We start from the raw sequence: 143,562 nt of genomic DNA on the forward strand, positions 1-143,562 counted from the left end.
GCCTTGCCAAAGCCTCACAGGAGGCCTTAGAATGCTCCAGTGGTTCCGGAGCCACAGGACCGACCAGGCTCCGGACCACTTGGAACAGCCTCCTGGGGCAGCACTCTGCAGACGCGATGGAGGCAGCATAATATTCCTTTTTTGCTGCCTTCACCGCCACGTGATAGGCTGAAGATATAGCTCTAGCCCGTGTCTGATCGTCTTTGGAGCGAGACTTCTGCCACCGGCGCTCTAGCCGTCTCACCTCCTGTTTCAGAGCTCGTAACCGCGGATTGAACCATGGTGCAGTCCGAGCCCTGTTCAGGGGGAGAGGGCGTTTCGGAGCCACCTGATCTAATGCCCCAGTGATTGCGGCATTCCAGCCACCCACCAGGGTCTCGACCGAGTGGCCGTTGGCATGCCCCAGAGAATCCCCAAGCGCATTCAGGAATCCATTTGGATCCATAAGACGCCTGGGGCGGACCATTTTAATGGGTCCTCCACCCCTGCGGAGGGGTTGTGGAACCAAGAAGTCCAACATCACCAGATAGTGATCTGACCATGACAATGGGGTGGTGGATATACCCCCGACTTCCAGATCACTCCCCGCTTCTCCAGAAACAAACACAAGGTCTAGTGCATGACCGGCTACATGGGTGGGCCCAGTTAGAATATGGTGCAGCTCCCAGGAGGCCATGGTCTCCATGAAGTCCCGAGGTGCTCCTTTCTTCTCGGCTTCATTCTGCCAGAGGAGAGTGGGAAGGATTAATCTGGTTTTCGCTCTCCTTCGGCAGGATGGCGGCTCCTGCAGTGCCGGGGCCGAGCAAGCTACTGTGCCTTCCACCATGCCTGGCACAGACTGGCGCAGTTGCTCTTGGTGGCTGTGGCAGAGGCAGGATAGGACTGGGACTGAGAGAGAAATGCCATAGAGCTTCCCTCTTGCTTCCCACCCCATCCTGCTGCCTCCGCCACTGCCATCATTCCTCCCTTGAATGATATATGGCAGGGAATCCTTCGAGCTCCAAATATTCACTGGCTGAATACTCACACTGCAGAAGATCAGAAATTGCTTCTTCAAGCTATATTTGATTACAAAGTGCAGCATCAGTGAAATACAGGGGAGCCTCTTTATACTCAGGAAGTTATTTCCTGTACAAAATCAAGGTCTGCTTCTCTTGGTCTGGTAGAAAATATGGATGTGGTCACCCCTATCTTTAAGTTACATAAAAACATAAGGCTGGTAATACTTCTGTTTCTGTTTTCAAGAGAAGATGTAAGTTGGGCAAAACGGGCCTGGAGATTCCTCTGCACCTATTTAAACGGTTTTAAAACCAGCTTCCAGTGTATCATGAGGGACCTTCCTGTCTTGAAAAGAACAAATCCCCACTAGACATATAAACAAGCCCATGTGCATTGCAAGGGGCTTGCAGAGACAAAGCTATTGTCTCAAAAGGAGGGAGGGAGGGGAAATTCTGGAGGACGAGGAGGAGTTGTACTGAAGGGGCCAGGACACGGGCATTATTCATTGTGCCTGAACACATTGCAAGGGTCATCTAGGCCAGCATCCTGTTTCCAATAGTGGTTGGCCACACCCAGAACCCTATAAATAGGGTACAAAAGCAAATAAGCCTTCCCTGTTGTTTGCTCCTCTGCTACTGGCATTCAAGGACATAGTGCTTCTGAATCTGGAGCTTTTCTTTACATTTCAACCAATCTGTCCTCCATAAATGTGTCTAATCCTCTTTTAAAGCCAGCCAGCCAGTAGGCTTAGGACTGCCAATGAATTTCATTAGGTGACAATCGGTCTAGTATTATGAGAGGCGGGGAGAAATGCTCTCGATCCATTTCCTCCACACCACTCATTTTATAAGCCTCTATTATATCCTTATCCCTAAGCTCACTGATAACCAAACTAAACTGTGCAGGAGAGGCAGCGCTGCAGGAGAGAACAACACAGGAAATATCAACTCTGTATATCTCTCAGCACTTCTGTCACTTTCTTGACCACTGAAGATTGCCCATGTTTTTTGTTTCCAGCAATGGTTTCCTTTTGTTTTGGGGATATCTTGTTTCATAATGTGATCTCTTGTCTTTGTCTTTGTTCTGAAAGGTTCATCTTCACAGACATTTTCTAAACAGTGGGTTGGATCAGATTTAGGTGCATTTAACTGGGCTGGCTGAGACAGATTTCCTTCCCCCTTCTCCCTGCTGCAGCTCACCTCAAGATGCTACCCAGAGAGAGTTGGGCTGAATCTACACGTAGCAGTTACACCGTTATCATAACTATTGGTGCCCACTGGTGCTTCATCACATGGAGCTTTTATCCCACGATGGAGATTGCTTCTTCATGGAAGTCTGCAGGCTCTTTACATGATGCCGTGACCCTGTTGTGACCCTCCTGCACTAAATGCCCTTTGTTCCATTTTTAAATGGAACGCAAATAATGAGCTATCAAATTATCTCATTGTGTCCCGCTTCAGTTTCCTCCGTGAAAAGACTTAAAGTGGCAAGAAGAGGAGCAAGATCAATGAAAGAGAATGGAAGACTCAGGGGGGAAAGGAAGCATGTGTAAAGGGAGTCCGTTGTGATCCTGCATTTAAAACAGAAGCAGAAAGCCCCGTTTTAAATCCAGGATTTTAGGCTGGTGTAGCAATGCCCTTGGTGTCATGTGTACCAATAGTTATGATAACGGTATAACTGCTATGTGTAGATTCAGCCTAGAGGAACCCCGCTGAATGGGCTAGGCTATGGTATAAGGGTGAGGGGGATCCCCCCAAATCAGGCAGAGGCACCTTCTGTGTAGTATTTGGGCTGTGTGGAGCAGCAACCATGAGAACAAGGGGGCAGGGAAGTCTGCTTCAGCCAGCCCAGTTGCATGTGCCTAAATATGGATCAAAGCCAATGTTCTTAGCAGTTGAATTTGTCCAAGAGCTAAGCTTGTTAGATTAGTGTAAAGCATCTTGAAACAATGCTCACTGACTTTAAAAATGGATTAACTCTTTCTGATCAGCTTGCAAAGGTCAAAGCTGAAAGACATAGCCATTCAAACATGACTATACTATGCATGTGTTCATGTGTGCTGAAGAGATTATTATTCAGTATAGTATTGATGTGTTTTCATTCATTAATTTATTTTTGAGTCAATTCGTATCTTATATTAAAGGCTGGCACCAACTTTTTAAAGGAAGAAAGAGGAACGATCTGATCCTTGCTATCCTTTTCATCTTTCTGCAACAGAAAACTCTCCTTCAGGTTTTAGAAGGCTGGTGAACTTATACTCACTTGAGTTCAGCTCTGTTACGATAGCACTTCCTGAATATGAATTGCATGGGTTGGTCAGCTTGATTTATATATGCTATGCTCTCTAGAGACAGCCCTTTGTCCCACACACAATCTCTTGGTCTTATTTGCTGTTCACAGCATGGCAAATGAAGTTGTCTACGCTGACCTCAGCCTTCCTTCCAAACCCAACTCTGCAAGGGTACTTCATCCATCTCCAGGTTTCAGTAAGTGTTATTTGTTGTCCCAAAATTTGACTGAGGTTTCCACTGTATTATTTGAAAAAACAGAGAGGGGCAAGAGTCTGTGGGTGAAATTGTTTTGAAACTAATAAAGTCATGTTGGTAGGCCGTCCAGCCATTTTCTCTGGCTTTGGACAAGGGCATGCTGGCATCTAAGCCTTGAGCCTCCCCCTCCTATTTGTACCGGGGTCCAGAGAACTGAATTTTCTCCCTTCTTCATTAAATGCTGTCATGGCTAAAATGTCTAGAAGGATAGCTCCAACGGCTAGAAGAACTACGTGTGGCAAGTGGCAAGCACATGGTAGGGAGGGGAGTGATTAAAGAATGATATTTTGACAGACACATTTTGACAAATATCTAATAGCTATTTCAGAGAATGTCCGAAAGAGCAGGGAGAGCAATTGTTGCCATATAAACTGAGGCTAGGACAAGAAGCAGCAGCAGCCAGGACAGAAAGAGCTCCTTTAGGTATGAACTGTGGGTGCTTCCAGACACAGGGCTCTTAACACTAGCAATGAGAAGGCATTTTGCAGCTATTCTGTCTTTTTCTTCATAATGGATTTTCTGTGGTAAGAAAAAAAGACAGAAGAATTGATGGGAAAATATGGAAGAGATATAGGTGGATGATGACATCATCTCCACCCCCCATCCCCCCACCCCCCCTGTAAAATTCCATGAATGAGGCAGAGTGGGGGCATGGTAAAAGCCTTGTCGGGAAGTACCCAGTGTCTTGGGCATGCCTAGTATGGCATTTGACTTTTTCTCTTTGGACAACAGAGCTCTTCATGGCATATTACAAACTGCTTTCGAAAGCTGCCCGACTTTCAAAACTAGTTTGCCATGTAGCATGTGGGACAACTGCTCAGACAAACACAAGCTCAAATCCACGTGAGAAACAAAACTAGGTTGCTCCCAGCTGAGACTTTATCTTGCCATCACCCTGCCTCATTCATGGAATTATACAGGAGATCCAGATGACATAAGCTTCTGCTCATAACCTTCCCATGTTTTCCCACTGCTTCTTCCATCCTTTATCTTACCATGGGAAATCTGTTACGGAAGAAAAGACAGAATAGTTGCACAACGCCTTTGGATTGTTGCCACTATGGCTCCTCCATTTGGAAGCACCCCTAGTTGTTGTGCAATACTTTGGAACCCCATCAGTGGATTTAAATTACAGGAAAAGAGAGGAATGGGGGAAAAACACCTCCCTAACACAAAAGTGATTCACTATTGATAGAAACTCTGAAATGTCTCTTCCATTGTATCTTGCTTCAGTCTACAATTATATGAATAAATATATGTAGGTCTTCCAGTAAGAATGTATTTACTAATTTCCATTTGTTATGTGAATGTGGCACATGGATGGTAGTATAAACTTAGTTGATCGCAGAGGTTCCAGTGAGATATGATTTGATCCAGGAGCCTTGAAAACCTGATCACCCCAGCTGATTCATAACACACTGTCAATGTACAAGCCTCAGTGACGCGAACAGTATTTTCTGTATTGTTTTTAGACAGTAATTGTTTTAGATACATGTTGTCGCTGTGTGTGCTATCTATTTTTATGGGTTTTTTTGTGTAAATGCTTTTTTGTTTTTCGTATAATGCATTTTAATGGTTTTTAATTTTTATGAACCGCCCAGAGAGCTTCGGCTATGGGGTGGTATAGAAATATAATAAATAAATGAAATGGATACTTAGGTTGGATGAAGTGCTTTGTAGGTCATACATTCTATTGTTCTGAAAATAAAATAAATAAAAACATAGCTCAAGATGTTCATAGGAAAGTTTATTCGTGATGGTAACATCAAATATTGTATAGTGAAAACAAATATTTGTCCCTTTAGATTTTTTTCATTAAGGAATAGAGATTGGGGACACATAAATTCTTTCAAAATCCTTACCCATAAAACAACAAAAGAAAATGAACCCATACAATATTATTTCTGGAGTAAAAGCTATGCATTAAAAGTGTTCGCAATGTGGACAGAAGCATTGCCGATTAGCTACTGAGCAGACCGAAGGGGGGTGTCCCCCCTCTGCGGTGCCTGAACAAAAAAGCACTGCAAGTTGGATAATTGTGAAGATGTCTAATGGAAGTCTAACATGTTTTGGCTTTTAAAACCCCTTTTCCGAAGACAGTCTAAAACAAAAACAAAAAAGATACGCAAATTGTGCTATTTATCCAACTTGCAGTGCTCTTTTGTTCCCTCCTTCAGTTTCCCCGGCGTTCTGGTGCCTTCCTTCTTCATTTGTTCAATTAGCTACTGAGCCATGTTCAAGGTATTATATGATGGCTTATAAGGCACTAAACGACTCAGGACCAGGTTGAGAGGTGGCCTTCTCCCATCTGTGCCGCCCCAGTCTCCACATGGGGGGGGGGCATGCTGACCATTGTTGTTGTTCAGTCGTTCAGTCGTGTCCGACTCTTCGTGACCCCATGGACCATAGCACGCCAGGCCTTCCTGTCCTGCGCTCTTTCCCGGAGCGTGCTCAAGTTCATATTCATTGCATCCGTGATGCTATCTAGCCATCTCATCCTCTGCCGTCCCCTTCTCCTTTTGCCTTCAGTCTTTCCCAGCATCAGGGTCTTTTCCAGGGAGTTTTCTCTTCGCATTAGGTGGCCAAAATATTGGAGCTTCAGCTTCATTATCTGTCCTTCCAATGAGCACTCAGGGTTGATTTCCTTTAGGATGGACTGATTTGACCTCCTTGCAGTCCAGGGGACTCGTAAGAGTCTTCTCCAGCACCACAGTTCGAAAGCATCAATTCTTCGGCGCTCAGCCTTCCTTATAGTCCAGCTCTCACAGCCATACATTACTACTGGGAAAACCATAGCTTTGATTAGGCGGACCTTTGTCGGCAAGGTGATGTCTCTGCTTCTTACTATGCTGTCTAGGTTTGCCATAGCTTTCCTCCCAAGGAGCAAGTGTCTTTTAATTTCATGGCTACAGTCACCATCTGCGGTGATCTTGGAGCCCAAGAAAGTAAAATCTGTCACTGCTTCCATTTCTTCCCCTTCTATATGCCAGGAAGTGATAGGGCCAGATGCCATGATCTTAGTTTTTTTAATGTTGAGTTTCAAACCAGCTTTTGCACTCTCCTCTTTCACCCTCAACCAGAGGCTCTTGAGATCCTCTTCGCTTTCTGCCATTAGGGTGGTATCGTCTGCATATCGGAGGTTGTTGATAATTCTCCCGGCAATCTTAATTCCGACCTCTGATTCATCCAACCCGGCATTTCTCATGATGTACTCTGCATATAAGTTAAATAAGCAGGGCAACAATATACAGCCTTGTCGTACTCCTTTCCCAATTTTGAACCAATCGGTTGTTCCATCTCTGGTTCTTACTGTTGCTTCTTGACCCTCGTACAGGTTTCTCAGGAGACAGGTAAGGTGGTCTGGTACTCCCATCACTTTCAGAATTTGCCACAGTTTGTTGTGATCCACACAATCAAAGGCTTTAGCGTAGTCAATGAAGCAGAAATAGACGTTTTTCTGGAATTCTCTTGCTTTCTCCATGATGCAGCGAATGTTGGCGATTTGATCTCTAGTTCCTCTGCCTCTTCGAAACCCAGCTTGTACTTCCGGTAGTTCTCGGTTCGCATACTGCTGAAGCCTAGCTTGTAGGATTTTGAGCATCACCTTGCTGGCATGTGAAATGAGTGCAATTGTGCAGTAGTTTGAACACTCTTTGGCGTTGCCCTTCTTTGGAATTGGAATGTAAACTGACCTTTTCCAGTCTTGTGGCCACTGTTGAGTGTTCCAGATTTGTTGGCATATTGAATGCAGCACTTTAACAGCATCATCTTTTAGGATTTTAAATAGCTCGGCTGGAATACTGTCATCTCCGCTAGCTTTGTTGTTACTAATGCTTCCTAAGGCCCACTTGACTTCACTCTCTAGGATGTCCGGCTCAAGTTCAGTGACCGCACTATCATGGCTATCAGGGACATTCAGATCTTTCCTGTATAGTTCTTCTGTGTATTCTTGCCACCTCTTCTTAATCTCATCTGCTTCTGTCAGGTCCCTGCCTTACTGCAGCCTAATAAGGTTCATTTGGCCATTGTGCGGAGGACAGCATTCCCAACTGTGCTGCTACCATGTGGAATGATCTCCCCATTGAGACCAGGTGGGCTTGAGCTTCTAGCATGGAGTACTTCCACTGACAACTAAAGACACTCTTGCCTGCTCAGGCGTTTCCCTGAATGCCAGCATTGTCAGCTACCCCCCTGGTTATTTTAATGAGATTTTTTTAAAAAACAAACATTGTTGTATTATTTTAATGATTGGTTTTATTGTATTTTATCATGATTTCATCTTGTAACTGCTTTGGGATTTATTTATTCATTTTAATAATAAAACAATATAGACATTCTTGGAAATAAGTAAAATATTCCCCTGGCTGGGAGCACCCTTAATTTTTATAAATCGAATAAAGTTGGCAGTGTTGAGGAAAACACATTGTGGGGGTGGTCTCCAAGGATGGAATCTGAAAATATGAAATCCCATCATAGGCTTCTCTGCATATTCAAAACAGGGCTTATTTTTTTGTAGGCAAAAATACTGGGTTTATAGGATACAAAACATATAATCAGGAACAAAAGAAATACACTTGCTACAGTCTCTAGGTCCATTAACTCTAAGCCTGCTGGGGTCATTAGAGGATAGTAAAATTATATTCAGTACGTGTGGGACAAGGACAGGCTTAGATTGTACCAATGCCTCCCTCACAGGTTAACTGCCTACTCCCACCTGAGAAGTCCCAAAAGTCAGAGAGGCCGGGCTTTCTCTTCCAGCTGTCAAACCTGCCATATCACTATGTTACAGGCCCCAGTCCCTGTGAGTAGGTAGAATCAGATCTGTTATCATGCCTCCTGATGCCAGATCAATTGGCTTTTAATCTCCGCAGATGCCTCCCAGAGTTCCCACTGCCTCCGTGTTGCACTGTGGATTGGATGGGCTGGGAACATCATCCTGGTGGTCACTGTGATAGTCCAGGGTGAGTATAAAGTAGTACAGATTTATGAGTAAACATGTTTCAGTGTGTAATGTGGCCTTGCAGAGCCATGGGTAGAATGACTACTAATTGGATGGATTGATATCCATAGGAACCCTGGTACTGCTCGTCTGGAAAGCTGACTATTTTGGGAGGGGGAATATTACAGTGGTCTTAGGACTTAGGTCATAATTATGAGTTCTCCTGGCCCGTAATAAAAAAAGAAGGCAAAAGAAAACAATAAATGCATTATTTTTAATTCTTGAGGTATGAAAGCAATTTGTGTTTTCAACTCCCATGTTTTTATGAATCCAGGAGCTATCAGGTTCTCTGGTTAATTCTTGGGGAAGTGCTGTAATGGGTCTCTTATAAGGCAAGAATGGCTGAATGAGAAGACTGACCAATAAATGGGCCAACCCCCCCCCACCTGTGTGTGTATGTGTATGTGTGTGTGTGTGTGTGTGTGTGTGTGTGAATGGGCAGTATCCAATCCTTCCCATCCACTAGTGGGATCCACCATTAGTGCAACAGGAAGCTAGTGGTTCTAGGAACAGCTGGAAACAAGCAGAATGCTCATTTCTGAAACAAGGCAGGTCAGCAGTTCTTTCAGAAGGAAGCTCCAGGGACCTGTCCCAATCAGGAAACAACCGTTTCCACTTGTTTCCAGTATTGCTTTATGAACAACTACTTTCTGTTGCTCATTGGGATACTGCCCAATGTTTGCAATGTTTATTTTATTTATTACATTTCTAGTCCACCCGATAGCTGAAGCTGTCTGGGTGGTTCACAACACAAGACCTACAACCATAACATACAATAGCATAATAAAACAGTATAAAATGATTAAAAAGTTTAAAACAGAATAAAGCTAGAATAAAAGCCAAGGTAAAGCTATCAACAGTGTAAAAATCTTAAAAGACACAAACACTTTTTTTTTTAACTGAAGGACTAAAAAGCCTGAGTGAATAAAAAGGCACGAAAAAGAGGCACCTGGCAAGCTTCCCTGGGGAGGGCATTCCCCAATGGGGTGCCACCACTGAAAAGCCCCTCTCCTTAATAGCCACTCACCTCACCTCATTTGGTGGGGGGCATCCAGAGAAGGGCCTGTGAAGATGACCTTAAGGTCCAGGCAGGTATATATGGGAGGAGACAATCCTTCAGGTAACCTGGCCTCAAGCCATTTAGGACTTTAAAAGTTAATACCAGCACTTTGAATTGGGTCTGTTGACCTTGTCTGGTGTTTATATATCTCACATTCTCCTCTGACCCTTTTGTTATCACATTTTCAGGGTCCTTTCCTATTCACATTTCTTTTAAAGCAAGTAGGAAACAGTAGCATTGAAAATAGCCCCAGGGCTTTGGCTCAATTTTTTAGTATGTCCCTACTGCAGCTTAAAGCTTCTCTACACCAGCAATTGATCGAACACTCGTGATTGGCCACTCATGGAAGTTTGCGTGCCTATTACACGATGTCGTTGACATCCAGGGACCCTCCAGTGCTCTTTCAGGTTTATGCCACTGTAAAAAACATCTGACTAAATCGGGTATTTTTAAAAAATGTGCAGAATCAGTAGCATGTAATGCCGCCTTAGCAGTATATTTCAGCCACTAGATGGCACTGTCTAAAGGAAAACATAGGAAAAGTGCAGAAGAGGAAGGTTTCCGTTCAGACCACATGGTTGGCCGTGCCCTCCCATGTAATGGAGGTGATCGTAACCTCGCAAAGAATCTGGGAGCAGAAAGCTCCAGTAAAGCAGTTGGAGCCCCAGTGCTGTTCAACATTTTTATTAGTGACTTGGAGGAGGAGGTGCAGGGAATGCTGATCAAATTTGCAGATGACACAAAATTGGGCGGGATAGCTAATACTTTGGAAGACAGAAACAAAATTCAAAGTGATCTGGGTAGACTGGAGCGCTGGGCAGAAAACAACAGAATGACATTTAATAGGGATAAATGCCAAGTTCTGCACCTAGGAAAAAGAAACCAAATGCACAGTTACAAGATGGGGGATACGTGGCTCAACCACACTACAAGAGAGAAGGATCTTGGAATTGTTGTCGATCACAAGCTGAATATGAGCCAACAATGTGATGTGGCTGCAAAAAAAGGCAAATGCTCTTTTGGGCTGCATTAATAGAAGCATAGTTTCCAAATCCCGGGAAGTACTAGTTCCCCTCTACTCAGCACTGGTTAGGCCTCATCTGGAGTACTGTGTCCAGTTCTGGGCACCACACTTTAGGAAGGATGCAGACAAAGGGTTCAGAGGAGGGCAACAAAGATGATCAGGGGACTGGAAACAAAGCCCTATGAAGAGAGACTGAAAGAACTGGGCATGTTTAGCCTTGAGAAGAGAAGACTGAGGGGAGATATGATAGCACTCTTCAAGTACTTGAAAGGTTGTCACAGAGAAGAAGGCCAGGATCTCTTCTTGATCATCCCAGAGTGCAGGACACGGAATAATGGGCTCAAGTTATAGGAAGCCAGATCCCGGCTGAACATCAGGAAAAACTTCCTGACTGTAAGAGCAATATGACAGTGGAACCAATTACCTGGGGAGGTGGTGGGCTCTCCCACACTGGAGGCGTTCAAGACGAGGCTGGACAGCCATCTGTCCGGGATGCTCTGACTTGGATTCCTGCATTGAGCAGGGGGTTGGATGCGATGGCCTTGTAGGCCCCTTCCAACCCTACTATTCTATGATTCTATGATTTTCCATTAATGTGGAGAAGCCGTTAGATTACAAAACCACCAAGCAATTTGCATTTGGCTTTAGAAAAAGGTATAACCTTGTGTCTTCCATAAGGATTTTCATGTCTACTTTGAAGTTGGTGGAGCCACCATGACTTGACGTTTCCCTGAAGTTCCAGCATAGTGACATACTCATGAGAATCCTCTCCAACCCTATCAAGAGTGGATCAGCTTCCATCTGTGCTTCACCCAGCTTCCAAAGAAAATCTTACATGTGTTCTTTATAATTCTTGAGATTGAAGGCAATCATGAGTTTTCAGTTCTCAGGTTTTTATGAATTCAGGAGGCTAGCAGATTGTCAGGCTAGTTATGTAGTAAAGCTATGACTATGATGTGGTTGAACTCATTACAAGGCTGCTTCACTATGCTAAAGCCTTGAAGAGAAATTATCTTGAGTTGAACTGAGACCATACCCTTTGCTCAATTTCCTGTGGATATATTGCTGTGAGAACACATGAAGGTGTTACAGTGTGGTGAGCTGATGGGAAATGACATGTGGACAGTTGTTGCTGAGCTGCCCAGTACCTGGCCATTTAAGTACTTGGTGTCTGCAGGAATTGTTCCAGTTGGGGTCAAAGCTGCACATTAATGTGTGATTGTAATTTGCAGACAAGCATATGCTGCTACAAGAAACCTGTGTCTGTGCATACGTTGTTGCTTAGAATCATATTTCATGACATTTAGAAGCCTACACGAGTAGCAGAAAATCCTGGGAGTTTTTTGAGGCAGCAATCACTTCCCACCAGGACGGTGAAAAAGCCAGAATGGAATGGGCTGGAACAGCCCCTTTATTTTTATTTTTAATAATACCAAAAACTATGGCATATGTAACAGACACTTGAGAACAAGATTTTAGGCCTGAAACCCTTTCAACAGTATATTATTATTAACCCCATAATACCCAGAACCCATCCAGAACAGTACAGAACGGCCCAGAACTTCCAAGGGAATCGAGCCAACCAAATTCACCAGCCACACATGACTGTAAGGGAGGGATGCAATGAGCCACAGAACTTCCACTAATACCACGTTCTGATACCCATTCTGGGCAAAAGTCCATATTCTGGAAAATGGCCTAGAACGCCAACTTCCAAGTGAGCCAAATCAACTAAACTAAATTCACCTGGCTGTCACACACCTGTCCCTTTTCCTCAAACCTCCATCTTCTCTCTCTCTCATTCAGGTTCTGCTTCCATCTCCATAGCCTACTTTGCTCTCCTCCTTCAGTACCCTGCACTGCTTTCCTAATTCCTTGTCTGTTTGCTCTCTTGCTTCCTGAGATCACTTCCCACTTAACTTTCTAATCCTCAGCCTCCTTACCTGTCTACATAACTACCCCCTATGGCACATATAGGAAGATTTTCCCAGCCAAAGCAACCTCTTGCAGCAGCCAGATGACTTGTCAACAATCTACCTAAAGTTAGAAAGTCTGTGAACATTCCATGATGACACAGTACCTCAGTCACTAGGTGCGGTAGAGTTCACCACCACAAGATTCCTTAGAACACTACTACATGTATTAAGGGTCTTTGGACACATACTGTCATATCCTCATTTTCTTGTTTTGCTAATCACCTATAATAACATTCTTATTGAAAGTTTTTCAGATGAGGCAACCTACGGAAGCTCAGGAAAGAAACTGTGTTTCTCAGGGACCCACCAATGGAACTGAAAATAATCCATGCCTGAAGAATTTAACTAATTTGCGACAATTTTTGTGTAAGCCACTTGACAACAGCTCAGCAGGTATACATTAGTATCATCTCAAGTCACACATTATAAAAATTCATCTAAAGTTTCTCTTCTATCAATGTATTTCTGCTATTATTGCAATCTATAGCCTGCTTTCACCTGAACACATTGTTAAAAAGAAAAATCAAAATATTACTAAGTGCTCTCCACTTTTCCATGCAGAGAGACGTTCCGGGAACAATGCTATCAGGTTTAGTTTCCTTTGGATGAGAGAGTACTGGAAATGTAGGGTGTTCTTACAAAAATACAAAAAGAGCAAAAGTGGAGGCAAGCAACATGCACTTCTACAAGGCAGCAGACCCCCCACCTCGCATGAGATCCCCAGAGAGGGACCCTGCATCCCGAAACGTGCTTTCAGCCAACTCAGAGCTCTCTCTTTCTGCCTCTTCCAAACTGTCAATTCCTGCTTTTCACACACAATTAATATAAGAACATAAAAAGAACCATGCTGGATCAGACCAAGGGTCCAACTAGTCCAGCATTCTCTTCACACAGTGGCCAAACGGCTGCCCACAGGAAACCTACAAGCAGGACATGAGTGCAACAGCACTCTCCTACCCATGTTCCCCAGCAACTGATGTACATAGGCATACATCCTCTGATACTTGAAGTAGCATACAGCCATCAGGACTAGTAGCCATTGATAGCTTTCTCCTCCATGAATTTGTCCAAACCCCTTTTAAGTCCATTCCAATTGGTGGCCATCACTACATCTTGTGCTCATGAATTCCATAGTTTAACTATGCACTGTGTGGAGAAGTCCTTCCTTTTATCTGTCCTGAATCTCCCACCAGTCAGCTTCATGGGATGATCCTGGATTCTAGTATTATGAGAGGGGCAGAGAAATGTCTCCCTCTCCACTTTCTCTACACCATGCATAATTTTGTACACCTCTATCATGTCTCCCTTCACTCACCCTTTTTCTAAGCTAAAAAATCCCAGATGTTGTAACCTTTTCTCATAGGGGAGTTGCTCCAGCACATGCTCCCTCACAGTAGTTATGTGTCACTTCCTTCAAGCTCCAATGTGTATCTTATTGAAAAATACAGTGTCATTCACAACTATCTCCTAATCATTAGTTTCCACTGAGGAAACATCAAGCAACCAGCCTGAACCATTCACCAGCAACCTGCCTGGCAAAAGGTTATGGGCTGATGTCTGACCATTCAATGTATAATAACATTTGTCTCATAAACCTGCATGCCCTTCAACATTTTCACAGGTAAAAATAGGGGCACTCTTCTATACTTGTAACATCCCTATTCATACACATTAGCGCCCCCCCCCCCATTAGAAACTGCTGAAGGCTCCTTTTCACCAGCTGTACTTTGCATTAATTTATTTTGCAATGACCTCTCCTTCCCTAGTTTCTGAAGCAGATGTGTTGGTAAACTGATTATAACTGTTTTTAAACATAAGAATCGAAATAGACTGTTGGATTTTACAGTGCATATGGTTGTTCTTTCTATGACATTACTGAACGTGCAACACAAACACATTCAGCAACGTTTAGTATATTGATTTGTGGTTATGAAAAGCAGATAAAAGGAAAGCAATGCACGGTCGTATTTGGCTTCACTTCTGCTCTAGCCTTTCCTTGTGATTAAAACAACAACAATGTATTCTACCAAAAAAAAAAAAAGATTAGCCTCTAATATGTTGCCATATTGAACACTTCAGAATGAGCCTCACTAACTGCAGCATGTGAAATGGAAGCTTGTACACAAGACGGTCCTAGCGCTCCTGCAGTTCCATTTACATGCATGTGCACTAAAATCCAGATTCATTTGTCTTTTCACTCAGATGTTTATCTAAGCATGATCAAAGCTGGACTTATTAAACATATAGAACAGGGGTAGGCAGTCAGGTACCCCCCATATGTTTTATATTGCAACTTCCATAATCCCTTACTATTGGCCGCTGACTCTGGTTGATGGGAACTGTAATCCAAAACTTCTGGAGTGCACCAGTCTGCCTACCCCTAATATGGAAGAATACACCCTGCCAAGGAAGAATCAGCATGACTTCTGTAAAAATTGCCTTTAGAATTATTTGAGAATGGCAGTAAACATGAAGATAGGGGTGAGAAGCCATTATGTAGCTGGGCTTCTAAAAAGCTTTAGATACAAGTCTCCTTCCCGCATGCATCACATGAAGGGGAATTCTGCATAAAAAGGGGCTATACTACCATACCTCTGGCCTTGCCCTTGAGGTTATGCAACACTGCTGACCCCATCCCTGATTTCCACGCACGATGCATGGACATCTGCAAGGGAAAGCCTGCACATAGCTTTCTACATGCCATCCCTGCCCCCAATGTCCCCATGCATGCCAGCCTCATAGGAAGGTGTGAAAGCTGTTTCTATGCATGTTCAGTTGCATACACTTAGATGCCTCCCTATGATTGGGAACCATGAGTTATCACTTAAACACCCGTAGAAGCCCCCTTCTACCTTCCCAGTCAATGTGGTAAGGTCAGGGCTGGGCTCTGCTTCAAACAGCACAATGTCTTGGGCTGGCAGTTGGCATCCCTACTTGCAACAAATGAATCCAAATGCTCTCTTATGAGACAGAGTTGCACTGATGCAAATTCAACAGTTGGATAGGAGTGACTATAATGTGGCTTTTTTTTTTCTTTTAAGTAACCTTATTTTCATGGTTAGAGCTTAGTGTCCCAAACCATTCCTTGGCTTTTACTTGGAGATCTCTTATTAGAGTAATGCGCAAGCCAAGTCCAATGAGTGGTCTGGGTGCACTTGGATGGGAGACCACAGGAAACCCCAGAAACTCCATGAAAGAACAGAATATGATAAATGATTTTTTAAAGAAAGTAATGAACAAGCCATTCTAGTCCTAATTTCTAGTAAACACACACTACCACACACACACCTAGAAAGTTCAAAACCAAGTCAGTAAAACAGCAGCCATGTTTAATTAACATTTGGTCCCACAAAGTGGCATATTGATCGTGGCAGAACCATCAATCAATATTCAACTACTGCTGCAGAAAAATATATATCAATATTTAAAATTGATTCAGGCAACCAAGTGCCTTTATTTCTGGTTTGTTGTTTTTCTTCCTTCTAGAGAGCTCCAGCTGCAGACTCTGCCGTCAGAACTGGTTCCTTCACAAAGAAAAGTGCTACTGGATCTCGAAAGAAAAACAAGCCTGGAACAAGAGTAAGCAAGACTGTGAAGCAAAGCTCTCTCAACTGCTGGTGATACAGAGTCAGGAAGAAGTGGTAAGTTGATCAGGTTGGAGCTTGAGCAAGCCTATGTACAATGGCATCTTGTGCCAGGCAAATGGTGGTAAAGGTATTTAACTATGTTGCTTTCCCATTTGCAATCCCATTATAATCACTTACGACAATATAATAGATCAACATACCTGACTCCAGGTGGCTGAAAGATCTTTAGGATGGTACATATATCTTCTCTAGTCCTGCTTATGTTCCAGCTTTCGCCATGCCTCCCTCTCTGTCTTTACCCACATCTGTGCTGAGTAATAGCGTTGCACTAAAGAAGTCCTGGAGCAGGGAGAAATTTAGGACTGGAGAGAAAGCACTCCTCTAAGGACTCTAAGCTGTGAATAGGGCAGAGCTATGAGCACCCCATTGATGCTGAGAGCCGGGTACTGAAGTTGGTGCAATGCTGGCATGTTGCATCCCGTATCTTTTACAGCCCCTGCTCAGATGTGGAGGGAGGAAAATAGCACTATGAATAGCAGAAAGTGGAGCTACATTTGGGAAACTAGCTCAGCAAACCTTGTTGTCCATCTCCCCCACACACACACACTAACCCACTGACTGCTCCATACACCGTGGCAGCAGCACCTCTTTTGCAGCCTGAAGCGCTGGCCCCTTCACAGTCCATGAAGCTTGATGGAGCAGAGAGTGGAGGGGCACCAGCCCTGAGCCCTGGTAGCATCAAGGTCCCTGCCCCACTCCCCACCCTTGTTAGGGATTCATCCTGAGCCCAGATAAAGCCAAACTGAATGAGAGTGTGGAAAGGGCATCCCTGTGTGTCACGCCCTAGCAAGCAAACGATACCCATGGCAAAACCTTTATTGAGCATCGTCAGGGATGGTGCGACTTCTGAAAGTAGAAATAAACATGTATGAGATTGCCAGCCAGTCACCCCAACAGGGCTCCTGTGCCTTCAACAGTTGCTTGAGAGACAGTTGGTGGCAAGTGTAGTGTCTCTCATGGCTCCATCTTGATGCCAGAGATGCCATCACCTGCTGCATAACTATTATGCACCCTGTCAGGAGTGTGTTATGCAGCTTACTTGCCTGCCTGGACCAAGTAAGCTGGCAACCCTGCAAGCGAACAGCTGGTCACTGCTCCTAGCTGTGGGGTGGTCTGCCCCTGTAGCGTGTGCATAAAGCTGGGCGGGGGTAGGTCATGTCTGCTTCAGTGTTGGAGAACTGCCTGTGGAGAGCAAAATGAGAACAACAAGCAGTGGTCAGCAGCTGGAGCACATTGTCCAGATGCACAGGAGGTGTTTATGAGAGAATGATAGAGAAAAGTGGTTGCTATGTGAGTATATAATACGACTCCAGGCACTCTTGGATGAGACTGAGTTTCTAGATCCATTTCAAGAAAGGTTCAGGCCTGTTTTTGGCACTGAGACTGCCTGGGTCTCCCTGATGGATGATGGCAGGAGGAAGACAGGGCAAGTGTGACTGTGTTAATTCTCCTAGGCCAGGGGTGCAGAACCACCTGGTGTCCCAGTCCAGCACTCCAGTGTTCCCAGAGGGACACCCCCCCTTCCCTTGACCCCCCCAATCATTTGATGGTTTCCCAGCTATTGTAAAGCCCCCCCCCCCCCCGCAATCATTGAAATACCTTTCCTAAGCCTACGCTCCTGGCAGTAAGAGCTTTAAGCTAAAATTTGGCGGTACTTTTGCTCCCAATCTTTTGTCTTTGGCCCCACCCACTACTGGGATGCAGCCCCTGAGAACAATACACTAATGCATATAGCAAGAACATGGCCAGGGCCAGTCCAAGCCATTTTGCTGCCTCAGGTAAGAACATAAGGAGAGCCCTGCTGGATCAGACCAAGGGTCCATCTAGTCCAGCATTCTGTTCACACCAACCAGCTGTCAAACAGGAACAGGACACGAGCAGGACACGAGCGCAACAGCACCCTCCCACCCATGTTTCCCAGCAACTGCTGTATATATGGGCAATCTACATTACAACTTTAAACTGGTTTCAAACCTGTTTTAGTGATTACGGCTACCAAATACAGGAATTCTGGGAATTGTAGCTCTAGGAAGAAGGACTACTTGGGCAGGGGACAGGGGTCTCTAGCAAAGAATTCTCAGTACCCTCATGAAACTGCAGGATCCCTTTAGATAAACCAGTTTGAAACCAGTTTCAAGTTGTAATGTAGATTGGATAGGCTCACTGCCTCTGGTACTGGAGCACCTAGCCATGAGGACTAGTAGCCATTGATAGGTAGAGACAGAGCATGCCACTGCCACCCCTGTGCTGCTTGAAGCCGCTACTTACCATAAGAAACCACCCCATGTCTCACGTATCTTGTTGTTGTTGTTGTTGTTTATTTGGTCAGTTGCTTCTGACTCTTCGTGACTTCATGGACCAGCCCACGCCAGAGCTTCCTGTTGGCCATTGCCACCCCCAGCTCCCCCAAGGTTGAGTCCGTCACCTCCAGAATATCATCCATCCATCTTGCCCTTGGTCAGCCCCTCTTCCTTTTGCCTTCCACTCAGGGATGGCAGAGAATTTCTCCACGAATCTTCGGGAGGCCAAGTGCCGACGCATTCGGCCCCCTGAAATTGGTGGGAAATTCTCCACCGGCCCCCCGCCCCCCCTGGGATGGGACTTACCTTTGGCGAATGTCCCTCTCGGCGGCGGGTCCTGGCGGCGTTTCGGCGGCGTTTCAGCGGGGCCGGTGGCCGGTCTCCTGACCGGCTGCTGCCGCCGCCATTACAAAATAAAAAAGTAAAGTTAAAAAAAAAAAAAACACCCGTGATAGGCTATGTGACGATTTACGTAGCCTATCACGGCTAGATTTCCAAAGTCAGCCATGATAGGCTACGTAAATCGTCACGTAGCCTATCACGGGTGACTTTGGGGGGAAAAAAAAAAAGCGCGTACGCAAATGGCAGCCCCCATGGGCCCATGGCTATTTGCATTGCCCTTATTTTCGCTGTAGTCTACGTAAATCTTTACGTAGACTACCCGTGCCCTAATAAGGAACGCAAATGGTGGTGCCCATGGGCCCATGGGGGCCGCCATTTGCATACGCGCTTTTTTTTTTTCCAAAGTCACCCGTGATAGGCTACGTGACGATTTACATAGCCTATCACGTCTGACTTTGGAAATCTAGCCATGATAGGCTACGTAAATCGTCACGTAGCCTATCACAGGTGTGTGTGTTTTTACTTTACTTTTTTTTTCGCGGCCGGGGAGACGGGGCGCTCCTCCCCAGCCTGAATTTCGCCGGCGAGGGATGGGGCGCCTCCCCCCCTGGCCTGAATTTCGGCCAGGCGAGGCGGGGCACCTCCCCCCCTCGCCTGAACTTCGGGGGGAGAAGCGAAGCGCCTCCCTCCCACCGCGAAGCAAGCTGCGGGACGAGGTAAGTCCCTTTCGTCTATCCCTACTTCCACTTCCCCTAGCATCAGCATCTTCTCCAGGGTATCCTGTCTTCTCATGATGTGGCCAAAGTACTTCAGTTTTGCCTTTAATATCATCCCTTCAAGTGAGCAGTCTGGCTTTATTTCCTGGAGGATGGACTGGTTTGATCTTCTTGAAGTCCAAGGCACTCTCAGAATTTTCCTCCAGCACCACAGTTCAAAAGCATCTGTCTTCCTTCGCTCAGCCTTCCTTATGGTCCAGCTCTCACAGCCATAGGTTACTACGGGGAATACCATTGCTTTAACTATGCGGACCTTTATTGTCAGTGTGATGTCTCTGCTCTTCACTATTTTATCCAGATTTGTCATTGGTGTCCTCCCAAGAAGTAAACGTCTTCTGATTTCCTGGCTGTGGTCAGCGTCTGCAGTAATCTTTGTGCCTAGAAAGACAAAGTCTGTCACTGCCTCCACATTTTCTCCCTCTATTTGCCAGTTCTCAATCAAGCTGGTTGCCATAATCTTGGTTTTTTTGAGGTTTAACTGCAACCCAGCTTTTGCACTTTCTTCTTTCACCTTCGTCATGAGGTTCCTCAGCTTCTCCTCACTTTCAGCCATCAAAGTGGTATCATCTGCATATGTGAGATTGTTAATGTTTCTTCCAGCGATTTTAACTCCAGCCTTAGCTTCATCAAGCCCAGCACGTCGCATGATGTGATCTGCGTACAGGTTGAATAGGTAGGGTGAGAGTATACAACCCTGCCGTACTCCTTACCCAATCTTAAACCAGTCCGTTGTTCCGTGGTCTGTTCTTACCGTTGCTACTTGGTCGTTATACAGATTCCTCAAGAGGCAGACAAGATGACTTGGTATCCCCGTACCACCAAGAACTTGCCACAATTTGTTATGATCCACACAGTCAAAGGCTTTAGAATAGTCAATAAAATAGAAATAGATGTTTTTCCGAAACTCCCTGGCTTTCTCCATTACCCAGCGGATATTGGCAATTTGGTCTCTAGTTCCTCTGCCTTTTCTAAACCCAGCTTGTACATCTGGCAATTCTCGTTCCATGAATTGCTGGAGTCTACCTTGCAAGATCTTGAGCATTACCTTACTGGCATGTGAAATAAGTGCCACTGTTCGATAGTTTGAACTATCGAACGTATCTTGCAGGAGGCCTATATAAGGCCTCTTCCCATGTGGTCTAGCTTCAGTCAGTGTGCAACCATTTCCCAGTCTGGTGCTCCCAGCCGCCAACCAGCCATGGAGTGCCTGCCCAGACGGCTGCTGCTGTTCACTTTCCTCTTTTGTTTAAAGTGAAGTGGCTGCTGCAGTTCAAGAAAAAGAGAAAGTGACCACCAGTGGTGCACCATAGCCCGGCTGGGTGCTGGCCTGGCTGTGGAGCACTTGGCCAGACAGCTGGGGTATGTGTGTGTGTGTGTGTGTGTGTGTGTGTGTGAAGTGGCATGGGGAGAGCATGTGTTCCAGTGGTGTGAGGGGGCTTGGGTGGCATGAGGAGAGGGTTGCATTCATTCCACCTCCCCTCCCAATCTCCTGCCAGAGACTAGAGGCTCACTGTACCTTATGGTAGGGCCAGGCCTAAATACGGCACATCAAATGCCCTGCATCACAGCGCTTGGTGTCTTTCATACTGTACTCATTACTTCTCAAGTGAGAGCCCAGGAAAAGTGGACCAGCAGAGCATGTGTGGCATGGTAGCAGCAATACAGAAGAGACACGTGCTTCCAATTGCACAGGATTAGATCTACTGTCAAATATATTACAGTCTTATATGACTTAATTAGTAGACTGACTATTCTAGCATCTGCAGACTTACCATATAATTGACAGGACTTCATACAGACAGTTTTCAAAGAGACAAAACTTCTGTGGATCGGATTGAAAACCAGACTCCATAGATATGAATGGTCCTGGCTAGATGGTTCCACATTAGATGATACAGTGTGAGTATTATTTTTTTCTGGCAATTTATGAAAAAAAATGTCTAGACATGTTTTGTATTTAGCATTTCCCATAATACTTACTCTCAAGTACCTACCCTACAAATTCACTATCCATTTGATGACACATCACTGTACTGAGTTGTAACTTTTTAACTGCGTGTTACGGCAACAGACCTGTGTTGTTAAATGTGGTTCTTCCCCTAACAGATGAAAAGCAGGGATGAGGTGTGATTTAAAGGGCCATGCAAGTGGGGCGCTGAACCCTTTCCCTGCTTGACACCCCTCCACACTGACTGTCAGTCTCATTTCCCCCAGCCAAGTTCAAATTCCAAAAGTGAGCCCTGGCTGGGAGGGAAAGAGCTAACTTTGTGTCAGGGCTGGGCCATGGCTAGCAGTCTGAGGTGAGACAGGAGCCGGGAACTAGGAGCCATAAGGCCAGCCAGTAGTCAGGACTGAAACGTAAGTCAGAACTGGAAGGCAACCCAGCAGTAGTGTGGTGGCAAATTCAGCAGTGCAGGGCCCCTTCGTGACAGTCACAGCCACGCCCCTGCTTAGTTTGTACAACCTTGTAAGATACACAGCCTTCAACTGGGATCCAAAAACAGTGCAGCTGAGAGTAAGGCAGTGGCATTTCAATTGGACGTCTGAGAAAAAATGCAGGGGAGTTAATTTTTTCACCCACCCACCCACTCGCTCACTCAAACACAAACATTTTAGCTTTTAAAAATATGTTACTCAATGGAAGCTTCACCCTCTCAACTCAGCCCTCATGGACAAATCCCTTCTAATTTAAACAGCCCCCTTGCACACTCCCGTAGCGCCCCAACATTACCCATTAGCCTTCCCTAAGCTCCTTCATTATCTCTCTCCCATCCCACAACAGAAACATCCACACACTCAGCTGGATTGAAACACACACACACACACACCCCTACCTTCTTTCTCCTCTCCCCCCAACTGATTTTCTTCTGTTTCCCTTCCCTCCACCGGGGTTTGTTTGCCCAGATACATGCCAACCTTGTGCCAAAAAGTGTAGCTGACAGAGCAGGTTGCATTTTGGCAATTCTGCTGACTGTAGAAATTAGTGTTCAAGAATTAACAGTGCAATTTATTTTGAATTCAATTTACAGAGATCTTGGGAAGGCAGCTAAGGCTGCAGTCCTACCTGGGAGAAAGCCCAATTGGCAGTAGGGATGTCGGAGAATTTCTCCACGAATCTCCGGGAGGCCGAATGCCAACGCATTCAGCCCCCCGAAATTGGTGGAGAAACGGTCTGCCCCACCAGGGGCAGGAGAAGAGTGTGGGGTGTGACCTGAGGGATGCGACTCCGGCGTAGAGTGAAGCTGGAAAAGATAGAAGCAGAGCTCAGACGTTCCACCTGCTTGGCTATGCATGATAGCCTACGCAGGAGGGCACAACTGTAAGCCCCCCCCCCCAAGTTATTCTTGTTGGCAAGTTCTTGTTTCAAACTGCTGGCAAAGTCTTGAATTCCCACTTGGCTCCTCTACTGATATTCGTAATTGTGTGGAGTAGCTGTTTTCCTTTGTAGCCTGAGAGTCTCCGAGGATTTGCATTTGTAAAGAGCCTGGTCCTTAACTAATAAAGTAGTGACACTGAAGCCTGGTATTCTGAAGCCTGTGACTGTGAAGGGAGAGGACCAAGGGACTTGACAGCTCCCCTCCCCTAATGTGGTCCCAATACACACTATATGCTTAAAACTGTTCATGTTTTTTGCAAATTGCATAGAATCATAGTGTTGAAAGGAACCCTGGAGATCATCTAGGCCCACCCCTTGCTCAATGCAGGCTCTGCAATGCAGGATGCAAGTACAGCATCTCTGACAACTGGCCGTCCCACCTCTGCTTAAATACCTCGAGTGAAGGAGAACTCATCACCTCCCAAGACCGTTTATTCCATTGCTAGACAGCCCTCGCCATGAGGCAGTTTCTCCTGAAGTTTCGCTGCAATTTGCTTCCCTGCAGTTTCCACTCGTTGGTTCTGGTCCTCCCACCAGAGAACAATTGTGCTCCATTTTCTGCATGACAGACTTTCAGATACTGCTATCATGTCTCCCCTTAATTTTATCTTCTCCAGGGTAAAAATACCCATCTCTTTCAACTGTTCCTCATAGGACTTTGTTTCCAAACCCCTCACTATCCTGGTTGCTCTTCTCTGGATACACTCCAGTTTGTTCATGTCCTTCTTAAAATCTGGCGGCCAGAAATGGACACATTGCTCCGAACGTGGCTTAAAGCAAAACAGATTAGAAGTATTACTTCCTGGAACACTATGCTTCTGCTAATGCATTAGCTTTGGGGGCAGCCACATCACACTTACTACTCATATCCAGCTTGCGATCCACTGAAGACACCTAGGGTCTTCTCACGTGTACTGCTGGGAAGCCAAATTTCTACTGTCCTATATTTATGCCTTTTTTTGTATCTAAATGCAAGACTTTACATTTTTATCTGTTGAAATTCATAGTGTTAGGGTGTCTCTACATGAGTGATTTATTGCACACTCGTGATTGGCCACTCACCAAAGTCTGCTAGGTCTTTATATGATGTTGTCAACCTCCAGGCTGTCTCTTGTGCCTTTTCCCATTTATCCCACTTTCAAAAAGATCGGAGATAAGCTGCAGTATTAAAAAAAATGTGGGATATTGGCAATGTGAAATGCCGGCATAACACTATGAACTTGCTGAAGAAGGATTTTCCTCGATTCAAACCACGTGTCTGCCATGTAAATGCTTGAGCGCATTTCTTGATCGGAGGGAGAAGAGAGTAAAATGCCTCCCTGCAACAAAGGGAGACAGATCTGATCTTCCACCCCACCAAGCTCAGAATCAACATCCTCTGTTGATTCAGAGTACCCCACTGAGTTCAATAGGGCTTACTCCCAAGTAAGTGTGGCTAGGGTTGCAGACTTACAGCACAATCTTATGTCTACTGAGAAGTAAGTCACAGCTTTCCTGGAGGCTGCAAGGTAACAGTACAGCACAAGTGACAAAAACAAGACTCTCCCCCCCCCCTGCTCCTTTGCACACATGCCAGGGAGGAAGGGAGGCTCTCCCTCATTTCAAACCATGTGTTTGCCATGTAAAGGAGCCCTTCCTAATCCTGCCAAGAAACCAAAAACAGAAAATCTTGGAAAGGATGCAGGTTTTTTGCGGGGTGAGGGGTGGGGTTGGCTAATGTAGAGACACCCTTAGTTTCAGCCCAGTATTCCAGCCTGCAAAGGTTCTTTTCAATCTTGATTCTGTCCTCTATGGTGTTGGCTATCCCTCCTAGTTTTCTGTCATATGCAGATTAGATAAGCAACCCATCTACACCCTCATCCATCCAGGTCATTGATAAAAATGTGGAACTGCACAGGGCCTAGGACAGAGCTGTGCACACTCCACTAGAGACTTCCATCCAGGAGGACGTAGAGTCGTTAGTGAGCATTAGTTGAATACGGTTGCCCCAAGTCCAGTTGAGTATGGATCCACCTAACAGTATCAGTGTTCAACTCACATTTGATTTTACCATATTGTCATCATGGATATAATGGAAAACCTTGAAAATGTTTTGCTGAAATCAAGATATGCTATGTCCACAGCGTTCTCACGATCCACTGCATGACTGACTGTATAAAATAGATACAGTTGGCTTGGCATGACTTATTCCTGACAAACCCATGTTGACTCCTAATAATCAATGCATTATTTTCTAGATACTCGCACACCTCTTAATAATATGTTCTAGAATGTTGCCCAATATTGACGTCAGGTTGACTGGCCTATAGTTTCCTGGTTCCGCTTTCTTCCCCTTTTTGAAGATGGGAGACAACATTTGCCTGCCTCCATTCTTCTGGCACCTCCTCTGTTCTCCAGAAATTCTCAAAGATTCTCAAAGATTACAGACAACAGCTCTGAAACAATGTCAATGAAATCCTTCAGCACCCAGGGATGTAAATCATCTGGTCCTGGAGACTTGAACTCCTTTAAAATAGTGACGTGTTCTCTAACCATCCCCTTACCTACTCTGGGCTGCAAGTCCCTCCTTATATCATTTGATTTACCTATCTCAGGTTGAACTCAACTCCTCATGTGAGAGAAAGCTGAGGCAAAATAGTTGAGCAGTTCCATCTTCTTTCTGTCATCTGTTAACAATTCCTCATCTTCCTGAAGCACCAGACCTACCTTGATGTTTTTCTTGCTGCTAATGTAGCCAAAGATACCCTTTTGGGGGTTGATTTTAGCATCCCTCACAAACCTCAGCTCATTCTGAGCCTTCCTAATACCACCCTCAGGCTAATCTACTGTATTCTTCCTTCATTATATCAATAAACAAGCACACACACACACTTGTTCTTTTTTTTAAAGTAAGGTTATACAGTTTTCGTTCAACCAAGCACCAAAAAGCAGGGAAGCTGTGAGCCAACAAGTCTCACAAGGGAGGCAGAAAGTGCAAGCAAAATTCTCATTCTCCCAGAGCAGATAAATCATGTGGACAGGATGCTGAATACAATATGCAGAGGTGACTGTGGGGTTGTAGAAAACTGATAACAAACAACTTAAGGCCTTCCTTCTGGTTTTTTTAGAGCAGCCTTCCCCAGCCTGGCGCCCTTCAGATGTGTTGGACTGCAACTCCCATCATTGCCAGCCAGCAACGAGAGTGATGGGAGTTGCAGTCCAATATATCTGGAGGGTGCCAGGCTGGGGAAGGCTGCTCTAGAACATCCTCTCATCCAACATTAGGATAGAACATATGCAATCCACCAAGGAACTCAAGAACAGGTGCAGAACTTTAAACAGACTACCTTAAACCAAATGAGGAGGCACTGGGTTTAAGGAATGTCTTCAGCCAAAGACATTTGGTTTACTGAATCTTGAATACCTAATCCTGAATGAATCTTGAATACTTAATCAAGACAGTTCTGCAGAGTACAAAATTAGTTCCCAATTCAATAGGATAGGATTTCTGTTTACTGACCTTCATATATATGCGGGGCCAGCGGGAAGGGTCAGCAAGGTTGGGCACCTCCCATGGGCCCACACCTCAGCACGGGCCCACTGACAAGCACCCCCTGGAATTGTGCCTCTGCTTCCCCACTGCAACCTGCTTGTTCACCTGCCTCTCACTGTGGCCCAGACAATGATGGTGGCGGGGAGGGGGAGGAGGGGCAGCAGCAGGAGATGCCACTGCCTGATTGCTCACTGGCTCTCTGCCTGCCAAGGAGGCAAATAGTAGCAATGATGAAAAGGAGGAGGAGCGATAGCAGCTGGTGACAATGGCAGTGAGAAGGTAGATTCACTGAGCAAGGAGGGGACCCCTTGAGGGTCTCTTGCTGAAGGGAAATAAAACCCCCAGAGCTGGCACTGGATATATAGTGTTGTGGGACTAACATGGAGGATTCTTCCCTGTGTGGTCAGCACTGTGTGATCAAAGGCAGAGCCAGCACCTGATGCTCTCAGGTGTAAAGATTATTTAAAAATTAATGATGGAAATGGTTGTTCTTTTTCCCATAACATGCTCCAATAGCATTGATTTTGGGGGAGTAATGCATTTCCTCTTTTTGGTGGGGTGTAAGTGGTCACCCTGTTCAACAAGGAAGGGAGCCATGATATCATTCTATCTTCAGCATGGTACATTTCTAAAAAATAAACTAACATTTGTTTATTTATTTCATTTCTGTACAGCCCAATAGCCGAAGCTCTCCGGGCGGTTCACAAAAATTAGTGAAACACTTTGGTAGGTGCATTTTGTATTTAGAATGCAAGTTGTAATTTTATAAAATCCTACTCAAAAGTAAAAATTTATTCAGACAGCCCATATGCCTCAATCCACCCCTTGAATAAGAGCAGCTCACACACAATAATGTATTATATGGATATTCATTTTCCTAGTCCAATGCGGAAATTTATTAGCAGTAGAATTCTATACACATATGCTCACAAGCAAGGCCCATTGAGGTCAATGGGGCCTGCTCCCAGCCAGGTGTATTAGGAATGCAGCTTAAGTGTACAAATGCAGAACAGATCACTTAAGAACAAGGAGAGGAAAACACAGTTCCTGAACACAGTCTCTGTCACCTGCAGGTATTACAACAGTTGTAGCCTTCCCCAGCCTGGTGCTCTCCAGATGTGTTGGACTGCAACTCCCATCAACCCCACCCAGCATGACTACTCGCAGCCTGCACCTTACACTATCTCAACACCTAATATAAAATCAAAGCCAGGGTTATGAGTTCAGGCCCATTTTCAAATTAATAAATGGCCCCCAGAAGCTATGTACTCTCTGGTAAAAATATATCAAGGCTGAAATCCCATGCCCACTTACTTGGGAGCATGCCCCACTGTACTCAGTCAGACTTACTTCTGAGTAGACACACATGTTTGCATTGTAAATGACAGGAAAGTCCATTATAATCAATGACATTTTAAAAATACATCTAGTACAAGGATGTACAGCAATAAAATAAAACATGAATTATTAATTAATAAAATAATTAAACTGTTTCCTTTATGATTTATCATTCCGTTTGGCTGCCAAGCGAGGATGGTCTGCACCTGTGCTCCAGGTGACACTGCTTTCCAAAATTGCTAGCTTTCTTGAACCTCTATTTAATTTAGGCTGCAATCCTGTATCTACTTACATGGGAGTGAGCCCTGTTAAACTCTATGTAACTTATTTCTGAGTAGACAAATATAGGATTGCATGGTTAAACTCTCAGTTCACAATTGTCCCCCTACCCACCAGCCTATCAAACAACTGTTTGGCCTGAATCTGCTGGGAAACTGGCATGCAACTGAAGTGCCCTCTTTTTATCGCTATGCAGGACTCAAGATTCACCTTGAGCTGCTCTAACCACTCTACCTTACTCCCTTCAGTAGAACTCAAGGAGTCCTCCCAGCTCCTATCAGGGCATGGAGATGTTCACGTAGCTCATCCCAAAATCTCATACGGAGAACATTAGTTATTGGGCAGATTAGAAATGTACTAAAAAAAAAAAAAAAATACAGAGATGGGACTACCATCTTTCCCAGTTGAATTTCTGTCAGTCTTTCCTGGAGGCAACTGAAGTGGTCCCCTTCCCCCTTTGTCACTCCCCAAGACTCAAGGCTCACACAGCATTATTGCTCTAACCACTGTGCATGACTCCCTCCAGTAGAACTCAAGGAGTCCTCCCAGCTCCTATTAAGTTCTGTTTGATGAGGTGGTGGGTGGGTGTGAATCTGCTGGAAAACAGGCATATGAAGTCCGTCCTCCTCACATGCCAATTTCCCACCAGAATTGGGGGCCTTCCCACCAGTCTGCCTTTCCCAGGAGATTCGGCCCCCTCCAGCCTGCCAAACAGCATCTCTTTTTCTTCGTGGTCTCTGTGCATCACACATATGGCCTCTGTGTCTCTGCGGAGGTTGTAACGGGAAACTTCTGAAACTGAGCAGTTTTAGGCGGGAAGCCTTCCCCCACCATCTAGTGCGCATATCCCTAGCGGGTTCCCGCCTCTTCCCTCAGTTCTTTTTCGACCACCATTGCGTGTGCCTCATGGGGAACTTCTCTCTGTTCGTTTGTTTACTAATTGTAGTTTTCTGATGAAAAAGCTGAGGTTTTGTTCAGTTTTTCCCTCTTACTAATGTTTTTCTCTCTTGTTTCGTTTTGTTCATTTTTCGCATCTTTTGCGATTACCCTCTGGGCATATGGGTGCCTTTCCAAAAGTGCAGCTGTTGTGGGGCAAAGTTACCCCACAAGCATGGACATAATCTGTGCCTGTTCTGCCTCGGAGAAGGGCATGTTGTGGGAACTTGTCAACATTGCAGCACCTTCTTAAAGCAGGCAAGGAAAAATCACTCTGATCAGCTAAGAGCTGCACTGTGGAAGAGAGCACTGGAGTCCGCCAAGGGCCCCAAGAAAATGGCGGAGGCTGTTGTGGCAACAGCTGGAGGTTTAGAGTCTGTAGCGTTGGGATCCAAATCCTCCCAATGTCATGCTTTGCCAGACACCCAAGACCTCCCAACACTGGGTCGGTCTTTGGCACTGACTCTCATAAAAAGGCTTTCAAAGAAAGCCAAAGGTTCTAAAAAATCTACCCTTTCATCTTCTGAACGCACCAAGTGAAAGAAGACCACCAGAAAGGCTCATAACACCACTTGGGATTGAGCCATTGGGGTTCAGCCACTGCCTGATCCACCACCAGGCATGCTGATTTGAGACAAGCCTCTTGCCTCTGTCCTGACAACACCTCGGGATCAATAACCAGTGATACAATGCCGTCAGAACCAGTGCTTGTGCCCACGCTGCTGCTCCAGTTGTCACCAATACCAATGGTGCCCGTCCCACCAAGGCAACCTCTCCTTTTAACATTGACCTCAGAGGGTGAGATCAGGGAGCCATCACCTCCGGGGGTTCCACCTCATCCAGCGTGGCCCAGCGATTAGTATTTTGATCCTAGATGGGATCAGCATCAACGATTGCCAGAATCTGTGTACTCCATAGCGTCGTCTCATAGAACGTATACGTCTGTTTGAGGAGACTGGTGTTGGTACCGGGAGCATTCCAGGTCCCCACACTCAGATTGGGGAAGGCATCCTTCTCACTGTAGGCATGTTAGGCCAACTGACTGACTGACTGACTGACTGATTGATTGATTGATTGCATTTATACCCCGCCTTTTTTCCTCTTGCAAGGAACCCAAGGCGGCTTACATTATCCTCCATCCTCTCCATTTTATCCTCACAACAGCAACCCTGTGAGGTGGGTTGGGCTGAGAGTCTGTGACAGGCCCAAAGTCACCCAGTGAACTTCTGTGGCCAAGTGCGGACTAGAACCCGGATCTCCCAGCTCCCAGTCCAACACTCTCACCACTACACCACACTGGCTTTCACACTGGTCTTGACTTATGCAGCGCAATGGTCTGATTACAGTGATGGTTCTGTAGGGTGCTATCGCCATTTGCTTGAGCAGCACCCAGTCTAGGAGGAAAGTCGATCCCAAACCCAGCCATCATTTACCATTTCAAAGCCACCAGAACAACCACTGCTGTCTGTGCCAGCGCCTTTGCAGCCCCTTCCACAAGTTGTCCTGCCTCCTCCTGTGTATAGGCCTCCTCTGACTCTGCCTTCAGCACCACCACAGCAAACTTTCTTTCAAACTCAGCCATCTATCCTGGCTGTGGCACCAGGACCTCAGCCTGCTACACAACCAACAGTGCAGCCACACATGTCTGAAACAGAGGGAGTACGAATCCAACTCTACTTCCGAGTCTTCATGTCCACTCTCGCTCTCCTTGCCAGATACGATGGTCGGTACCAACGAGGCCCTCTTTCCTTCTGAGGATTTGAGTCCATTCACTGACCAAATGCGCAGAATGACACAGGCTCTGGGACTTGAAACGCAACAAGCTGCACTGTCCATCCAGGACTCGGTCTTTGACACTGTAAATGCAGAATCTTATAAGCCAGTGGCTATTCCTTTGCTGCCTACTCTCAACGAGACCATCAGATGATCATGGAGCACCCCCTCCACAGTGCCAGCAATATCAAAGCACCTGGAGGGTAGGTACCACCTGCAGGACACCAACACAGAGTACTTGTTCAAGCGTCCGGTACCCAACTCTATGGTGGTTGAGGCAGCACAAGGCAAGTGAAAAAAAAGGCACATTCCTCTCCCACAGACCAAGAAGGGAGAAGGCTAAATCTGCTCAGCAGGAGACTTTACTCCTCCACTTCCTATCAAGCAGCGGTGTCAGATTACCAATTACTGTTGTGGGACAAAGTGGGCAAGCTTCTCAATCATTTGCCTGATGAAAAAAAGGCGACTGGTTGCCTTTTTAGGGCTGAAGCATTGAAGTTGTTGAGGCAACAGATAAACACATCTCTCCATCAGACAGATTGTAACTCTAAAGTTCTGGTGAGTTCAATAGCCCTTCAATGCCATGCTTGATTTTGGTCTTCTACAAGAGACAAGAACAAGAAAAGAAGACCTACCATTCAATGGGCAAGGCTTGTTCAAAACCGAGACAGATGAGGCACTGGACACCATACAGAAAACTCATACCACGGCCCGTTTGAGAAAGGACTCAAACTCTCCTCCCTCAGAATTTACCTATTGGCTGTTTCAGCATTTCACCCTCCAGCTGAGGGATTTTCCGTCTTCTCACATCTGACAGTGAAAACGTTTCTAAAAGGGATCAGGAATTTGTCACCTCTGTTCCCCTCTACGGTACTGAGCTGGAGCCTTTCTGTTGTGCTAAAAGCACTTTCATGTAAGCCCTTTGAGCTGCTCGCTACTGTGGACCTACGCCTCCTTTCCTGGATGGTAGCATTTCTAGCGACCATAACATCTGCACGTTGTGCCAGTGAGCTCTGTGTGTTCAGAGCAGACCAGCCATATCTCAATGTTCATTGAGATAAAGTGGTGCTTTTACCTGATCCTGCTTTCCTACCCAAAGTTGTTTCAGAGTTTCATTTAAATCGGGACGTTGTTTTGCCTCCTTTGCCTCACCGTCTACACCTTTGGAGTCGACCCTGTACATGCTCAGCATGTGCCATGCCCTAGCCTTTTACAAGGCAAGGACTGAACAATTTCGTTTGTCACCTCGCCTCTTTGTCTGCTATGGAAGCAAGCAGAAGGGCCAGCCTCTGTACACTCAGTGCCTTGCTTCATGGATTGTTAAGACTGTCAAGCTGTTGCATGAGCTGGCTGGGCTCAAACTGTTGTCTGCCCCAGTTAGAGCTCACTCTACTTGTGTAGTAGAGCCTCATGTGGCGCAGAGGGGTAGACGGCAGTATGGAACCGAAACTCTCCCCACAACCTGAGTTTGATCCCAGCGGAAGCCGGGTCTCGGGTAGCCGGCTCAGATCGACTCGGCCCTCCATCCTTCCGAGGTTGGTAAAACGAGTACCCAGCTTGCTGGGGGAAAGGTAGTCATGACTGGGGAAGGCAATGGCAAACCACCCCGCTATAGTCTGCCATGAAAACGCCGGCGCAAGCGGCGTCCCTCTAGTAATGACCTGGTGCTTGCACAGAGGAACCTTTCCTTTCCTACTCGTGTAGCAGTGACATCTGTCGTATGTGACAAAGGGGTCTCCATCCCTGAACTGTGCTGCACAGCTACTTGGACGACACCGTCCACCTTTGTGAAGCACTATAAAGTGGACACTCGGGCAAGAGCTGACTGTGCCTTTGGTTGTGCCATCGTGTCCTCTGTTTTATAGTAGGGCACTGACCCACCTCCGTTGTAAGGTAGCTTACTAATTGCCCATATGTGTGATGCACAGAGACCATGAAGAAGAAAGACAGGTTGCTACCTGTAACTGTAGTTCTTCGAATAGTCATCTGTGCATTCACACAACCCACCCACCGTCCCCGCTGTGGTGTCATACTTGAGTTCGATGTTGGGTACCGAAGGTGTTTACTTCTCTCAGTTATGAGACTGCAATGTCGGTCTCAAGGAACTGAGGGAAGAGGCAGAAACCTGCTAGGGATAGGCGCAGTGGACAGTGGGGGAAGGGTTCCTGCCTAAAAACCCTCAGCTTTAGAAGTTTCCTGATATGAGCACCATGTAGGCACAGAGCTAGGGATAGATGGATTATTTACTGTCCGTTCTGTTGTCTTTTCCGCCTGGGGGGAGGCGATCCATTCCTCCTCCCCAGAATCCTGCTGGACTGGAGGTAAGTGATCCCTTCCACTGCAGATTCCGGAGGTCGGATTCCAAAGATTCCAGCCTCGTTTGAGTCCGCGGCGGAATTCTCCAACATCCCTACACAGCCCTATGTGTGATGCACAGATGACCACTCCAAAAACTACAGTTACAGGTAGCAACCTGTCTTTTCTCCTTCTCAGCCACTGATATATGGTAAACAGTAGTCCCCCCACATCCTAAATTAGCTATGATGGGGGAGAGATTTTGGGAGACCTTCTGAGAATGCCTTTATCTATCTAAAATTATTTCTAGGGTAGAACTCAAGGCAGCGTACTAGATAAAAACCACACCACATACAGTTTTTAAAAATCCATAAAAATCAATTGCCACTTAAAATCAATAAAAGAAAACTTACTAGTAAAAATCAGTGGCTGAGACTTAAGGGAAGGCCAGTGAAAACAGGTGGGTCTTCAGAGTTTTCTTTCCTGAAGACCTGCAAGGGAGGGGTCTGATGAACCCCTGATGGAAGTTTATTTCAGAGGTGTGGGTCCACCACTGAGAAGGCCCTCTACCTTGTGCTCACCAGCCTAGCCACCCCTGTTGGCTAGCAGGTGAGAAGGACCTCTGTTGATGACATCAGAACGTGGGCAGGATGGTATAGGAGAATGCGGTCCTTCAAGTAGCTTGGACCCAAACCATTTAAGGCTTTAAAGGATAAAACTAGCACTTTAATTTGGGCTCAGAAACACATTGGCAGCCAGTGCAGCAGTCACAGTACTGGTGTCACATGAGCCAACCATCTGGCCCCCACCAATATTTGGGCAGCTATATTCTGCATCAGCTGAACCTTCTGAACCATCTTCAAAGGCAGCTCCTCATACAGCGCATTACAGTAGTACAGCCTGGATGTCACCACAGCATGAATAACTGAGCCAAGATCCTCCCACCCCAGATAGGGTTGCAACTGGCATACCAGTCTAAGCTGGTAAAAAGTAGTGCTGTGCACCACTTTGGATCCGAATTCCGAGCTGAAGAAGGCCGATTCGAACCAAATTGGTCCAGATCCGAAGAAGGTCCAGGTTGATCCAAAGCGGTCTGAAGTGGGGTGGATAGATGCGAACTGCTTCAGATCACTTCGGACCGATCCGGACACTCTGAATTCCTGCTTGCACCCACCAAGCTGCATGAGCCCCCCACTCCTTACCTGGACCCATCACAAGTGCCTGAAGAAGTCACCCTCTTCACCCTCTTTTCTTTTAAAATGGTGGCTCGTCTTTTCCGGAAATCAAATCTTATGCAAATGGCGTCGGTAAGGCTGTCATGTATGCAACATCAGAGGGATACATGGCAGATCTCATGGTGGAACGATGTTTGCTGATCAGCCAGATGGTTCAATCTATTTATAAATGGCTAGATAATATTCTGGAGAAACTGGATTGCCTAATCAACAGGCAGCCCTGCGCTCCTGTATTTTCTTTCATCTTCAGGAAAGGCAGGGAGAGACCAAGCAAGCACTTTACAGTAAGGCACTGAAGGGTGAAGAAACAAGAACTTCTGCCCACCCAAACAGCTTGATATTGAAATTGTTGTTTACCTCTTGCCATACAAGGGTCCACACCCTACTTGGGGCTCTGTGTCCACCAATCTAGGTGTTTGTGATGATCTGATTTGGTGGGATGAACCGATCACAGTGCCTACTGGAGACATAATAGTATTGGAGGAAAATCTTAAGGACCCTATTCAAGCGATATCAGATCGAAGTAAACCAGCCCCCGAGAGTACAGCTGGATTGGACCAAGCCAGCAGAGGAAGATCTGATAACCAGCTTCCACAAACCTCCTGATAAGGAACAATGTAAAATCATAAACAACTTAGAAAAGTCACAGACCAAGCTAAGTCAAATGCAGATGTTTAATCAACAAAATACAAGGGGATCAGTGGTAAGTCAACCTTCTCATTCGAAAGAGATTTCACCTAAATTTAGAGTTAAAAGAGAAGGTAGAATTGGAAAAGCTAAATCCATGGATGCAGAGCTGCCCAAAGAAGGTGCCTCCTTGCAAACAACAGAAAGGAAGGGTGCATTCAAGACAATCAGTGCGACAGAGATTATAGACTCCTCTGAGAGAAACAGAATTTATCTCAGGTCAATGACCTACTAGCAAGGGGTAGACTTCTTATAGATATCTAGAACCACATGAACTGGGTAGCACAACTTTAAACTTGCAACAAGCATCTGGTGTGAATGGTTATAGGCATATGGGACCAGCCCAGGTGCCTATTGGCGGTGCTTTTTTTTAGATACTTCAGGTCTCCTAAACAAGATAGACTAATAGCAAAACAGCCTGAATCTTTATTGCACATTCTATCTTGGAATATGGCAGGCTGGACAAATAAGTTTACTGACCCTGAATTCACCCCCTATATGCAATCATTTGACCTGCTATGTTTACAAGAAACTTCGCTCACAGTTGTTAATGATATTCACTTGCGAGCCTTTAAAATAGCGGCTCTACCAGCTCTCAGAACATGTAAACACGGGCATGGAATTGGAGGCCTGGCTGTTCTCCTTTCTATAGGTACTCAGTTGGAAATAAGGCAAATTCTGGGGAATCGGATTATGATGATGAAGCTGAAAGTAATCTATATGCCCTTGCCCTATAGATCCTAGCCTGACTGTTTAGTTGAAGGCCCAGGGTGCTGATGGCAGAGAAGATAAGTTGCCAAAGGCTGGCCACTGGAGGTCAGGGTTCAAGACCACCACCATCCCCTTGATTCTTTGTACTCTTTCAACCTGCCTTGGTTCTATGGTATCATGATATGGCTGAAACTGGGGCATACTGAGAGATGAATTTATGATACATGTGACTGTTTCACTGGCCTTGTTTGGACACAACACTAAACTATGGTTTAGCAGTATGAAAACAAGCCTCAGACTCATTCATTCATTCATGCATTCATTCATTCCATTGCATTCCATTTCATTTCTATACTGCCCAATAGCTGAAGCTCTCTAGGCAGTTCACAAAAATTAAATGCAATCTTTCTCCTTGCCTCTCCTCCTCTGGCATGGCCACAAGGAAGCAATCAGCAGCTTTTACTTCCATTTTCCATTACCTGCTGTTAACTGTTAGGTCTGAACCCTATATCAAGGTTAATCAATGGGTTAGGGCAGAGGTGGGGAACATGCAGCCCACAGGTTGCATGCAGAGCTCCCCACCATTTTTGCAGGCCCTGCCACCTTTGGCACCGCCGCTGCTGCCGAATTTGGTGCTGCACTATGGAAATTTAGCTACACGGAGGCAAAATCTGGTGCTGGGGGGTTGCTGCTGAATTTCTGCAGCTTGGCAGTGGGGGTGTGATCCCCCAGTAGATTCCCGGGAAGCAATGTGCCCCCTGTGGTAAGAGGGCAGAATAGCCCCCGTAGGTTGTGTCTAATGTGGGTCCAATAAAGCCACAGACACTGGGTAAGGATCCAACGCTGTTTTATTGCTGCATCAAGGCTGAGTTCAAGAAAATATACTCCAGCCCTGAGAAAACCTCAGGCTGGTCTTTTTATAACAAACTGAAGTTACATAGGCAAAAACATGCATGCGTCAGTAATTTTCCACACTGCTGCATAGACTATAGTTGATGTACTGTGCAGTAAATGAAACTGTTACTTTAGCACTTAGCAGGTTTTACAAACTGTTAGGTGGACTTTTCTCAACTTGGCCATAAACTCAAGACATTGGGTTATCTGATGCACACTCGGGGGGGGGGGGCAGTTGTGGTTACATGTTCTCGCTCAAGCAGTTCATTTCTTGGAACATTTCTTGTTACTGTGACAGCTAAAAGTGCATAAACAGCATAGCAATCCCATCAGCCTTAGCTAAAGTTATATAATGAACAAAGATGGAGTCACTCTGGTCAAGCTAATAACAACAGTCCTAACCATATATGGTCAAACCTCTGAACCCTAACTGTTGAGATTATACAAGGAAATGGGGAAGGAGCTTCTTTGCGCTTCTCACCCCCAACCCACAGAAGTTGCCCACACCTGGGTTAGGAAAACAAGCCAGGATAATAAACTGGTTGTTTCTTGGCTTGTTTCCTTAAACCATAGTTAAGGCTAACCACAGTTGTCTGGGTTCCTATATAATGATAAACCACAATTAGTTAAAAATAGAAGTGAAGGCTTCTGATCTCATGGTCGCACAAGAAAAGAGGAGATGGGGGGTGCATAAACCTGAGGCTCATTCAGATGTCTTATTTACTGATAGATCGTAAACCGCTTCAGGAGCCTTTTTTGACTGAGGAGTGGGATAAAAATACTTCAAATAAATAAAACAATGTTAAACCACAGTTTAGCATTGTGTCCAAACCAGACCACTGTGCATACACACAGTAGGGAGCCAAGATCAATCACAGCATCTACATGCAGTGAAATGGAAATGCTCTCTCTGTTACAGAGCATAACTATAGATGCCTCCAGTGTGTGTATAGATATACATTTGAAGTGTAATATGTAAGACCTCTCTAATTGTGGACACTCTGTTCATATAACATTAAAATGAAAACTCTGCTGTGAGAAGATTAAACAGGCAACACCCTATTGAGATGGGAGAATGGTTTTGTTCACATTTTTGCAAATGTTGGCTTTCTCTTTTATTCTGCAGATTACAAGTAGCAGTCACTGCTCAAGAAAACAGCTGTGGGATGTTGAAGAATGGCCAAGTTACATCGCAGGCCTGTAGTGCTGCACAGAACTGGATCTGTGAAACAAAAGCTCACCAGGTGTAAATAACGTGAAATAAGCTGTGGAGCCAAAACACAGCCTAGTCTCAGCTGGGGGTGCGCAACTGCTTTGGGCAAAGCCCAAATACCTAACTGAAGTGCCCCAGTTTAGAGGTATTTGGACTACCTCCAAAGTAAAGAGGTCTGAAGTAGTTGGAGGGGGGGGGCGTAGTCTTAAAGCTTTGGGCTCACTTCAGAGCTTCAGATGGTACAAATTTGAAAGCACCCAATTGGATATATTTTTGAACACAGGAAAGCTTTCCCATAAAAGAAAGCACCGATGAGAGAAGAGGGAGGGGGTTCCTTTTGTGACTGACAGCTGCAGCTTGCAACCAGGGAATGACTTTACCAGGGCTCTCCTTCCTACGTAGATAGGAATTTATCAAAAGCTGGTCCCGTTTCTGCTTTTAATCTAGCTGTTGCTTTTTGTGATTGTGTGTCTGGAAGCACAGGCAGCAGCGACAGCTCCCTGGGCTTCCAAGAATGGCTTGGAGGAAATCACAACTAACTAGGAAATGCGCGGTACCCAGGTTCTTCTTCACGTTCTCTGTGCATCACACATAGGAGTTCTATACCTGCATGGAGCCTTGATTGGGAACCTTCTATAGCTGAAGAATTGTTAGTGGGAACCATCCCAGCACGCATGTTGCTATTGGGTCCCCACCTATTCCCTTAGTTCTCTTTCAACCACTGTTGTGGCAGCCTCATAGGTCATCTTCTCTGTTTGCTTGCTTCTTCCTGAGCAAAATTAAAACACACTGAGGTCTATTTTTTCTTTTCTTTCCCTCCCTCCTATTGACAGGAATACACTTTGTCTCCTTTGTGTGGGAGAGGAACATAAATTGGACACTTGTTCCTTTTGTGCTATGCTCCAGGGCCAGGACTTGAAGGCAGTGAAGACTGTGCAGGGGCAGGACATCTACAAAAATGTCCAAGGTGTCAAAGGACCCCCCTCCTTATTGGGCCATTAAAGACCCTACCTGTCTTACCTGGGGATTCTTCGGTGGCTCCGGGATCAAAGTCCCCATCACCTCTGGCTACTTCTAAGGCTGTACATACTGACCCACCAAAACCAGGTCGGTCGTTGAATATTACCAAGAAGTTGTTGAAAAATGCAAGAGCGCATAAGCCACAGTCGGAACCAAAGAAGAAGAAGAAATCATCTTTGGCCAAAACCTCCTGTGACCACTCACCATGCTACCTACGGGGCTATGCCCTATGCCTGCTCATACCACCTCATCACATCCAGCTGATCTGAATTCAGTACTTCCTTCTGGACTTGGTGATTCACGTCCCTCCCAACTGCAAGAGAGTGTATCCCTGCAGTCAGTAACAGATTACCAGGCAGATTCAATGTCCTACTCCTCAGTGGCTCCATCCATATCGTTACCTGATACCACGGTGAGGAATCTGGATGCCCCATCCCCATCTGAAGATACAGGGCCCTTTTTGAAGCAAATATTGTGCAGTCTCTTGGTCTAGAAACTCAGCAACCGGTGATTAAGATCAAGGATCTGGTTTTTCATGTGGTGCTGTCAGAAGCCTCTATGCTGGTAGCAATTCTGATGCTTCCTGCATTTCCGCAAACCATCCATCAGTCATAGAAGACTCCATTTTCTGTCAAAACCATGTTGAAATACCTTGAGCAAATATGCAAGATTCTGGAAATGGATATGGGAGTTTTATTTCAACATCCCACACCAAATGCCATCGTTGTGGAAGCATGTCATGGGAAGCTGCAAAATGTTCATTCCTCACCTGTAAATAAAGGAAGCAGAGGGTTGGACCTGATAGGATGTCACAGTTATTCCTCTGCTGCGCTGGGGTTGAGAATGGCAAATTATCATGCCACACAAATAGGGTGGAGAATTTTGAGAGGCCACTTTTGCACAGCTCTAGTCCTCTCTATTACAAAGAAGGGTTAGAAAATTAAGTTCAATGACCCTCCCTCCAAACAGTGCCATCAGGACCAATGCTCCTTCAGAGGTGTTTCGAATGGAAGTGGAGACTCTTCTGGTGAAGGGAGTGATAGAACATGTCTTGAAGCACCGACTTCATGACAGGTTCTATTCCCGCTATTTCACCATTCTGAAATGGGATGGAGGCAATTGACTGATTCTGGATCTCGGAGAGGTAAACTTGTACATCACTCTCAAGTGCTTCCAAATGGTCACACTTGCCTCTATTCTTTCCCCACTCTGGGAAGGGGATTGGTTCATGTCAATAGATATGAAAGACACATATTTCCACATCTCTATCAATGACAGTCACCGATGTGTCTTTCAGTTCACAATTGGACCTGGTGTGTACCAGTTCCAAGTGTTGCCCTTCACTCTTACCATGGCACTGAAGGTTTTCAAAAAATGTATGGTTGTGGCCTATCTTCATGTCCAGGGGTGTTGGTGTACCCTTACATAGACAAGAGGCTACTGGTGGTGGCCATGAGAGTGGGGATCCTCAGGGCTTTGTCCCTTACTTGCTGCCTGCCACAACTTTTTGACCATTCACAGGTTCGATACAGTTTAGTGCCCATTACTTACATTCTACCATTTGTTTTTTCCCCCTTCTTGAGAAGGATTTAGCATTATCTTAAGAGTTTACTTGGTGGCAATTGATGCTTTTAAAGATCCAGTGGATGTTGTCTCGGTCTTTTCACACCCTCTGATCAAGCATTTTCTCTGGGGAGTCCCACAATCATTCTGCAGGCTTTGATGGCCAAGCCATTGAAACCACTAACTGCAGTGGGCTTTCCTTGTGGCAATTACACTGGTGCACAGGTCCAATGAACATTGCACTCTGAACATTGATTCACCTTATCTGATGTTTCACCATGACAAGGTGGTGCTCTGGCCTGATCTGACTTTTCTGCCTAAAGGTGTCTATGACTTTCATTTAAATCGGGACATTGTTTTGCCAGCATTTTTTTCCTTCACCCTCAACTTCTGTAAAAATTACTCATCACACCTTGGATGTCTGACATGAATGGCTTTCTACAAATCCTGGACTGAGAGTTTTCACAAGTTGCTTTGTCTGTTCCTCTGCTATGAGACCAAGTGACAGGGATTGCCAGTGTCTTCTGAGAGGTTATTCTCCTGGGTGTACCATCAAACTGGCCTATGAATTGTCAGGACTCTCATGCTCAGACCCTGTTTGGGCTCATTCCACCTGAGTGAGGGCTATGCTGGTGGCATTTAACAAAGGGGTTCCTCTTCTAGAACTGTGCCAGGCAGCTACATGGTCAAGGCCATCAACTGTTATCAGCCACTACAGGCTGGATATCCTGACTAGAGCTGATTGCTCTTTTGGATGTGCTGTTTTCTTGGCCATTCTACAATATGTCAGCTTGCCACTTACCCATATGTGTGATGCACAGAGACCACAAAGATGAAATACAGGTTGCTTACCTGTAACTGTAGTTTTTCAGGTGATCATCTGTGCATTCACACAACCCACTCACCATCCCCACTTTGGTAACGATGTTGATACCGAGAGTTCTCTCAATTCCAAGGCTGCTTTTAGTGGTCTCAGGGAACTGAGGGAACAGGCAGGAACCCACTAGGGACATGTGCACTGGGATGGCAGGGGAGGGTTCCTGCCAAAAATTCCTCACCTATAGAAGGTTCCCAATTGAGGCTCCATGCAGCTGCAGAGCACATATGTGTGAACACACAGATGGCCCTTGAAGACCAACCTGTCTTTCTGCCTGTTCAGTGGGTGGCTAACACGAACTCTCCAGTCAGTTCTGTGGTGTTCCACTGAGCCCCCACAACCTAATTCAAGTTTCCCCAGCACTTTCTCCTTGGCTGCCATTATAGGGAGGGCAGAGCATCACTTTACTGCTAACCGCTTACATGTTATGACGCAAATAAGTGAACATAAAATTGTAAGAAGTAAACAAAACTAAGTAACACTGCAAATTTAAAATAGCAACACAATACACTTGCAAAAGAGAAGACAAGTGGTATCATGTTTGAGGAATTTAAGGGAAGTTTATTACTCCCAAAATCATAGCTAGGAACTTTTGAAAAAATAATAACTGATCGTTAGAGAAATTCCGCTTATTGGAAACATGCCTAAGCAAGTTCATAAGAAATCATTTTAATATGAGAGGCAAAATATGGGAACTTCAGAATCCAACATCGGTTCTCAACAAGATGCAACATCTGTCCTCACAAAACATATCACCTCACCTGTTCTGTCATTGACTTCTGTATGCTCCCTTTTACTCCCAGCTCAGAAATGTCATTGGGTAAGAAACTTTACTCTTTAAAATGAAAGGCAATGCTCCTAGAAATAAAATTAGAAAGCTTTTGAAATATGTTTATTTCTAACAGCAAATTTGTATTTTTTGTGTGTTCTATGCTCTTATATCAAATGTGAATAATACAGAAATTGCTTAAGATTTTGAAGTAAAAGATGAAAAGGCACACCTGATCTCAGAGTCCTCGATTTAGAAAGTCTGTGTTAATACCAGGAATTTTGTAAACTTACCATTTTCATGGTGATACTTTGTTCAGGAATATAGCATGGAATACATTACCCACTGATTCATGATCAAGCTAAATAGAGAAATCCCATATCATACATCCTTAAGACAAGGACAAATCTGTCATATTATGGTCTAAGCATATGGGTTGGATCCAGGATCTGCCTTATATTGAGGGAATGGTTTCACTCACAGGAGGTGACTCTGCTCAATTTTCAGGGATTCCCGTTCCCCACATACCCACAGCTTACCCCATTCAGCAAGGTCCTCTGTGTAGCATTTTCAGGGGGCTGGGTGGGAGGAGGGGACCTTAATCTAGATACAAACTTAATTATTTTTTCTCATAGGGTATGTGTATAAGCTGTGCTTCTTCCTATCTTCACAGTGTAAGTGGCTAATGTACGTACATTCCAAAAAACTGACTGCCGGTCCAGTCATTATTTTTATCCCCCTCCTCATGCTTTGGCTGTTCACTTAAACTCAACATGTACATTTATTTTTTTAAATCTTCATTATCACTCTTTTTTAAAAAGCACAATTTGAAAGACTTGTATAGCTGATAGTGGGATGGGTGCATGATGACACAGGTGCCAGCCAGTCAGTGCTCTGCACAGCCAAACTCTGCTGCAAACTTCCAGAATTGCTTTGCCCTTAGAAGCTGCCTGTCAAGCCCGCCGTGTGTGTCCTGGCCCCCACAATTGCTGTGCTGCTGCTGCAGCCACCAGCCAATGCTGCTGTGAAGCTGCGCTTCGCTGTCCTCGTGCACCCCGTTTCCCAGCAGAAGCGTTCTCCTGCCAGCCTGCCAAACAGCCATTTGCAGGTGCCACGCCAGCCAAAGACATACTGCCGCCTGAGGCAGACCAGAAAATTGCCCCCGCCCCGTGTCCTTTCCCTGAAATGTAACTGCATGCTAGAAATCCAAACACGCACACAGGTCGGTCTTGAGCCAAGGAGGGGGGAGTAAAGGCAAGACGGCGGGCCGGAGGGAACTTCGCAGAGGGGAACGAAACAAATGCGGCAGCTCTAAGGGGCTCCACTTGCCCATCTCCAGCACAACACAGATGCCATTGAAATTGTTCAGTCTAGGCTTTATGTCTTTCATGAAGAGGCACGTTTCGTTGGCCGTGCTCATGCTGTTTGCTCAGGAGCCAGGAGGAAGACCCGGGCGGCGGCGGGAGATTGAGTTCCACCACCTCTTCTGTAAAGCAATAATACTTTATTCTAGGAAGACGGGGGTGGGCTTGTCAGCAGCACTTTTAACCGACAAGGAGGCACACACATGGCGATCCCCTTCCCCTGTAACTCAGGCTTGCTTTCTCCCCAGTTCTCCGCCCCAGTGGAGAAGGAAAGCTGATCGCAGATCTCTCTAAGGAGGGATGGGGAGGAGAGGAAGCCTGGGCGTGGTGATTAAAATAGGCCGAGACTTCGACTGCTACACCTTCCCGCTCCCTTCTCCTCCCTGCACTGGGCTCCTAAAAAAACCCGGAGCGGCCGCTTGCTTTCTTATTATTTTAAAATGCGTAATGCCTGCTTTCATTCTCCTCCTCCCTCACTAAAGCAGCCCTCCCCCCAAATCCTACGTGCGCTGCTTTCACACAAGCCCATGCACGCGCTCCCCTCTGTCTCCAGCAAGCATGTGCTGTGTTACCCCTTTGGTCAACTAGACTAGCCCACTTGCTCTGCACACGGGGGGTGCGGGGAGCGATGGGGGGGCAGCACTAAGCGGGCCGGCAGGAAGAAGGAGAGGGGGGACCTGCTGATGAGGGCTGGCAGGGGCGGGGTGGCGCGGAGCAGGAGCTGTTAGCAGGGCAGCCCCAAGCGCTGTTCCACACTGAAAGGCCGCATTCGGCACAGGAGCGCGGCTGTGGGCCCTGTCTACCGCTCCTTGTAGCACACCGCCAGATGTGGGTGCCTGGCTTCTCAAAATGAACAGGCCAGCCTTGTGCAGGCTGATGGGAACCTGTTTCTGCTGGAAAACATGCCACACATGCATTGCTTTCCTCACGCACCCCATCCCTGCAGTTATTCTGACGAAGATGATCGCTCTCTGTGCGTGGAGAGGCTTTAATCTTCCCCCTCAGCACTCCTGACCCAGATCACTGTATTCTTGCTGCTAACAGTGTGCGAGTGTGTGTGAAAGAGAGGGAGTGAATGTGTGACGGAACGTGCGTCTGCATGTGCGGTGTACATCTATGAGAGAGAGTACGAAATGTGTACGTCTATGAGAGAGAGTATGAGGTCCGTGTCATTGCCCCATTGACTTGTGCGGCCCCCGAAGGATTCAGCAGGGGCCAGCACGCCTCCCAGACCTTGAGCAGCTCTACACCAGCCTAAAATCCCGCATTTAAAATGGGGCTTTCTGCTTCCGTTTTAAATGCAGGATCACAGCGGACTCCCTTGGCGCACGCTCCTCTTATTGCAGCTTTCCCTTTTTCACCAACGGAACTCAAGCAGAACACAAGCAGGGTAGTTTAATAGCTCATTAGCTCTGATCTATTTAAAAATGGAATAAAGGTAATTTAGTGCGGGAGACACCCTGGAGGTTGCATCTAAAGGGCCCGCAAACCTCTGTGAGTGAGCAATCTTAACAGCAGGTGAAAGCTCTGTGTGAAGAAGCCCCTTAAAAGGTTGCCCATCCCTGTTGGAGGGAGTTACCGGGGAAGATGACACCCCCCTCTTCCCCCTGCCCCCAGCTGTGAGAAGCAGTGCCTAAAATATCACAAAGGAGGGGTCTTTTGTCCAATGGGGTTGTTGCCCTTAAGGGCACTGGTGGCTGGGTCACTGGCTGAGCTAAGCCAGCCAAAAATTAAGCCAAAAAAGAGGCAGAAAATGGGATGGTGTAAAAGCCAAAACAGTCCCTTTATATTAAAAAGGATGCCAAAAATAGTGGCATGTGTTAGAAACACTTGAGGACAATATTTTAGGACTAAAACCCTTGCAATATTATATTATTATCCCCATAATGCCCAGAACACATCCGGAACGGAATGGAATGGCCTGGAACGGCCACTTCCGAATGAGCAAAATCAACCAAATGCAGCAGTCACACATAACTCCAGGACAGGGATGCAATAAGCCATAAAATGTCCACAGAAGCCACGTTGCAATACCTGTTTCGGGCCATAGCCCATACTGAAGAAAAATGGCTCAGAACGGCACCTTCTGGGTGAGCCAAATCAATCACACTCACCAGTCGCGCTGGACTAGATGGGACACATGTAATAAGCTCCAAAACCTCCACGGAAACCATGTGTCAGTAGCCATTCCGGGCTATATTCCATATTACGCCAAACACTTCGGAACAGCAACTTCCAAGTGAGACCTCACAGGGTTGTTGCAAGAACAAAATTAGGGGAGACCATTATATTTCACCATGAGCTTCTTGAAGGTAGGTGGGATATAAATGTAGCAATTAAATAAATGTTATGTTGCCAGAGGCATGAGGTAAAGACTGGGTTCAGACATCACATGGGTTATTGTGTCATCTGTTGGGACTTTTTTTTAACTCACAATGGCTTATTTGGCCGAAATAACTTACTCTGCTAACCCACAGTCTACATTAGGGGTTATTTAACTCATTGTGCCCCTTCATGGATCACTGCCTTGTTGTGGCGAAGGAGCTTGCGTAACTCAGTGAAGCCATAAGCTATGCCGTGCAGGGCCACCCAAGACGGACAGGTCATGGTGGAGAGTTCTGACAAAATGTGGTCCACTGGAGAAGGAAATGGCAACCCACTCCAGTATTCTTGCCAAGAAAACCCCATGGAACATATCACAAGGCTAAAAGATATGATGCTGGAAGATGAGCCCCTCAGGTCGGAAGGTGTCCAATATACTACTGGGGAAGAGCAGAGGGTATTTCCAAGTAGTGCCAGAAAGAGTGAAGCGGCTGGGCCAAAGCCGAAAGGACACTCAGCTGTGGATGTGTCTGGTGGTGAAAAGAAAATCCGATGCTGTAAAGAACAATATTGTTTAGGAACCTGGAATGTAAGATCAGTGAATCAAGGTAAGCTGGAGGTGGTCAAACATGAGATGGCAAGACTGAACATGAACATCAACATCTTGGGAATCAGCGAACTAAAATGGACAAGCATGGGCAAATTTAATTCAGGTGACCATCATATCTACTCCTGTGGGCAAGAATCCCTTAGAAGAAATGGAGTAGCACTCATAGTCAACAAAAGGGTGGGAAAAGCAGTACTGGGGTACAATCTCAAAAACGATAGAATGATCTCAGTACGAATCCAAGGCAAACCATTCAACATCACAGTAATTCAAGTCTATGCCCCAACCACTGATGCCGAAGAAGCTGAGGTTGATCGGTTCTATGAAGATCTACAACACCTTCTAGAACTAACACCAAAAAAATATGTCCTCCTCATCATAGGGGATTGGAATGCTAAAGTAGGAAGTCAAGAAATCATCGGGTTAACAGGCAAGCATGGCCTTGGTGTACAAAATAAAGAAGGACAAAGGCTAATAGAGTTTTGCCAAGAGGACACGCTGATCATAGCAAACACTCTTTTCCAACAGTACAAGAGGCAACTCTACACATGGACATCACCAGATGGTCAATATCGAAATCAGATTGATTATGTCCTTTGCAGCCAAAGATGGAGAAGCTCTATACAGTCAGTCAAAACAAGACCTGGAGCTGACTGTAGCTCAGATCATGAGCTTCTTGTTGCAAAATTTCGGCTGAAATTGAAGAACGTAGGGAAAACCACTAAACCATTCAGGTATGACCTAAATCATATTCCTTATGAATATACAGTGGAGGTGAGGAATAGATTTAAGGGATTAGACCTGATAAGAGTGCCTGAGGAACTATGGACGGAGGTCCGTAACATTGTTCAGGAGGCAGCAACTCAGTCCATCCCAAAGAAAAAGAAATGCAAGAAAGCAAAGTGGCTGTCTGATGAGGCTTTACAAGTAGTTGAAGAAAGAAGGGAAGCGAAAAGCAAGGGAGAAAGGGGAAGATATATCCAACTGAATGCAGAGTTCCAGAGAATAGCAAGGAGAGACAAGAAGGCCTTCTTAAATGAACAATGCAAAGAAATTGAGGAAAACAACAGAATGGGAAAGACTAGAGATTTCTTCAAGAAAATCGGAGATCTCAAGGGAACGTTTTGTGCAAAGACTGGCATGATAAAGGACAAAGAAGGCAGGGACCTAACAGAAGCAGATGAGATTAAGAAGAGGTGGAAAGAATACACAGAAGAACTATACAGGAAAGATCTGAATGTCCCTGATAGCCATGATAGTGCGGTCACTGAACCTGAGCCGGACATCCTCGAGAGTGAAGTCAAGTGGGCCTTAGGAAGCATTACTAACAACAAAGCTAGCGGAGATGACAGTATTCCAGCTGAGCTATTTAAAATCTTAAAAGATGATGCTGTTAAAGTGCTGCATTCAATATGCCAACAAATTTGGAACACTCAACAGTGGCCGCAAGACTGGAAAAGGTCACTTTACATTCCAATTCCAAAGAAGGGCAATGCCAAAGAGTGTTCAAACTACTGTACAATTGTGCTCATTTCACATGCTAGCAAGGTGATGCTCAAAATCCTACAAGCTAGGCTTCCAGCAGTATGCGAACCGAGAACTACTGGAAGTACAAGCTGGGTTTCAAAGAGGCAGAGGAACTAGAGGTCAAATCGCCAACTTTCGCTGGATCATGGAGAAAGCAAGAGAATTCCAGAAAAACGTCTATTTCTGCTTCATTGACTACACTAAAGCCTTTGATTGTGTGGATCACAACAAACTCTGGCAAATTCTTAAAGAGATGGAGGTACCAGACCACCTTACCTGTCTCCTGAGAAACCTGTACGAGGCTCAAGAAGCAACACTAAGAACAACACTAAGAACATGGAACAACCGCTCAAGTTCATATTCATTGCATCGGTGATGCTATCTAGCCATCTCATCCTCTGCCGTCCCCTTCTCCTTTTGCCTTCAATCTTTCCCAGCATCAGGGTCTTTTCCAGTGAGTTTTCTCTTCGCAAATATTTGGCCAAAATATTTGAGCTTCAGCTTCAGTATCTGTCCTTCCAATGAGCACTCAGGGTTGATTTCCTTTAGGATGGACTGATTTGACCTCCTTGCAGTCCAGGGGACTTGTAAGAGTCTTCTCCAGCACCACAGTTCGAAAGCATCAATTCTTCGGCGCTCAGCCTTCCTTACAGTCCAGCTCTCACAGCCATACGTTACTACTGGGAAAACCATAGCTTTGATTAGACGGACCTTTGTCGGCAAGGTGATGTCTCTGCTTCTTATTATGCTGTCTAAGTTTGCCAAAGCTTTCCTCCCAAGGAGCAAGCGTCTTTTAAAAATTTCATGGCTACCGTCACCGTCTGCGGTGATCTTGGAGCCCAAGAAAATAAAATTTGTCACTGCTTCCATTTCTTCCCCTTCTATATGCCAGGAAGTGATGGGAACAGATGCCATGGTCTTAGTGTTTTTAATGCTGAGTTTCAAACCAGCTTTTGCACTCTCCACTTTCACCCTCAACAAGAGGCTCTTTAGATCCTCTTTGCTTTCTGCCATTAGGGTGGTATTGTCTGCGTATCTGAGTGTCAGGGTGGACACTGAGTCCATAGAATCCCAGAGTAGTTCTGATTCAGAGGAAGAGCAGTCGCTCCTGGGAGAGGAGCGCGCCCCTTCTTCCCTGGGCCTGCAGCTGACAGAGATTCCTCCCACCCACATTCCTAGATTAGAAAGCAGTCCAGGGAGTGACCCAGCACAGATAGCAGACTGGGTGGATGTGCGGCGCAGACGCAGAGAGCGGCGCCAAAGGGAGGGCGCGGAAAGGAGGCGTAGTGCCCGGTTCGCGCTCAAAGAACGGTTGCGCCCAGAGGATCCAAGGGAAAAGGGGAGGGATTCTCCCTAGTCCTTATATTCAGGGGTCTGCCAGTAATTGCCTTTCAAACAGGGACCAACTGTTCCAACGTAGGGCATAGGGATGCTGCTGCTCAGATCTAGTTGCTACCTGTAGAGTTGTTAAGTTATAAAAGAAGAATAAAGCTTTGAAAAGAATCCCTTTGTCTGTGTCTGGACTTGGCTACTGGATTAGACTGAGAGAGCCCTCCAAGGAGCCCTTGACACATCCCGCCCATTACTGAATCTAGGTACTGATTCAGGACTTGCACAGCTTCTCCTGATTCAGATGTCACAAGGAGACAGAGCTGCAAGTCATCAGCATACTGATGGCACTTGGCTCCAAATCCCCTAATGACCGCTCCCAGTGGCTTCATATAGATGTTAAATAACACTGGGGACAAGATGGTACCCTGTGGCACCCCATAGCTCAATTGCCAAGGAATAGTCGCTCAATGTTATGCTCTGAAATGGGCCGCGTAGGTAGGACCGGAACCACTGTAGCACAGTGCCTCCAATACCCATCCCAGGGGTCAATTCAGGAGGATCCCATGGTCAATGGTATCAAACGCCAACGAGAGATCGAGCAGAATTAACAGGGTTGCACTCCCCCTGTCCCTCAATAAAAGTCATCCATTAGGGCGACCAAGGCTGATTCAATCCCGTAACCAGGACAAAACCTAGACTGAAATGGGTCTAGATAATCAGTATCCTCCAAGAGTGCCACATGTCACAAGGACACATGGTAAGAATAGGGACTGGGCCCTGTTTCTGCTTTGTGGCAGGTAAACGTACAAGTTACAACATGGAAGGGATGAGCAATATGAAGGAAGCAATCTTAGAAGATATTTTGTTAACAAGATTGAATAGAAATTACAGCAAGCTGTTTATTTACTTGTCACATTTCTATACCACCCAATTGTCAGTTCTTGCCAGCTGACCACAGCTGGCAGCGATAACTCACTGGCTGATCATAAACCTGTCCAATGCTGAGAGAGGAGAAAGGAGGCTGAAGCGGGAAACTTTACCAGTTCTGTCAAATCCAAGGCAATGTGGCAAAGAGAGGTCCATTTTCCAGTCCAAAGTCCAAAACACAAGGGAACATGAGCAGGTTCAGGTTCGGGGTCAAGGCGAGGCTGACAAGATCCAGCGTGTGAAAACAACATTGTTCTCCAGCAGCTTTGTCCCTGCCTGCTTCCTGCTTTTAGCTACAGTGTCCTGAAGCGGCTGCATGCAGTCAGTCCTCTTGCTTCTGAGAGTGTCTCTGTCTACATTGTTCTCTTACATGCAGCCACCTTCACTCTGCTGGGGTTGGTGGAACTTCAACCTCTGAATCCTCTGGGGAGGCTGCAGCTAGGCACAGAACATCCACAGGATGTGAGGGGGCTTGGGCTCCTTCTGTGCTGGTCCATTCCTCTGAGTCTAGAGCCTGCCATTCTTCTTGGAGGAGTCCGAGAGACGCATGACACCAATAGCCAAAGCTCTCTGGGTGGTTCACAACAATTAAAACCATAAAAGACACCATAAAATAGAATATAAAATATAAATGTTTTAAATTTCAGTATAAAAGTACAAACCAAAATAAAATCAATGCAGAAATTTAAAATACAACAACAGATTTAAAACAACAAAACTAAAAGACTAAGAGAGAAATCCTATGTCCCCTTGTATTACCCCTGCAGTAGGCCTCTTAATTTAGAGGTGCCAAGATAGTGATAAGTGAGATCCAGGTTTGCTTACAGGAGACGTTATTGAGTACTTACAGCACACAGGCGTACCCAATGGTTGGACCAGACAGCTTCTCTGAACCCAGCTGAGAATGAGCTGAGATTAGCGAGGGATGCTAAAAGCAACAAAAAGGCTTTCTTCAGATACATGCATAGTAAAAGACGGAGGAACGAAATGGTGGTTCAACTATTAAATAAGGATGACAAAATGCTAACAGATGACAAAGAAAAGGCAGCAGTACTCAATTCCTACTTTGGCTCAGTCTTCTCCCAAAAGAGGGTCCATGACCCCCCTGGCAAAGGTGAAGTACAGGCTGAAGGGGCAGGATTGCAGCTTGAGATAGATAGGCGTATGGTTAAGGAACACCTAATTACTTTGAATGAGTTCAAATCTCCAGGGCCAGATGAACTGCATCCTAGAGTCATAAAGGAACTGGCAGAAGAACTATCAGAACCATTGTCTATTATCTTTGAGAAATCATGGAGGACGGGGGAAGTGCCAGGTGACTGGAGGAGGGCTAATATTGTCCCTATCTTCAAAAAGGGTAAAAAGGAGGAACCTGGGAACTACAGACCAGTCAGTCTGAAATCAGTCCTGGGAAAATTCTGGAGCAGATGATAGAGCAATCCATCTGTAAGCACCTTGAAAACAATGCAGTGATTACTCCAAGCCAACATGGATTTGTCAAGAACAAATCCTGCCAGACAAATCTGATCTCATTTTTTGATCAGGTAACCTCCCTTGTGGTCTGTGGGAATGCTGTGGACATAGTATACCTGGACTTCAGCAAAGCTTTCGACAAAGTGCCCCATGATATCCTGATGAGCAAACTAGCTCAAAGTGGGCTAGATGAAACAATGACCAGGTGGATCCACAGTTGGCTACAGAATCAGACTTAAAGAATGCTTATCAATGGGATCGTCTCAAACTGGGGAGAGGTAACGAGCTGGGTACCGCAGAGCTCAGTCCTGGGCCCAGTGCTCTTCAATGTTTTTATGAAAGACTTGGATGAGGAGGTGCAGGAAATGCTGATCAAATCTGCAGATGACACAAAATTGGGCAGGATAGCTAATACTTTGGAAGACAGAAACAAAATTCAAAGTAATCTTGATAGACTGGAGTGCTGGGCAGAAAGCAACAGAATGAAATTTAATAGGGATAAATGCCACATTCTGCACCTAGGAAAAAGAAACCAAATGCACACTTACAAGATGGGCAATACTTGGCTCAACAACACTGCAAGCGAGAAGGATCTTGGAATTGTTGTCAATCACAAGCTGAATATGAGCCAACAACATGATGTGGCTGCAAAAAAGGCAAATGCTATTTTGGGCTGCATTAATAGAAGCATAGCTTCCCAATCCCGGGAAGTACTAGTTCCCCTCTACTCAGCACTGGTTAGGCCTCATCTGGAGTACTTTGTCCAGTTCTGGGCACCACACTTGAAGAAGGATGCAGACCAGCTGGAGAGGGTTGAGAGGAGGGTAACAAAGATGATCAGGGGACTGGAAACAAAGCCCTATGAAGAGAGACTGTAAGAACTGGGCATGTTTAGCCTTGAGAAGAGAAGACTGAGGGGAGATATGATAGCACTCTTCAAGTACTTGGAAGGTTGTCCCAGAGAGGAAGGGCAGGATCTCTTCTCGATCATCCCAGAATGCAGGATGAGGAATAATGGGCTCAAGTGACAGGAAGCCAGATTCCAGCTGAACATCAGGAAAAAACCTCCTGACTGTTGGAGCAATACGACAATGGAACCAATTCCCTAGGGAGGTGGTGGGCTCTCCCACACCAGAAGAATTCAAGACGAGGCTAGACAGCCATCTGTCAGGGATGCTCTGACTTGGATTCCTGCACTGAGCAGGGGGTTGGAGTCGATGGCCTTGTAGGCCCCTTCCAACCCCACTATTCCAAGATTCTATGATCACATTGGCCAGTCCCCATTAAAAGTCTTGCTGCCCTATTTACAGAGTACAAAACAACAGTACAAGTCAAGCATGATCAGAATACAATAGGCCTAATAATCAACTTAAGATCCATCTGTTTAAGGCTGATAATTCTGTCTCCCTAGTTTTACTAAATCAGTTGAAAAATATATACTCTTGATGTTAACTAATTATAGTGACAATTCTGAGATTATTCGCAAAATCCTTTCCTTCTTCTTTAAAAGTGATTTGGTTGCTTCTTCACCTTTAGACATCTGATTAATTTTAAATATACAAACTACAAATAAAATGCATGTGAATTTGTTAAGTGCTTAGACTTTATTTTATGGTTTCATGAATGCTTCATAGTGCTTTTTGCTCACTTGCTCCACCATGTTGAAAATAATGTGCTTTATATTTAAATAAAAATAATGTGCCTTATATTTAAATTTTCTCATGTGAACTGGAACTGAAGTGGATTGAACTTCAGTTTTCAATTCTGCTGCAGATCCAATGGAGTTTTATGCTGCACCTCGAGGAGCTGGCTTTGGCTTCATCATTTAAATATGCACAGTTTCCTCCATCTCCAAGGACCTCCAACCTGGGACACAAACAGGAGTTAAGCAAGAGTCAAATGTTTCTCAAGAGCAACAAACGAACGCCCTGACATCCTGGGAGAATGAAGCTCAGATTTGCAAGGTGGAAAACACATACAAAAAGAAAAGCATAATTTACAATTGGTTAACCATGCATAATTTGGGGAGGGTGCACAGATCATAATCTGCTTGCTGATGTTTCCTAAAAGGTCACACAGATACCCAGTTCCAACTTTCCCCCATGATTATATCAGAAAGCCATTGCACTAGCAGAAAATGTTATGCTGGGACAGTCTTGACCAGCCCTCCTGAGCGGCTTTCAAATTGCCACGATGATTAACTGCCATTGGAAAACGCCTATCATTCAAGAGACCATTACATAAAAGTGGGCAACCCATCCTTGTTAGGATGGCTATTTCCTGGGAAGGAAGGCAGCTGCAGGAGCTGAAGCAGCAACCTCAGCCAAGTAGGCATGTAAAGCCATCTAATACTGTCAAGTCCTTCGTTTATGGAGCTTAGTAATGTCAATTTTGACAGGCAGCAGCTCTTCAGTATTTCTGAGAGGTCTTTCCCATCACCTCCTACCTGACCCTTTTAACTGGAGGTGCCAGGGAACCTGGGGCCCTCTGCCTACAAAGCATGTCCTCTATCACTGAGCCAGGCCCTTCCTCTGGAAGCTACAGCCCCTGGAAACTACGGTCCTCTTCCTCCATTAGAGGAGACATAGCAGATGATCCTTCCAGCTCTGTAAATTCAATGACTGGATACTTGCACTCCAGAAGGAGATCAAAATAACTTCTTCAGGATATATTTGATTTCAAAGTGAGCTATCAGCAAGACAAAGGGGACCTCTTTATAAGCAGGATGTTATTTCCTGTATAAAATCAAGGGGTGCTTTCCAGGATATGGTAGAATATACACATGTGGTCACCTGCATCTTTAAGGTGAATAAATAATAGTGTTAAGGGTGTTCTGTGTCTGCTTTCAAGGGAGTACGCAGGTTTGGCAAAACATCCAAAGTAGGTCTGGAGATCCCTGTACACCTGCTTAAAAGGTTTCAAAGCCAGCATCTGGAGTGTCATGAGGGACCCTCCTGTCTAGGAAAGAACAAATCCCCACTAGGCATATATACAAGCCCATACATGCAAAGGTGCTTGCAGAGTCAAAGCTATTGTCCAAAGGGGACAATGCACCGAGAACAGATTCTAGCATTCCTCAGATATATGGTTTCCACAGCCACAATCAACTTAGGGGCAAACTAGTCACGACAACACAATGCACACTGTATTCCACACTTGTATTCCGCACATTGTATTCCACAATGCACATTGCATTCCATTTATCACATTTCTATTTTGTTGATGTTCAGTCATTAAGTCGTGTCCGACTCTTCGTGACCCCATGGACCATAGCATGCCAGGCCTTCCTGTCCTCCGCTCTCTCCCGGAGTGTGCTCAAGTTCATATTCATTGCATTGATGATGCTATCTAGCCATCTCATCCTCTGCCATCCCCTCCAAAGCTCTCTGAGTGATTCACAACAGAGTGGTTCATCCTGTGATTGTTCTGGTGTTATCTCAATCACTGCCGTGCTCATAGTTTCACTATCTCCTGGCTCAACTCATTTTTCATATATTTTCCAGGAAGCGATGATGCCCACAACTGATGTATGTCCAAGATGGACCAGAGCACTCACACAACTAGTGGGGGAGAAAAGCTCCCTCCTTTATGGAGACCATCATACATAAATCCACATGTAAGCTAACCGCAACCATCCATGACAAACAATGTTTGAGTCCACCTTCAGAGATGCAATGAAACTGGACTTTGTACTCAGTTCTTCAGATACTACCCATCTAAGATGAGGGATCACATACAATGTATTTTACTCAAAATTACATCCATAAAAGCTTTAACAGTGTCACTCAGGTCCCCTTTTAGGTTCAAGTGCTGGGTACAAAGAGCTTATAAGGAAGCTATGGAATGGAATGGGAGTGACACTTTGGTTCATAACCAGGCCTCTCTTTCCTTGAGGGCAGAAGGTTTTGCTGCCTGCAGCGTGCGATGCAGACCGTCATGCTGACAAAGCTGTGGTCAAGTTGTGGAACAATAGTAAGAGAAGAAGATACAATGTTACTCCTCACAGCTAGCAGCTCCATGAGTCTGGAACGTTCCCATATACCCTGATAGGTAACATCAGCTGCCTAAAACTATGACCGCTTGCCCCACTGTTTTTGCAGGTTTCTGCCCACCCAATATGTCTTTCACCAATTCAGAACCAAATGTCTAGTTGACAACTGAAAAAGGAAAAGGCCAATCAGAAGGCAAGAAAGTTTAGGGCAGTCAGTGAATTAAAAAGCAACTGATCCATAGGAGAGGGACTTTGGTTAATTTCTTTCTGTTGTTTGTTCTGTTTTGCATAGCTCTTGCATTTGCAAACACATTTTTGCTAATTTTGAGGCCTTTGGGGTCATAGTTGGCATGTCTGCCTTCTTTTTGAGAGAACAAAGAAATTCTTACTTTGACCATGTCTCTTCTTCAGTTTTTAAGGCTGCACCTGGCTATCGTTTCTGAACTAGCTTTTGGGGGGCTAGATGCCTAGCTTTTGAGCAGCTTGATTCAGTTTTCTCAAACTATTTTATTTTACTCAGTGAAGCTCAGATTTCACTGCCCTTTTCTATTTTACAACATTTTCTCCACTTCCTACCTGGATTAGTTTGTCCTAACTGGACTTCGCTGAGTTCTACACCTTGGATTCTAGGAGAGGTCTCTTTCAACCTTGCTCTGGACCCACAAAAGCCTGCTCTGCTTGGGATAGGTAGCTATACCTTCCTTTTAATCCCCCCTCCCCTTTTTCTTCCTTCCCTCTCTCTCAAAGTTTGGACCATACTGCTATACACTTGAAAGCTTCCAGCATTGCATTTAACTAGTTTAGAGTGGTGGAAGTTTAAGTGGACCTAAGTAACAATTCAAACTGCTGCTAGTTAGGCCAACTATAACTTTTATATGTCATACAGTTCCCCTAACATTGTTTTCTAATAGGCCTTATCAGGAGTTAAATGGTAGTGTATTTTGCACAGTGTAATCTTTGCATATAACTTGTGTGGTTCATGAGTACAAATGTATATTCTTTGTAATCACTGCATGTTTCATATTTTACTTCTGTATGTGATGTTCTTTTGCATTTGTTTCTATAAACCATATCTTGACTTTTTGTGTAGTATATTTTCATCTGCTTAACAAGTTGAAAAGAGTATTCACTGTTTTCCTGCTTAAGTTAAAAAATATATATTTTTAAATAGCCTGAAGTCAGGTCTGGTTACTCTCTTGCCCACTGGGGCAAAGTCAGAACCTCATTTTAAACAGGACCCATCCCATAAGCCAGAGATGGCTGAATTCTGCATTTCCCAGGCATAGTCTGTGCTCCAGACACTAACAGGGGGTTGGACTTGATGGCCTTGTAGGCCCCTTCCAACCCTACTATTCTATGATTCTATGAACCAGGGTCCAGAATTCTCCAACCCTCTCATGGATTATTAGGATTTATAATTAATTTGGCATCAACCTTGAAATAGTAAGGGTTTCACAAGTATACAGCACGTGTGCTCAGATGCTATGTGGCCAAGTGCAGTTCCTGAAAATTCCACCCCAGGGACAGATCAACAGGATTCTTTTGTATTTCCAGGATCTTCTTGAGTCAGGAATACTATTCATTATATACAAAATACACATGAACACTCATTACTTCTTTTCCTTTGATGTAGAATGATGCATACTTTTTAAAGTAAAATCTTGATTAAAATTGGCAGTACCACCAGGGTGCTCCAGTGTGGCCTGATTCAGCCCACAGGATGCCAGTTGGCCCTCTCTGCCATAAGGTGTAGTATTACACACGGAAGACATTTCATATTGAGGTCTCACCCCTGAAAACTAAAGAAGTTAGAGGACTCACGTTGAATCATCTCCATTTAGCCATTTCCAGGGCTGACCCAAGTCTCTCCTGAGGCCGAACCAACAGTCGTCGTGCCCTCTAAGACGCATCACAAAATCCTTTAAAGACCAGAAGAGACTGATGTTAGAACCCTGAGCTACTGGATTCATAGGCCAACAATTTAGCAATTGAATGTATGCATATGTTTTTATTTAAAATAACCAAGCAAATGATTGAAAAGAAATCTCACCTTCTTAGATTCTCTACCAACTGTCACCACCACAGCATACCTGGGGCTATTAATGCAGGATATTCACTTTTAAGTGATATAAATGTTGTTAAGTATCCGGGGGGGGGCACAGACTGTGGCTTAGTTATTGTTTTGAACCTTGGCAGCTCCTGTAGAGTTGGGAGTAGCAACAGTGGGTGGAGCTTCTGCTAAGTTCTTCACTTCTGTGTGTGATAAATAAGAACAGTTGTGTTTGAGGCCTGCTGATTCTTACAGAAATTCCCTCTACCTATACAACATTTTGTGGTGACGAAGGTGGAATCCTGAGAGGAATACAGGCAGCAAGGACTGTGAATCCATTTACACAGCTAACTGATAAGCAGTCAGCTAGACCCACTTAAGAACTTGAGCAACTCCTGTGTTTTAAAAAGAGAGAATTAAAATGAAAATATCTGCTTTTGGGTGTATGGAAGACTTTGATGTTAGTCAACCTGCTTCCTGGGATTCTTATGCAGAACAGCTTTCATTCTATCTTGAAGCAAATAAGACAGCCAATGCTGAACAAAAGCGAGCTGTGCTCTTAACTGTTTGTGGGCCACAGACATTTGCCATAATAAGATCCCTCACTGCTCCTGCCTCACCCAAAACTAAGACATCTGATGAACTTTTAGGATTACTGAAGATACATTTCTCACCAAATCCTTCGGTTATTGTGCAGAGATTTAAATTTCACAAACGAATGCAGCAACCTGGAGAGGGCACTGCCATTTATATTGCAGAACTGCATCATCTTTCTCAAGACTGCAACTTTGGAGATTTTCTAGAGGATATCTTGAGGGATCACCTTGTCTGTGGGGTTTATGATGAAGCACAACAATAATGCCTCCTGTCCGAGCCCAACTTGACATTTGCAATGGCTCAAGAAAAGGCATTAGCCAGTGAGACTGCATCACTACATGTCACAGAACTCAAGAGAGATGTAGATGATGTAAATCCCATCCGGAGCAAGCAGGCTGAGGATTCTGGGCAGCGTCAACAGAACACAAGAAATGCATCCTCCATAAAATCTGCAGATAGGCCCTGGCTTACCTATTCCTGCTCAGGCTGTGGAGGACCGTATCAGCGCTCTCTGTGCAGATTCAAGGATGCAGAGTGCAGGTTTTGCAAGAAGCAGGGTCACCTTGAGCGAGTCTGTCGTTCTAAATCTGTCAGCACAAGGCCAAGGAACTATAACAAAGAGTCAGTCCATGTAGCATCTGTAAGGCCTCAGGCCTGAACCAAGCTATTAGTAGTTTAAGACGGGCTTAGATGATCCATAATGCTCTCTGTCTTTGATTCAGTCAGCTGCTGTTTTCCCTAACAGGCCTCTTGATTTACCAGGATAAGTCAAGGGTCGATAGCGCGGCCTCAGCACATTCCATACTAACGAGCTGCAGTGTCTTATCAGAATGTGCCTGGGAAGCGAAGCTTGTTTGCCTTAAAACTGCAGGTGTCTGTGCTGGGAAAGTTCTGTTTCCCTTCTGACCAAGCGCTGTTAGCCTATGCTGGGAAAGTTGCTGATGAATGCTAACTAATGCTTGCTGCTGCCATGCTGCCTCACTGCTAACATGTATGGTATAAAGCCCATTTTACCCCATGGCTCTGGGTTCAGAGAAGCTGTCTGATCCAACCACTGGGTATGCCTGTGTGCTGTAAGTACTCAATAAAGTCTCCTTGTAAGCAAACCTGGATCTGGCTTATCACTATCTAAATTAAGAGGCCTACTGCAGGGGCAATGCAGCATCTCATGGGGTTGATTATCCACAAGGAGATGAAACTCAACAGCTACATCACATCCAGAAGGTCTGTGGCAAGGAACCCCATGAGTCTGTGTTGTATGCAACAGTGTTAATCAATGGCCGAACGTGCAAAATGGAAGTGGATTCGGGGTCTCAACAGAGACATCTTTAAGCACATATTTTCTGGGACCCTTGCTCCAAAGTTGTCAAGTCCATCATGAATCTGTGTAATTACAGTGCAAAGAAGGTTGATACTGTTGGATGCTGCACAGCACAGTACAGCTCCTTCCAAGGGAAGCTTCCACTTATAATTGTGGAGGGACAGAAGAAAATCCTCTTGGGGAGAAACTGGTTCTCATCAACAGAGATTCGCGTTCAAGGAATTGCCAGAGAGCCAGTGTAGTGTAGTGGTGAGAGTGACGGACTGGGAGCCGGGAGATCTGGGTTCTAGTCCCCGCTCAGCCATGGAAGCTCACTGGGTGACTTTGGGCCAGTCACAGACTCTCAGCCCAACCTACCTCACAGGGTTGTTGTTGTGAGGATACAACGGTGAGGAGGAGGATAATGTAAGCCGCCTTGAGTTCCTTGCAAGAGGGAGAAAAGCGGGGTATAAATGCAATAAATAAATAAATAAAATAAATAAGGAATTCACACCATTACTACAGGTCGGCTTGCAGCAATTGTTAATAAATTTCCAAGGGTATTTTCTGAAGAAATGGGAGAATACAAAAGGAAGCCAGTGTTACTCCATCTGGATTCATCTATTGCACGAATCTGCATGAAAGCCAGGAATGTGCTTTTGTTTTGCGGGAAAAGGTTGAAGAAGAGCTTGAGCATCTCATCAAGGAAGGTGTGTCGGAACCAAAAGGGGGTTGGACAAATTCATGGAGTAGAAGGCTATCAAGGGCTACTAGTCCTGATGGCTATGTGCTACCTCCAGAACCAGAGGCAGTGAGCCTATGTACAACAATTGATAGGGAACATGGGTGGGAGGGTGCTGTTGTGCTCATGCCCTGCTTGTGGGTTCCCAGTCAACAGCTCATTGGCCACTGTGTGAACAGAATGCTGGACTAGATGGACCCTTGGTCTGATCTGGCAGTGCTCTTCTTATATTCTTATGTTCTTAACCAGTTACACAGATCCAGTGGGCTATGCCCATTGTGCCAGTATTAAAGCCTAGGTGAGATTGTGTGGGGATTACAAGTGCACTGTGAATAAGGCACTTAAGCAGCATCCATACCCAGTGTCTGCTGTCAATCAACTCCTTGCTGTTCTTGGTGGAGGGAAGGTCTTTGCAAAACTGGATCTGGCCCAAACATATCAACAGTTGGTCGTCAATGATTCTACAGCAGATGCCCAAACAATAATCACTCATTGAGGGGCATTCCGAGTAAAGTATCTGCAATTCAGAATTTCTGTGGCCTCTGGACTGTTCCAACAATTCATGGAAACCCTACTTTCCGGAATTCCAGGTGTTGTACCATATTTTGACAATGTCCTGCTCATGATATCAACAGAGGAAAACTTGAATGACTTCAAGAAGTCCTCCATTTTGACACATCCGGCATTTATGTAAAAAAGGAGAAATGTGAAATTGGAATCTCCGGCGTAACATTTTTGGGCAATTGTACTGATGCTTCTGGCATTCACCCCACTGATGAAAAAATACGTCCAATTCACGATGCACCTGCTCCAAAAACAAAGCAGGAACTTCAAACCTTTTTGGGACGTCTCAGTTTCTACCATGTGTTTCTTCTGCAAAAGGCTACCACTGCTGAGCCACTGCATTGCTTGCTGGGAAAAGGAATTCCATGGAAATGGACCAGCCAGCATGAGAATGCTTTCCAGAATGTCAAACACCTGTTGAGTTCAAATTCTGTGCTTGTACATTATGATGAAAAAACCCCATTAATCCTTACTACTGATGCTTCTTCGTACGGGGTTGGTGCTGTTCTAAGCAACAAATTTCCAGATGGTACAGAGGTATCAAATGCTTATTATTCAAGGACTATGTCATCCACTGAATGGAACTTTGCACGAATTGACAGAGAAGCTTTGGCTGTTATTGCAGGAGTCAAAAAGTTCCACAACTATCTCTGTGGCCATGCTTTTGAAATATGCACAGACGGCAAGCCTCTTCTAGGAATCTTCTCTCCTGGTAAGCCTACTCCCTGAGTACTACCACCCGCATGCAGCATTGGAGCATTCTGCTCCATGCTTATGATTATACACTTGTCTACAAACCAGGAAAGGCAATAGCTAATGCTGACAGGTTGAGTTGGGTAGCACTTCAAATTCCAGATTATGTTGTACTTCCTCCACTGGAAGTCTTGATGCTTGAAGCCCTTCCTGACCCACCTGTTCAGGCTGAGCAAATTGCTAGACTGACTGCTTCAGTTCCTGTACTGGCTCATGTTTTAAACTGCGTATGGAGGGGATGGCCAGATGAGGAACTGCCAGAGGAATTTAAGCCATTCAAACGCTGTCAGCATGAGATGTTTGCCCATACGGGATGTCTGCTATGGGGAAACCATGTTGTTATTCCAGATACGAGTCGTCAAACCATCTTGACCATGCTGCATATAGCTCATCCAGGGAGCGTTTGCATGAACATGTTGGCCAGGAGCTATGTCTGGTGGCCAGGTATTGATTTAGATCTCGAAAACACTGTAAATGAGTCCCGCATTTGTCAGGCCACTAGGCACAATCCACCAAGGGCACCTATCTTTCCATGGGAAGTGACCAAGCAGCCTTGATCAAGAATCCATATTAATTTTGCAGGAACATTTCAAGGAAAAAACTTCTTGGTTGCGGTAGATCCTCACTCAAAGTGGCTTGAAGTAGTCTTAGTACCATCACAAACAGCTGCTGCAACAATCACAGCACTGAGCCACTTATTTGCAACCCATGGGTTGCCTGATACTATAGTCTCAGACAATGGGATGGCTTTTGCATCTGCTGAATTTAAATCATTTGTGGACAAGAACCTTATTTGGGCTGTCACCATTGCAGACATGTCACCTCATCACCCCGAGTAAATGGCCAAGCTGGACGGATGGTGCAGACAACAAAAGATGCCCTGAAGCGCATTGTGGGAGGAGACTGGCCAACATGCCTTGCCACGTTTCTTATTGCTCAACATATTACTTCTTGTGCAACAACAGGAGTCAGTCCTGCAGTTACTAATGGGGCGGCGTCCAAAAACTTGCCTTGACCATCTCCACCCAGATTTAGCTAAAGACTTACAAAGCAAACGGGAGCAAACTCTAGGTGCTGCCTTCTCAGCTCCTACTCTCCGTTAATTTGCCCCACAAGATCAGATGTTTGATAGGAACTATGGTGCTGGACCGAGATGGGTTCCTTCCTCTATCACTGAGGTAACTGGACCTGTGTCATACAAGGTCCAGTGTGCAGATGGGTCAGTGTGGCATCGCCATGTTGACCAGTTGAGAAGGTGTTCTGGCCAGAGTGGGTTGTCATCAGCTGAGGTAGCTACTGAAGATCTATCTGGAACTGATGTGTTTCTCTCACTGCCAGCTGAAGAACCAGAACCACTAAGTGATGGGATCAATACTCCTTCCTTACCCATGGCAATTATTGAAAGGAAGTCATCTGAGCAAGCTACATCTACTAGTCGTATGCAGAGACGGTGCCATGAAAGGGTACATCATCATTGGTTGGAAGACTATGATAGCTAAGGGGGAGGAATATTATGTATCCTGTGGGGGGGGGGGGTACTGTGGCTTAGTTATTGTTTTGAACCTTGGCAGCTCCTGTAGAGTTGGGAGTAGCAACAGTGGGTGGAGCTTCTGCTAAGTTCTTCACTTCTGTGTGTGATAAATAAGAACAGTTGTGTTTGAGGCCTGCTGATTCTTACAGCCATTCCCTCTACTTATACAACAAACCTCCTTTGCCAATATCCACTTGATGTGCTAAAAATGTGCAGGTGGAAACCTGAAAGGTTTTGTATATAACAAAAGACTGGCCTATGACTGCCAAAATCTTTGCATCTCTCACCATGTCCTCAGTTTCAATTCTAGCTAGGGCGGCGTTATGTGAAGTGCAGAAGTCCTGGCTGGAGGTCCAGTTCCTTTCCTCCTCTGAGAAGAAGTAGCACTTTCCCTGGTATCCAATCCAACCAGGTGGGCAGCATGCAGGATCACAACCAGGACAGCTTGACATCCTAGCCAGTTTTATTCCCAGATCTGAGAAAGAAACAGAGAATTAGACACAGTATCTTATCCACCACCACCCCCTTCTGAAAAGGCAAAACTGGGATCATCAGGCTGCATTAAAGTGCTCCTCTCCCCCTCCCCGTTCTCCACTTGTGGGCTCAGAAAACCCCCAGAATGGATAAGAACACAGGCTTAGTTGGCCTAATGGCATTTCTTCTGCAATCCATTGGCTGGCGGAAAGCGCAGATACCTTGGAAGGCTGGCATTTATTCCTTTGGCCTTGAAACATTTGCTTCTACTGGTGGGAAACAGGGGAGGAACACCCCCTCCCCATATATTTACTGTGTTATAGTTCATTTTCCAGCCACGTCCATCAGATCAATGTTCTTCACAAGGGAACCATCACCTAGAAGGCCATCCCAATGCGGCTGTCGGGTGTTTCCGGCCACTTGTCCTATAAGAAGCTGTATTGGCCTCAGGAGTGTAGCCAAGTCATTTGTACTGTTAGAGGGGCCTAGAGATCCATAATGCTTGCTTAAGTTCATTATTGGTGCAATTTCCATGCTAATAAGCCTCTAAGCATGTGCAGATGAGTCAAAGGGCCGATAATAACCTTCTTGGTGCATTCCTTGCTACTGAGGAGAGTCTTTATCTCTGATGTGCCTGGGAAGCAGAGTTTGTTTACCTTAAAGCTGCAGGTGGCTGTGCTTTAGAACCAAGTGCTGTTAGTTTAGGCTGAGAATGAACGCTAGGGGCATGTGCTGCTGAAATACTGCTTATTGCTAACCTGTAGAGTATAAGACCCATTGTACCCAGTAGCTCGTGGTTCAGAGAAGCTATCTGATCCAACCACTGGGTATGCCTGTGTGCTGTAAGTTACCCAATACAGTACTCCTTCTAAGTAAACCTTTGAGTCTGATTTATCACTATTTTGGCACTTCTAACCTAGTTCAATGCCCACGGCCAGGGCAACACATTTGGCACAGCAAGCAGGGTGTCAAAGATACTGCTATGTTCAGATTCAGAGGGAAGGAGGATCGGGGAGTCGCTGTGTTAAACCGACTCCCAGGCTGGCCACAGGAGGGTCTGTGGGGTCCAGCTGCAAAGCAATTGGCGGTCCTGAGTGGCCCGACTGCACGGCCAGAGGTCGAAGAGGACTGTACCCCAGTGGGTCTGCAAACTGCATTAGAATCTCTGCAGCTGGGAAAGTGACTGGCAAAAGAGAAGCAGCGTGCAGGACCTCTAGCATGGTTATTGCTGACAGCTTTAGGAGCTGTCGGGCAGAAGAAGTCAGAATGGAGAGAGTAAACAGCAGAAAAGCTCAAGGTCGAGCTGAAAGAAGAAGATCTGAGGCTGTTGATTAGAGAAATGTTGCAGGATAGCCTGGCCTGAGTGTGAAGCCAAATGAGTAGCCATTAGACTGGTACGCCGGGGGGGGGGGGGGAGAATTGCCCACAGTGTTCTGAAGAGCGCAACCTCATCACTTCACCTGATTGGGATGAGATCCCTAAGAAGTGGAAACTGAAGATAAAGACCCAGAAGATGATGACACAGAACGGAATAAAGGTGAAGAATCAGTGTGCCCAGAGCACGGGCTAGACCCCCCCTCAGAGCAGAAAGCGTGCCAGAGGACGGTCTCAATGAAGCAGAAAGACCACGTTGAAAATCTTTGTCAAGGTAACAGTGTTTAACTTTGAACTGTACTGGAATTGCATGGAGCCTGTAGCTACTGACCATCAGCTACGTATATGATTTCTGAAGAGTGTAACCATTAAGTTTTGCCATGGGATTCCCTGCAATAAAGAAATCCCACTGATCCGAGTGTCCAGTGTTGGACTGCCTGAGCATGTGTGCTGAAGAGATCAAGAAACCTGGCAGCATGTTCCTGGCCAGGCCACACTCCTGCAAGCTGCAAACAAACTGTGTAAGCTGGGAAACACAACCTGATTGAGAAAAAGAAGATATCGTAGTAGCTGTACCTGTATAGCTGGCTAGCTGATGCTGTAAGTGATGTTACAATTGAAAACTAAGACTGTTTTCCTGTTTGAGACCCCAGCGGAAAAAGCTGACCTGAGTCATTTGTCGCTTCTGACAAGGCAAAGATCTGACTGCCCCGTATCTCATTGTGTCCTGTTTCGAGTTTGGGATTTTACAAATACGAACTGTGAAGCTTTACTGAAGCCCTGCAAATCACCCCTCCGCCTCCCAAAGAAAATTAATGGCTGCGTAAAGAAAGTATGAATTGACCCTCGCCTCCCTGTTAGGCACTTTGTTGCTGTATGCCAGGTTAACGGAGAAGAAAAAGAGCGTATGTGTGTCATGTTATGAATCCCTGGCTAGCCTGTCCAGTGATAGGAAGTCCCAAAAGCTTACTCCTTGTTTAAGAAGTGTTTAAAAGCACAATTGTTGTTCTGTTATTGTTAAGAGCCGTGCAGTTCAAAACTGCCCTGTAACTTTAAGTGTACTTTTGCAGAAGGGTGGGGAAGCAGAGCCGATCTCTCCTTTTCCCCTTGCAAAAGAAATAGTTTTGTTGTTTTTAATGTGTTTGAAATAGCTTAAATTTAGAGATTTCCAGGTAGACCCATTGAAAGCTCAGAAGCCCTGGCAATGTGTTTTTGCAAGCTCTCTAGCTTGGACAGTCGCTTCCCCTCACCAATCTCCGAGCAACTAAGCCGGGACAGTGTGTGGGGGGAGGGGAGTAAGTTTTTAGAGTGAAAGAGATGTTATGAGAGCAAACATAATGTCAAGGCCCAGCATCAGAAATGCAGTGAGGCCTTGTAAGTTATAGTTAAGATTTGATTAGAAGTAGCCTGAAAGAGTTTAAGCCTATTCAGTTTTTAGAATGTCAAAGCAGAGCCAGGGGGAGTCACCCAACTCCCTAGCCGCTGCTAGTTTAGCCTAGAGAGGGAGATGGAGGCTGGAAGACGTCTGGTGAGAACCTGACAGAAGTAGAGTAAGATTTGTAGAAAGGTTGCCCAGGTTGGAGTGTCATGGTTGGGGAGGTGAGCCATGCCATTCTGTTTAGTCAGAAGCCTTGCTGGGAGGCTAAAGGCACTTGTCTATCGAGAGATCTGGAAGGGGTGTAGAGTCACACCTTCCCCTTTGGAACTGGTGCAGCGGTGGAGAGCCTTTGCTGGGGGCATCTTGTCTTTATTGCCCGGGACCTTCTTTGTTTGGAAATGTTTTCCAGTTATGGTGTTAAATTTCAATAAAAGTTTGTTGTGTGTATTTTATGATTTGTTAAATACTATGTAATATTTGTAAACGTTTTTATTGTCAGTTGCAACTCCAAATGACACTGAGTGTAGTTCCCAACCGTGGTGCTGGAGAAGACTCTTGCGAGTCCCCTGGACTGCAAGGAGGTCAAATCAGTCAATCCTAAAGGAAATCAACCCTGAGTGCTCATTGGAAGGACAGATCCTGAAGCTGAAGCTCAAATATTTTGGCCACCTAATGCGAAGAGAAAACTCTCTGGAAAAGACCCTGATGCTGGGAAAGACTGAAGGCAAAAGGAGAAGGGGACGGCAGAGGATGAGATGGCTAGATAGCATCACCGATGCAATGAATATGGACTTGAGCACACTCCGGGAGAGAGCGCAGGACAGGAAGGCCTGGCGTGCTATGGTCCATGGGGTCACGAAGAGTCGGACACGACTGAACGACTGAACAACAACATGGATGCTCCCAGGGTGAATTGGAAGCAGCTGATTATGCCTGGAGCTTACTACCTGGGGGTGGAGTAGTCACAATAATGTAAGAGTTCTTTAAAAGACAATGTGACTAGAAGGCGAAAAAGAGCCTAACCCAAATGTGCATCATCGGGACTAGTGTAAAGCAGAAAAGTTTAAGTAAGCGAGTTTCTGTTGAGACGAAGGCAAACAACCTAACTTGCAGAGAAGACAAGCGAAGGGTTAAAGCTGGTGCATGGCACAGAGAGTTTTATGTAGAAAGTTTGAAACATGATCTGCAGAACAGGCAGGTCAGAAAGAGAGAGAGAAAGATTTCTCTTCCCAGAGGGGAGGGGGGTAATAATAGCCCACCTCTGGGCTGGTACATACAAGCAAAGTGAGAAAATACATCACCTCGAAGAGGAGTCCTTTTCCGACCTGATTTCAGATGGGTTTCAAGGGATCAGGGGGTGGTGGAAGCAAGTGGTTGCAATAATTCTGACTGTTATTGGCTGCTTTTTGGCTTTGTGTGCTTGCTTATATGGCTATCGCATTTAAAGTATACCTTTAAATAGATGTCAACCCCCTGGTGATCAAGTGGCAAGGCAGACTGTTATCAGCCTTTGCTCATCTAGGGGTGGAATGTATTCAGCACCCAAGGCTGGGGCACCACAGAAGCTACTGACACACCTCCATGGATGCTGTGATTCTGGAGAACAGTGCTTAGCTGCGCTATGGAAAGCTGGCAACAGCTTGGCCCAGGCACTGGGACTGCTCCCTGTCACAGAGACTGGAGCTTCAGCAAGGCTCTCTCAAGTTTGTTACAATGACCGAACACCAGGGAAGGACCAAATCTGTGACTCTGAATTGCAAGCAGAGGACATACAGCTGCATGAACTCAACAGGGTGAGGAGAAATTTCAAGGAAATGGTACCAAAATTCAGGGTACTTACTTACCAGCTATAGCAATGGTGAGGATGACAACCATAGTTGATAACAGACCAATTACACCAATATATACATGCCATCTCTGGTTGCTGTTGACTGCTCCATCAAAACATTTTGCTTTCTCATGCCAGTTTCTTCTCTTTTCCCCTAGGACAGCATTTGTTTGATACTGGTTAGAATGCTGGCCTACGACTGGGGAGATTCAGCTTTAAATCCCTATTTGTCCAGAAAGCTCACTCAGTACCTCAGGCCAGTCACTGTCTCCCAGCCTAACCCACCAAACAGGGTTGTTGTGAGGATACAATGGGGGGAGACCCTCAAATCCCAGCCTGAATTCCTTGGAGGAAGGGTGAGATAAAAACAGCAGCAGCAGCATCATATCAGCCAATGCTGTTTTGCCACTCCCTGCACAGGGGACCCTTCCTCAGTGGATACATTTTGTGCACCTCTTCAACCCTTGACTTCGGCCACCACCATGCATAGGGACGTCGCTAGGTTCTTAAAAGTTTTGGGGGCCAATTTCACTGGCATCAATGGAAGGTTTTTTCCTAGGCTTATTTGGCATGCGGGGGGGGGGGGAGGGGATTGTGGCTGCAGGGGCACAGTGCACAGGTCGGAAAGGGTTAACCCTTCACTTTCCAATTGTGATCATCTTGCAAACTCCCCCCTGCATGGCAGCTAAGCTTAGAAAAGACCTTACATGGCAGCTAAGCTTAGAAAAGCTTGGCACCATTGGCACCAACAGAAAGCTTTTTCTAAGCTTAGATGCATGGGGAGTGGAGAGGCATTACAGCATGTCAGGAGGGGGCTATCACTTCCCTCCCCAACGTCACCCCCCCTTGAAAACCGCCCCCTGCATAGCAATTAAGCTGAGGAAAAAACTTTCAATTGCCACCAATGGACACTTAGGGCTCTGAGAAATAGATTTGGGGCTGTGGGAAATAGATTCAGGGCTGGGGCGCCATGAGCCCTAGAAACGGCCTTGTGTAAGCTTGCTGTTTGTGATCCTTCCACCAAAAGAAAGGGGGAAGATAATGGGAAATTGGGTGCCATACAGAAGCACATCACTCCAGTGTGCAGCTGCTGTAAAAAAGGCAAACTCCATGTTAGGCATAATTAGAAAAGGGATTGAGAATAACATTGCCAATATTGGACTGCCCCATACAAATCTATGGTGTGACCACACTTGGAATACTGTGTACAGTTCTGGTCACCACACCTAAAAAAAGATATTGTAGAGCTGGAAAAAGTGCGGAAAAGGGCAACTAAAATGATCAAGGGGTTGGAGCATCTCCCCTATGAGGGCAGGTTACAACAGCTGGGATTGTTTAGCTTGGAAAAAAGGAGGATAAGGTGAGACATGATAGAGGTCTACAAAATTATGCACGATATGGAGAATGTGGATAGAGACCTTTTTCTCCCTCTCTCAAAATTACTAGAATCTGGAGTCATCCCATGAAGCTGATTGGTGGGAGATTCAGGACAGATAAAAGGACAGACTTCTTCACACAACGCATAGCTAAACTATGGAATTCGCTACCACAAGACGTACTGATGGCCACCAATTTGGATGTCTTTAAAAGGGGGTTAGAGGAGAAGTTTATCAATGGCTACTAGTCCTGATGGCTATGTGCTACCTCCAGTAACAGAGGCAGTATGCCTATGTACACCAGTTGTTGGAGACCATGGGTGGGGCAGTGCTGTTGCACGCATGTCTTGCTTGTGGCTTCTTGGTTGACAGCTAGTTGGCGATTGTGTGAACAGAATGCAAGACTAGATGGACCCTTGGTCTGATCCAGCAGGGCTCTTCTAATGATCATACCGACCAGTCCCAGTTAGAAGACTAGCAATTCTGTTTTGAACTAACTGGCATTTCTGAAACATCTTCAAAGGTAGTCCCACCTACAATACATTGCAGCAATCCACCTGAGAAGTTACCACAACGTGGATAACTGTCCCTAGGCTATCTCTGTTCGGATAAGGTTGCAGCTGGTATATCAACCTAAACTGATAAAAGGCACTCCTGGTCACCAGGGCCACCTGGGTTCCAAGTGACAATGATGGATCCAGGCGTACCATCGAACTGCATGCCTGATCTTTCAGGGCAAATGCAACCCCCTCTAGGGCAGGTTGGATGCCACTCAACCAGGCAGACAAATCACCTGCTAACAGTACTTCCACTTTGTCTGAATTGAGCTTCAGTTTGTTGGCCCCCATCCACTCCATTACCCTGCTCAGGAACAGATTCAGAATATCCACTGCCTCCCCTGGGTTTGATGAAAAGGAGAGGTAGAGCTGGGTGTCATCAGCATATTGATGGCACCTCAGTAAACATTGCCGGATAACCTCCCCCAGCAGGTTCGTGTAGGTTTTGAACAGCATGGAAGATAAAACAGAGCCCTGTGGAACCCAGCACAACCTTCTCGAAGCAACCATCTAAGCAGGAAGGGAACCACTGTAAAACAGTGCCCCGAACTCCCAACCCATGCAGCTGCCTCAGAAGGATACTATGGTCAATGCTGGATTGAAATGGATCTAGAAAATCAACTTCATCCAAGAATGTATGGAGTTGATCAGCAACCACGCGCTCGAGCATCTTGCCCAAGAAAGGGATGTTAGCAACCAGCCTATAGTTGTTCTCCTCTTCTGGGTCCAGGTTAGGTTTCTTCAGAAGTGGCCTGCTTACTGCCCTTTTAAGGAGGCTGGTGCCACCCCCTCTCTCAAGGAGGAATTTACAACCTCTTAGACCCAACCAGCCATCCTCTTCTTATTAGATGTAACAACCCAAGTTGGACAAGGGCCGAGCATACAAGTGGTCAGTTGAATTTGTCCAAGCATCTTGTCTGCATCCCCAGGTCTCATCCAATACAGCTGGACCAGACGGTGCTCTGGATATCTCCATTAATGGAACCATGCTAATAGAGGAGTCCAAGTCATGCCAAATATGAGTGATTTGTCAAAGTGTTGTGCAAATTTATCACAGTGAGCTTAATCAGTGTTTAGAGAAATGAAACCAAAAGATACTATTTGCAGGATCACTGCAGCCCACTGCGGCTGCATGTGAAGGTGGCTATTCTGAATATTCAACACCAGGGGTGCCACGGTTTGTAGTGTTGTCTGAACCAGGGCCGCAGGGGTGAATTTAAGGTCAAATAACCCACAGTCTGTTTACCCTCAAAGACCTTCTGCCTGGGTTCAGAGGACAGGACAAACTATGGCAACCTCCCACAGGGGGATGAATATTCAAACTGGCTGCCCGTATGCACTGCAACCTGCCACAGTAGGTTGCAGTGATCATGCAAACCAGGTCAAAGTCTCTGTATACATATTGTATCTAAAACACGAGGTGCTGAAGAAGTCTCATTCTGAGGATGGATGCAGTTCTGTTAGCTTTGGAGGGAAGCCTGCTTCACCTCGGGAAGCAACAGAACTGGACTGAAGTAGCCCAATTCTGCTTAGACTTAATCGGCATCTGATACATATTCCTACTCTGAATTCCTTGTCTCTTTGCTACTTGGTCCCAGGCTGCAGTTACCTGATTTCTCACTTGGCTCTGGATTCACATTAGAGTTAATTAAATTCACCACGTGGTGCACATCTGCTTCGGTTGGCATTTTTCCTCAGCTGAGATGCTGGGCTATCAGCGAACATACACAAACTGGTGAAAAACACCGTACTCGAGACACAATTCTAGTTACACGCAGAGCTTCTAACCTCGGCCATCTGAAATCAGAAATGAAGCAATTAGGACACCCAAAAAAGAACAAAAGGCTCAAAACAGTTTATTTATTTGGCAGTTTATTTATCTCATTTATAAAATTATTTTTATCCTCTCTATAATAGTGTTTCCAGAGTAGATATGGGGACAGCGCTTGCATCTGGCATAGCTGCAAGCTCTGGTCCTTGTGTTTGTACTAGGGCTGTGCATCGCTTTGGTGCCAAGTCCGAATACTGAAGCAAATTGGGCTGTTTTGTGGGGTGCCTCAGTGAGATCCAAAGCGGATCAGACCAGCGCCGAGGTGGTCTGAAGCGAAGCAGGTCACCGCTGAAGTGCCTCGGTCCACCTCGGTGATTCAGAGCAATTCCAATGCCTTCTGAAGGACAGCCTGTCTCTAAATTTATCAACTTGTGAAAGAGAGGAGGAGGAGGAGGAGGGAGGGAGGGAGGGAGGGAGGGAACTTTGGCAAACTCTAGTGGCCAAATAAGGGCTGAACATAACCCACCAGTCTCCAATCAGTGACAGTGGTGGTGGTGGGGAAACTGTATATTCAGCCTGCATTTGTTTCATTGCGAGAGAGAGTGCGTGAGAGCTGGCTAGAGTTGATTAGCTGGCTAGCTCTGTGGTGCGTGTGTGTGTTGTACTGCAGCTCTGTTGTTCTTTTTCTTTCCCACCCAGTCTTTCTCAATTAAACTATTTCTTAGTAGTTGTCTTTCTGTCTTTCTCTCTCTCTCTCTCTTTCTTTCTAGATCCTTTCTTTAAAAAACAATATATAAAAATGTATATTAAAAAAGTACTTTTCTTTCCTTGTTCTTGGCTCCCCCCTTCTTAATTCCTACATTCCTTCCCCTGAAGTCTATATCTTTTCCCTAAAAAAAACACAAAAACCCTCCTTTTCTTTGCTTGTACGTAGTTCTGTATTTGCTTTTCTTTTCCTTGTGTGCGTGCATGCGTGCTGCTCTAGCCCAACTTACTCCATGCTTTTTCTCTCAAGAATACAGTTCTTGAGAGATGAACCACAGATCATGGGAGCTAGCATGTTTTTTCCCATTTTGGCCTGCTATATTCCATAGTTTATCTCCATGGAGTATAGTCAGCTAGAGCCGCAGAAAATGCCCTAGCCTTCCGTACCCTCTCATTTCCCTCTTATCAGAAATAGGGTGGCGGTGGTGGTCAACTTTCTCTCCCTCCGCAAGTGATCCTGACGCTGGCAAGATCACTGTTTCCCCTCTGCTAGCAGCAGTGGAAAACAGCAATCTGTTCCCCACAGCCTAGCTAATGGATGATCAACTGGGATGCACTGAACAGCCCCCAGGGAACCCAGGAAGTGGCCATGAGCCATGTATGTCCCAGCAGTTGGCCACATGTGACCTAAACAAGCTGAAGAATACTGTCTTACCTTGTTTCAGGATGGTTCTGTGCTGGGAAAAATTAAAACTATCAATTAGCAAAGCCTAGCAAGCTCCCCTCAAACCCACAATTGCTCCTATGCCCCCAAGATGCCAGGTTAAAAAACTAGGGGAAAAAACTAGTCTGTCTCACACAAAGAGTAAAGAAACCACCAATTTGTTGAGGATGTCAATATATATATATATATAAAATTTGTATTTATAGTTTATTTCTGTAGTGGAAGCCATGAGGTCGTGAGGCACAAGAGAGAGCACGCACACCAGCCACTGCACGCAAGGCACCCTGCTGACTGACCAAGTGAAGTCTAAAGTGGAATTTACTCCCTTGGGGATGGGACGGAGAACTGGGGAGGTGGGTGGGAGATGTCACGCCAGCTGCAACAACAGGATATGCTTGTGCTCCCTGTAGAGTAAGATCTTTTCTATGCGAGGTTCTTAATCGGATTTTAACCCGCGTTATCTACTTTTGATTTTGTCAGAATGCACTACGTGAGGAGACTGCCCTTTCCTGCATTTGCACTGCATACAGTCTAGCTGGCGCTGTGGTTACAGCGGAATAGCACAAATACACAAGCGGAAATCCCGCTTTCTTGCGCTTTTCCAGTTAAATGCCGCTTGGCCTCCAAACGAAGGGAAACGGCCTCCCCTCCGCCCCGCCCCGCCCCGCCCCTGCAAACACAGAAGCTCGCCCAGCGCCTTCGCTTCGCGCTAGGCCAAGCGGGAAGCGCTTCTGCCTCGTCTGCACAAAGAACGAGGGGGGCCTTTTCCCACGGAATAACGGGCGTGTCCCCGTTTTTGTCTGGGCGCGCCACGCTCTGCTTGGTTTCTCCCCTCTGGCTTGGAAACTGTGTGTGTGGGGGGGGGGGGGGAATCACGCAATCCAGCTCCCTCCGGCTGTCCTCCGCAGACTCCGTTCCAGGCGCGCTGCCTGCAGCCGTCCCAGGCCTCAGCGGTGCCGCGCGGCTTCACGCCCGCCCGCCCGCCCTCCCGCGCGGCCCGGGCTCCGCTCTGTCGTAATCCTCCCCTTCCCCTGCGCCCGGACTCTCCCCTCTTTCTCTTACCTCCCCGCCCCGCGCAAGGCAATTCGGGCGCCTTGCCGACCGCCCCCTCGCCACGCTCGCAAGCAAGGATCGGTGGCGCTTTCCGAGCGCGCGCAGCGACTTCTCTCCGGTGTAGCGAAAACCGAAAGTCGCAAAGACGCGCCCCCATCCGCCCCTCGGTCGTTTTTGTCCGTCTCTGCCTCCCCAGGAGGCAGCCGCGAGTTCGGTTCAGTGAGCTCGGCGGGGAGCCAGTGGGGGATAGGAGCACGAACTCTGTTCGCGCCCCAGGGTCTACAGTGGCTTCTATTTTCTAGAAGAAACTAGAAGAATAGAAGCTTCTTTTATTTTCTGGTTTGTGTTAGCAAACCAAACAGGATTTTAATCCTCTGTGGGGAAGGGAGAGAGCGAGCAAGCCAGGCACTGGGAGACAACGCCGACCCTGTAGTTGTATGGGTTATTATCCTAGATTAATAATAATTAAGAGGTATTGGCCAGAAATACTGGGAAGCACAATAGGATACTGTTACTGGAAAACAACACATTACATACGTTTCCTAGGAAAAATAAACCAAATGCGCAGTTACAAGGTGGGGGATACGTGGCTCAACAACACTGCAAGCGAGAAGGATCTTGGAATTGTTGTCGATCACAAGCTGAATATGAGCCATCAATGTGATGTGGCTGCAAACAAGGCAAATGCTATTTGGGGCTGCATTCATAGAAGCATCGCTTCCAAATCCCGGGAAGTACTAGTTCCCCTCTACTCAGCACTGGTTAGGCCTCATCTGGAGTACTGTGTTCAGTTCTGGGCACCACACTTAAGAAGGATGCAGACAAACTGGAGAGGGTTCAGAGGAGGGAAACAAAGCCCTATGGAAACAAAGTCCTATGGGGAGAGACTGAAAGAACTGGGCATGTTTGGCCTTGAGAAGAGAAGACCGAGGGGAGATATGATAGCGCTCTTCAAGTACTTGAAAGGTTGTCACAGACAGGAAGGCCAGGATCTCTATCATCCCAGAGTGCAGGACACAGAATCATGGGCTCAAGTGACAGGAAGCCAGATTCCGGCTGCACATCAGGAGAATCTTCCTGACTGTTAGAGCAATACGACAGTGGAACCAATTACCTAGGGAGGTGGTGGGCTCTCCAATACTGGAGGCGTTCAAGATGAGGCTGGACAGTCATCTGTCAGGGATACTGTGTGTGACTTGGATTCCTGCATTGAGCAGGGGGTTGTACTCGATGGTCTTGTAGGCCCCTTCCAACCCTACTATTCTATGATTCTATGAAGCTCTTTTACTGCTTCTCGGGTTTGACTCCTGGAATAATTATGGCTCGGAGTACAGCCCATTCTCTGCCTATCTGCCTTGGTTTCTAGCCTCGCAGTTAGCTCTGGACTCAGTTTTTGGACATTCTTTCCCAAACGCTGCCCACCACAAAAGCTGTAAGATCCAGTGGTGCAGCTAGGTAATTTTAAGCCCTAGATTTATTTAATGGTCTTATGGGGTGGGGGGGCTTCAGACGACCTTGTGTATAACTTCAGTTGTGAATGATGCAACTAACATTTTTCTTGCCCCCACCCCATTCCTGCCCTGATTTTAAAAAAATAAGAAACTAAAACAAGGGTCCATGAAATCAAAAAGGGAGCCTCATGATTTCATATGATTTTTTAAAGAGTCGTCACCCCTCCCCCAAACCACCAGCCAATCACAGAGCACATCTGTCTCCACAGACTGAATCAGAAAAATCTCGGATCCATCACTTGTGGGTGCAGCCATGGCACAGAAGCAGGGATCCTTGGCAGGGATCCTCTTGATTTCATATGAGTTTTGCGGAGCAAATCCCCCAAACCACCATCATATCACAGAACACATCTGCCTCCACGGACAGAATCAGAAAAATCATGGATTCGCCATTTGTGGACACAGCCACAGTGCAAAAACTTGATGCGAGGCAGGGATCCTCATGATTTTTACAAGAAATATACCCCAAACCACCATCATACCACAGAGCACATTTGCCTCTGTGGCCTGAACCAGAAAAATCATGGATCCGTGACTCATGGGTGCAGCCACGGTGCAGAAACAGCGATCCGAGGCAGGGGTCCTCTTGATTTTGTATGATTTTTATGGAGCAAACCCCCCAGACCACCATCATATCACTTGAGTAAATCTGCCTCCAGGGACTGAACCAGAAAAATCATGGATGCACCACTCGTGGGCACAGCCAGCGTGCAAAAACAGGGATCCTTTACAGGGATCCTCTTGATTTCATATGATTTGTGCAGAGCAAATCCCCCAAACCACCATCATATCACACAGCACATCTACCTCCGGCAACTGAACCAGAAAAATCACGGATTTGCCACTCGTGTGTGTAGCCATGGAGCAAAAACAGGGTTCAAAGGCAGGGATCCCCAGGGATCCTCATGATTTTTACAAGAAACACACCTCCATAGCTCACATGGATGCCCATGTACTGAATGAATTACCGATCCTGTACTTGACTATTCCGCTACAATACAAAACCATTGATTCAAGGCATGTATCCTAAGAACCGAACCTTAAAAATCCTGAATCCTGTAATCACTTTTTTAAACCCTGGGTTTTTAAGAATGAGTGAGCATGCTAATGCATGCTGCCTGATCTCCTTCTGTGAGTGAGAGCAGCTAAATAATCCAGGAATGTTTCGTCCTTGGGTTGTTTGTCGTGATGTGTAAACAAGGAATTCTGGCTTGTCTCTTCCAGAACAAGCCTGAGAAATAACCCCAAACCAAACCGTGGCTTATTTCTCTGGGTTGATCGTGAATAGGCAAACCAGAGTTCTTAGTTTCATGTCACAACTGGTTGTTTTGGTGTCCCCACTCACAGCAGAGGCGATCAGGCAGTGTTCACCAGCATGCTGCCACACGCACAACCCAGGATTGTTTTGATATGTTTACCAGGTCTCTTTCTCCAAATCCATAATCAAATCAGCTCTCATCCTTCTATACTCACTGGGCTCTAAAAAGCATGTATCCATTGGAACAAGGTGTTCCCACAACAACAACAACAGGTATATGAGGAAGGGATCCTCATGAATCATCTTAATAGTTTTTACATGGAACACCTAAAATCAAATGCTAAGTCATACTTTGTACCCTTATCTATGGAGTGCACCACAAAAATCAGCCCCACTAAGTAATCATAATGATATAAAAATCTAACTCTGAGGCACGGGATCTAATGGATCTTCATGGTTTTTGGAGGCATGCCCACCATCTAATTACAGCTCACATCTACCTGTAGGTAATCCAATGCAAGTAGGGATGTGCAGATTCTGTTAGATCCTTTCCGTCTGTGTTTGTCAGGTGTCTTTAATTCCGTTGGCCACTCATTGACGGAACTGGATTACTTTCTACGAGAATTATCTTCCACTTGTGCAAATGCACATTCTCACCAATGCTCATGAGCACTAATGTGCATAATGCATTATTGCAAGTACGCATTAGCGCTAATGAGCAGTAATGCAAATCTCCCCCAAAAGTAAACAAATGGTGTGGAAGTCCACAGAATCCACGCAGAAGAAGCCGGTTCGCAGCAGAATCCGCAGGTCAGATAAATAGAAATCTGAACTCATTTGAATCCATTGCAGATTTTGCAAACATCCCTAACTAAAAGTATGTTATTTTATTTCTCTGCTCTTTTCCTGCTAAGAAGTGGCAAGTCAGTTAGCAATACAATATAAATTAGCAATACAACATCAACAATTACAACATAAAATAATAATATACAAAACAGCACCAATATGTTATTGTATAATAATATACAAAACAGCACCAATGTCTGTAAAGACAGCAAATATACCGATTCAGGGGGATAAAACCATCATTAAAAGCCTGGTGAACAAGGATGCTCTAGTCTTCACCATTTCTCAGAAGGTGGAATGAAAGGAGGCCAGGGACATCTCCCATGGGAGATGGTTTCAAAGCTTTGTTGCCAACACAGCAAAGCTCCTGTCTGTTGTACTAATGAAACTAACCTCAGACAATGGCAGAATGTGAAGCGGAATTTTCCCCCCAGATTTTAAACAGGTTGGCTTGATCACATGGAGGCACATGGTCCTTCACATAATATTGGTTGAGTCTGGTAATGCTTCAAAGATGAAGACCAGCATTTTGAATTTGGCATGGAAACATCACAGGAGCCAATGCAGCTTAAAAAATATAGGAGCAATTTGCTGTACTACTGTAATGCGCTCTATGTGGGGTTACCCTTGAAGACAGTTCAGAAGCTGCAGCTGGTACAGAACGCGTCGGCTCACCTGATTACAGGCAGCCGCCGGCGAGATCACATCACTCCAGTGCTGAAGGAGTTGCACTGGTTACCAGTTGTTTTCCTGGCCAAATTCAAGGTGTTGGTTTTGACCTTTAAAACCCTATATGGTTCCAGCCCAGCCTATCTTAAGGAGCGCCTCCAGCAACACCAGACAGGCCACTTAACAAGAGCAGCCTCGGATGGCCTTCTCTCTGTCCCATCAGCCAGGACAGCTAGGGTGGTGAGGACGAGGGAGAGGGCCTTCTCTGTGGTGGCCCCCACTCTGTGGAACTCCCTCCCTAGGGAACTCCGCCATGCCCCCTCTTTAATGAGCTTCCGCCACGCATTAAAAACGTGGTTGTTCAGGCAGGCATTTGGGGTGGGTTAGGGGATTTTTGATGTAGAATTTTATTGTTTTAACTGTTTTGTTGTTGTACATCGCCCAGAGTGGCTGGGTGACCAGCCAGATGGGCGATTAATAAATTTAATAATAAAAATAATAAATAAATAAATAAAAGTAGAACCTCCCCAGAGAGTTGTACGCTCTCTGAGGCTGAAGAGGTCACACACCTCCCAGGCACAAACTTGGTTACAAACAAATCTCAGAGAGTTTCAGGCTCTCTGAAGCTCAAGACTGAAGAGGACACACACCTCTTAGGTGCAAACTTAATTACAAAGAAATCTCCAAGAGCTTCAACCCCTGAATCTCAAGAGGTTACACGCCTCTTAGATTACAGCCCCAAACCAGCAATACTCAAGAAGCTGCGCCCTTCTATGAGGCTTTAAGAGGCTGCGCGCCTCTTAAGGTAGAAACTTAGTTTTCCAAATGTGGTGCATTAAATGACTAAATATACAGTTAGCCCCTGTTTGTTGCTCAGTTCCATATCGGTCCAACCGCCGCAAAATGGCCCACTGAAGCAATGATGATAAAGTGTCAGCCAGACCCACGCCCAACCTGCTGTCTTATATCCAAACCAACAGTGAGTATGACAGAGCAAAGATAGCTGCGCCCTATCTAAGCCCTGGACAGTAAAATCCTCTCCCTGAATTTTACCCAACACATACTCACCACAACGCTGTCAAGTACTTGGCCAGAGCACTCAATGCTCTGGATCAAGGGTACTGTTGTATGCACACATACAACAATCCATATGCAACCACGCCCCTCCTGAACAATGGCAGATTCAGGGGTTTTATACTCTTTTTCCCTCGTTGGGGCTCGTGAGATCAAAGGGGTTCAAGGTCAAACTGCATTCTATTTCTTTTCACACCAAATGCATTACATAGCAGAAGAAAATAAGAGTACATCAGGTGCCAGAAGACTACAAGATTATCCATTACAAGCAGGAGAGGGAAGTTATAGCGGGAAGCAATTTTTATTGACAAAGGTGAATTTAAAGAATGAGGGAAATTAATAAAAAGTGATAGAAGTATGTTCTTTGCTGATAACACATCATGTTCCCTATTCTAGGATTGATGTTATTACTGACAGATTGACATTTGTTGTAGACAGCCAGGCACCTCCTTCCAACTCCCCGACATTTCTATGGTTATAAAGTGCCGTCCTTGTTATCAGAACATCTGTAGATGCCACTCTTTTATTGGCCCATGTCCATCTTCTGTAACTGATACTTTGGCAATCTTCAGCACATACCAGAGCACCCTTATCTGGCCCTCCTATAATAAAACCATTCACTCTCCATTCACACCTCCCCTTCTTGGTCTGGTCTATTCACATGACATGGACTGGTTTAGAATGTTGACCTTTTCACATTTCATAGTGTTCTAATTCACACTCAGATCACAGCTTATATATCAGGATGTTTACAATTGAGGCTTGTGTTCAAGGTCAAACTGCGTTCTATTTCTTTTCACACCACATGCGTTACATTGCAGAAGAAAATAAGAGGACATCAGGTGCCAGAAGTCTACAAGATTATCCATTACAAGCAGGGGAGGGAAATTACAGTGGGAAGCAATTTTTATTGACAAAGGTGAATTTAAAGAATGAGGGAAATTAATAAAAAGTGATAGAAGTAAATATTTAAAGGAATAAGTGTAAAAAAAATAACTTGAAAAATAGGAAAAATAAAATCACACTGTCAGTCCCCCTCTTAGCCTTTAAATAGTTCTTATCAAAGAACTCTTGAAGGCCAGTCACCTGGCTTTTCTTCCCTTGGAACCGGCTGTTTCCAAACATTTTCAATTTCTCGATGGCAACAAAAGATAATCATCATAATCACTGACAATCCAAACATGGAGTAAGCCATCCAATAATGTGCTCGAACTCCTTTAGTCACATAGCATATTAGATCCCCATTCTGGCATATTTCTCCTCGCCTTATTGACATAGCAAAAGCTCTTTCCCCATCATCAAATCAATGTTCTTGTATGATTAGACTTTGCGCCTCTTCCTGGAAAGCTTGTAGCTATTCCTTTAAATACTCAACAGGTAGAAACAAAACTGATCCCAGAGAAATAACAAAAGACACTGAGGGCTAATTAATGGCAAAGTTTTAGACCTTTGATTTCGTATCAGGCCCTCTGCTCCAGTTCAAACTCTCTCTAAAAAAAAATGCATGCAAAAATCTATATTTCACAGGACCCATTCCTTGGAAGACAAACAAATATCTTCTTGTGCTGAGGATGTGTCTCTGGGGGTAGGGAGGCTTGTGGTAGTGAAAGATTCAATCATTAGACACATAGACAGCGAGCTGGGTTTGTGATGCATATGTAGACCAAATGGTAAATTGCCTGCCTGGTGCAAATGTTGCAGATATCATGTGCCTTCTAGATAACTTTGTAGATAGTACTGGGGTGGAGTCACTGGTTGTGGTTCATGTTGGTACCAATGGTGCGCGGAAATGTAGTCATGAGGTCCTGGAAGCCAAATTTTGTTTGCTGGGTAAGAGGCTGAAATCCAGGATCTCAAAGTGGGTCTTTATACCCTACCTGTTCCACACACAGGGCTGGCTAGACTAAGATGAGGTGACCCTGGATTTTTATTTTAAGTGGTATCGCCCAAGACCTAGTATGAAATGTAAATGCTGTTGAGCAAATTGGAAGCAGTGACCACAGTACTATCAGACTTAACATATATTTAAGTGGAAAATTGCCCAGGAAGTCCAATACATTCACATAGGACTTTAAAAGAGAAAATTTCTTTAAATGAGGGATCTGGCAAAAAGTGGGAGTCAAGATGGTGAAACCTCTTCAAAATGTTTGGCAGTTACTCAAAACCACAATAATGGAAGCTCAGCTAGAATGTATACCACAGGTTAGGAAAGGCAGCACCAAGTCCAAGAGATCACCGGCATGGTTAATGAGCAGTGTCAAGGAAGCTATTTGTGAAAAGAAAGCTTTCTTCAGAAAATGGAAGTCTTCCTCAAAAGGGAGCACAAGCTTGCACAAAGGAGATGCAAGCAGACAATAAGAGATGCAAAAAAGCATTTTGAGGAACATATCGGTAACAACATCAAGGCCAACAATAAAGAATTCTTTATCAAAAGCAGCAAACTAGCTAGGGAGGCAGTTGGACAGTTGGATGACAATGGAGTTAAAAGAGTAGTAAATTGAGTAAATGGAGAATGGAGTTAAAGGAGTAGTTAAAGGGGATTGGACATGGAGGATAAGGCAATTAATGGCTACTAGTTCTGAGTGCTATATGCTGCTTCCAGTATCAGAGGCAGTATGCCTGTGTACACCAGTTGTTGGGGAACATGGGTGGGAGGATGCTGCTGCATTCATGTCCTGTTTGTGAGTTTCTTGTGGGCAACTGTTTGGACACTGAGTGAACAGAATACTGGACTACATGGACCCTTGGTGGGTTCCATGGCTCCTCTTACGTTCTTATGCAGAGGAAAGCACCCTAAGGTGCTATTTATAAGACTCTGCTTTTTTCTCTCTATCCACTTATAGAAGGCACTTATGTGCCTTCACACATTCAGTCTCTCTTTTCATCATGCTACTGGGTTTTTTTCCCAGCATCTTAAGACTTTTCCATCAGGTTATTTTGGATGTTCTCCAGTTTTGTCTGAATCTGTCTCCACAACAGACACAGTTTTATAAACCTGGTATCATCCCCCCCCCCATTGTCTTTTTCTAACCTAAAAGCCCCAACCTGTGCAATTGTGTAAAATTCAGTTCCTTATTTGAGCTAACATTTTCATACACTGAAAGACTCCCTCCTCTGGTCTCTCCATCCTATTTTAGTGTATATCAGATCAGAACCATTATTCTAGAGGCTTGAAATTCTTGTGTTTTGAGCACTCATATAGGGGAGAGGAGGGAAAAAATCCAGTCTTGGCTTTTTCTACCCCTTCACCTTTCTCCCACAGCAACACCACTTCATCCGAAAAAATGCCTGCCACCGATGCTCAAATTATGGTCCCTTAATGAAATCCACCAGCCCTGCTGCCTGATTCTTAGGTGGCTTTAGTGGGGGATTAGACAAATTCATGGAGGACAAGGCTTATAGCCACTAGTTATGATGGCTATATATGCTACCTCAAGGATCAGAAACTGTACAACAGGCCTAGGATAAATAGTGCACTGGGCGAAGAATGCCTTTGCGCCCCCCCCCCCCCCCCGGTCAGCTTTTCAGGGCCACCCAGAGGGTTTATGCGGCCTGGTGCAGGTGTGATGTTGGGGGCGTTGCTGCTGCTCCCTACGTGTACAAAGCTGGGAACGACATGCAAGAATTATTGCATGCACAGACTGCATCTGAGAATTCTCGCCTGTAGCTCCTCCTTGCCCTGGGATCAAGCAGAATGATAGATGTGCTTCTTTTTTTCTTACCTGGGAATAGGGATCAGGTTGTGGTTCTCCTGAGTACCTCTTCCAAATTCTGGCAGAGCTTCTTTCTGCTTCCTGGGGCTTTCTCACATGTCTTCTGACTGTGTCCTGCTACTGGCCTTCTCCTCTACTCATTCAGGAAGGATTTCTCCCTTAAGGCCTAACCTCACATCACTCCTACACCTTTCCCTGTGGTAACGGCTGCAGAAAATTACTGTGCAGTGGCACCTTGCCTGGAAATCTCAGGTGCCGTCCATTCATTCACTCCTTGAGCCCCTTCCTTGGCAGACCTGAAGTTCTTCCTGTGACCAGAACAGGCCCGTCTGCTCTGCCACCGAATCCCTCCTGAAAGCCTTCCCTGTTTCTTCTGTCCTTACAACAAACTCCGCAACTGGGGCTACTTGGCCTGCCTGACTAATCTTCTCTCTATTGCTGCCTGGACATAAAGGCATTTACCTTGTCATGATGGGTTTAGACTCCCTCACAGTTGGGCTGTAAGCCTAGCTAATAAGCAGACCCTTCCAGCCTCCCAAGGATACATTTCACAGCCAGCGTAAGCCTCAAATTAGCTTCTGTTCTGTTTCATGCACAACTATGTAAACTATTTACTTCCTCATGGTGTTAGAAAAAGAGACTCCGTAACTGTTGGCGTCTCAAGTTACATAAAAGCCTGAGTGGCGAAAAATGTAGGCAGAGCAAAAAGAAAATCATACTGACGCGCTCATGACTAACAGTTTGGTAAGCTGATACTGACTGTTTATTGGCTATTGACTTGGTGAGCCGATGTACTAACTGTTTCATTGGTTACTGGTAAGAACAATAGAAGCAATATGGTATAAAAGGCTTTTGCACACGTGTCTCGAGGTCCAGACTGCTCTGCACCCGTTTTGCAAAACGTTTCAATAAAATAGTGTTGGATCCACTGCTGCCTGCCTGGCATCCTTTCCTTCTAAACCGAAAGCAAGGACTATTTTTATCTAACAATGGCCAGGAAGAAGTCTCATGATGTCACAATCCCACGTTGAGATTGTGTCATTTTACACTGTAATACACCATTTTCTTTTTATGAAACTGTAAACAAAGTACCAAGAATTCTGGTGAGCAATGTGGCAGGGTCAGGGCAGGGGCCAATGGTATGGACAGGAACTGGGCAGGGGGCCCTTGCTTTGTGGGGGCCTGGGGCAAATTGCCCCAGTTGCCCACACCCTGGTCTGGGTAGCCCTGCAGCTTTGCAGTGTTACCAGTTGCATTGCTTGTGGAGGACTGCAAAACATAGCAGCATAAGAGAATATTCATTCTTGGATTCCTGCATTGAGCAGGCGGTTGCACTTGATGGCCTTGTAGGCCCCTTCCAACCCTACTATTCTATGATTCTATGATTATTTTTATCTTTTAAAATAATGCAAGTTATAAATAAAAAAGGTATCCAGTTGACCTCTTACACTTTACGGTTTTATTTTAGTATTATTTATATAGTGCTTATACGGTTTACAGTATTTGAAGCGCTAAGCGCTCAGTAACATTGCCTCAAAGTAAACCTATGTTCTACTGGGTTTTTCCTAGCGCAAATGGCATCAAAGTGGGAATCGTAAAAGAATCGAAAAAGAAACATCCTTGAAAGCTAATTGAAGGAAAATCATTTTTGTAGTTAGTACCCAAACAACCGGTAGAACCTTGAAAAAAAGGTTACAGATTTTAGTGAAGCTCTAGCTCATTATTTCCATTTCAAATTAAGCTGTGGAAATGGTCAGAAACCATGAGAGAGGCACTGGAGGTTGTCAACATCATGTAAAGGACCCGCAAACTTCCATGAGTAACCAATCTCAATCACAGGATAAAAGCCCCATGTGGAGAAGCCCTCAGATATTTGCCTTCTGCAGCCAACAATGCTTAATTTTCCAGAATAAAGGCTATGAAGTGATGGTGGTGGTGAGTTGCAGGGGTGGGGAGGAGATTTTCCGATATTGAGCTGAAGAGACCAGCCAATACCATGGCTGCAGACGATATCATTTTTTCCCATGAAATACTGACCTTTCCTTGTTACGTGGGGCTGCCACATTTTCAGGTGGAGCTTTCAAATAAATGAACGGAAATCATCAACTCATAACCAAACAGTAATTCCATAACACTATCACCAAGCCAGGTTGTCTGTGAATTTTAGGCTGCAATCCTGTGTCCACTTACTCAGGAGGGAGTCACATTGAACTCAATGGGACTTACTTCTGAGAAGAGAAATGCATAGGATTGTGCTATTAATGGCTGTGAATTGTTATCATGACAACTTAGAGTTATTCATGACTTCACTTTGCAAAGACAAAATCTACTTGTGTGCAAAGAAGAAATCTACTTCTAGCATGGCCATAGTAAAAAGCCCAATATAAAGGGCTATAAAAGTCTCTGTGCACTACATACGCCATAACGAACAATGTGTAAGGCCACATCTCACTCCTCGCCATTCTTCCGATCAATTCCAGTACACTGTGCCTAATGCAATTGTGAGGCATTCAATCTAGCATGGCTGGTTGAACCAGATTGCTGTCCTGGGTATACGACCAAATAATAATGACAAGATCACTTGCCGAGTACTTTCCCCATTCAGCTGGAGATGCAAGCCAGTCCAGGCCCATCTTTCCCCTGTGAGCCACGTTGAATTTCTTGAAGTGACATTATCATGTCATGCCAAATACCAGGCTGAAGTGTCTTCCATGCTCTATACTGAGCAGCCTGCCAACAACTTGATCAATGAATGTGTGAGAGGGTTCATGCAGGCTAGTCCTGTAGCAGTTAGCCCACATGGCCTTGCTCACATGAGCTTTGAATGCATTGGGGGGTCATCTAAACCCCCACCCCCTCCTACCCATTCAGTCCAAGTTTGTGAAGGAGTGTGTGTCCTTCTAGGATGAATCTTCCTATGCCGTCCTTCCTGACCACTCAGAAATCATGCCAGGCAGGACGATAAGCGAGGAATCAGCACTGGTCATAAGCGTTTCCAGCCTCATCTGTTGCTCCTTTCATCTGTCCTAGCACAAGCAGCAGCTCTGTCTGAAACTCTCCTGGCCCATCCCAGCAAGAGAACCAGCCGGAAGACAAGAACAGGATATCCTGCTTCAGTCCATGAAGGCCAGCCAAACAATCCAAGCACCTTTAATCCCAGAAGCAAACTTTTTGTTTCGATTCCAATTGGTGTCCCACCCTGCGGGGTTCAAACCATCATCATGACAAATGAAAGAAGTCAAAGCTGTGGGCATCAAAGCTTCTTGGCTTGGAGGAAGCCAGATTCTCAGTTCTGGCACCTACCCTGATTCAGGCACCTACAAGAAGTAGCACTAACAGCCCTTTTGACCACCTCTAGTCTCCATACCCATTTCACTAGTGATTCTGCCAAGTATTCTGTAAACACGGCTGAGATAGGACACCACAGGTATGCGTTAATGAGTGAATCAGAGCATGGGCATCTGCTCATAGGCAACCGCCTCCCCCTGGATTCCAGTCATGATGCCAGTCTGAGAGCAGGAACAGGGGCTGCAATGCTGCACCTGTCCCGTTTATCTCTACTTTTGGCTTCCAAGCACACAGGCAAGGCTCAGGACAGGACAGGAGATCGGTAAATTAAACACAGGACAGGGGGATGCCCTTGAGTTTAACCAGTGCCACAGGAGCACCTCCTTGTAAGGCAAAGAGGTAGTCGCAAGCTGTAGCATGACCAGGCTCCTCCATGCCAAAGTAGCTCCATTCTGAGAGCGGGAACAACATCTCATGCTGCGCATGCCCACCCCATCTCTCTCTGCTCTCTGGTCCCCTAACACCGGTGGGTGAGGCCTAGCCAGGGGAGGTCAGTAAATTAAACTGGCAGTGGGATTCCGTGGAGCTCAGTTGAGAATGGCTCCAATGCCTGCTTTCTGGCAGGCCCAGCCAGACCGCACCGCAGCCTGTTAGACCCTTGGTTTGGTAGCCTGCGGGAGCACCTGCTTCACAAAGCAAATGGGTAGTAGCATGATGGGCTCCCTCACTAACTGTGAGGATGCAAATCACTAACTTCCCATCCTGTTGCACCTGGCATGGCCCCCTAACTGAGTTCAATATGTTCACTTTAATATGAAGTGAACTAATGTGTTGTTTTCCACTGAGGTGAGAATGTAGGAATGTCACCCATTTGGGAAAGCGTGGGATGCTGCTTGTAAGGACAATCCCTGGCACTCCCAGCATCACCAGGGAAGTTGGTATGTGGTATATGAACGCCCCTTAAAACTCTATGCTTTTACCCACAAAGGCTGGGAAAGAAAAGGGAAGGATCACATCGGGCATCTCTACACCAGCCTAAAATCCTGCATTTAAAACGGGGCTTTCTGCTTCCATTTTAAATGCAGGATCACAATGGACTCCCTCTACATGTGCTTCCTTTCCACGCTCCCCTTTCCCCCTCCTTCTTCCCATATCTGAGTCTTCCATTAACTTTAATTGATCTCCCTCCTCTTCTTGCCACTTCTCTTTTCAGAGGGAACTGAAGAGGAACACAACGGGGTAATTTGATAGCTCATTATCTGCGATCTATTTAAAAATGGAACAAAGGGCATTTAGTGCAGGAGATGCCTTGGAGGTTAATGGCGTCATGTAAAGAGCCCGCAAACTTCCGTGAAGGAGCAATCTCAATCACAGGATAAAAGCTCCATGTGAAGAAAGCCATTATCAGGATAGCCATTCCAAATTTCATCCACGCTCATGGGCATCTGCGGAAAGGGGCAAGGAGGAGCAATGTACTTCCTGGGGATTTCCAGATCCCCAGCTTTCCTTTTTAAAACAAGTTTCTATCCCTTCTAGAACCCAAGATAAGGGGCAAAATGTGCAACCACTATTCTGCTCATTCGTTTTGTGAGAAACTACGCTGCTCACACTCTTTAGTGTTTTTAGCCAATGAATGAAGTCACAGGAATGGTTAACAGGCCCACTATCTGCTCTTCTGGTGTGTTAAGCCTTTTGGGGGTCTTCCCTGTTAGGAAGTAATTGCAGCCTCATAAAAAACAATTTAGAAATCCAGGAGTTCCCTGTAGCTGCATTTAGGCAGTAGCACGTCTACCAGAAAACAAAAGGTAGCAGCGAGACAGGGGTTTATGATCTTTCCAACTCAGATCTTGTTAATATTTTTTCCAGAGTTTATAAACATTTAAAAATTACCTTGACTATGTGTGCAGATGAAGTTCATCCTTATTATACTCCTATTGCAGGAGGCAGGGCTGTGGCTGAGAGTGTGTGTGTTAAACAAATCCTGCTAAGTGCCTCAGTGCTGTTATTCCCATTTTGCAGAGGAGTGTGTGTGTTAGTGTTTGACAACTCTGCTGCACAGTCCAGTGTTGTTGGTGTTTTAGGGAAATGAAGATGGGGCTGTGAAATGGATTGTAGCAACTGTGCAATTTATTAAGGGTTAGAACGGGTTGTTGTGAAATATACATACATTTAAGAGAATTTGCCATTTTAGCTCTTGCAGGAGGCCCAAATGAAACCTCTCCCCATCTCTCTTAGTGTTGGCCTTGGAGCTGAGACAGCTCCACAGAAGTTTTCTCATGTATTGTAGAAATAAAGAACCCTCTTGTGAAGGTACCTGAATCTCTTGTGCATTGCCTGTAGAGCAGAACCTAGCAGTGGGCTGCAAGCTGAGTAGGTCCCCACCCTATTAACCATGCCCTTCAACCCTGCAATGGCCTTCAGCCAAAAGGGCCATTACAGAGATGAAGGGAGTCATGGAAAGAAAAGAACTGACAGTTTCAGCTGTGGGTGGGAAGACATTGTTTGGACATCAGGTCTGCCCACTGAGAAACAACAGAGGGGAAGACCTGGGATACAAATTTCTCAGAGGCTAGATCTACCTATCTTGGTAGACCTGATGCCCAGGCCTTGTTGCTGCTCAGTCATCAGATCTACCAGAAATGGTAGACCTGCTCTTTGATGCTATCAGCGCTTTCTTAAAATGTGCAACCATTTTATTTATTTATTTAATTTCTATACCGCCCAATAGCTGAAGATCTCTGGGTGGTTCACAAAAATCAAAACCAAAAAGCACAGGGTAAAACAATATAAAATATAAAAGCATTAAAACCACAATACAACCAGAATAAAACCAGAATAAAACCTAGCAGCAACGCAGAGATTTAAAATACAGATTTAAAACACCAAAGCTAAGGATGCTAAAATGCCTGGGAGAATAAAAAGGGCTTCACCTGGCGCTGGAAGGAATACAACATAGTTGTGTTCAACGCACAACATGTACAGTTCAAGGAAAAATATGCAATTCCGAAAGAACTTTGCTGTAGTTCAGAATTCAAGCCATGCAAAAGTTGTACTGATAGCTGATGTAAAAAGTGGCGGATAACAATGTGAAAAGTAAAGTGAGCAGTCCAGGCTCCTCTATAACCCTAAACTGTAATCAAGCATACTGATTCCTTCTTCCACTGCTAAAGACACTCCCCACAGATTCTACTGCTACTCTCTAGAGCTTCCTTCCCCAACCGGGTGCCCTTCAGATGTTTTGGACTTCAACACTAAGCCCCAGCCAGTACAGCAAATGTTCTGGAATGCTGGGGCTGCAGTCCAAAACATCTGAGGGCATCTGATTGGGGAAGACCGTTTTAGAGAGTGCTCACCAATGTCTCCAAGATGAAGGAACATTCTAGGATGAGCCATGTGAAGTTGTTAATGTTGTTATAAGGGCAGTGATGCCATGAAATATAAGATATGAAATTCTTAATATAGCTGAACTGTGTATCAGGACAGATAAAAGGAAGGGCTTCTTCACACAGCGCATAGTTAAAATTATGGAATTTGCCACCACAGGATGTAATGATGGCTACCAATTTGGCTGGCTTTAAAAGGGGGTTGGACAAATTCCTGGAGGAAAAGGCTACCAATGGCTATTAGTCTTGATGGCTATGTGCTGCCTCCAGCACCAGAGGCAGTGAGCCTATGTTGCTGGGGAACATGGGTGGGTGGGTGCTATTGCGCTCATGCCCTGCTTGTGCATTCTTGGTCACTATCCAAGGCCTGGTTGGCCACTGTGTGAACAGAATGCTGGACTGGATGGATCTGATCCAGCATGTATCTTCTTATGTTCTTATGTGTTGGAGCATTTGGTTTTTTTCCCCTATCATTCCAAGGTGCTGTTTTTTTTATCCCTCACAAAATAGTTTTGTTGGAGTTCATGATGTTTCTGGAGTATAACAGTCTTCTCCATTCATGCTGTTCAGTTCCCACGATCTTCTACTACTCTGTGTAGGCTTCCAAATGTCATTGCAAGTGACAACAAAGAGCACACACAAGGAAAGTGCACAGGTGTGTTGTAGCATGCATGTGAATTCCAACCACAAACTGCTGTGCAGCTTTGCCCCTGCTCCCCAGAAAAATGCTAGCAGATACCCATGAATGCACACCTGATACAAAAATATTCACTAGGCTTTTTTAAATGGGAGGATTGTAGGCATCAGGTGTGCATGCATAAGACCAGTGCACACTTTACATCTGAAGCATGGTGGTCCACTAGAAAAAGGTTGGAAAGCCTTATGTGCAAAATGGCCATGCTGAATAGGAACTCAGGATGAGCTCTTATGAGGGGGATTCATACACATACAGCAGTGCTGAAAGAAGCATGAGGAGGGCCACGAGGAAGCACACAAGATATACATGTTCGCAACATCCCCTTCGGAGTACACAGAGCCCCTTCCAACACGCTCTGAATGTGCGGGGTATGTGGTGGGTCCAGCGGCACTAAGCCCGTATGCCCCCCCCCCATGCAGTCCTTTTACATGTGTGCGGAGGTTGTGTGAACCCCCCGACACAGGAGTGCCGTCAGCAAGTGAACCAACACTGCCTTTGGAAAGGGGAAATGAAACAGAGGAAGCAGTGCCTCAGCGTAAGTCACACCAGTTTGGGAAGGCAAAAAACCAGTTCAATTGTTGGCAAAACATTAAAGACATTCCAGAAGTTCAAAATACTAACTGCTGTGGCTTCCTTCATTTCACATTTCCTGATTGATTTTTTTAATGTGCACAATTTTGCCCTTAAGTATGGTTTATTTTCCACCTCTTAAGTAGCTAGCTTGGGGTCCCAATCCAGATAAGGGCCTTGGCAGCGGGGGTGGAGGAATTGGGGCTTTATCCCTTTGTTCCACACTGTGGTGAGATCTGGATCCCATGCTGGCTATTTGGATGGATGAAAAAAACTTTCCCATTCCCTCCCATTGGAGGTTTTAGCGCAATACAAATAGGCAGTACAGTACCCGGATCAGACTTATTTGGGTGAGAGAAAATCCCCCCTGCAAGAATCAGCTACGCAGATCTCCTGGATTCTTACTGGCAGTTCCTCTAAAGCAGGGGTGCACAACCTGGTTGTGCACTCCTGCTTTAGAGGGGTTGTGCAACGTGATGCTGGCTTGGGGGTTAGGGGTTGCACATTTGTGTAGACACACGCGCGCGCAAGCGTGCAATTTTGATACTGGTGGCTCTTTCCTGGCTGCTATAAGTGGTAAGGAAAACAGTAAAATGTAGAGGCTCTCTCTAGCAGAGGTAGTGGAGGGGCCAGGTGTTGGGGAAATCAGTGATGGGGGCCAGTTTCTCAAGACACTCATGGGAGGCCGTAGGGGCATAAGTTTGTTCTAAACATGCCTGGGAACTTTACCACTGGCATATTACTTTTCCCCACCTTTCATGGTTGCCCCACCCCTTCTTTATTTTCTCTGGTGCTTGCAATTACTGAACAGGACTGGAGGGGGGGGGATATAAAACAAACAGTTGCAGGAGCAGAAGGCGTGATGTCTTTTTTTGTAACCTCGCTTTCCAGCTTGCAAGTGCCATGCCACCTTGTCCACACAAGGTACCAGCAGATATTTGTGCATTAAGGCACCTTTTGCATTAAAGCACTTGTGGATGTAAATGTTAGTTGCAGAAGTTCCAGGATAGTAAAATGCCAAAATGTACATTCATACATCGGAGTACCTGCAGCACATGGCCAGAGGACTGCAGCCTTAAAGCCCATGAGTAAACGTGCATATGTTTACTCAGCCCTGGACTGCAAGGAGGTCAAATCAGTCCATCCTAAAGGAAATCAACCCTGAGTGCTCATTGGAAGGACAGATAATGAAGCTGAAGCTCCAATATTTTGGCCACCTAATGCGAAGAGAAAACTCTCTGGAAAAGACCCTGATGCTGGGAAAGACTGAAGGCAAAAGGAGAAGGGGACGGCAGAGGATGAGATGGCTAGATAGCATCACCGATGCGATGAATATGGACTTGAGCACACTCTGGGAGAGAGCGCAGGACAGGGAGGCCTGGCGTGCTATGGTCCATGGGGTCACGAAGAGTCCGACACGACTGAACAACAACAAAGCACCGGTGTATAAAATGGGAGAACTCCCTGCTTTCCAAGGGCCAACGTAGTCTGATGGGGCCAAGCAATCCCAAACATTTTCAGTTTTTGTAGAAACGTTTGCATGGGAATTACACAAAGGAAAATTACGCAAAGAAAAAGACAAAGCAAACGGCAAAAATTAATCCCCTAAAATGTACAGCGGTAGTTCCAGCGGAGAGCAACTTTAAGAAGCTAATGCGAAGAGCCAGAAGCAATTGCGTTCCCATACAATTTTTGGCACAAAGGATTAACAAGGGCCGAAGGAGACAGAACGCGGCGCTTTTTCGGGGACAGAGCTTGCCTTGCAGGGCAAGCGGCAGCGGGAAACGCGCGGCGGGCGCCCGCTGAAGGAGGGGCCTCGCGCCCGCCGCCCACCTCCCCGGGCCAGCTCCGCCCCACTGCGCTTCCGTCTGCATAAGGGAGACGGGCCGCGGGGCGGGGCTCTTTCTCGCCGAGCAGCCCGCGCTGCTTCGGAGTCGCGACGGGAAGTAACCGGCGACGAGCGCGAGGCGATCGGGTCGGACCAGCTTTTGCCGAGCTGAGGGAATCCAAATAATCCAGCCACGGCTCGGGACGACCTTGCTCCCGCTCAGCCGCAACAGAGGACGCTCCGGAAGAGCCGCCGGCACGGCTGAAGGACACACAGAGGGGGCGCATCCTCCGAGCGCAGTTCCTCTCCTCGGGATCGCTTGCATGGCCCAGCGGGCAAGGGATCGTCTCCGCGGTCGCCTTTGCTGCCAGCCAGATCCATGTAGCCATGAAATTCAAAGACGCTTGCTCCTTGGGAGGAAAGCTATGGCACACCTAGACAGCATAGTAAGAAGCAGAGACACCACCTTGCCGACAAAGGTCTGTCTAATCAAAGCTATGGTTTTCCCAGTAGTAATGTATGGCTGTGAGAGCTGGACTGTAAGGAAGGCTGAGCGCCGAAGAATTGATGCTTTCGAACTGTGGTGCTGGAGAAGACTCTTACGAGTCCCCTGGACTGCAAGGAGGTCAAATCAGTCCATCCTAAAGGAAATCAACCCTGAGTGCTCATTGGAAGGACAGATACTGAAGCTGAAGCTCCAATATTTTGGCCACCTAAGGCGAAGAGAAAACTCCCTGGAAAAGACCCTGATGCTGGGAAAGACTGAAGGCAAAAGGAGAAGGGGGTGGCAGAGGATGAGATGGCAAGATAGCATCACTGATGCAATGAATATGGACTTGCGCACGCTCCGGGAGAGAGCGCAGGGCAGGAAGGCCTGGCGTGCTATGGTCCATGGGGTCACAAAGAGTCGGACACGACTGAACAACAACAACAGCAAATCCTGTTTCCGCTGCTGGGCAGCCGGACACTTCTGCAAAGTGATTTGACTTTGGAAATTCCACCCGCCCAGAGAGGCTCGACCTCCCCTTATCCTTCCTGCAGCGCTCGATCGTGGCGAGCTATTGAAGGCTTGGCATGGCGCAAGGCTGGGCTGATTTTGTGCAGCTTGGGACGAGATTGTTTTGATAACTATAACTTTTTTTAAGAGAACAACCAACCCGCCAATCAGAAGCTGACACACTAGCACACCACCCCGCCCTCCAAACAAATTTGTTGATTTGCAGGCAACAACAGGCAGAAAGCAGAGAAGCAAGGTCGAAGCAGAAAAAAATAATGGTTGACATATAGGGGAGAGGGAGCCTTCCTGACTGCTCATTGGAAGGACAGATCCTGAAGCTGAAGCTCAAATATTTTGGCCACTTAATGCGAAGAGAAAACTCTCTGGAAAAGACCCTGATGCTGGGAAAGATTGAAGGCAAAAGGAGAAGGGGACGGCAGAGGATGAGATGGCTAGATAGCATCACCAATGCAATGAATATGGACTTGAGCACGCTCCAGGAGAGAGCAGAGGACAGGAAGGCCTGGCGTGCTATGGTCCATGGGGTCACGAAGAGTAGGACACGACTTAACAACTCAGCAACAACAACAACAAATTCAGATATCTAACTTGCAGAGAAAAGTTCACTACCTCACAGATGCACTTTGCCCCTTCTGTGCCCCCCCCCCATTTTTTTTTCCTGGTGTCACTACCGTTTACATCTCCCTGAGAGTTGCCTGTTGGTCAGGAGTGGCAGAAAATCGGATGTGTGTGGATGTGACAGATTCACCAATGGAGAAACGGAAAGGAGAAATCAGATCTCAGGGACATTAAACATCACAGTGAATGATGGGTTCTTTGTTCCCTCTATTTTAATTTGCCTTAGTGAACATAGGGAGAATGACCATTAAGCCCCACCAAAAATAAAATCAGTTAAAAATTACTGGAATAAAAGGCAAAATGGTGAAAAGATATATTAATTAAAAACAGTGAATACATATTATAAAATAAGCAATATGTTGTTTAAAAATTATTTAAAATGAGTAAATCATAATAAATGAAGCAGTTACAATGTGACTATATTAATGGCAATAATAAAAGAATAAATAAAACAAAACTAATTGAATTAACTAATTGGGGCTTAATATAAAATATAAGAGAACAACTAACAAAACTTACCAAATGCTAAACCCTAACAGGGTTCTCCAGTTCACCTACCTTGAGCATTCTTAACTCCTAGCCAGTTTTAATTTTGCATTTTAGTATAAAATTCCAGAAAAAAATAGTATCTAAGGCTATAATGCTGTTCACACTTACCTAGGAGTAAGTTCCATTGAACTCAATGGAACTTCTGAGTAGACATGTATAGGGCCGCTACTGAAACTAAGAAGTAAAATAATACTGTATCGAAAGAGTAAATGCTACCTTTCAAAGGCCCAATGTAAGGGATATTTTAAAATCAAATCACCCATCTATTCCTTCCAAAATAAAATCTTCTGTAGCAGAGTTTTAAATTTCAGCATAGTTGTGTGAGGAGAGCCATAAAACAATAAAGAAAAACAGGAAGATGCAAACTTAGATGCATTTTAAGAACTTTCCTTGACTACTGTGCCAAGCGTGATTCTTTGCCAAGCACGATTCTGATTAGTACGGTATTGTTTCATGACCAGACAAGTTCAAAGATAAGCTTTCATTCCCAATGTTTATTTTAAAAGGGAAGGGCTTTCCAGGTGCATCTTGCTGAGAGGGATGTCTGTGTTTTATTGCACCCTCCACACTTCAATGTTTTATGGCACTGGGGCATTTTTCATAAAGTTTCCTGCATACTATCCTGAAGAATACATTGTCAGCTTCTCATAGGCTCACTTTGTTTACAGCAACGCAGAGGAAAGCTATTGTGGTGTTTTAGTGCACACCATGATGTGCAGGCTTCAATGAGTCCAAAAGTGAAACCTGACTAACTCACAAAATGTCCCATAACTAACAACCGAACTATGACAAAATTAGCAGCAGCAGCAGGAAAACTTATTTGTGGTTCAATGTGACCACACTGACTAAGCATTTAAAAAAAGATACCATATCAGCCCTATAGTACTTTAAGTTTGCCCTGTATCCTGTCGAAACGAAACCCACAACACTGACATAACCCACACAGTTTCTCCCTGACTTGTAGTTGTTCAGAAAATGATTCCTTTTACTTGTAGCTGTTGGAGGAGAGGAGACGGAGAACTAAATTGGCTGAGACTGCCACCTACCGGACAGAAAGCTAATCATTCACCCAAGACAGCCTTAAGGGGGGGAAAAATCCAAAATACTGTTTTCAAAGAGGTGTGTAATAAAGATCTTTTTCTCCATACTAAATTTAAGGCAGTCCCACAATAAATAGTCACGTGTCTTCAACCATGAACTGCAAAATCCAGTCTCATTCCCTTCCTATCTGGCAAAGATCATGGCGCAGATCAAATAAAGCCCCATTTATTCATCTGAGATGCCTACTAAGAAAACAAATTACAGAACCTTGGATATTTGCACGAAATCCATAATTCTCCCTGTAGTATCTTTGTTTCAACCCTCTAGTCTACGTTTAATAATATCCTTTATTTCTGATTCATACAAAAAACAAAGGCAGTTGGGTGGCAATAAGAAACACTCAAAAATCCATACAATATAATACCTTTAGGGAGCAGTCCTACGACCCCTAGACAGGTCTGAGGGGCCATAGGATAGTTCAGATTCCCTGATCTGAGGTACGAGACCGGGCTCCGACCTGGGAGTGGGGAATCGGAGAACCGACCCCCCCACCCCTGCTGCAGCCACCATGGAAAGAACTGCGCTGGCCGGCCTTCAAAGTTGGGAACATCCTTCTAAATTTGCATCTATACATATAACTTAGCAAATGCAAATATCATGCAAATTTGCACTCTCTTTTGTCCTTTTTCCTGGTGATGCATTTCCTCTTTTTTGGCAATGTGTAAATTGGGGCTACCTAAAAGTAGGCCCAATTACTCCCCTTTGACATGTTGCCTGCCCTTCTGCAGATGCTGGAGAAAAGGAGAGGGGACTGCAGGGTTTGTGTCTCTCATTTTCTGACCTTAGGATCAAGGCTGGGCTGCTGCGTGAAAGAAACCATGGGCCCACACAGCAGGTGCAGTTTGCCTCCAACCTCTACCCTGCCCCTCTTGCCAGCTCCCTTAATCTTATTTTTATTCCCTCATTGCACATTCAAAATCTATTAGCCCCACAGATTTGCACTCTGGGGCAGGGTCATCTATGTCCCATACAACTCACCCCATTCTTTCTAATTATTTTAACATTTTTCATATATCCCCCTCATATACCCACATATTGGGTATGTGATTTCAGTCTGAGAATAGCCCTGCTTCAGTCAGCATACAAGGAGAGGGAACACGCCAGCCCCTCCCCATTGTCACATCTGTCACCCTGCACATGTGGAGAGCAACAATCTGAAGAGAGACTCCTGTAGCTATGGAGGCTCTCTATGCAGTTAAGAACCCTGGAAAATTGGGGGCTGGAGTTCTCCCTCTCCTCTCATATTAATTGAACATGGTAAGAAGAATGCCTGAATAGGGCTAATGGGATAATTTCATCTGACTCAATGACCAGGTATTAGCAACTAAGGGCGCAATCCTATGGCTGCTAGACAGTGGCTAGACAGTCATAGGATTGTTGGTTTTCAGGAACCGATCTCGGAACCCGTACTCCAAGGTCGGCTCCCTGAAAATCACCTCCCTACTCCCTCCCCCTTCCTATGCATTGTCTGGCCTCCCCCCGCTCTGTCCGAAGTCCCGCAGCTAGACAGTTGGCAATCTAGCCGCGAATGCAGGGTGCCTGGAGTATGGAGGAGAAGACCCCTCTGCGCTCCGCCCGCCCTGCATTGGATAGGCGGTTGCCTCCGAGTTTGGAGGTGGCCAACTATCCCCATAGGATTGCTCCCTAAAAATATTTGTTCTAGGCAGAAACGTGGTTTGGCCAATAAAGTTTGAATTTTGCCAAGTGTATCTAATGAACTACTAGGTAAAACTACCCAATTTGGCTTCTGTTGGCTCTTTTTTTAACCTCGTACAGCATCTACATTTATCTCCAGCTTTGGTAATGTAAAGACTAAGACTGCCTAGCTGATCTCTACTACTGTTTGCCACCAGTCAAGGAACCTGTCTGATTCACCAGGATGGAGACAGTTCTGAGACAGCAGCTGGGTTTGGTATTTTTAAAGATGGGGGAATCTACAATTGTCTGCAACTTTCTTCTTCCCAGTAGTCCTAGAGGTGCTGAAACCTCCAACCATCACATCACCTGGCAGAGCCTAGTTTGAGTGTCTGTAACTCTTCCTCCATATCATCTTAAGACTCTGACCAAGCAGACATCCTGACAACAATATCCAGTCAGCCTCGTCACCCCATCCGCCCCCAACCAACCTGCTTTTTGTAACATCTTGCCCGATGAAGAGATCTGGAGATCTCAAAATCTTGCGCACTTTTTGTGATCTTCGAGTTGGCTTAATACGGGTGCAGTCCTTGGGTTGTGCCCTCCATGATTGTAAGCCCCCGAACTCAGAGGCTTACGGTCATCCTGTGCAGAGCGGGAGGAGTGGCAGAGGTGAGCTTTACCTCCTTGGCCTCCCACCCTGTGTTTTTTGGCTAGGTGGACTTTTCTTGCCCATCTAGCTAGGGTGCTTTGGAGGCAGAGGAAAAGAGACTCCCATCACCACCACCACCACCACCACTGATCCTCAATTTAAAAAAGGGCCTGCTGTGCATCCTATAAAAATATAATGCCATACGCGTGAACTCATGTAATTCCTCTTCCTTTAAATTCTGACAGATAGCAGCCCACAGGGAATGGTAAAGAAGTTTGGATTTGGGCCATTGTTTTCCCCAACTGAAAATCACCCACCCTGTCACAGGTGCACAGCAGCAGCACCTTGTGGAAAAGACCCATAAACAGCACAGGCTTATTCAGTAAAAAGAGTAACACCCACCCACCCTTGCCTAAGAGCTACATCAGCCTTCCCCAACCTGGTGTCCTCCAGATGTTTTGGAGTACAACTGCCAGCATCTCTGACTATTGGCCATACTGGCTGGGGCTCATGGGAGTTGTAGTCCAAAAACATCTGGAGGGAGCCAGGTTGGAGAAGACTGAGCTCCATGTTTATTTTTGCCTCTTTGGTTGTTTCTAGACTGGCATGGACAGCTCCGAGAAACACAGTGGGCCAGTTCATATGATCATGGTGGGGGAAATAAGCCCCAGTGCCCTGTTTCCCCCACCACAAGTGCCGACACAATTTGCTTAATTATCCTCACCAACACTGGTTGAAATGTTGTGCGAACCTGGTCAGCATGGCTTGTTGGCATGGTGAACCCAATCCGCATGGCCTCAAGTCACCCAACAGCCCAACAAGTAACGCAACACCGGGTTACTTGAGGGTTGCTGCCCCTTCCAACAAGCCATGCCACCCGGATTTGCAAGAAACAGCAACCTGTGCTGGAGAGGGTAATTATTGCACTGGCACAGGACTGGCATGCGTGGTGGGGGAAATAAGCCACTGTGGTTCTTTCCCTCTGAGTTCGGGGGCTTACAGTCATGGAGCGCACAACCCAAGGATTGCGCCCGTATTAAGCCATGAAAATGGGAACCTGGCCAAACGACAAGTGGATAACAACTATAGCATGCTCAGTGCTCAGTATTCTCACAACAAAAGTACAGTCTGGATAGAGGTCTGGATTTTGCCTAGCCAGTAAAAATAAACATTGATGTAACCTGCCATAACTGTTACTTGTCTTGATGATTGGATTATTCATTGAAACAAAGAAAATGTGCTATGCTAGTTAGGTTACTGTTAAGCCTAGTTTAGAGAGATGAGGTCCTTCCAGAGACAAAGTAGAGGCTGAAATGGTATGCAGCAACTGAAGGGGAAAAATGTAAGGAATGTCTTTCGCTCTAGGACAACGGTAGGCCACCTCAAAGGAGACAGATAAGAGTGTACCACGTTACAGCTGTATTAGCAGGCAGGGTATTAATTTGGAAAAGCACATTATGTTTATTTTAAAGATGCAACACACTTCAATGGTGTCTGTATCTTAAGGACTGTGTCTACTCGTGTTTGCAACAACAACAAAATGATCAGGGCAATCAAAATTTTGTGCAAAGAAATTTGCATATTAATTATGCAAATGAAGTGATGTGTATAATGTCTCTGATTTTGAATCATTTCACTTATGTCCGCCATGGAAATCTTACTCAGCAACTTCTCTTACTTCTGCGGGCCATACTGCAAAACATTATATGCAAAAAACAGGTAACGTCTAAGCCAGCAGCCCTTTTTGAAGAGGAAAACTACTTCTGAAGGCAGGAAGTCAGGTCAGGAGTAGGGAGGTGGCAGCAGTGTGTGCGTATAACCCTTATACCACCCTGCTTCAAATGCTTCCCCCCCACACACACACACTATCAGTTTCTTCCTTTCTACCAGGATTTGAAATGCAGTTTTGAGTGTCCATCTCTGGACAGTAGGGAGGGAGAGTGCATTTTCTACCATGTACGAGATCTCTTTTCGTTCCCAACCTTCTCCCTCCATTCTGAGCATGGGCTCCATGCCTTCCCATTCTATGGAAGGTGGGGAGATCTGGATCATGTCTCCCCTTTTCAATATCCACTAGTTCCGATTTTTTTTTTAATGTACCACGTTCCAAAGTAGTTGCACACACTATGTTCCATAAAATCTCTCTCTGTGTGTGTATGTGTAGACTTTACACATAAATTTCATGGAACATAGTGTGTGCAATTAATTTGGAACATGGTACGTACTTTATTTTTAAAAATGTATATACATACACACACATGTATCTCAAATAAGTATTTTATATTTTTGAAGAATATATTCATCAATGTTATGTAGTCTTCTAGATTATGTAGTCACCACAAGGCATGTGAAACTTTAATAAGAAGTGACACTCTGCCTGTACTACATTAACATGAATATGATTTTGTCCATATGTTCAAATCTTGCTGATTATGAAGAACACTCCAACGCCTTCTAAGTTATCACTAACAGGTACATTACATATTGTGCAACCTTGTAGATGCTTGGTACAGAAGTTGATCCATATTTCCAGTAGCTTCCTCTACCTACATAGGAATTTTCAGTCGGGATAACCAAGTACATCACTTTTTCCTTTCTTTTTTACAGAAACAAAGTCCAACAGCTCCTGGAAGACATTTATTCTACTGTCATCACTACTAAGAGGCAACTTGTACTGGGCGATCGAGGCTTCAGAATTCAATTCCTAAGCAGAGGCACTTCAATGCAGCTTAGCTGTGGGGCTGAGAGGTGCTTGTGCTCTTTCTTTGAGGCTGAGAGTAGTGTTGATGAAGCCTCATGTTGGTCACTAGGATCCAAGGGATTGGGTACAGCCCAGTGAAGGTATTCTCTGCTCAAGTTCTGTTTATTTCTGGAGCTTCAGTGCCCACTACCTTTTGGTAGATTGTGCCCACTAGGGATTTCACTTGGAAAACGTGATCAAGGGTTTCAAGCAATAAAAGGCTACACAAAGAAGCAAAATGTTAGGAAACTCTTTTTCTGATTATTTCCAATATAATCAGGGTTGGAATGGTTCTTCTAAACATGCTGAGAAGCATCATTTCTCCTTTTCGGTGTTTTGGAGACATGACTCTTATTATCAAAAGCTACCAGCCTTCGCCTCTGTTGTCAAATTGCCCCTTCTTTAACCACTCTTATGTTTACTTCCTTCCTCTTCTGAGAAACTAGCATACTAGTTTTCCTTTCTGGGGCTGAAGAACTACATTCAGTTCACTGTTTACCACGCCTCTATCAATGATGCCACAAACTCTGAATGCCTTTATTATGCAGAACTCTTAAGGCCACAGTTGAAGCCTGTCTGTGGGCTCAGGAGGGAGTAAAGGTAGATCTGCCACTGCCATGGTGCAAGTCAGGGGGACAAACACAACCCTAGTGCCACTACTAAGGTTATTGCTTCTCCATTTTTACATCTGGACAGTACAGGATCTGAAGATTTATGTCTAATTTCCAGAGCACTTTCAATTTGAGCTGGATACTCAAAATCCATGGATGTCTAGGGAAGAGAGCAGATTGGTTAGGGTCATCTTTCTCCCTCTCTGACCAACCCTCCTCTGCCATCACTTGACTCACCCCAGAAGGACGTATGCTCATGCTGTGCAGCTCTACCCAGAAGCCTTGGGGAGGAGACAGAGGGTGCTTCCAGATGGAGGGCTCCATGCGCTACCAATCAAAAGGTATTGTGCACCTATTCCATCTTTTCCTCCTTGTTTTGTGTAGCTATGTGTGTAAGAAAAAAGATGGAAGACACAACAGGAAAGCATGGGAAGTTTACAAAGGGAAGATGATTATGGCATCTGGACCCCCTGCAAAATTCTGGGAATGAGGAAGGACAATTGCACAATAAAAGCACCAAAACTCAGGTGAACAAAGATTGTCTCTGGATACTCAAAATCCACTAGTATTTGGAAGCACCAAGGGTCAGAGACGGCTGAGGAAGGAAGCATATAGATTAGGACAGTGTTTTCCCCTTCTCCGTTGCAACTTGGCTAACCAGTACCCAAGCTCCTAGGTCTTTTCATGAGGCTGCCTGTGAGGCTGTGCTGGAAGCTGCAGCTTGTGCAGAATGCAGCTGCCTGGCTGTTACTGGTGGCACTCTATATCAACATGTAGCACCTCACTGGCTGCCTATCTGCTGCTGGGCCTGGTTTAAGTTCCGAGTACTAGTCTATAAAGCCCTGAACATTTTGGGACCAGGGTATTTGAGGACACACCTTCTCCCTTATCCTCTTGCCCGATCACTGAGGTCTTCTGAAGAGGCCTACCCTTGGTGGTCCCACATGGGTCAGAGATCTGCTTGGAGGCCACCAGGAGTAGGACCTTTAGTGTGTCAGGCCCCAGGCTATGGCATGCCCTGCCAACTGAGACTGGACGTGAAATGTGTTTTCGCCATTTGCTGAAGACTCTTCAGGCATTTCCTAGTGATGATTAAAAGCAGCCGCTGTTTTATTGATGTACTTGCTGTTTATGTTTGTGGGGACCAGGCTTTCTGATCAAGTTACGCCTACTCTGCTGCCTATTTGTTTCTAGGTTCAAGTTGAAGTGCTGGTTTTGGGCGTTAAAGCCCTAACATTTAGGGCTTGAAAGGCCAAAAACTAAAATTTAGGGCTTGAAAGGGCCTAAATGGATTGGTCCTAGGTTATCTGAAGGACCGCTTCCACCTGTATGAACCTGCCCGGGCCTTGGAATAAATCTTGGAGGCCCTACTTTCAGATCTGCCATTAAGAGATGACAGGTTGGTGGGTACCAAGGACACAGCCTTTTCAGTGATGGCTCCTCAGTTGTGGAATGGATTCCCCCTTCTTTATATTCTGACCTGAGGGAGATGAGAAGGAGAACAGAGCCATTCCACCAGCCTGGCTAAAATAATTAATTTTTCCCTCTTCCCTCCCCATTCCTTTTTTCTTGTGTGTTGTGTCATTTTAGATTGTAAATATGAGAGCAGGGGCTGTCTTGTTTAACTGATTATATGTAAGCAGCTCTGGGAGCCTTTTTGGTTGAGGAACAGCATAAAAATACTTCAATAAATAAATAAATAAATAAATAAATGAGTTGTAAATTGTACTCTGCTTTGTATTGAAGATTTTACTGGTGTGATTTTCGTTGTTGCTGTGTTTTAATATTTACATTTCTTCTACTCTAATGCGTTCTTAACTATTGTTATAAGCTGCCTTGTCAGGGGTGGGGGCGGTCTTCCTTAGAAGGTTGGATATATACATTGAATGAATTAACAACTCACCCACTCTTGGTGTGGCTTCCAGTTCTCTTCTGCAAATGCCTCCTGGGTTTACCATTCTCCCCACAAAGCTGGGCGTATTCAGAAACTTGATGGAGAAGAAAGTAATTTAAATTGGTGGGCAGTGAAGAGTTAAGCAGCTTGCTTCCACCTACCCAGCAAATGCCCTTCTACCTCTGCATTAGCACTGCAAGGGAAACGATGAGTTAGGAATCCTGTATTTCCCCCTTTAACATGCAGTTTCACCATTAGATCGTTTAATCTTGGCTCCAGCATGGAACAGATTAAGAAACGCACTTTTACCTTGCATTCTTCGCGTGGATGAACTGAGATGTTTTCTTCGGTGATTGCTTGATGCTATCATATTTATTTGGCTAATTTCTTGGTGGAAAAGAATTGAGAGAATGAGATTGGGGCAAATAACAAGAGCTTGGCTTTGAATGTGTGCCCTGTGAACTTGCCTCACCACCATTTTTGGAAACAAGCACCATTGGCAGCGTTCAGTCATCAAAAACAGAGCAAAGGTGCTGACAGGTGGTCAGGTCAGAGGCCCCGTTTCCTGTGCGCTTCGCTTCCTTTTCTCCGAGAAGTGGTCAGTGCTGCTTCTCAGGCAGAGCTGAGCTTGAAGCTCAGAGAAGCACCCTGCCTCTCTGTCAATATCTTTTGCCTTCTAAAGGAACACCAAAGAGTATCTTCACAAATGGAGGATGAGGAAGGCTACATGGCACTTAACATGCAGCCAAGAAAAGAGCAAAGGGAGAATCCCAGGTCTCAGGAACCAGGTAAATCAGAGCTTGTTTATTTGAATCACAGTTTTCTAGGCTGTTAGTACTTGGTTTATTCCAACCGTTTTGTAGATCTCCAGAACACAAGTGATGCACCAAGTCTTCAGCAGTGAAGATGCTCAGCGTCTACCTTCCTGAACATCCAGTTTGCTGTTATGGTTGCCGTGTGTACAAGAAGGGGAAACAATTCTGCTTACCTGGATTTGGTCATTCATTTTAGCGAAGCCAAAAGGGATTGCAAAGAGCTCCAAAAGGATCTCTCCAAACTGGAGGAATGGGCATTAAAATGCCAAATGTGGTTCAATGTAAGCAAATGTAAAGTGATGCACGTTAGGGCAAAAAATCCTGATTTCATGAATATGCCGATGGGATCTGAGCTGGTGGTGACTGACCAAGAAAGCAAGCTTGGGGTTGTGGTGGACAGCTCGGTGAAAATGCTGGCCCAGTGTGTAACTGCTATGAAAATTCCATGTTGGGGATAATTAGGGAAGGCACTGAAAATTAAACTGCCAGCTTCATAATGCCCTTATACAAATCTATGGTACAACCACACTTGGAATGCTGTGTACAATTTGTAAATTTGGTCCTGTTTAACCTCAGAACCTGCACCATATGGGTCCGAAGCACCTCGGTGGGTAACCAAGCTAATCCAAGCAGACAAACATCACTACAGGCAAAATTGTAAATTGATATCTATTTATTTTAGAAAATTTTCAAAATTAAAAGAAAGTGCTGGCGTGGTGGTTATATGAGCATTAGAAACCTCTGTGATTACAGGAAAATAAAATGCAACAAAAATAGGAGATTAATTAAAATAATTGCAACTGCTAAAGCTGGTATTATGGATTTAGCTAATAAGATAATGGCTTGAGCTTCTAACATTGTTATGACTCCTCCTTCCTACCTTCTCTTGTTTACTACTTGCGGTTTAAAGCTAAACTAAAACTAAACTAAAATATAATTTTTAACTCTCTGTTACTTTCTCCTGCAGCTTACTTGAATTATAAAAACTATGCTAAAGCATTACTAAATTCATCTAGGCATGTGAAGAATAAAGGTAGAAGTTAGAGTGAAAGGAAAACTTGGACATAATTCTAAGTCCCATCTTCAGAAATAACTCACAAGTCCCAAACTCAGAAATAATTCTAAGTTCTAATTTTCAGAAAATACTCAAAATCCTAACTTCAGAAAATATTCTAAGTTCCAAAGTCTAAGAGTCTAAGGAGGCCCATAGTTACCCAAATTCTTGGGTCTGGTGGTGAGGCAGAAACAGCAAAGTGAAGCAGAAACAGCAGCAGCAGCAACAGCAATGAACTCCCGCTACCTATGGTTTTAAATACTTGCTCTGGTCAAAGGTGGAGGCCCCAGTGAGTAATGAGACAACCGTCTTCCAATCAAAACTGGGTGTGTGTGTGTGGTTAGACTACCCACTCACCAATCAGAAGTAAAGTGTCTTATCTATCCCCCACAATCTCATGTCTTTGGGGAACATCTCTGGCACTACTACAAATGGGTGGCTTTGAAGTGTCCTAAAACGTGGCCAAAAGTCTGTCATCTGGGCATAGTATCTTGACTGACATATTTCTCCCTGGTACATCTTCTTTGAGCTCATGGTCATATTCGGTCATATTTGGTCATATCCGCCCGAACACCTCCTCCCAATTGTCGCTTGTGCTCAGGGTACAGCTTCCCCTGCCCAACTAGCACTGAGTAAGGATATTCTCTTATCAGCAAGTATACACCACAAGGTGTCAAAACAGTACTTTTCCTCCTCATAGTGGGCATCTGAGCATGCTCAGTTCTTCTGTTCATTTCGCTCATACACTCTGCTGGTGCACCATGGCCTTGAACAAGTTCTGTGAAGACATTCGTAAAGATAGCTGCATTTCCCCCCCTTTTTTTCGAAGCCAGTCCTGCAAAATCTTAGAGTCTTAGTGACATAACATCAATTTAGCATAGAATCAAAACTTCAAGGGCTTCTCGCCTGGGGTCAAAAGTCTGGAATATAAGTCTGATTCTTAAATATGAATCTGAGGGCTTTTAGAGGCTCTTCTTGTAGGTCTCCCCAAAACCCTCATTCAGGTCATTCATCCATTCCAGATCAAGTTAGCCATCTTCAGTCTTTTATTAGCAACATTTAACCCTTTTAGTACCAGAGTTACACAATTTTAGTCACCAGATCTCAAAAATGGTAGAGCTGGAAAAGGTGTGGAAAAGGGCAACCAAAATGATCAAGGGACTGGAGCATCTCCCCTAGGAGGAAAGGCCACAATATCTGGGACTGTTTAGTTTGGGGGGGGGGGAGGATGGACGAGTGAAGGGAGACATGATAGAGGTGCATAAAATTATGTATGGTGTGGAGAAAGTGGATAGGGAGAAGTTTTTCTTCCTCTTTCATAATACTAGAACCTGGGGTCATCCCATGAAGCTGATTGGAGGGAGATTCGGGACAGATAAAAGGAAGCACTACTTCACTCACTGCATAGAATTCACTATAGAACTCACTGCCAGAAAATGTAGTGATGGTCACCAACTTGGATGGCTTTAGATTAGACAAATTTATGGAGGATACAGCAATCAGTGGCTACTAGTCATGATGGCTATATGTTCCCTCTGATAGCAGTGGCAGTGTGCCTCTCAATAGTTGCTAGGGAACAGGAGCAAGAGAGTCCTATTGCTCTCACTTGTGGGTTTCCCAGGGGCATCTGGTTGGCCACTGTTGGAACAGAATGTTGGACTAGATAGGCCTTTGGTCTGATCCAGCACAGCTCTTCTTATGTTCTTATGTTTTCGTGGTTAGAGTATTGGACCAGGCCTGGGGAGACCCATGATCCAATCACCAAACAGCCACAAAGCTGACTGTATGAGCATGGGCGAATCGCTCCCAGGCTATCTCCCATGGGGGTGGGTGGGGAGAATCATGTCCACCACCTTGACCTCCTTGGAAGGTAAGGAGGATATGAATGCATCAAATAAAAACAAATGCATTAAAATGGGGCTGAATTAAAAACAAAACCCACAAAAAGAATGAACATACAAATCTGACCTACCTAAATAGTTTAGTGTCCAGCCTCCTGTCAGTGTCTCCCTCCTCTCTGAGGATTCACAGAGGCTCAGAAACATAATATGATTGCAATATCCCTCTGAACCACTGCAGTGGAGTACTAGTCAGGGGAGAACATTGCCTCTAAAAATTTTGGTCCACTTGCAGAAGAGCGCATGAGCACTAATGCACATTAGTGCACGTGCACATTAGTGTAAATGTACATTAGTGCAAGTGTGCACTAAGGCACAAGTGTGAATTTCCACAAATCCCCCCAAAGCAAAAAACATCCACAGGCCCCCAGAATCCATGTGACTCAAGAAAAGCTGGTCCACTGTAGAATCCATAAGTTAGATTCATAGAAATCCAAACTCATTTGTATCCATTGCAAATTTTTCTGATAACCCTAGGGAGGATGATCTACATGGGTGGTGGGGTGGTGGTGCAGATTATAAACGATGAGCTGGAAATGCCTGATTCACTGTCAGTCCAAAAAATCTGGTCTTGTAAATAATCTTAGTAATCATTGTAGTCTTATTCCCTCATTGGTAGTATAAGGATGTCTTTTGGGGTTGTGGTCAAGAAGTCTTCTGGAGCTTCTTGGACAAAAGGTTGTGAGATAAATGTGAAGGATAAATACAAAATATATCATGCTATGAGCACTTTACAAAAGTGCTACCTTATTACAGTCAGGGCCAGAAATATTGGAAGAAGGATAACTGCTTTGGCATTTGGCCTCTGTACACCACCACACTGAAGTTGAAAGGAAACACACCCAGATGGGAGCGAAGTCAGGACTTTCAGCTGTAATTCAAGGGATTTGACAAAAGTGGGGCACTAACCATCCACGAAGGACAGCCACCATCTCAACATCCTGCAACAATGAAGTCCATAGGCTGAGCTGTATGAAGCGAGTTCCTGGTGACTCCACTTCTACAATCAACTGCCACGTTCGAATTCAAGCTAGGTTGAGAAGATTTCACCAAAAGCTGCAGAAATGTTCATGAAAACTGGCTGCGTTACCAGTGTGCACTACTACCACTACCATGCTCCCTCCCCCCAACACACACTTCTTAAAAACCCTCACTGGAGTTTCCATGGAGCCATTTTTTCTTGGTATGGCTGATTGCCACAGTTGGGAGCAGAGGAATTTGTCCTCTGGTCATGTTGAGTGATTCCCCTACCCCCATCCCTTGCCGTTCCCTGGTGAAGTGGCTTTCTTGCTCAAGCCATCTGTCGTTGTTTGTGTTGTGGCTACCATTCTGCAGTGCATCTGCTCTTTGCCTGTGGCATACATGGGCTGCATTGCATGGGGTGATCCGTGGGATGGCTGATGGATCCTGTCATGGTTATCGGACTAGATAAAGGATTAGAACCTGGGGCAGAATCCAACAGGGTGCTTACGCCCCCGTCGATTCCTTTCCATCCTGCCAATTCTCTTCTGCAAGCGCTGGATCCTGCCAATTCTACTGTGCAAGCAGGACCCGCGCGAGGGAGACTCGGCACTTCCTAGGGGAAGCCCCAAAGCGAGCAGAAGTGCTTGTTTTGGTAGGAGGCAGGTTGGTGGAGGTGTGTTATGCAAGCGCTGCTGACCTGCCTCCTTCCAGAAACAAGCATTTCCACTCAATTTGGGTTGCCCTGGAAGTGCTGAGTTGCCGTTACACAAGCAGCAGGAGCCACTGCTGCAACGGAATTGGTGGGGCATAAGAGAATCAGCACCCCATTGGATTCCGCTCCCGTAGTGCTCCAGATAGCGTTGAAATCCAACTCCATCATCCCTGACCATTAGCCCTGCTGGTGGGACTAATGGCACCTGGACTCCAACAACATCTGGAGGTCCACATGTTCCCTACCTCTGGACTAGATGATCTTCACTCCTGTTAATTCAATGAAACTATGAAAGCTATTGACGTCCCATGGCATACATAATTCAGGATCATCATTACAAAGTAGGCTTGCATTATTATTTAACATAAAATGAGAGACTGAAAATCTTTCTCCAAATACTGGCTCTTGTAGAAACCCTACCGAGACATCGCCGTTGGCATCAGATTGTTGCTGGGGCTGGATGTGCTGTGATCCTTCTCATTGTAGGATCTGCAATTGCTCTGCGTATTTGCGGTGAGTAGCTACTCTAGGCTGTAGACTGTACAGTTTGTGTTAGGAAAGTAATAGTTTGAGAATGCCAATAGATGCATTAAAGAGCTTTATAATATGAGAAGATAAGAGGAACTTTGCAGAGTAAGAGCAAAGGATCATGTAGCCCAGCATCATATTTCCGATAGGAGGTCGTCAGATATTTGTGGGAAGCCCACAAGTAGAGCATTAAGGCAATAGGCCTCCCCCTCCTATTCTGTTATAGTGGCTCTGCTAATTCCTGCAGGGTAGGTCACAGAACAGCCTTCTCAAACTCAGTGCCCTCCAGATGTGATGGACAGCAATTCCCATCATTCCCACTGGCATGGCTGGCCAGGAATCATGGGTGCTGCAGTCCAACACATCTGAAGGGCACCAGGTTGGGGAAGGCTGTCTTAGAAGGCAGCACCAGGAACAGGTGATTGTCCACCTGGTCTTTGGCCACTTTGTCCCTTATGTTGTTTGACATCTACGTACATCATCTAATATCTACAAGGAACTGTGGTCTGGAGATTTGGAGTACTGATGATACCCATCTGTGTCTCTTATGTTCTCCATATGATTCCAGAGAGGATGTAGAGAACCTGAGCCGTTGTTTTGAAATCAGTGAAAGACTGAATGTGGGCAGACAACCTAAAATTTAATCCAGGCAAGTTGGAAGTTCTGTTGGTTGGAGGAGCAGCAGCCCATTTGGGAATAGATGCTCCACTTGTTCTGGAGGGGGTTGCACTTCCCCTTCAGGGTCATGCTTGTAGCTTGGGAGTGCTTCTTGGTGGACAGGTAGTGGTCATGGCCAAAAATGTATTTGCACAACTTTGGCTGATGCACCACCTGTGTCCCCTCCTGGAGAAGGCAAATCTTGCCCTGGTTGCACCCAAATTGGACTACTATAACATGATGCGCTACATGGGGCAGCCTTTGAAAAGTGTCTAGGAACTTAATTTGGTGCAAAATGCAACCACTACACTGCTGTTGGGAGCCCAATTTATTTTGATCATACAACGCTGATACTATACAAACAATGTTGACTTCTGATCTGTCTCCAGACCCATTTAAAAGCGCTGGCTTGTCCTTTAAATCCCTAGACAGTTTGGGACCTGGATATCTAAAGGATTTACCTTCATAGGAACCTGCCTGTATACTTCACTTTCCTGATGAGGCCCTGCTCTGTCTTCCACCATCACCTGAAGTGCAACTGGTGGGGATGTGAGACAGGACCTTTTTGGTAGTGGTTGCTATCCCATTGACTGCACTGGGTCTCCCCTAAATATAACTAAATCAGGATCCAAACCAATGTTTTTCTAGAATACCTTAACCAAAGGAAAAAAAACACCGTCTTTACTTTTGAATAATTTGACCAGATCTAGGCTGTGGCCAAGCTGGATCTTTCCTGGTTGTTTGAACACTAAATGCTGGTGCACAGCATCTCTACTTTAATCTCCGTGTAAATTGCCCAGACAAGTAAATGTTGCTGAATGTATTTCAGCTGCACCTATTATCTAGTAAGTTCAGATTTATCCACTGGGAAATTACCCATTTATTTATTAAACATTCTTAAGCCCCTAACCATACAGGTTACAGTTATGGTCAGTTCACCAAAACCACATACAGCAGCAGAGAGAGGAGATGTTGACCATGTGTAATAATGTAGGGGGAGGTAGTGTTCTTTTATTTTCATCTAAGAAATGTTGGTAGATATGACACCTTCATTTTCTTAATTTACTAATCTCCTAAAAGTATTTTGTTATTTCTAGCTTTTCAGACAAGGCAATATATGGATGCTCTAGAGAAATCTTTTGTCTCTCAAGAAGTCACCAATGACACAGAAAATAAGTCCAGCCTGGAGAATGCCATTGCTCGCTTACGGCAGTTTTTGTGTAAGCCACTTCACATAAGCTTAACAGGTAATGTTATTATGTTCGGACACGGACAAAGGGAGTGAATGGCACACATCGTATGAATTCCTCTGTGTTTCACATGGGCTATATCCAGGGCTGTCCTAAGACATTTTGCTGCCTGAGACCAAGGACAAAATGGTGCCCTCTACCTATTCCATATACAGAAGCTGACTTGACTGGTGGCTGAATCTTACTTTAACACTGATGATAGGATAGCGTCCTTCACTGCATCTGAGCCAGCAAGCTGGTTTGGGGGCCCAGGACAGGTTGTGTAGAATACACAACTCTGTCTTCCAACAGAGGGAAACAGCTGGGGAATCCAGGAAGAACAGCCAGGGTTGGTCGCTGTTGCCCTCCCTGCACCATCTGCTGCCTGAGGCAGTCGCCTCACTCTGCCTAGTGGTAGGGCCACCCTTGGCTATATTGCATGTAGAAATGGTGAGGATTTGAGATTTAACTGAAAGGCATAGCTAGACCTCATAGTTGTGGAAAACATGATCACAAACCCATAATCTAAACAATACAATGCCAGCGTTGCTTATCTGAGTTTTATTGATTTATGATATCATTACAACCTAGATCCTCTCCTTCTCTAATTATGTAGTTTGTTACAAAAAAAATCAAAATATAATGAATCATAAAACCCTTCTACCTCATCAACTCTAGACACATACAAGCCCAAAGAAAAAGGACTTGTGCAACTCTGGGAGGTATTCAAAGTCAGGCCTTCAGGAGTCTCTCCAAGGGCCAGACAACATGTGACATGGGAAATCGATGATTAGATCTCTGAGTAGGAATGTCAAAGAAATCCGTTTGGGGATGGAATTCAATGGGTTTTCCTAGGTTCAGCCCCCTAGACTTCATTCTGGTTAGGGTTAGGGTTGGTCTGCAGCAAATCGGGCCAGTTTGCATTTTTTCCTCAGGTTCTGTAATTCATCTGTCATTTGCGCAAATTGCTGAGCAATATGTGCAAATTGCAGAACTTACAGGGAAAAAATGTGTGAAAAAAGTTCACAGAGTTCAGGGAGAAGCCCACAGCTCAGCTCACAAATACAAATTGAGTTGTACACACACCTTGGAACTCTGTCAAGTAAAAAAAGAACTGGATTTTCCAGCGATGGACATTCATATTTCCGAGCATCGTCTTCTTTGCTTAAAAGTGGCCATGTTGGGGGAGGGATTAATTTGGATAATTGGTGGGGAACTAATTTGGTTTGAGGCTATATAGCTGTGGGAGGGGAGTTAACCCTTCCCTGCACTCTGCTTTCCTGATTTAAATTCACTTCCCCACCCCGCAACCCCACCCCTAAGCTGCTATTAGCCACAGCAGAGAAAAATGATAGATGCCTGTATTGTATCTGTCTTGGTTCTCTCCGTGGCTAATTCCATCTGTGATAGTGGAAGGGGGCCGTGTAATTTAACTGGAGAACTGGCATGGGGGAAACTGTTAACCTTCCCTTGTCTAATTTGCTTCCTCCACAGCTGCTTTTAAGTAAAGAAAAAAAATGTATCAGGAGATCTGATCTTTGATCTCTGATATCATGTCTAGTTTGGCCTCAGTTTTGGTTCATAATGATTGATGGTGTGGGTCCAGATACGATGGCTGCAAGTACCCCAATGTTACATTTCTGTGGGAAATGCTTGAAGTGTGAATGACCAACGTACAGCCTTAAAACGTGTGTGTGCCGTGAAAAAATTGTCCTATTTAGCGTTGATTAAAGCAGGAATCTAAATTTCCATACATTTCTTTTCAGAGAGCTTCAGGTGCAAACTCTGCCCTGAAAATTGGTTCCGTCATGAGACCAAGTGCTACTGGATCTCTAAAGAACAAGGAACCTGGAGGAAGAGTCAGGAAGACTGCAATGCAAGAGACTCTCAAATGCTGGTGATACAGAAACAGGAAGAAGTGGTAAGTCTACTAGGCTAAGGGCGTTTCTGTATGAGGCTGTTAATTGACTGCATCTACTTTGGGTTAGTATCATTACCACTCGAGCCCATGAAACAATGAAAACAGGAAATAGTGTGGCAGTCTGGCAACAGACACTTAAATAGATTATGTTCTGTCTTCATTGTTGCCATCCTTTAAAAACAACAACTTTAATACAGCATAATGAGGCCGATTGTGCTGCCAACAGACTTTTATCCAGAGTATTACTGAAGAGACACAGTTGCTGTGGATTGGACTGACAGCCACATTCCCTGAGAGAAAATGGATCTGGGTGGATGGCTCCTCACTAGATGAAAAGCGGTGAGTATTTCTTCCTACTATTCAAGATTGAAATCCCATGAAGAAAGGTTACAACATCTCGGACTGTTTAGCTTCGAGAAGAGGCGAGTGAGGGGAGACATGATAGAGGTGTACACAATTATGCATGGTGTGGAGAAAGTCGAGAAGGAGACATTTGTCTCCCTCTTTCATAATACTAGAACCCGGGGTCATTACATGAACCTGATTGGCGGGAGATTCAGGATACATAAAGGGAAGGACTTCTTCACACACTGCATAGTTGAACTATGGAATTTGCTTCCACAAGATGTAGCGATGGCCATGAATTTGGATGGCTTATAAAAGAGGATTAGACAAACTCATGGAGGAGAAGGCCATCAATGGCTACTAGTCCTGAAGGCTGGCTATATGCTGCCTCCACCATCAGAGGCATGATGCTTATCTACACCAGTTTCTGGGGAGCATGAGTGGAGGGTATTTTTGCACAAATGCCCTATATGTGGGTTTCTCATGGGCAGCTGATTGGCCACTGTGTGGACTAGATGGACATTTGGATCTTTTCTTCTTCTTCTTCTTCTTCTTCTTCTTCTTCTTCTTCTTCTTCTTCTTCTTCTTCTATTCTTATGACCCTGAAACTCATGCAACAAAAGTGGCTAAATGGAAGCCAAGCTCACCTCCCACACAAGGACCCAATCTAATGTGAGGTTTGAGCCAGAATGGATTTGAGCAATGTCCTTTACAAATATGTTGCAGAGAGCTGTCTGAATACTCCACCTCCATTGTGCAGCTATTCCATCTTTTTTTGCTTTAAGAGATGGTTTCTGATATCAAAAAAATTGAAGAAATAGTGGCAGAGCCTGGGGGCTACAAAGGGAAGACAATGGCAACTGGACCCCAATAAAATTCTGTGAATGAGACAGTGCAATTGCACAATAAACGCCTCATCTTCAAGCACCCCAGGTCCATTGGTATGGATCTGGAAGCCACCCAGAATTATAAACTTGGGGGCCATCTCATAACGAAAAAGTTATGCAAGAATGTTGAAGTAAATCGGAAGTGAAGAGTGGTCTTCTGCATTTCTTTAATGCTGTGGAAAAGCCCTTAAATTACCCCAAGGAAGGCCATTCAGCTTTTCCTCAGCATTAGAGGCTTACAAATAAAATGCGAGAACTTCCGCTCTTGTATGTTGAAAGGCTGCTTATGTAGAATAGGAAAGCATAAGGGTACAAGGCTGAAGGCCTATAAAGAGGAGGGCATGACAGCAGAAGGACCTGTGCCACCCTTTGATAAATGCCAGCGATCTTCCCTTTTATTCTGCAGATTGCAAGAACTGGGCCCTGTCGAAGCAAACAGCTGTGGGATGCTGAATGGGCACAAAGCTATTACTGGAGCCTGCAGTACTGTCGCCATGTGGGTCTGTCAGACAGAAGCCCTTGATATAAGTAGTAATTGGGACTGAACCAAAGTTCTGTGTTGGAAGTTTTTCTCCAAAGTTCATTGTGCGGGCGGTGGGGGGTGCAGTAAAAAGAAAACCAGTTCTTCTTCAGATGAGGGTATGGGGGCTTTCTGGGACCAAGCAACACTTTCTTATGGCTTTCCCCCAGTTCCTTTCCTTGTAAAATATATAGTTTGGCCAGCAGTGCAACTGGCAGCTCTTGGTGACCCAGTGGACCGCCACGTTCTCCCATAATGTTTCCCTTTGAATGACTCTACATCTTGACCTAGCGGCTTAGGGCCACCATCTTTTTTGCGCCAGCAGAGGGCACCATGCAGAAAACCTCCGGTGTAACCCAACCCTCCATATGTACACCATATGAAATTCCTCCATCTGGTCATCAGAGGGCTGGTTTGCATTATTTCTTCCTCTCTAACAGGGAGGAAGGATCACACTACTTGCGCCTTTGCAGGAGGGCACTGTTCATGTTGGAGGCTCTCTGTATGAGGAAAGGGAGAGGCTGGCATTCCTCCTCCACCACAGTAGTTCAGTGCCACCCCTGACAGAATGTCTGAACCATGACATTAACACCTGCCCTCATGAGAAGTGCCCATTTACATATTTTAAAGCAACAGCATGCTGCGGATTTAAAGAACTGTTTTAGCTTCATCAGACTCACTAGGAAGGCAACTGAGCAACTGCTAACCCCCTTCTCTCAAAACAATATAAAATGTCTGGTTATGAAATGCCAAAGGAAGAGCAACTGAAAATGCTTAACGATACGTAATTATGAATTTGGAGGTGTAAATAAGTAAAACAAGATGGCTGTATTAAAGAGGAGACACAAAAAGAGATGAAGTAGGGTCACAATGAATTCTGGGTAACCGATATCAAAAACTAATTAGTAAGGTGGGCTGGATAAAGAGAGAATGTGGAGCTAAAGTCCATTGCTCAAGATCAAAAGGGATGTTTGAGGAAATAGCAGTGAAATTAGGGTCAAAGAGTGATGGATTGTAAAACATCATTATTAAAGCACATCACGGCCATGGGAGAAACAGACAAAACTGTGTCTCTCCCCAAAAGAAAACAGGATGCATTTATACAGACTGAAAGTTGGAGAACAAAGAAAAACACAGTACGCATGCTCAGAAACCAATTATGCTCAGCACTGTCTTATCAGCACAGCGGCCTTCTTATCTTTAGGGATGAGTTACTTTGGTGGATAGGAATTTCTTGCTTATTAGCAAGTTACAATTACCTTCTCATGGTCACACACACACACACACACAATCCCATCAGGCACAGCAAACTACTTACAAGGCCTAGTCAGGCCTACCTTCACAATACTTAAGAGTTTTTTGTTTATCATTAATGGGCAATGTATAATGTATAAGGGACAGCAGAGGATGAGATGGCTAGACAGCATCACCGATGCAATGAATATGAACTTGAGCACACTCCGGGAGAGAGCGGAGGACAGGAAGGCCTGGCATGCTATGGTCCATGGGGTCACAAAGAGTTGGACACGACTGAACGACTGAACAACAACATAAGGTATAAACACTGTAAAACTTGATACAGAGATGTCTAGAAAAGTTTACATACTTAGGTGTACATATCAAATTTGCTCAAATATAGGATTCAAAATAAATCTCATCTAGCCAGAAGGATATATGTTTAACCCTCTTTTTGTGTGTTTCAATCTCTCAGGAATTTTTGAGGTCTTGTGAACCCGAATGTATGGGAAAGTAGAGGATTATTAACAATGAAGTAATATCGTTGAAAGTGTATAAATATGTTCTGATATTGTGGGCATATCAGTTTCTTTACCATCTAGAAGCTGACCAGTCCTGTTGGCTGAATAGTGTGTTCAGAGCTGGGTAAGAAACTTGGTACGCTCCTTTTAGATGATTGAGAGCGCACCCCTATGCATGGTTAGACAGAAAAATATCCTACAGTTCCCAGCATGCCCCAGTCAGCATGACTGGCTGGAGGGATGCTGGGAGTTGGAGGACTTTTTTCTGTCCAAACTTGCATAGGATTGTGCCCTAAGAGAGCAATCCTATTGCCACTAGACACAGTCTAGAGGGCCATAGGATTGTTGGGCTTCTGGGAATCTTTCATAACAAAAAATTTTTAGGAAATATTTTCTTCTTTTAAACTATTAAGATCCTGGAGTCTTGGCTAACAGGGAACACCTTGGAGTTGCCAGCGGTGTAAGCATAAAATCGGGGGGGGGGGGGTGATAGCAGCCCTTGGACATCGTTTTCTCATTTGCTTTGGACTCCACGTATATCTGTTTGGTCCTGACCTATTTGAAGTTCTGCGCTTAGGTACATACAGGCAGGTTTAGGTAAGCTTTGTTGCTTTTACGCTGAATGTTTCCAAATGTACTCTGGTTCTTGTAAGCCTTTTTATGCCCTTTTCCCCTTCGTAAATAAACTTAACACCTACCTCCAGAGCGGTGTGTGCTTCCTTCCATGCAAGCCTTGGTACTAAATCCAGAGCCTTCTGCCTGTTTAATTGCTACTGTTTAAAGTTTCAAGCTTGAGGCTTGGGAATAGGGTGTGGCCATTTGAACGCCTATTTCCTAAGGACGTCTCTACATTAAAGGAAAATCTGGGAGCCCCCTGGAGCATTTTCTTCCATTTCCACGGTGCGGTGAAAATGGGCTCATTAGACGAGGAACGCGTCCAAGTGTCTTTTCTCACCAGCCCATATAACTTTCGATAAAAAGCAGCACCAGCTAGCGGGTGAAAAATAGCGGTGCACCTCGTTGTAATTTTAAATACCTCATTAAGGGAGCAATCTTATGTGGATAGGCGGCTGCCTCCGAACTCAGAGGTGACTGCCTATCCAACGCACGGCGGGAGGAGTGCAGAGGGGATCCGCTCCTCCACGCTCCACCTACCCTGCATTTGCGGCCAGATGGCCGATTTCAGCTGTCTAGCCATGGGACGTCGGAGCGAGGGGGGAGGCGAGGCCAGACGACACCTAGGAAGTGTTGTACCGGCATTTCTGCCCTCCCCACCCACAGGAACGCCCCCTTCTGCCCTGCTCCATGCTGCTCTTACAAGCACGGAGCATGGGGACGATCTGTGCCTCCCATGAGGCTGCGGGGGCAGGGAGACGGTTCCCGGAAACCAACCAGTCCTATGGCCATCTAGGTGCTGTCTAGCGGCCATAGGATTACATCCTTAAACTGTTTTTTAAACTACACTTTTTGCTGGGGATAGCACAGGAGGGGTCCTGGATGATGATGGTGAGTGCACTACAAATGCCTCATGCAAAGACAGCCTAAGCCTCAAGCATGTCCTGTCTTGTCTGAGAGTCCCCTGGCTCAGACTGAGGCAGATGTAAAGGATGGTGGCAGCCTACCTTGCTGGGCTGGTGTTCAGCCCAAGCAACCTTAGACTGCTGACAGCTAGGCAGCCCCTTTCTTCCCTTCACAGTCAGGATTTACAGCCCCATCATAACCCATCATTACTTTCAGAAGCAAGACTGTAATCCACATGCCGGTGTTTCAGGCACTCTTTTTAAAAATACACCCCACATGGCGCTAGAGCAGTGCGGAGAAGCGCCTGCTTCAAAACGTTAGAAGTGGTATGTTGTGGCCATGAGGAGCTGGGAAAGGGGAAGGGATAACCCTGCTCCCTTGGCGACATCGTGAGATGCGCACACAAGTGGAACAGGAGAGCCACTGAAGTGTGGACAGTCAGTGGGGATTCCACATGTAACTAACAGCAGAAGAGCAATGATGGAACAGTACTAGGAGTCCTCAGTCTGGAAGGACTGTAATATCACCCCCTAAGACCAAAGGAACAAATACATCCAACTTGTACAAATTCACTCATGTGCCAGAAAGCATGGAAATAAATTTATTTATTTATTTATTTATTTTATTGCATTTATACCCCGCCTTTTTTCCTCTTGCAAGGAACCCAAGGCGGCTTACATTATCCTCCTCCTCTCCCTTTTATCCTCACAACAACAACCCTGTGAGGTAGGTTGGGCTGAGAGTGTGTGACTGGCCCAAAGTCACCCAGTGAGCTTCCATGGCCGAGTGGGGACTAGAACCCGGATCTCCCAGCTCCCAGTCCAACACTCTTGCCACTACACCACACTGGCTCTAAAACTGTATTTTAAGTTGCCTGCCTTAACTTCCATGCCATGTTGTTACGGCTGAGCCATATGGAATTCATATTTTTCCACCAAAGATCTCATGGATGCAGCCCCAGGCCATCTGCTGGGTGGTGCCCCTCTGCTTTCTTCCTGGAGGCAAATCATGCCTTACTCTGACAGTGTTTATTCAGTGTTATCCCACCTTTCTTCAGTAGAGCTCAAGGCAATGCACACAGAATTCATAAGCAGTCTCTCATCCTGGCACCAACAAGACCCAGATCTGCTTAGCTTTTGCAAATGTGCTGCCTCATGGGCCTTCGGACCATAATCCTGGGGACCAGGAAGGCCACTTTGTTCACCTGGAACTGCTGGAAGAGATCAGGAGGGGTGATCCTCGTACATTCTGTCTGGCCAATGGTAATACCTTAGATCTGGCGAATTTTGGAACAGGAAATGCAGAGTTGTAACATGAATGAGAACAATAATACCCCATCTCGGTGTATAAATAAGATATCACCTTACAGTCTGACCGTCTAAAGGAACTACTACATTACTGTCAAGGGCTCCTTGGAGGGCTCTCTCAGTCTAATCCAGTAGCCAAGTCCAGACACAGACAAAGGGATTCTTTTCAAAGCTTTATTCTTCTTTTACAACTTACAACTCTACAGGTAGCAACTAGATCTGAGCAGCAGCATCCCTATGCCCTAAGTTGGAACAGTTGGTCCCCGTTTGAAAGGCAATTACTGGCAGACCCCCGAATATAAGGACTAGGGAGAATCCCTCCCCTTTTCCCTTGGATCCTCTGGGCGCAACCGTTCTTTGAGCGCCAACTGGGCGCTACGCCTCCTTTCCGCGCCCTCCATTTGGCGCCGCTCTCTGCGTCTGCGCCGCACATCCACCCAGTCTGCTATCTGTGCTGGGTCACTCCCTGGACTGCTTTCTAATCTCGGAATGTGGGTGGGAGGAATCTCTGTCAGCTGCGGGCCCTGGGAAAGAGGGGTGCGCTCCTCTCCCAGGAGCGACTGCTCTTCCTCCGAATCAGAACTACTCTGGGATTCTATGGGCTCAGTGTCCACCCTGACAATTACAGACAGGTTATGACAAAAATGAATTTATTTTGTTGTGCCTTCAACGAATTGTTGAAGTGCCTTACGTAGCAATAAAAGCAGAACACAAAACAAAACAGAAACGCCACTTTATTTTTTTATTCTTATTTATTACATTTCTACACCACCCCATAGCTGAAGCTCTCTGGGCCAAAGAAATGAAACGGCATCAAACAAACAACATCACAACAGCGGTTGCAGTGATTCGACACAATAAATGTGTTGGTCTTTAAAGGTATCATACGGCTGGCTCTACACTGTTTTTGCCACCACAGAGTCACATGGGTACCGCTCTGGAAGCTCTACAGTCCTAAAAGCAGTGCCCAATAAAACACCGATGCAGTACACTGAGTTTTAAATGCCTTGGCACATAAGGCCATTTTGCCTAGGGCCTGAAACAACGGGGGGGGGGGGTGCCACAGAAGGGGTCCATTCTCCCATCCACAACCTCCTAACCTCAGCAGGTTGGGAACCTAGATACAGCTCCCCAGATGATCTCATGACATGGCCAAATTCCTACAGGAGCAGGCAGTCCTTCAGATGCCAGGCTCCCAAGCCACAGAAGGTGACCAGCACTTTAAGTTGCCCTGGCAAGACACAGAAGCCAGTAAAGCTGTTTCAACAGTGGCAAGATATATTCTGCAAGCACGTGCCAATGCAGAGTCTAGCTGCTGCATTTTACGACATGTGAATTCTCTAAGAGGTCTTCAAAGACAACTCCACACACTGCAGCAGTCAGCCTTAGAAGTTACCAGGGCATGGCTAACTGTGTCCAGGCCATTTTCGTCCACCAGCCTAAGCAGTTTGTAGCTGGATCTAATAATCCCCAAATGGGAAACGTATCCTTAAAACAGGTCCTGCTGTTGGTCTCCTGGTCGACAGCTGGTTGGCCACTATGTGAACAACATGCTGGACTAGATGGACCCTTGGTCTGATCCAGCATGGCCCTTCTCATGTTCTTAACAGAGTGCAACCTTATCTAGAACAGGCTGACCTTGCAAATTGAACTTTGTGCTCCTTGGACAATTAACCTTCCCATAGGAAACAGGCTCATTTGCTTAGGGCTGTCGTAGGGATGGGCAATCTTTTTCCCTGCTGAGGGCTTCATTCCCTCATGGGTAATCTGTCCGGGGCTGCATGTCGGTGGCAAGCATGGCCATCTGGTATACTTGACCGATCGACATTACACAGGCCCCCACAGTTCTGACATTCAGACATCTTCTTAACACTCATATCTTCACACAGGCTTTCTCCGAAGTGTGACGCAGCCAGCTAAGGTTTGTAGCACTCCGAGTGTGCAGTTTTATTGCTGATTAATTTGTATTGTGTTGTTTTTTATTGTTATATTTATTGTTGTTTTGATGCCGTTGTATTTTATGTTCACCACTTTGACACCTTTGTGGGATGCAAATTTGAACGAATAATTAATTAATTAAGCCAGCAGTGAGCAGGCCCAGGCCCAGTGGCTGGGTCATCCCTTTTCTCTTTCTGTCACTTGTTTTTCTCTCCCTCCCTCTTCCTTCTCATGCAGTAGGTTTCCAGGGAAGGGACAGATTGCTCTTGTAAGAAGTCTGGACTGATTGCATGCAGGGGACTTTTGAAATTAGGCCAATGCAGCTCTCAGTCTACCAGTTGCTCGACATTCCTGGTCTGGATTCTCTAGTATCTGAACAACTGTCTAGAGACATTGCATGTAACATCCTAGCTATTCCTTAACGTTGCATGTCACCCTGCATCTGAGCGTTTAAATACATCTGGTTTGCTGCAGATCCAGAGCAGTTCTGTGCGACACCTTGAAGAGGTGGCCGTGGCTTTACTGCTTAGAAAAGCGCAGTCTCCGTCTCCCCCATCTCCCATCACCTCCAGCCTGCAACACAAACACCACAAAGCTTGACTCAATCAGAGTTAGGTAGTCCTAAGAGCTGCAAATCGATTTTGGCAGTTCATAATAATATGCAAGGAAAGGACCCTTAGATGTTGCATCCAAATTGCTCAGTAATAATTTAACTTTTCCTTATATTATGTGCTCATGTGACACTTCTTGTAAATCATCCAGCTAGAACAAAGTATTATGCTAGAATCTGTTCTAATTGACCCTTCTTGTTATGTTGGGATCTGTCCTAATCAACCCTTCAACCCTTGTCAGAATCCATCAACATGAAGAATAACCACTGGTAAAGACTAGGAATGTAGATTCTTATTACAGGCCAAAACCTAAGGAGTACACCACCAATCTTACTCCAGTTAAGGCTATGTCTCAGGTGGCCGTGAAAGAGATCCCAATCCAGGGAGAAAAAAACACAAAATGTCATACACAGCAGAATTTTTAAAATTTATTTTCTGAAGAGCTGTGCTCATTAGCTACACAAGCCCAGATGCTTGTACGAAGGGGCTTGCTGGATCAAAGCCTCTGTCCAAGGGACTCAAGGCTAAAACATACAAGGAATAGATTTGGACATTCATAAAAAGGATGGCATTCATAGAATCATAGAATAGTAGGGTTGGAAGGGGCCTATAAGGCCATCGGGTCCAACCCCCTGCTCAATGCAGGAATCCAAGTCAAAGCATCCCTGACTTGGGTTCTTCCAGTTTCTCACTCCTCATGGAACATATTGTGCACGGTTTCACTCACTGGTCTCTTCTATGGTGAGATCTGAAATAAGTCTCACAGTTTTCAAGGGAGAAATGGGAAACACAGGCCATTTGTGCTTCTCCAAGTTGGCTTCTTCTGATTTTTTAAATTATATTTCAGTCATCATAAATCATTGCCTCTTAAAATTATATGGTAGCAAATATGTTTGCCACCCAGTTTACACTAAGTAGACAGCCACAGCCAATCCCAGAACCTTGGTCAGTAACCTGCAAGGACATGATTACTGTGTCACATGTTACATTTGGTTGTGTACACACAAAAATTTTGCAGGCACACCTTAAGAAAATGCAATGTGCCAGATGGTCATTGCTGCCTCTTATTTTAAGCAAAGGTCTATGGCAAGAAGCTATTATCTATGGTGACTGATGCTAACAGTTTCACAGGTAGGATTCACACAACTGTCAATTTCTTTAGCATTCATTCTGCTTCACATCCTTCACTGTGGCCATCAAGTGATAATTTGGTTGTGTGAAACTGTTTCACAGATCTGCCTTGGAGCATAGTGGTTTAAAGCAGTACTATTAATGGAGGCAAACATGTCATTTGTTAACTGCCTTTTCAAGTGACTGTGGAGTGAATATAAGTGGAGAGAAGTCTGAGTTAAATCAGGGTCTCCATTCAAACTTCACATCCACTGGCTCTTAACCATTTTTTTGCAGTGGTAAAAGCAACATGGAGCTGATTTCTTTTAATGGTGGTGATCAATCAGATGAATGCTCCGATGTCCCAACAGGTGGCATGATCATAGTTAATGATGTCTTAACAATTCATTTTTCTGTTCTAGAAGAGCATTCCATAACTGGTCATCAGCAATAAAAAGACAAAAATGGAGGGGGGATTCTTGATTCTACTTACACATTTAAGATATCAAAGGATACCTATCCAGTGACATTGGGATTCATCCTAAGAGGCCAAACGTGACTTTTGGGAGATCCCAGGCCTGGGAATTCAGGTCTCCATGACACATTAAAAAGTGGTGTTTAGATGTGTGTGCTTAAACCTTCCCCAGCTGTTTTCCCCCAGCCAGGATATCTGGCACATGTTTTCCACAGCTGGGGAGAGTAGTCCAGGGGGAAACACCTGCCACTTCTCACTTCCAAATTGTACCTACACCCATCACTTTTTAGATGTCCATTGGAGACATGGATTCCTAGATCTAGGGTCATGTAGAACATCTAGTTTGGCCCCAAGACTTTCTAATATATTTTGTACCATGTCTAGATTTAAGGTACAATGACATATTGTGCAGAACTATATTGTTAACTGTGATAATGGGCTCTACCCCATTAACAGTGAGTGGTTGACATTGCAGTTGCGAAGGCTTCCTCAGTGAAGACAAAAAGGAGTGGAAAACTCACGTCGAATTTTCTCCATTTGTCCATTTCCAGGGCTGACCTGTGTCTCTCCGGAGGCCAAACCAAAACGGGGCTTTGCCTTTGTAACGCATCACAAAATCCTTTCAAGATGAGAAGGCATGGATGTTAAGAGGAGTGACTTGCAATGTCCACAGGCCAACAATACATAAACTTTACAGAACTGATACCTATGTGAGGAATTCAAATTTTATGTTAAAAATGCTTTTACTTGTACCTATTGCTCTTTGAATGGTCCTGAAGCAGCCACACATTTGATAACTGCAAGACCACATCAAGAAACCTTCCAGAGAAAAGTAAAGGAGGCACTCCTGACCTCTCTCTCGGAAGAGACCTTTCAGTGCTACGTGACAGGAAAGGCTACAACATCACTCATGAAAGGCAGAGCCACACAAGTGTAGCAGGTGGACAGAAGGTAACATTTTTAATTCTTTTATTTATTATTACATTTATATCCCACCTTTCTTCCATCATGGAACTCAAGGTGGCTACATGTGGTTCCCAGGTGATCTCCCTTCCAAGCACTGACCGGACCCAGACCTGCTTAGCTTCAGCAAGATGGCCGCCTCTTGTGCCTTCAGACTATGTCCTGGTCTGAAGGCACAGCAGATCCATTGCTTGATTCAGGCCATGATTTCAGAATGCTGTGGGCTAAACACAGAGAATCCATACCAGGATTTATCTTAGACCATCAAGACAAGGGCCAGTCTGCTTGTAGCTGTTTACAAAGAAGGAACTATAAAGGATAAACTCTGCATAATGAGCAGGGAAGCGGTGGCCTGATGTTATTGGACTCCAGCCACCATCAACCCCCACCATCATGGCCTCTGGACAGGAATTATGGGAATCGTAGTCCAGCAACGTCTGGAGGTCCACAGCTTCCCCATCCCTGCTCCACATCTTCTAAGCTTTATGAATACAGATTCTTGTTACCAAGAGTCACAGGCCCCTCAACACAACACAGAGGGCTACTTTAAGGACAATTACAGGTAGATACAACCTTGTGGCCTCTGTGCAATTGCACATACGGGAGATGAGCAAGCTGTTTTTACCAGGAGGTGGATCAAGAAAGATGCACGCTGAAGGCCATGGAAAAAGAGCCTTACGTTATCTTCATGGCAGAGGTGAGGAACCTGCACCCCTCCAGATGTTTTGGACTACTACTTCCCCGACCATTGTTTATGCTGGCTGGGGCTGATGGGAGTTGTAGTCCTAGAACATCTGGAGGGCTGCAGGTCCCCCACCCCTGCTTTACAGTGTGGTTGCTGCTCCTATATAGTTTAGTCCTACATCACTGCAGCATATATTCTTTGCAATACCTGTTTGATATGCTAACCTTTCCAGCTTGACAAAGATCTCATCGTTTACATACCCTCTTTTGTACGCATTCTCAGAGATACCACCCATTTCCTCACAGTAACTAATGCCTGAGGGACAAACTATACATTGTATAGAAATATATGCAAGAAAGCCCTAATGGGTTTTTGAAAACAATGAAATTACAGTCTCCTGACGCTGCTTTTTGAGGAGAAGAGCAGGCATGGGGATAGGCAAAATTCTTACCTCTTTCCCCACTGGCTGTTTTTCTACTCAAAATTGCACACCTGCAGCTGCGTGTCCCTCTAAGAGCTTCCCGATATGTTTTTACTAGGGAAGAAGAGGTCTTCAGCTGGTGGGATTTCATCCTAAGTAGTTCACCACCTGACCTCAGCTGGGCTGAGAAACTACGGCCATCACTTCTTTAAAAACATTTTTTTAAAATCGTGTTTGTGGCGTGTGAGCATGTCTGCAAATCTATGCACAGAGACAACATATCTAGGGTGAGGGAGGAGTCAAAGGAACACCATTCGGTGTGGAGTCCCAGCCAGGGATGTTGCAAGTAATTGACCAGAGGCACTCATAAATGCAAATGCCGCTCTTCGACTATTTGCAAGCAGTTGCAACTCAACCTGCAGCTGAAGTACCCACCATGGGCTCCACTGCCCCGCTGTCAGGAGTGCCCTAGCTGCCTCTTACAGTCCCCTCCAATAGCCAACTCAAAACACAGACAAAGAGGATTCTTTCCAAGGCTTTATTCCTTTTACAACTTAATGACTCTTTCAGATGCTAATCACCAGCGACTAAGCCAGGAACTGCACTGGGGTAGTTAGCAGAGTAGCCTAAGCTCCAGGTAAGGCAGTTGGTCCCCGTTTGAAGGAGAAGGGCAGGAAGACTCTGAACTTATGGGCTATGGAGAGATCCTCCCTCTTACCCTTGGGTCCTCGGGATGCGACCGTCGTTTTAGTGCCAAGCGAGCAGAGTGCCTCCTCTCGGCGCCCTCCATCTGGCGCCACTCCCTGCGTCTGCGCTGAGCGTCCAGCAAGGCCCCATCCCCCACTCTCTCGCTGCCAGGGTCACTATCTATCCCAGGAATGCAGGCAGGAGGAATTTCTCCCTGCCACTGTGCCTGTGAGAGATGAGCGTGCTCCTCTCCCATGAGTTGTTGCTCTTCCTCAGAATCAGAACTGCTCTGGGGCTCTATGGGCTCAGTTTCCACCCTGACACCCGCTTTTATCATGTGCCCCTTCCCAAAAGTTTGCTACACTTACTTGGGGTATGGGAAGGGGAAGAAAACTCCAACTCCTCAGAGAAGCAGCCTTTCCCACCAAGGAGGGATGGTGGGACTGCAAAGTCCCAGCATCTCTGACAGGAATGGAATATTAGTTCCATCAGTCTATGCTGACGGTACCTCTACTGTCATCCCCTCCCTCTTCCACTGCCCAGGTAATTGGTGTGGGCCCGGGGGGGCGGGGGCATAAGAAGGCAGGGGTGGCAGTGGGCAATTTAGGCACATATGAGTGGTTTGCACTCACTCATTAGGAGAGCACACCAGGGATTAAGACCCTTTGGGACAAACAAACCAATGCGCACCATTTCCGGCCACGGGGTCTACCAATGCCCTGTAACGTAGTTTGGATTGCAGGATTCTTCTATGGATAAGATCTGGAGGAGGGGGTCAGGTTAAGTCAGGCTTCTCTGGAAGCAAGCCAAAAAGAGACCAGCACCACGGCAAGTACCAAATGGTGCCACGGCCGGAAGCTAGAAAGGGTTGCCTGTATGTTGCTCCAACAAGGATCAGAGCAAGACTGGGAGAATCTTGCAGGGAGAAAAGCTGCTTCAGGTGAGAGAATTCCCCTTCCATTCCTCTGTGCAAGATCCTCACCTCCAATGGAAGCTTTTAATTTTTAAAAGCCAGCAGGGTTCCATGAAATGTATTTGCATGAGCATGCAATTTGCACGCAATGGTCACCAACAAAACCACAGCACACTACATGACAAAGGATGGGGATGGTAGACAGTATAGTTGTGCCTCTCTTACCTTTTCCTGGCTAGGATTGAAGGTGAGCAAGGAGGCCATCTGCAATGAACAGAAGTGCTGACTGAACGTCCAGTTCCTTTTCTCTTTTGAAAAGTAATAGCACTTTCCCTGATATCCAATCCACTCATCTGGACATGCAGGGCCAGAAAGTGGCTGCCCCTGTTTTCTTGATACTTCTAAAAAAAGGAATGGAGAATTAGACCATCCATTTCCTAATAGGCATAAACTGAAGCAAGACAAGAGTCATGCCCAGCTATTTCAAGACGGAAAGTTTGGAGATGGCACAATTTTTGCAAGATGTCCAGAGAGCCAAACCATTTTAGTTAGTTAGTTAGTTAGTTAGTTATTTGATTTCTATACAACTCCACATCCAATAAAATATCTAAGTGATGAACAATAAAAAGTGAGAAAATCATCATCATCGTCATGGGACCAGGGTACCTAGCAGACCACTTTCCCTTTACATACCCAGGCGACCTTAAGACCATCTACTGAGGCCTTGCTTGTCCTTCCAAAGTGAACAAAATGTCAACATGAGGTACCCCGATGATAGGCCTTCTCTGTGGTGGCACCCACCCTCTGGAAAACCCTCTCTCGCATAGTTCAGGGGGCAGAAAATGTGACATCTTTTAAACACCACCTAAAAACACACTTGTTCACCCAGGCTTTCCCTGGGCTGTAAGTAAATTAATCATGCCACTCCATTTACTGCTTCTTGAATTGTTTTTACTGTAGTTGGAAGTGTTTTTAATGTTGTCTTTTTAATGTTGTATTTAAATGTATTTAATATTTATTGTGAACTGTTGAGGGATTTTATTATACTAAGCGGTATATAAGTGCCACAAATACATCATCAACATCGAAATACAGAATTAAAACCTTCAAAATCTGGTTGTACCAATAAAACCATGACTAGCTTGTTTAAATAAAAATGTCCTCAGCAGGGGCCGAAAACCAAAAGACGTTGGTGCCTTATTACATATTTTGTTCCTTATGACGTACATCTTTTGACACGGGCTCTTGGACAACTGTTGTTCTGATTCAGTGAGAAGGAGGCAGCAACTCTAGATACCAAAACTCAGGGTGCTCCCAAAGCAAGGGTGGGCCACTTGTGGCCCTCCTACAACTCCCATCATCCCTCACCCTTGGCTATGCAGGCTCGCAGTGGTGCAGTGGTGAATGCCAAAGTGCAGGCACTCCTCATGACAGTCCCCATAGACACACCATGCAAGGAGAGTCCAAAGCCTCAGCCAGCTGTGCTGACCCCTTTCGACAAACCAGCCCTAGACGTTTCCATCCGCTAGGAGCAGAGCTTTTGTTAAGAGGACGGGTCTTAATTCCCAGGGCATGTCCTGAAGGCATGAGGCAGCCATCTTGCTGAAGCTAAGCACGTCTGGGTGAGGGGAGACCACCTGGGAACCCCATGTAGCCACCTTGAGTTCCATGATGGCAGAAAGGTGGGATATAAATGTAATAAATAAATAAAAAAATTCAAGTCCAAGCCACCCCAAAATACTTTACACTGCAAGAAGGAACAACGTATTGTTGCAGGGAATATTTATTTCTCCCCATCTACTGGGAGGATTGCAGCTGTGCTCAGAAAGAACAGGGAATTCTTAGTGGGGAGGAAGATGACGTCAGCATCCCTGCTAATGAAAAAGCAGTGGTGCTGCATTCCTGTGAGCCCTGTGGACTCCCCTGCATCACTGCTGCCTAGGGCTGATGGGAATTGTAGGCTGAAACACCTGGAGGGCCACAGGATGCCCACTCTGAGAGAGGCAGGCAGGCAGGCATGACTGAATGCTCCTCCTCATCTCCTGTCTGTCATTCTCCTAGCCCCCAATGGGGGGGGCAGAGGCTGTCAAGCTGGCCCTGCCACCCCCAAGTCCATCATCATTGTTTGCATGCTGTGTGAAGAAAAAGGTATGGAGGAGCAGTGCGGTGGCGGTGGAAGCAGCACACTGATGGCAACACTTTAGCAGGCCCGCCCCCCTTATGGTGTTCCTGATATTTAAAAAATAAAGTTGGTGGTGACACAGAGCAGTAAGGGAGTGGCACAGTGGCAGAAACAAAGCACAGAATAAACTGGCTCTGCCTGCTTAGAAAATACAAAAGGAAAGGGCACTGGCCAGGAAGATGGGGGGTGGTGCTGGCAAGGGGCCCTCCTACGACCGTGGGGCAGGGGCCCAGGCTCCCTTAGCCCTGAGGTTAATCCAGGCATGGTTCCAGAGGGATGGTTCCTAGTGCTACCAATCAAAAGCCACTGTGCAACTATTCTGTCCTCATCTCAGAGAAGGGCCTTTTCTGCTGTGGCACCCCAGTTGTGGAATGCCCTCACCTTGGAGGCCTGATTAGTGCAGACATTGGTCTCGTTTCGGCGCCAAGTAAAAACATGGCTTTTTACCAAAGCCTTTGAGGACTAAATGCATTCCCTAAAGTAGCACACTGTTTTAACTGTTTCATTGTTTTAGATTTTAACTGGTATTACTTTGTTTAATAGTTTGATACGTTTTAGGTGTTTACATTATTTATTGTTTTATACTGTTTAAATTGATTTTATCTGAACACTACCCTGAGATCTTAATAGGGCAGGACAGAAATGTTTTAAATAAAATAAATTAAATAAATCTCTTTAATGAATTTTCTGAGATAAGAAAGAAGACAGGAGAAGCAGTTGTGGGGAAACATGGGAGGGTGACAAATGGAAGACAATGATGACTTGACACCCCCCCCCCAACTCTGTGAATGAAGGAGGGTGACTGCACAACAAAAGCCTCATTTGGAAGCACCCTCAGTTCTCCACTCTGCCTGGAGATCAGGGCACAGCTTGACTGAAGTCACGTCCTGATCCACAGCCTCACAGGGACTGGGAGGATGAAGTCATAGGCTGTCCTCAAACACTGCAGTGATAGAAAGCCAGGGAAGGTGCGTACAAGTGGTTCTGACATGCTGGCTATGGACATGCAGCTATAGGAGATCCAGGAGTGAAGAACAGAAGTCAAGATAGCAGCAGAAAAGTCTGGGCTACTTACCTTGAATTAAAATGGAGAGGAGGACGATGAAAGCAAAAGACATAACAGCTACAGCTATGATAACCTTTAGACGTAATTGAACTTTGTTATCCTTACATTGTCCTAGAGCACAAGGGGGAAAGAAAGAAAGATAATTAGTTGTTTGGGGCCTGCTTCATTAGAAGGGATGGGGGAAATTCATAGTTTGGTAACATCTGCATGAAGTCGAGAGAAAAACAATACTCAGGTTTTGCAAATAACACTGAAACTTGGCATGATTTTAAAATTCAAGTTTCAGAACTGAGAGATGTGTTTTAAAAAGTAAATCTTACCTCCTGTTGAGGAATGTTGAAGCAATAAGGCTTTGCATTAGATAGCCACATTTAATAAATTCACACCCAGTTTTTACTGATAACCCTTGAGTTTAACACCATCTATAAGAAGGAACTTTGAAAGAAACACACATACACACACACACACACACACACACACACCTCAGAAAATCGGAAAATGCACATCCAACTTTTTGTGAAGAGAATTTGCTGGAGAATTTCACCCACAATTCAGTTTAGCTCTAACATGAACAGTTACAGCTCAAATATTGCATTTCTCAATGAAAACTTGTAATGGTTTAATGCTAGGCAGGTTAAAAGTGCTAATCTTGAACCATCCCCACTTAGAGCTAGCCCAGTTCCCTGCTTTATATTTGGCATCAGCCCTTGCAATATGCCAATTATTTATGAAAGGAACAGTAAAGGGGCAGGAATACATGACCCAGACCACTCTATCCTGCTTAGAGCGCTTCCCAGATGCAATTCCCTATGGCACAAGCTACACTCAGTTGCTGCCATCCCCCATTTTAATCTCCCTATGGGAATTTCTGACCACAGCGTTGAAGCCTCTCGCACCTCTTGACTAATCAATGTGAGGTGATGTCACGGGATGTTAATGGATATTCTAACTGCTAAAGGAATCCAACTAGCGCCACAGAATATTCTCAGGCAGTGCTCCATAAGAGAAGTGAAGTCAGTTTGGTTGAGATTTACACCTCACACAAGGGACAGTAGAAGCTTTGTGGGTAAGGTAGGGGGGCTGAGCAAACTGAAAACTCAGTGGGAAGAATTCCCAGGATGTGAAGGGGAAAGATGGCTGGAGGGAGGTGGGGCTGCACAACAGGCAATGGACTGAAATGACAAGTTCCTGAAGGAAAGGCAACATCGGGTGGGGGGAGACTTGGGGAAATGAGAGCCAATGTAATAAAGTGGTTGGACTGGGACTTGGGAGACCTAGTCCCACTCTGCCATGAAACTCAGTGGGGCCTACCTTACCTCACAGGGTTGTTGTGAGGATAAAATGGAGAGGAGGAGGACCATGTAAGCCACCTTGGGTTCCTTGCAAAAGGAAAAATGGTGGGATATAAATGGAATAATAAATAAAAATAAATAACGGTAGAGCTGGTTTTGACACACATCCTCCCAACTCTCATTCCCTCCTCCCCAGATACTTTCTAGAAGCTCCCCAGATACTTTCTAGAAGCTCCCCAGATACTTTCTAGAAGCTCCCCAGATACTTTCTAGAAGCTCCCCAGATACTTTCTAGAAGCTCCCCAGATACTTTCTAAAAGCTCCCCAGATACTTTCTAAAAGCTCCCCAGATACTTTCTAGAAGCTGTAGGCATAGAAATGTGAGGGGGTTTGTTTGTCCTGCGACAGGCTGACGAAACTGACACATAGTTGTCAATTTTAATGGATGCCTTCCCTTCTCCCTTCCAAGAAACAGTGTTTGGAAACAATGAATCAAAAGACCCCCCTTGGTTTCCTTGACAGAAAAAAGGTGGAATATAAATATAATCAATCAATGATAAAAACAGAGGAGATAGTGAGGAAAGTATGGGCTAATAAGCATGTCTGGCCTGACCATGCAGCAAAATGAAGTGACCTCATTCAGATGGCACCACTGGAGAGGGCAGATGATGGTAAGAACTGGTGTCTGAATAGTGCAGCAAGACTTTACAGTGTTGGCCCCAGCAGGAAAGGGGATGCCATTTGGGATGCACTTCAGGTAGTACTGTGCCCAGGGCTGACACTGCTAATAAAGAGCAGCACTGGAACCAAATGCGATAAGGAAGGGCAAACAGGAGGAAAGAAGAGGCAGCAGTGTGCCAGAGCAGGCGGTCTCAAGCATCAGTGGCAAAAGCAGAAAGTGTGCTTTCAAAGGCACACACAGAAGCTTTGAAACCAAATGTGCTGCTATGTTCATATTTTAGAGAGTGTCTGCAGATGCAGAGTCTTGTGGGACACACAGTTTCGCTTGGGAGGTGGTCCTTTTGTGGCAGTCACGCTTCTGCTGTCTGCCCTCAAGTGGAAAAGTTGATCTTACCTGTGTTATTCCCTTGCTCAGGATTTCCATTAGGGAAGAGATCCTCCTGGCCCAATGGAGCTTGCTCAGACATTTCTGCTTTCATCGTTTCTGGAATTCCTTGCTCAGGATCTCCACCAGGGCAGGGGTCTTTCATCTGGAATTAGAAATCCAAGCCAAGATGCCATCAGAGGGGCAGCCCGCATTGCTCAGAGCAGGTGGTTTAGCAACGCGGTGGTGAAATCATGAGGAAAAAACCTGTAGTGAACAAGACTCATTGAGTTAACTCTGTAACACTGTACACAGTGTGCAAAATGCCTTATAATTCTCATCGCATTCATCCACACAGATAGGTTAGACTGAGAGCCCTGTTTCTTGTGGCACCACCAAGTGAATGTGTTAGACCCTGTTCTTCCTTAATATCACAACAGCACAATCCTAACCCTGACATATGCTGGTGGGTCATCGACAGGGTTGCTAGTAAAGCCCTGCTCAGTTGTTCTCCATGCATGTGATGTAAGCATAGAGAAAGGGGCAGTGGGACCATGCCAGGGCACTTGCCTTGGCCGATCCTGAAGATACAGCACAGCAGCATTGGGGAGCTACACCACTGTGACCTATGACATTGGTGTGTCACCACTGGTGCAGGGGCCAAATATGTGTGGCAGCTGGGGCAGCAGGGGAGGAGCAGAACCTAGTTGGAATCTTATGCTGACTTAGAGCTTGGTCCTGCTCTAAGTAACGTTATGCTGGCAAAAGGGTTGGGATAAATTATAGAACTCCCGTGACAGTCAGTGAAGGGCCCAAAGAGGCAGCCCCCATCTCCATCTGTGCTAACTTAGAAATGTCGGAGAAATCTGCAACAGATTCAAATGAGTTTTGATTTCTGTAAATCTAACCTGTGGATTCCGCACCACACCGGCTTTTTTCCTGAGTCACGTGGATTCTGTGGATTTGCTGAGCAATTTTTTTTTTTTTACTTTTGTGGGGTGGGAGGGATTTGCTCAGTTTTGTTCATTTGCAAATGTACGTTAACGCAAGTGCACATTAAAAATACACTGAAAGCAGGAACAAATGCTCTCAACTAACTTGAGTATCCATTTCTTGTACAAAAGCCAGGCAACTTTAGATTGTGGTTTTGTTTTACAAGAAGAACATTTCCTCACCATTTTTAAAGCATTGGATGATCTGTAGCTGTCACCTAGGCATCACTGGGGCCAGCAGAGCCGTCTCCGTGTTCTCAGAAGCAACTGAAGGGGCAAAAACAAGTAATTCCTAAGCAAGTGTAGGGTTTTCGTTTTCCAGCTAGACCACAAGGTGGGGCTGTAAGCACAAATTTCAGCTGGGACTTCCCTTTCAAAGATCCATACGACCAGCAGTGCTTCACTCTAAGCAAACAAAATTTATCAGGGATAATTTCTAAAGGGATTCCAACCTCAAGCCCCTTTTAAGTTAATTAATTCTGCCATGTGATCATTGATCACTGTTACTGTGGCATATTCTTACAATTCACAACTCACATTCTTTTAATACAGGGGTGGGCAGAAGGTAGATCTCCAGATGTTTTGGATTTCAACTCCCAGGAGTCTCTGCCAGCATGGCCAACCGACAGGAATGCTGGGAGTTGAAGTCCAAAACATCTGGCGATCTACCTTCTGTCCACCCCTGCTTTGACAGAATCATAGAATCATAGGGTTGGGAGGGGTCTACAAGACCATCGAGTCCAACCCCCTGCTCAATGCAGGAAGCCTGATTCCCATTCCCAGGCGTTCTCCCATCCAAGTACTAACCAGGGCTGACCCTGCTTAGCTTCCGAGATCAGACGAGATCAGGCACTCTTTTTCATTTCTGAGGCCTATAGTACAACAAATGATTTCTATGGAAATATAAATGCATAAAAACTAAATACAAAGCAGGGGAAAGTCTAACTGTACAGCAAGACCATTGGCAGTAGAGTGCAGCCAGCGACAATGTTCGCAGAAAAGAGACTAAGGGTGGAAGAGAGCGGAATATTCTGCCACTGCAGCAGGAGAATGCAGATCTCCCTTTACGCTTTTTGCATGAGAATTAGAACTGGTGGGAGCAGTTGTCAAGCAAACAGGGGTTTCCTCCACCCCTTTGCTATATTATGCTGTCAGCCACTCAGAAAGCTTTGGCTACTGGGCGATAGAGAAATGTAATTAATTAATTAATCTCAGTAGGGAAAAAAAGATTAGGTCTAACAAGGGTCTGGACCCCCAAACTGTACAACCACTTTTGTGCATCAAGCAGGTTAAGGTAATATTTCCTGAAGGAGCTCTGCACAGCAACATATTTAGGAAAGCAGTGGGAATAGCAAAAGCAAATGTTGATACAGGGGGTTAAAGCCACTGTTAATCCTACTTAGAGTAGACCCACTGAAATGAATGGGGCTTAAGTACCATTCATTTCAATAGGTCTATCCTAAGTAGGACTAGCATTAGATTCAACCCAGGGGGTCTCTCTGTGTGTATATTTGCTTTCAAAAAAAGAGGGAGTGAACTCAACTAATGATACTTATATGAAGCTATGTCAGATTAGCAGCCATTTCGCTAGAACTATAGGGTTGGCGTGCACAAATTGAGACTTACTGATGTCCCCAAACACACGCACAGCAACAAAATAATATTCACATGGTTAAGGGTGCAATCCTAGGTATGTTTAGAAAGAAAAAAATCCTACAGCTCCCAACACTGGGGAATGCTGGGAGTTGTAGGACTTTTTTTCTGTCTAAGCGTGCATAGGGTTGCACCCTAACTCATGTTCACTATTTCCACAGCAAGTTGAATACATGATGTCTAGAAGGAAACTCTGTACCCTTTGGCAGCAATAACTTCGAGAAGGGTTACGGTGTCGTGGTGTCGTCTACTGCAGCAAAAGCTTGTTGTGGCATGCATCTCCACGATGAACAGACTTATTGTCCGGGTTTGGACATCACGCCAACGAACGTTGTAGGTTGTTTCTTCAAACGGGAAACAGGTCACACTCTCTGCGCGGCCCCACAAATCGTGGGTGCACAAAAGAAATTGTACAGGGGTGGGTTTTTTTATACCATCTCCCCCCACCCCCACCCAGAGTGTTACAGTATAGCGAAGGGGTGCGGGTCATCCCTGCTTGTTTGTCACATGGGGCTGCTTTGAGCATCCTAAGAAACAACAACAGAGGGAGCGTGTGGGCCAGACCCTTGTCCTCCCACCAGCTCTAAGGCTCGTGCAAATAGGGCAAGGGGAGAGCTGCACTCCCCTGTTGCAGCGGCAGAATATGCCTCTCTCTCCCACCCTTGCTTAATTTGCCGCTGCGACGCGCGACCCACCCCACAGGGGCAGAAGAAGCCTTCACGACCGAGGGCCCGTTTCATGGGATGCTCGGCGCTGTATCCTCCACTGACTGCCATGAGCGCGCACGCTCAGCTAGAGAGGACTGCGCACAGCGGGGCCAACATGCGATGAAACGCGAGAGGGACTATCTGCGACATCTGACCGCACGTGGTCAGGGTCTTCCCAGATTTGCTATGCTAACGGAGGGCCGGCAGAGGGAGAGGAAATCACACTCGACGGAGGGCAAAAAGCAGAATTAAACTTACGGACTAGCTGCAGTGCACTGTGCAGCAGTTTTCAGGATCATGCCCCCTTCGGGAAAGCAGCTCATGTCCCTCCAGCTGATAGTCCGTCGGCGCGGCTACCTCAGGAGGGCAGGCAGGCGGGCGGGCGGGGGGCCACCGCAAGCGGGCGACTGGGTCGCGGGCGGGGGACGGCGGGGCGGATCTTTCTGCCGCCTGTTTCTGGGTGAAGCAACCCCGGGCCGTCCGCCTTGGGTTCCTTGCCGCCCTTAATAAACGGATCCGGCAGCGCCGAGGGGTGCCGAAGACGAGGAAAGGGCGCCTAGCAGCAACCACCGAGCGAGCGGAGCACGAAACGGGCGACTGACGCAACGATCCTGCTGGGACCGGCCGGCCTCCGTCCCGCCCGGGCAAGCCCCCGCCCCCCGGCGTCTCCGGCCGGAGCCACGCGCCTGGCTGGCTCGATTGGCCCCGCTGAGCCGCAAGAAACGTGCGTGGCCTTTAGGAGTTCACCGGACGCTGGGCTGTCTGCTGCAACAGACCAGTAGGGCAAAAGCAGACGCACGCGCCCCTTTTCTTATATTAGAAGTCCTCGGAGAGAGGAGGAGGGCAGGGATGGGGAAAACGCGGCTCTCCAGAAGCTGTTGGACTGCAACTCCCATCATCCCTTACCACTGGCATGCTGGCTAGGCCCGAAGGGAGTGGCGTAAGAACATTAGAAGAGCTGTGCTGGATCAGAGCAAGGGTCCCTCTAGTCCAGCCTTCAGTTCACACAGTGGCCAACCAGCTGCCCATGGGAAGCCCACAAGCGGGACATGAGCGCAACAGCACCCTCCTGCCCACGTTCCCCAGCAACTGGCATACATAGGCATACTGCCTCTGAGACTGGAGGTAGCATATGGCCGTCAGGACTAGTAGCCATTGATAGCCTTCTCCTCTGTGAATTTGTCCAATCCTGTTTTAAAGCCATCCGAATTGGAGGCTGTCATCACTACATCTTCTGGAAGTGAATTCTATGTGCTACGTGAAGAAGTCCTTCCTTTTATCTATCCTGAATCTCCCACCAGCCAGCTTCATGGGGTGACCCTGGGTTCTAGTATCATGAGGGAGGGAGAGAAATAGCTCCCTGTCCACTTTCTATGCCTAACTGTATATGCTCATTGCTTCTGTCATGTACCATGTAGTGGCCTTTTTTCTAAGCTAAAAAGCCCCCAAATGCAACCTTTCCTCATAGCTCCTTTATCATTTTGCTCATCACCCCTCTCCCTGTCAAAGAACCAAAGACAGGGGTTCATGTTGAGAACATAGGAACCTTCCTTATACTGAGTCAGACCAGGAAAAGCAGACACTACAGGACAAGTGGCTTTCATTAGGTCCTTGGCTCTAGATGCCATCCAGAGACTGATTGCTAGGAAATCAAGAAAATATGTGTGCCAATATCCAGAATGGATATCAACAGAGGATGTTCTGGGCCTTGGATTCAGGAGGCCATGCTGCCTATAACACGATCAAGAAACAGCTTGCAACATTTTTTAACATTTTGGTTTAACAACTAAAGTGTAAATTAAACAACAGCAACAACTAAAGTGTAAATAATTAGTGTTAGATTATAATGTATTAGAGTCAGAATCAGCCTTGTGTGGCGCAGAGTGGTAGGTGGCTGTATAGCAACCAAAGCTCTCCCCACGACCTGAGTTCGATCCCAGCGGAAGCTGGGTCCCAGGTAGCCGGCTCAGGTTGACTCAGCCTTCCATCCTTCCGAGGTCGGTAAAATGAGGACCCAGCTTGCTGGGGGGAAAGGTAATCACGACTGGGGAAGGCAATGGCAAACCACCCCGCTACAGTCTGCCACAAAAACGCTAGCGCAAGCGGCATCCCTCTAGGGGTCAGCAATGACCCAGTGCTTGCACAGGAGGAACCTTTCCTTCCCCTTCATGGATCACTGCCTTGTTGTGGCGAAGGGGCTTGTGTAACTCAGTGAAGCCATAAGCTATGCTGTGCAGGGCCACCCAAGACGGACAGATCATGGCAGAGAGTTCTGACAAAATGTGGTCCACTGGAGAAGGAAATGGCAACCCACTCCAGTATTCTTGCCAAGAAAACCCCATGGAACGTAACACAAGGCTAAAAGAGATGACACCGGAAGATGAGCCCCTCAGGTTGGAAGGTGTCCAATATACTACTGGGGAAGAGCAGAGGGTATTTCCAAGTAGCGCCAGAAAGAGTGAAGCGGCTGGGCCAAAGCCGAAAGGACACTCAGCTGTGGATGTGTCTGGTGGTGAAAAGAAAATCTGATGCTGTAAAGAACAATATTGTTTAGGAACCTGGAATGTCAGATCAATGAATCAAGGTAAGTTGGAGGTGGTCAAACATGAGATGGCAAGATTGAACATCGACATCTTGGGAATCAGCGAACTAAAATGGACAGGCATGGGCGAATTTAATTCAGGTGACCATCATATCTACTCCTGTGGGCAAGAATCCCTTAGAAGAAATGGAGTAGCACTCATAGTCAACAAAAGGGTGGGAAAAGCAGTACTGGGGTACAATCTTAAAAACGATAGAATGATCTCAGTACGAATCCAAGGCAAACCATTCAACATCACAGTAATTCAAGTCTATGCCCCAACCACTGAGGCCGAAGAAGCTGAGGATGATCGGTTCTATGAAGACCTACAACACCTTCTAGAACTAACACCAAAAAAAGATGTCCTCTTCATCATAGGGGATTGGAATGATAAAGTAGGAAGTCAAGAAATCACTGGGATAACAGGCAAGCATGGCCTTGGTGTACAAAATGAAGGAGGACAAAGGCTAATAGAGTTTTGCCAAGAGAACACGCTGATCATAGCAAACACTCTTTTCCAACAGCACAAGAGACGACTCTACATATGGAGATCCCCAGATGGTCAATATCGAAATCAGATTGATTATGTCCTTTGCAGCCAAAGATGGAGAAGCTCTATACAGTCAGTAAAAACAAGACCTGGAGCTGACTGTGGCTCAGATCATGAGCTGCTTCTTGCAAAATTTCGGCTTAAATTGAAGAACATAGGGAAAACCACTAAACCATTCAGGTATGACCTAAATCATATCCCTGATGAATATACAGTGGAGGTGAGGAATAGATTTCAGGGATTAGACCTGCTAGACAGAGTGCCTGAGGAACTATGGACAGAGGTCCGTAACATTGTTCAGGAGGCAGCAACTCAATCCATCCCAAAGAAAAAGAAATGCAAGAAAGCCAAGTGGCTGTCTGATGAGGCTTTACAAGTAGCTGAGGAAAGAAGGGAAGCGAAAAGCAAGGGAGAAAGGGGAAGATATATCCAACTGAATGCAGAGTTCCAGAGAATAGCAAGGAGAGACAAGAAGGCCTTCTTAAATGAACAATGCAAAGAAATCGAGGAAAACAACAGAATGGGAAAGACTAGAGATCTCTTCAAGAAAATCGGAGATCTCAAGGGAACGTTTTGTGCAAAGACAGGCATGATAAAGGACAAAGAAGGCAGGGACCTAACAGAAGCAGATGAGATTAAGAAGAGGTGGCAAGAATACACAGAAGAACTATACAGGAAAGATCTGAATGTCCCTGATAGCCATGATAGTGCGGTCACTGAACTTGAGCTGGAACATCCTCGAGAGTGAAGTCAAGTGGGCCTTAGGAAGCATTACTAATAACAAAGCTAGCGGAGATGACAGTATTCCAGCCGAGCTATTTAAAATCCTAAAAGATGATGCTGTTAAAGTGCTGCACTCAATATGCCAACAAATTTGGAACACTCAACAATGGCCGCAAGACTGGAAAAGGTCAGTTTACATTCCAATTCCAAAGAAGGGCAATGCCAAAGAGTGTTCAAACTACCGCACAATTGCGCTCATTTCACATGCCAGCAAGGTTATGCTCAAAATCCTACAAGCTAGGCTTCAGCAGTATGCGAACCGAGAACTACCGGAAGTACAAGCTGGGTTTCAAAGAGGCAGAGGAATCGCCAACATTCGCTGCATCATGGAGAAAGCAAGAGAATTCCAGAAAAACGTCTATTTCGGCTTCATTGACTACGCTAAAGCCTTTGATTGTGTGGATCACAACAAACTGTGGCAAATTCTGAAAGAGATGGGAGTACCAGACCACCTTACCTGTCTCCTGAGAAACCTGTACGAGGGTCAAGAAGCAACAGTAAGAACCAGACATGGAACAACCGATTGGTTCAAAATTGGGAAAGGAGTACGACAAGGCTGCATATTGTCACCCTGCTTATTTAACTTATATGCAGAGTACATCATGAGAAATGCCGGGTTGGATGAATCAGAGGTCGGAATTAAGATTGCTGGGAGAATTATCAACAACCTCCAATATGCAGATGATACCACCCTAATGGCAGAAAGTGAAGAGGATCTCAAGAGCCTGTTGTTGAGGGTGAAAGAGGAGAGTGCAAAAGCTGGTTTGAAACTCAACATTAAAAAAACGAAGATCATGGCATCTGGCCCCATCACTTCCTGGCATATAGAAGGGGAAGAAATGGAAGCAGTGACAGATTTTACTTTCTTGGGCTCCAAGATCACCGCAGATGGTGACTGTAGCCATGAAATTAAAAGACGCTTGCTCCTTGGGAGGAAAGCTATGGCCAACCTAGACAGCATAGTAAGAAGCAGAGACATCACCTTGCCGACAAAGGTCCGTCTAATCAAAGCTATGGTTTTCCCAGTAGTAATATATGGCTGTGAGAGCTGGACTATAAGGAAGGCTGAGCGCCGAAGAATTGATGCTTTCGAACTGTGGTGCTGGAGAAGACTCTTACGAGTCCCCTGCACTGCAAGGAGGTCAAATCAGTCCATACTAAAGGAAATCAACCCTGAGAGCTCATTGGAAGGACAGATACTGAAGCTGAAGCTCCAATATTTTGGCCACCTAATGCCAAGAGAAAACTCTCTGGAAAAGACCCTGATGCTGGGAAAGACTGAAGGCAAAAGGAGAAGGGGACGGCAGAGGATGAGATGGCTAGATAGCATCACGGATGCAATGAATATGAACTTGAGCACACTCCGGGAGAGAGCGCAGGACAGGAAGGCCTGGCGTGTTATGGTCCATGGGGTCACGAAGAGTCGGACACGACTGAACGACTGAACAACAACAAGTCAGTATTATTGTATTAGCTAGTGACTGAATGAGGAGTGCCCATCTTTCATGGATTTTCACATTCAGGTTGTAAATATTTCACAGTAATACAGTTTTTATATAAAATTTTAAAAATCATTCCTACACCCCTGCCCCCAAATCATCTCCACTAGTAAGGCTAAGGAAGGGCTCCAACCTGTTGATCTGCAGTACAGACTCCTAGGGCTGTAGAGCACACAGGGCTGGCCCAAAACATTTTGCTGCCTGAGGCAAAGGACGAGATGGTGCACACTCTCATTCCATGTACAAAAGCCAACTTGAATCTTGACCAGCAGATGAAACTTATTTTAATAGTTGGGATGGGACATCCTCCTCCACTGCTTCTGAAGGCAGCTGGCTAGCTTAGGGGGCATAGGGCAAGCCATGTGGCCCACAGCTCTCTCCTCCAATACTTTCCTGCCACCTCCCCACATCTGCCGCCTGAAGCAACTGCCTCATTCTTCCTAACGGTAGGGCCAGCCCTGAGAACACACTCCTATTAGGAGTAAGTTCCATTGAACCCAATGGGACACCTATGCATATGACTGGGCTGCATGTCTGCTCATGGAGATGATGTAGACAACCTTCCTTACAAGAGGAGCCATTTGCAGATAAGAGGCTGGGTCCAAGATCATCCCTCAACCCTCTGGAGCAGAACTGGAGAATGTGCAGAGGATGGCAGGGTGGAGGAGAGGACAGGAAAGTCCTGTTCAGCCAGTGATATCCGTTCTGCTGGTGGAACGATGATCTTGGATCCAACCCAAGAACTAAAGTTTCCCCACTGACAGTAAATCTGCCTTTGAGAAATGCTGCGGGCTGCTCTGTGAAACACCCTAGAGTCGTACTTTTTGCTTGAAAGCTGCAGCACAAGAATGCATTTGAAGTTGACTCACTAGTAATGGACCTAGAGTTTAATTAATAAAATATGGTTTGTTTGTGTTCATAAAGGTCTTGTAATTCCCCAAACCCCTTCATGGATCACTGCCTTGTTGTGGCGAAGGGGCTTGCGTAACTCAGTGAAGCCATAAGCTATGCCGTGCAGGGCCACCCAAGACGGACAGGTCATGGCAGAGAGTTCTGACAAAATGTGGTCCACTGGAGAAGGAAATGGCAACCCACTCCAGTATTCTTGCCAAGAAAACCCCATAGAACGTATCACAAGGCTAAAAGATATGAC

At 45.6% G+C, this 143,562-nt stretch overlaps 4 protein-coding genes across 13 annotated transcripts; 2 read left to right on the plus strand and 2 right to left on the minus strand.

Moving 5' to 3' along the window:
• Nucleotides 1–3,400: 3,400 nt before the first annotated feature.
• LOC146355309 (killer cell lectin-like receptor subfamily F member 1) lies at nucleotides 3,401–39,070 on the plus strand. The gene is made up of 6 exons (XM_084829869.1): nucleotides 3,401–3,485; nucleotides 8,417–8,506; nucleotides 12,851–12,997; nucleotides 16,091–16,245; nucleotides 21,456–21,568; nucleotides 37,852–39,070. Exons 1-6 carry the CDS (start codon nucleotides 3,401–3,403, stop codon nucleotides 37,973–37,975), a joined length of 714 nt encoding a protein of 237 aa, XP_084685995.1. The 3' UTR covers nucleotides 37,976–39,070.
• On the minus strand, nucleotides 27,433–74,636 carry LOC146355310 (C-type lectin domain family 2 member D-like). Of its 4 annotated transcripts, XR_014787149.1 has the most exons (7): nucleotides 74,497–74,636; nucleotides 71,844–72,031; nucleotides 68,318–68,455; nucleotides 63,535–63,722; nucleotides 57,532–57,629; nucleotides 42,155–42,256; nucleotides 27,433–39,722 (listed from the first exon to the last, which is right to left on the minus strand). XR_014787149.1 is itself a non-coding variant. In XM_084830449.1 (6 exons), the coding sequence occupies exons 2-6, from the start codon at nucleotides 71,920–71,922 to the stop codon at nucleotides 39,724–39,726; spliced, it is 507 nt and encodes a 168-aa protein (XP_084686575.1). In that variant the 5' UTR covers nucleotides 71,923–72,031; nucleotides 74,497–74,636; the 3' UTR covers nucleotides 27,433–39,723. The 4 variants fall into 4 exon arrangements, 3 of the variants coding, with proteins under 3 accessions (XP_084686575.1, XP_084686573.1, XP_084686574.1); XM_084830449.1 differs by lacking the exon at nucleotides 42,155–42,256 and having other exon boundaries at nucleotides 27,433–39,727; XM_084830447.1 differs by lacking the exon at nucleotides 27,433–39,722 and having other exon boundaries at nucleotides 39,734–53,585.
• A 26,531-nt stretch (nucleotides 74,637–101,167) lies between these two features.
• LOC146355311 (killer cell lectin-like receptor subfamily B member 1B allele C) lies at nucleotides 101,168–117,837 on the plus strand. Of its 2 annotated transcripts, none has more exons than XM_084830440.1 (6): nucleotides 101,168–104,930; nucleotides 109,996–110,097; nucleotides 111,867–112,016; nucleotides 113,765–113,919; nucleotides 114,146–114,258; nucleotides 115,558–117,837. In XM_084830440.1, exons 1-6 carry the CDS (start codon nucleotides 104,849–104,851, stop codon nucleotides 115,694–115,696), a joined length of 741 nt encoding a protein of 246 aa, XP_084686566.1. In that variant the 5' UTR covers nucleotides 101,168–104,848; the 3' UTR covers nucleotides 115,697–117,837. The 2 variants fall into 2 exon arrangements, with proteins under 2 accessions (XP_084686566.1, XP_084686565.1); XM_084830439.1 differs by having other exon boundaries at nucleotides 101,168–102,589.
• Nucleotides 117,838–120,423: 2,586 nt separating this feature from the next.
• LOC146355312 (C-type lectin domain family 2 member D-like) lies at nucleotides 120,424–137,832 on the minus strand. 6 transcript variants are annotated; one of them, XM_084830441.1, is made up of 8 exons: nucleotides 137,255–137,832; nucleotides 136,489–136,660; nucleotides 134,820–134,903; nucleotides 133,675–133,810; nucleotides 131,317–131,418; nucleotides 128,285–128,460; nucleotides 124,912–125,009; nucleotides 120,424–122,767 (listed from the first exon to the last, which is right to left on the minus strand). In XM_084830441.1, the coding sequence occupies exons 3-8, from the start codon at nucleotides 134,820–134,822 to the stop codon at nucleotides 122,626–122,628; spliced, it is 657 nt and encodes a 218-aa protein (XP_084686567.1). In that variant the 5' UTR covers nucleotides 134,823–134,903; nucleotides 136,489–136,660; nucleotides 137,255–137,832; the 3' UTR covers nucleotides 120,424–122,625. The 6 variants fall into 6 exon arrangements, with proteins under 6 accessions (XP_084686567.1, XP_084686569.1, XP_084686572.1 ...); XM_084830443.1 differs by having other exon boundaries at nucleotides 120,894–122,767; nucleotides 136,489–136,633; nucleotides 137,255–137,739; XM_084830446.1 differs by having other exon boundaries at nucleotides 120,894–122,767; nucleotides 133,675–133,911; nucleotides 136,489–136,633; nucleotides 137,255–137,739.
• Nucleotides 137,833–143,562: the final 5,730 nt, after the last annotated feature.

The sequence above is a fragment of the Heloderma suspectum genome, chromosome 2 (assembly GCF_057233095.1).
Source record: "Heloderma suspectum isolate Gila_16-S chromosome 2, 16-S_ref, whole genome shotgun sequence".
In the NCBI taxonomy this organism is placed as follows: Eukaryota; Metazoa; Chordata; class Lepidosauria; order Squamata; family Helodermatidae; genus Heloderma; species Heloderma suspectum.

Excerpts from the sequence above, each read along its gene's own strand:
- LOC146355309 (XM_084829869.1), top strand. The coding sequence starts at position 3,401 with ATGGCAAATGAAGTTGTCTACGCTGACCTCAGCCTTCCTTCCAAACCC. Across the intron at positions 3,486-8,416 it reads TCATCCATCTCCAGGTTTCA|ATGCCTCCCAGAGTTCCCAC; the intron begins GTAAGTGTTATT and ends TAATCTCCGCAG. Across the intron at positions 21,569-37,851 it reads TCCACATTAGATGATACAGT|ATTACAAGTAGCAGTCACTG; the intron begins GTGAGTATTATT and ends TTTATTCTGCAG.
- LOC146355312 (XM_084830441.1), bottom strand. Across the intron at positions 131,419-133,674 it reads TGAGCAAGGGAATAACACAG|GACAATGTAAGGATAACAAA; the intron begins GTAAGATCAACT and ends CTTGTGCTCTAG. Across the intron at positions 128,461-131,316 it reads CCTCTCCATTTTAATTCAAG|AAGTATCAAGAAAACAGGGG; the intron begins GTAAGTAGCCCA and ends TCCTTTTTTTAG.
- LOC146355311 (XM_084830439.1), top strand. The coding sequence starts at position 102,499 with ATGCTCATGCTGTGCAGCTCTACCCAGAAGCCTTGGGGAGGAGACAGA. Across the intron at positions 102,590-109,995 it reads CATGCGCTACCAATCAAAAG|AAACCCTACCGAGACATCGC; the intron begins GTATTGTGCACC and ends TGGCTCTTGTAG. Across the intron at positions 113,920-114,145 it reads TACAGAAACAGGAAGAAGTG|ACTTTTATCCAGAGTATTAC; the intron begins GTAAGTCTACTA and ends TGCTGCCAACAG.
- LOC146355310 (XM_084830447.1), bottom strand. The coding sequence starts at position 71,922 with ATGCCAACCGAAGCAGATGTGCACCACGTGGTGAATTTAATTAACTCT. Across the intron at positions 63,723-68,317 it reads CCTCACCATTGCTATAGCTG|ATCTGGGAATAAAACTGGCT; the intron begins GTAAGTAAGTAC and ends TTTCTTTCTCAG. Across the intron at positions 57,630-63,534 it reads GAATTGAAACTGAGGACATG|GATTTTGTGATGCGTCTTAG; the intron begins GTGAGAGATGCA and ends TGGTCTTTAAAG.